This window comes from Eublepharis macularius, chromosome 19, assembly GCF_028583425.1.
Source record: "Eublepharis macularius isolate TG4126 chromosome 19, MPM_Emac_v1.0, whole genome shotgun sequence".
Lineage (NCBI taxonomy): Eukaryota > Metazoa > Chordata > Lepidosauria > Squamata > Eublepharidae > Eublepharis > Eublepharis macularius.
Genome location: NC_072808.1, coordinates 17099040 through 17242793, shown reverse-complemented (window position 1 = coordinate 17242793; position 143754 = coordinate 17099040). Strand labels below are relative to the sequence as shown.

At 46.8% G+C, this 143754-nt stretch overlaps 2 protein-coding genes across 3 annotated transcripts; one reads left to right on the top strand and one right to left on the bottom strand.

Annotated features, from left to right (window-relative positions):
* Nucleotides 1-9986: 9986 nt before the first annotated feature.
* Nucleotides 9987-42262, top strand: LDLR (low density lipoprotein receptor). The gene is made up of 18 exons (XM_055003273.1): nucleotides 9987-10087; nucleotides 17415-17537; nucleotides 20511-20633; nucleotides 22383-22760; nucleotides 23387-23509; nucleotides 23845-23967; nucleotides 25330-25449; nucleotides 27086-27211; nucleotides 28996-29167; nucleotides 29793-30020; nucleotides 30843-30961; nucleotides 32187-32326; nucleotides 35120-35261; nucleotides 35381-35533; nucleotides 35646-35855; nucleotides 36905-36982; nucleotides 37269-37426; nucleotides 38584-42262. The coding sequence occupies exons 1-18, from the start codon at nucleotides 10009-10011 to the stop codon at nucleotides 38617-38619; spliced, it is 2631 nt and encodes an 876-aa protein (XP_054859248.1). The 5' UTR covers nucleotides 9987-10008; the 3' UTR covers nucleotides 38620-42262.
* A 2380-nt stretch (nucleotides 42263-44642) lies between these two features.
* Nucleotides 44643-143381, bottom strand: KANK2 (KN motif and ankyrin repeat domains 2). Of its 2 annotated transcripts, XM_055003271.1 has the most exons (14): nucleotides 143285-143381; nucleotides 139311-139358; nucleotides 116685-116813; nucleotides 81666-81784; nucleotides 78883-80433; nucleotides 68808-68930; nucleotides 68620-68719; nucleotides 67558-67794; nucleotides 56650-56737; nucleotides 54327-54546; nucleotides 51630-51772; nucleotides 50425-50625; nucleotides 48714-48812; nucleotides 44643-46244 (listed from the first exon to the last, which is right to left on the bottom strand). In XM_055003271.1, the coding sequence occupies exons 4-14, from the start codon at nucleotides 81700-81702 to the stop codon at nucleotides 46185-46187; spliced, it is 2859 nt and encodes a 952-aa protein (XP_054859246.1). In that variant the 5' UTR covers nucleotides 81703-81784; nucleotides 116685-116813; nucleotides 139311-139358; nucleotides 143285-143381; the 3' UTR covers nucleotides 44643-46184. The 2 variants fall into 2 exon arrangements, with proteins under 2 accessions (XP_054859246.1, XP_054859247.1); XM_055003272.1 differs by lacking the exons at nucleotides 116685-116813; nucleotides 139311-139358; nucleotides 143285-143381 and adding an exon at nucleotides 89278-89322.
* Between the last annotated feature and the right edge of the window lie 373 nt (nucleotides 143382-143754).

Here is a 143754-nt window from a genome sequence, read left to right as displayed (position 1 = left end):
CTGTAATGTTTGTATGGTGGATCAAGTTTTCGCCCTTGAGGAAGTTTCATTAACGAAACATCAGGTATCCTGCCAGCCCTGTATGTTGGGCGACAAGGGCATGTCTTCTGACGTCCTGACACCACCGCTACCACCTTAAAAGGAAAAAGAAACTTATTGTAAAGGACATGTACATACAAACATATAAGAATATAGTACTTACCTTGTTTCTGATTGTGTTATACTGTGGAAGCTTCCCAGTTTTTCTTGCTGCGTCTGTTGAATTGGAAGTTTACCTGCTGGATGTCGTCCCAGCTTGAGTTGTTTACAGTACCTGTTGAACTTTCTTGTTATTAATTAATGATCAAACAAAGATTTTTCAATGATTTTTTAATTGGTTTATAACGGTCCATGTAGTGTAAGTGTATGTATAGAAGGTAATGTGAATTCTATACTCTTAATATATTCAGTATATACCTTCACTTTGACCTTCATTGCTTTTTCATTTATTTGATTTACTTTTGCCTTCCTACACATGTGGTTTTCCACTTTTTAACAGACTGTATTTGTTGGTAGGAACCTCTCTGTATTTTTGTCACAACCTGGAGGCTGGCAACTCTATAGTACATATACATTTCCCCAGTACATATTCATTTCCTCAGTGGGGAGCCCCCTTTCCCTGAATGCCCTGTCCCAATCAGAAGTGCCCTCCAATCTGGAAATTTTCAACGTGGAACTTCTAGAGCTCATCCATTTGATAAGGCCTGAATTGACTCATAAACAGTATAATGTCAATAGACCCTAAGAAGTAGGGCTCTGGGTCAAGAATAGAGACGGGCACGAACCACAAAAAAAACCGAACCATGAGGTTCGTGGTTTGTGGGTTTTCACGAACCAGGAACTGGGGCAAGTTTACAAACCAGTTTGTGGTACGTGGAGTTTAAATGCCCCTTTCCGGCAGGGAAAGGGGCATTTGACAGTTTAAAGGGCCCTTTCCTGCCTTACAAGCAGCAGGTCCCTTTAAACTATCAGCTGGTAGGCGGTGAGGGGGGATCCCCCCCTGCCGCCTGCCTGGGGAAATGGCTATTTAAACTACCCCTTTAATATGACCCAAACAAACCAGTAGACCAGTTCGTGGAAATGAGCTTTCACGAACCACTGTTTGCAAACCACGAACCGGCCTGGTTTGTGCGGTTTTTTGGGTTGTAATTTGATTCGTGCCCATCTCTAGTCCAGATTACACAGTGTTAGATGTTTAAAGAAGCTTTACACGCCAGAAAATTTACATGACTACATACTAGGGTTGCCAGGTCCAGGTTGGGAATTCCTGGAGATTTTGGAGGGTGGAGGTAGGGGAGGAGCCTCAGTGGGGTAAAATGCCATAGAGTTAACCCTGCAGAGCAGCCATTTTCTCCAGGGGAACTGGTCTCTGTTGCCTCAAAATCAGTTGTAATTCCAGGAGATCTCCAGCTACCACCTGGACGCTGGCAACTCTACTACATACTAGGGTTGCCAGGTCCCATGACTCCCCTAGCGGGAGATCAGGGACCCAGCACTCGCCTCTGCTGTGTTTCTGCATCCCTGTTCATGCATGTGCGCTCCAGGCTTGCGTGATGACATCACTTCTGGGAAGTGATGTCATCACATGAGTCAAGGGGCAGCCTGGAAGCACTCCTGCACTCACCAGAGGGACAAATCGGCCCACTGCAGGCTGTGATTTGGCCTAAATCGGGCCTGCTGCGGGGTACAATTCGGCACGAATCAGGCCACAGTGGGTGCAGGAGAACGCTGCCCAAGGGTACACCGCGCCGCCCGGGGGGGCACCCTGGGCAGCACACCCCCTGTGACTAGCCAAGTAAGTGGGGGCAGGGGGAGGGTGGGAGCAGGGGATCCCCTGACCTGGGTGGGGGAATGGCACCCTTACTGCATACATCAACATGGAGTTTGGTATACAATGAAATGAAGGAACCCCAAACTGGGGAATGTTCCTCTCTGCCTCTCCTAAGTTTTGGTTTTTCAAGTCCTTCTACTCACCGTGAAAGGGTTATTAAGTTATCTTTCATTGCTTCACAGGGTTCCTGGCAGATGGATCTAAGGAAGGGGCCACTTAATGCACTACAAAGTCATGTTTGCTGGTGGACAATGCAAGCCAAGGACTTTGCATCAGACATTCAGTTGGAGTTTTGTGCTTCCCACACCCAGATGTGACTTTTTCTCCTTATGGGCGGGCAATGCATTCAGGCAGAGGTGGCTTCAACCTTCCCTGGGAGCAGTTTTAGATGTCTCAAAGCGCCCCAAGGATTCGCTACTGGCTCAGTTGCAAAACTTATGTGCAGCCATGCACGTAACATGATTTTGCAACTGGAGCCCATAGTGGTTCCCAGGGCAGTTTGAGGAAGCAAACACTGGTTTAGGTTGCAAATAAGCATTTTGCAGCTTCGAATCCCTCTACTGCCATGAGCTCCGCAGGTGGCCTTGGGTAAGCCACTCCTTTCAGCCCCAGTTCCCCAACTGTATTATGGAGATAATAATAACACCCACTTTGTTCACAGCCCTGAATGGGGCACTAATCTGTCTACAAGAGCGGTATATAAGCACATGATTACCATTCTTGTCATGGTTAATAGATATACAGTAAAGAGTCCAGTAGCACCATTAAGACTAACCAACTTTATTGTAGCATAAGCTTTTGAGAACCACAGCTCTCTTTGTCTGATGCGTGCATTTTGCAACTACAGATTAACATGGCTAACTCCTCTGGATCTATGACCAACAGATTTACAGTGAAATCCTAAACAGAGTTGCTCCAGTGATTTCAATCGGCTTAGACTGGAGTAATTCTGCTTAGGATTTCACTGTTAGTACTATTTCTTTATAACCCTTATCACATAATTTAAGCTCTGATTCTAAAGGACAAATCAGTCTTTAATACTTAACTCCAGGTACTATTTTCCTATCTCACAGCCAACACTTGTAATAAAAACCAGCCTTTTCCTTAGAACAATTCTAGTATTCGCCAGATAAATTGTGGTAAATTTTGGATAGTCTCTAAGGAGATCGATGACAATAATTAACCACTCAAAATAAATTTCCATTCATTTGCAAGTTCACAGAAAACAAAGATCTTACAAACGTACACAATGCAAAACCAAAATGTCTGTGCCGTTTTTGCTCATGACATTTACGTCCCTTCCTTCCCAGTTCTGTCTTAGAAAGAACCCCTGAATATTACTAGTACTTATTTTTCAAAATCTGTTAACCTTCTAAAGGTTCTAAACTTTTGTAAACAGGGCCGATTCCAGACGGCCCTCTCCATGCCGAAACGTCGCGCATCGTTGCGCTGAAAACGCAAAATATCGCATTTTCTCACGCGAGGTTTGCACGACGTCGCACAAAACTCGCGCGAGAAAACGCGATATTTCGCGTTTTCCGCGTGACGACGCGCGACGTTTCGGCATGGGGAGGGCCGTCTGGAATCGGCCCAGGAAAACAAAAAAGCCTTTATTTGTACATCACGAAAAAATAAATATTCTATTCTAGTTTTAATAACAAGATGGTGAAATACTGGACTCACATGCACTCACTCTTCTTTGATCCCCAGAGGTCGGATAACCCCATGGCTGACCTTAGTGTTTGCTCAGCGATGCCATATTTTCCTATCACTCTTTGATGGTGCCAAAAACAAACTAGGTGACTCCCATGCCACTCTGAGAGTAAATGGAAATGCTGTACCTTTATTGCCATTTAGAAGCTCCACCTAGCTGCCACCACTTGACTTCACTCCTACAATCTAGTGCAGGTACAAACTATTGTAGTAACTTCACAATTTCAAGATCTCATGTTCCGGGGATTGCAAGCATACCTGCTCTCCCTCTCCTTTACCGTACTTTATATAGCATGTAACCATGAAGTAAAAGCCTTTTACGGCTTGTGCTCCCAAGTCGAGAGCAAAATGCAAGAAAGAGAGAGAATTCTTCCTTTGGTCCCAAGAATGGGGCTATATCCTTCTCTGTCCCTTTAGCTGTCACCGACCAGCAGAGTATAAGACTATAAACCATTGTTCTGCCTCGGTCAGAGTTCTCTGTGCTTGGAGCTTCCCCCATCCCCTTCCCTTCTTCCAGCGATGGGTTTGCAGCTGAGTTCCAGCCCGTGGACAGAGTGCTGAAATATTGGGGTTAATTCTTCGGTGGAGGGCATAAGCCCGTTTTCTCTTAAATTTTATTGTTGCTCGTTATCTGGTTTGCTTTGGCCTCACGGTGCCTTACTACCGAGAGGACCTTTGCACCCTGCGTGCGGCAGCTGCCAGGGCTTTTGTAAAGCCAGATGTCAGATCAATTTTTCAAGCCTACATCAGTATCTTATGCTATGTGCCTCCAAATAGATCAATAAATGGGTTGGCGACAGGCTGAATGAATGATTGAACCTGTCCAGTTGTCACTTTAATGGGGAGGATATTGTCCAGGTCTCTTCAGTAGTACACTTGGGACACAAGCCTAAAGCAGGCTGGCATCCTATAGAGGCACCATCATCAAAATCAGTGCCAGAACTGAAGTCCTTTCTGGGTTTACAAAATCATTAGGGTAACTTTTAACCAAACCTGGCATCGATACTAACCCCATTACAGAAAGCTTTTGAAGAAAGGATTAAAATTCCACTGGGGGTGGAACAAGAAGACGCTTTTTTTAGAGCGAAGAAACTTTTGAACCCTCCACTCTCATTATGATAGCCATAAAAAACTTATTTTGTCTTGTGGTGCCTCTCCATAAAGAGGTGCTAGCCTATTAAATTCCTGATGGATCAGAGCGCCCCATCGGTTATGAATCAAGATCTCTGGCCCCAGCAAAAAGGAAGTATTCACATTTAGCATGCGAAGGGCTAGCAGGGGTGTTTGGAGGAAATAAATTCCGTTCTTATCTCTGTGCAGATCACAACCCACTGCAGGGTCTGTTGGGACAGAACAAACCATTATCTTCTCCAACATCTCTGCTAATAACAACATTCAATTTCTATACCGCCTTTCAGGACAACTTAATGCCATACTCAGAGCGGTTTACAAAGTGTGTTATTGTTATCCTCACGACAACCCCTCTGTGAGGTGGGTCGGGCTGAGAGAGCTCTGAGAGAGCTGTGACTGACTCAAGGTCACCCAGCTGGCTTCAAGTGGAGAAGTGGGGAATCAAACCTGGCTCTCCAGATTATGACATATGGTGACATGTTATGTTTTGAGTGCCCGGGACTGGAAGCTCACGCACACTCCTTCCTCCCTTCTCCTGTGTGGTGCCAAAGTATACATGTGGCAAATGTATTTATTTACTTCATGAATACCTTGCCATTCTCCTTGGCGGGGAGCCAAAGTGCCTTATATTCTTCCCCCTTCCATTTTATCCTCACAACAACCCTGCGGGGTAGATTAGGCCGAGGGAGAGTGACTAGCCCAAGATCACCCAGCAAGCTTACATGGCAGAGGGGAGATTCGAACCTGGGTCCCCCAGATCCTAATCGGATATACAGCAATGGCTGCCCTGCAAGTGAAGTGGAATAGAGGTGTGTGTGTGTGAATCATGCAAGCAGAACTTGCACAGCAAAGAATCTCGTCAACTTGAAGTGAATTGGAAGTGAAGGTGGCCACTTACCCGTCTCTCACTAGGGAGAAAGAGGAATGGAGCTCCAGAGTTGGGCTGAGAAGAGATGTCTTTTGACTTTGTAGAACATGAACAGACCTAGTCTTGGAGAATATCTACTCTAAGAACTGTCGAGGGCTTTATGGACATACACACGTCTGCTATATGAAGGAGCTCGATGCTGTTGTCCCAGTATGAATTCCAAAACCAAGAGACAGCCGTAGATTTCGAGGTTTGTGGTTCGTAAATATCAGCTGGATTCTGAACAGGGCCAGGAGGAAGGATATTAACAGGATAAGATAAAGAAATGAGGAGGGGGGAGACACTAGGAAAGTCTCAGAACCACAATATGCAACACTGAAACGTCACATATGCAAGAGGAAGGCCGTCAGACTGCTAAAGGAAACACAACAGAATCATTTGCAACATTCAGTGGTTTTAAATGCAACCACGGCCTTTGTGCCTAGGAATGAAGTCATGGTGGTAGTGGGTTGTCAGATCTAAGTTGGGCAATTCCTGGATATTTGGGGTGTGGACCATAGCAGGGTATAATGCTATAGAGTCCACCCTCCAAAGCAGCCAGTTTCTCCAGAAGAACTGGTCTCTGTGGCCTGGAGATCAGTTGTAATTCCAGATCTCCAGCCACCACCTTGAGGCTGGCAACCCTTGTAATGTTTCCCAAATAGGAGGTCTCAAATAGTTGGAGGAATTAGCATTAAGGAGGCAAGTGAGAGGGGGTAACTAGGAATCTCCACCAACGTTTATGGGGATTATTCCCGTAGAGAATTCTCAGATACATCAGGCAGATGTTCAACCGGAAAGGTTCTTTTTTAATTAAAGAGAAATAAAAGGCAAATGTACAGAAAATCACACACAGCGTGCATACAAGGCTAACTAGGAAAAACGGAGGAAAGTGGGAGAAAGCAGTTTCAGGGAGGGTGATAATGACCAGTCTCAAAAATAGGATGGGTCTGTGGAGAGAGCAGCAAAATCGACCAACGTTTCACAGAGAGAAATAGAGTCTCAAATGATCTTGAAGGTGGGTGTATAGATCCAGAATACATGTGGCTGGGGAAGCCCAATTATAAGGGCAAAACGTATCCTGGTCAAAATGGGCCTCTTGCTTCCAAAACCAAGAACTTTCTATCAGAGATAGAACAAAAAGTTGGTAGATGCTGTGATTATCTGGGATAGACTATAGGTGAAAATATTGCTTGATGGGGAAGCAGCCAGGCTTGTCGAATAGTTTTGATTAAGATAGGCAGTTGAGAGATAGCCCGTTTGGTGCAGTGGAGTGGCAGAACTCTAATCTGGAGTACTGGGTTTGATTCCCCACTTCTGCGCTTGAAGCCAGCTGGTTGACCTTAGGTCAGTCACAGCTCTTTCAGAGTTCTTTCAGCCCCACCCACCCCACAGGGTGATTGCCATGAGAATTATGATACACTTTGTAAACCACTCGGAGTGGGCATTAGATTGTCCTGAAAGGTGATATATCTCCCCTCTCTGGGCTGGCCACTGGAGAGTGGCTATTTATTTATATATTGCTTTGGCTTATTAGATTTCTAGCCCGTCTTCCATGCAAGCAGGGTGGGCCACAACATCTTAATCACATAAAATATAAGGGTATAAATACCTAAGCATATAGAGTGATTCTGCACACGTTGGATAACGCACTTCCAATCCTCTTTATAGATCATTTGGAACGTATTTTTTCATGTGCGGAACAAAAAATCCACCTCAAACGACTGATAAACTGCATTGAAAGTGCATTATCCAACGTGTGCGGAATCAGCCATAGTCTGCCTTTCTTACTGAGATTCAAGGGGGATTACATAGTGAGAGATCAGTGCAGGCAATATCGAGGACATTTCCATAAACAACATCATAGGGTAAATAAATACAAGTTTACAAAGACATCAGCAAGAATCCAGTGCAGCGCCCTGTGCGCTCTCAAGGTGAGGCAAGCCAATTTGGCTTCCCACCCTGCTGATTCTTGCAACCCACCTGCCCAGCACACCTGTCTCTCCTTTTAGAGGAGGTCCTTCCTGGGCCACATTCCCTTCTGCAGCCTGGATCGGTTGCAGAGACGTATGCCACACCTGGCAACCAACATGGCATTTTTAAAAGAAGCAGTTGCCATTGGAGTTGGTCTGTTTGGAGAACTGGCGCTCCTTTCGAACCAGAGGGGAAAAAACGGGAAGCAATGCTAAGCAAGTCTACTCAGAAGTAATCCATTTTTTAAAAAGAATTTTATTGAAAAGATTTTTTCCAGGTTAATAAAAGACTTCAAAGAGAAAAGGAAAAGAACACAAAGCTAAACAAGCAATAAAAATTTGGAATAAGTACCAATTTTCTCTGGGAAAAGATGTATACTTTAACCCCAAATTAACCCTAAGTGACTACCAGTGCAATCCTCAGTGGGCTTAGACTGGAGCGACTCTGCTTAGGAGCTAGTCTACTCTTGTTTGGTTTGCTAAGGAGACCCTCTCCTTTCCCTCTGGAACCTATTTCTTCAGCTCTTACAGTCTAGAGGAGTTAGCCATGTTAATCTGTAGTTGCAAAATAGTAAAGAGTCCGGTAGCACCTTTAAGACTAACCAACTTTACTGTAGCATAAGCTTTCAAGAACCACAGCTCTCTTCATCAGAGGCATCGTATTATAGCATAAGCTTTTGAGAACCGCAGCTCTCTTTGTCAGAGGCATCGTATTGTAGCATAAGCTTTTGAGAACCACAGCTCTCTTCATCAGAGGCATCATATTGTAGCATAAGCTTTCGAGAACCACAGCTCTCTTCGTCAGAGGCATCATATTGTAGCATAAGCTTTCAAGAACCACAGCTCTCTTCATCAGAGGCATCGTATTATAGCATAAGCTTTTGAGAACCGCAGCTCTCTTCGTCAGAGGCATCGTATTGTAGCATAAGCTTTTGAGAACCGCAGCTCTCTTCGTCAGATGCATCGTATTGTAGCATAAGCTTTTGAGAACCGCAGCTCTCTTCGTCAGAGGCATCGTATTGTAGCATAAGCTTTTGAGAACCGCAGCTCTCTTCGTCAGAGGCATCATATTGTAGCATAAGCTTTCAAGAACCACAGCTCTCTTCGTTAGAGGCATCGTATTGTAGCATAAGCTTTCAAGAACCACAGCTCTCTTCGTCAGATGCATCGTATTGTAGCATAAGCTTTCGAGAACCACAGCTCTCTTCGTCAGAGGCATCGTATTGTAGCATAAGCTTTCGAGAACCACAGCTCTCTTCGTCAGAGGCATCGTATTGTAGCATAAGCTTTTGAGAACCGCAGCTCTCTTCGTCAGAGGCATCGTATTATAGCATAAGCTTTTGAGAACCGCAGCTCTCTTCGTCAGAGGCATCGTATTGTAGCATAAGCTTTTGAGAACCGCAGCTCTCTTCGTCAGAGGCATCATATTGTAGCATAAGCTTTTGAGAACCGCAGCTCTCTTCGTCAGAGGCATCGTATTGTAGCATAAGCTTTCAAGAACCACAGCTCTCTTCGTCAGATGCATCGTATTGTAGCATAAGCTTTCGAGAACCACAGCTCTCATCAGGCATATTGTAGCATAAGCTTTTGAGAACCACAGCTCTCTTCGTCAGAGGCATCGTATTGTAGCATAAGCTTTCGAGAACCACAGCTCTCGTCATAGGCATCGTATTGTAGCATAAGCTTTTGAGAACCACAGCTCTCTTTGTCAGAGGCATCATATTGTAGCATAAGCTTTTGAGAACCACAGCTCTCTTTGTCAGAGGCATCTGACGAAGAGAACTGTGGTTCTCAAAAGCTTACACTACAGTAAAGTTGGTTAGTCTTAAAGGTGCTATTGGACTCTTTTCTATTTAGCTCTGACAGTGAAATCCTAAACAGTGAAATCCTAAACAGTGAAATCCTAAACACAAGAGTGACTCTTGTGTGGATCGCTAAGAAGAAATAAGTGGGTTTAGACTGGAATGATTCTTGTTTGGCTTGCTAAGGAGAACCTCGCCTTTCCCTCTAGAACCTACTTCTTCAGCTCTTACAGTGCAATCCTAAACAGAGTCACTCCAGTCTAATCCCATTGAAACCAATGGGCTCAGCCTCGGGTAACTCTGCTTAGGATTTCACCGTTCCTCCCTGCTTCCCGCCAAAACTCACTCAGGGGCTTCCAGCTCCCGCTATACCCCCCTCATCGGTTTCCTTCCACGGGGCTTCCTCCAGGGACGGGGCCGGAGGGGTTAACGCGCTGACGTCACATGGTGCGTTGGGCGTGGCCCCGCCCCCGGCGGCTGTGTGGCCCCGTTTGAAAATCACCCCACCGCAGGCCCCGCCCCCTGCCGGCCGCCGGGCGGGGCGCGAAGGAGGCGAGGGGCGCGGCGGGCTGACAGGTAGACGCGGCGGAGCGGCGCGCGGGGAGGACGAGCATGAGGAGCCCGGCCGGACTGGGAGCGCCGCTGCTGGTCCTGGCGATGCTGGGCGCCCTGGGAGCCGCCGCTGGCGACGGTGAGGGGAGAAGCGAGACCCGCGGCGCGGGTTCTGCAGGGCGCACGTGTGGACGCGGCGGCGCGCGTCTCCGGGGGAACGGGAGGGAGGCTGCCGGGGGCTCCTTGTCTTCCTCCGGGTTCTCGCCTCACGGCCCCTTCGGACCAAGCGCCGTCGCCGGCAGCCTCTCGCCCGCCTGACCCGGGAGGGTGCGCGCACGTGGGAACGCGAAGGAGGCAGGGAGGCGGCTCCCGCGTCCAGCCGCGGACCCGTGGGCTCTTCGGGGCTCTTCGGGACGCGCGTCTTCCCCCAGAGCGAGTTGCCCGCTTTGCACGGGTTGGGTTCGCACGTGAAGCCGCGGCGCGCGTGTCCCAAGGGAGGTGGGCGAGGGGGGGATTGGCCAGGGCGGGTCTAGAGTGGGTCGTGGGGGGGGGGAGTTGTTGCCGTTAAGCGGGGGGGCTTGGGGCAGGTAGCGGTCGTCTGAACGGGCAGCAGTCCTGCTAGGAGGGACGAGGGGGGGAAATGCTGCTCCTCGCTTAACGGGGGTGGCAAGACATCTTTGGGGAGGGGGGGCGCATCTGAGCCCCCTTTCAGACTGCTAGTTAGTTACGGAGTTGGAGAGAAGTTCTTCGGGCAGGAAAAACTCCCACTGCTCCTTTTTGTAAAAGAGTCCAGTAGCACCTTTAAGACTAACCCACTTGATTGTAGCATTGGTTAGTCTTAAAGTGGGTTAGTCTTAAAGGTGCTACTGGACTCTTCAATTTCGCTACTACGGACTAACACGGCTAGCTCCTCTGGATCCTTTTTGTAAAAGAGCGGAGGCTTAAACACCGTTACTATGACTGTGTAAATCACATCGATACTGGGATGGGGTGGGGTGGGGGGCTAAGGACGGGTTGGTTGCAAGTCACGGAGCAGGCGAGCGCATGTGGGGCGGGGGTTCCGGGGGCAGGTTGTGTGCAACTGAGAATGAACGTGGAGGGTGGGGCAATGGTCCCCCTTCTCCCTACGCTCTGCCTGGCCATTGGCTTGCGGAGGAACGGGCCACCCGCTGGTCCCATCCCACCACCCAATGGGCAGCAGAGCGAGGCCACTCCTCGGCCCTGCCTTACTTAGGAACTTCCTCTCCAGCAAATGTGTGCAAAGTTCTCTGGATGGGCAGCGTTGGTTTTCGCTTCATTGCTTTGCCGGACTCGGTTCCAAGGCGCTGTATTTGCACCTCTGAGTTCATCTCCGTGGCTGCTGTGCAGGCATACGCTGTAAGAACAAAGAATCCCCCCCTTTTTCTTGCTAAGAGAAAACGAAGCGTGTAACTTGATTCAGCTTCTCTACATACCTCAAACGGTGGTAGAGTCGAGACTTCTAGCGCTTCCTTCCATCCTTGTTAACTGCAGGTGGCTCTAGTTTGTGATCATCGGCTGTTAACTTGTTTTTATTCAGATGTTTTTACAATTACTGGGCTATGGGATGGAGGCAGCTCTGGGGGTAGGAGAAATCATTCGCAGCTGTAGAATTGGATGCCATCTATATGTAGATGACGTCCAGCTCTGTATCTCTCTATCCAGATCCCCTGATGATGCAGTATAGTCACTGCCTGACTGTACTGCAAATGGCTGAAAGCAAACAAATTGAAACTGAACCCAGACAAGATGGAAGCAGTATTGGTTGGGGAGGCAGAAATCCTAAGGATGTTCTGCTCCCCTTTATTGATGGGGCAGGGCACAGATTACGCTTGTAGACCTGATTAAGGGTTAATAGTGGATCCAGCATTGCTATTAGAGAACCAAGTTAATGCAGGTACTGCTCAGTTATACCCTAGTTTTCTCCCCGATGTAGACCCAAATTAACTTACAACCTCTATTTTATTCTCACAATGACAACTCGAGGTTAGATACAAATCTACCCTCACAGTGCTATGTGCCCGTAGGTAATCCGCACGCAGATTATACTACTGTGCTCCGAAGGCAAACGTGAGTTGGTGCGAAGAAAATATTCTTCAGATGCTTTTAAAGAGCCTGCCTCAAGCTTTGTTCTTTTTCTGAAGAACGGTTTCTCCTGAGGGCTGAGGATGAACACGCCATGTAGGCAAGTGGCAGTCTTGGCGTCAGTCCTTCTGCCTATTGGAGAATTTCCTGTTTCCAGACAACCTGCCCTGAAATGTTTCCTAAGAGTGGCACTTTCCAACCCTCCAGCAGGTTGTAAATTTCTGCTAGTGAGTACATGCTGTTCTACAGGCCTTGCCCAAGCCTCTCCTTTAACATTTGCAGGGAGGGTGTCTCTCAGCTTCTTGATGCTCAAGTTTTTGTTCTTAGTGGAGGTCATCTCGGCCTGCAGAGCATCTGACCTGAGAGCACTCCCTGTTGCCAGAGGCTTGTGTATAATTGCATCAGGGTTTGGTGGTCTTGTGGCCGGAACCCACTCTGATGCCTAAGATAAATTCAGTATACTATAGATCGCAGACCTTACTCTTGTTTTTGCCTGAAAGCGTCTCATCTTGACGAGAACGGGCATTCTTTGGACTTGAACCAGGAAACTGGACATTGAATATATGGGTAGTAGAGGTTTGAGTGTGACTTGGCAGGTGTCTGAAGGAATATATCTCACTAAGAGACTCATCTCAGGGCCTGTTGCCATGTTCTCCTAGGAGTGTGTTGGCTACAACGGCTTTTCACGCTAATGCCTCCATTGAGGGTATTTGTAAAGCAGCAGACTTGGACTCCCAGTCAGTATGCATCAGACATGACACAGCAAACTGTGTTGTAGTGGTGGTGGATGCAACGTTCGGCCAAAGAATGCAGCAACAAGTGGTCTAACCAAGTCCACTTCTGGTAGGTTGCAGTATAAGTGCAGTAGAACAGCAGGACCGGAGCCCTGTGGCCCCTTAGAGACCAACAAGATTTGTACTTTCGCCAGGCAAAAGAATCTTAAGTGTCTGAAGAAGGGAGCTTTGACTCAGGGAACCTTATACCCTGAAAACCTTGTTTGTCTCCAAGGTGCCACTGGACTGAAATCCTTCCAACCAAGTCCATGTCCGTGATGGGTAGCCAAAGCCGATCGGACTTTAAAACATCCCATGTGTGACTGACAGGAAGTCCTCCTCTTCCTCCAAGAAGATGTTCAGTTTCCTAAACTCCAGGTTTTAAAACGTGTCTTGTAAAGAAGATTTCATTGTAGGTGAAGGGGAAGTGAGGGCGTGCAGAACTTGTAGAGCTTGCCAAATTTCCTCTGACTGACAATTCTGTGGTGTTAATGTTCAGTGTAGAAATTCTCATTTCCTGAACTACAGCTGAGTGGCTCTCTGAGGTCTGAGTGTGACCCCTGTTGAGAATCTTTGTTCTATGTTAGTGCAAACTCGTGATTTCTGAGCAGCCTTCTTATTTAAATTTTACATTGTAGATTACATACTTGTGGGGGTTTTATGTTATCTGAGAACTTCATTTATTCTTGATAAAAATTCCTGTCCACCCTCCCAAAGCAATAAGAACCCTTTTACCATTGCCAGAGAGAGCAGCCCGTTTTAGACTCTTTAGAAAACAAAACATACCTTTTAACATATCACTTCGCGTTAAGCACCCTGGCCTTTTTCTGGCCATCCATACCAAATTACCTTGGAACAAAGAAGAGGATATAATTGCGACACACAATCCGTTCTCCCAAGCTATAAATCTTGTATTAAATTAAACCTTGTAAATTAAAAGGTAGATCTCATAATCTGAAAGTTACCAGGCTTCTTTCATCCTTGTGTTTTGCTCTCTTCAGATGTGCGGTGTGTTTCTTCAAGCCTTTTCATGAAGGCATTGCATTTCAGTTAGGGCGTGTCTTGGCCTTTTCCAGCCATTACTCAGAGCTAATTCACACGTTTCCAAGTCCCTGAAGTTCATCTGTGGAAATGTAATTCCCACTCCGAGACCATCTCTGTTAAAAGTCCATGTGGGGAACACAAGAACACATGACAGTTGTCTCTTAGTCAAATCTCTGCTCTTGCCTTCAAAACCAAAAACTTCGTCCTCCGTTAATCATCATTAGATTCCGATGAGGCTGAAAGTTCTGGTCTGAGTGGATGTTTTCTTCCCTCCCACCGCACATTGCCGAGATAACTCTACATATGAATGGTTATCCTTAGACGGGAACAAAATCAGTAGCCTTTTGCTTTACCTTGGAAGTCTGTTTCAGGTTAGCTTCCGAGTGTCATTAGAATAAAAATTAAATACTTTCACATGGCGAGATGCCATTTCACTACAGGACTTGGCAGTGTGTTGAGTTTCCACAGACTCCTGCTAATAGCACATGGAGAGCCTTTCACCTCTGAACTGTGATTTTAGCCGTAGATGATTGTTGAGATATGGGTGCTAATGCACAAAATAGGGAATTGGTTTCTTCAGTGTCGTGAGTAAGCACATCTTACCCCAAATACATAATCCGAGGTGGCATTGCTGACCGACACTGGAAAACTAGGAAACTGCCATTGCTGGCCTTTAAATGCCAGTATCCCTAAATTATTGTATATACCGACTTCTTCGTGGTGTACTTTTGTATTTTGGGGAGCTTTGAAGCTAACAGTGACGAATATTCTGATGTTCTCAATTGCTGTGCCGTATAGAATTAGGATACTTCTCTTTAGAAATACAATGAAGAGGAATTTCACTGTAGCAGTTTCTGAGATGAGGGAAATTCAGGGGATGTTTAATGACTGTATCATTTAAATAGTACAAGGCCTGTGGGGTTTTTCTTCCTTCCATCAGCCAAAACTCAATTCTGTGAACTCTACCTGTTTCCAGGCCGCTGTCTCTAACAGGGTTAAAAAGGGAGGAGGGTGGATAGGGCCCACCCCTGGTTGTGTGTGCTGCTTGTATCCTTCTATGGCTTATTAGTTTGTTCCTATATCCATGTCAAGTCTCCTGATGGGAAGAGTCTTGTGCAAATGCTGTTAAGTTGTCAGGACTTCTCCTTATTAATTGTCTGTCTGCGTATGCTAATAGCAGGGTGGAGCGCAGGAGCTACTATAAGGATGGAGCTCCCTTTCTTACTTGTGTGGCTGCCAATGACCCTGGGAAGCTCTCCTCCCCTCTCCGTTGTGAAAGGTAGAAGTGGGTTGCAGCAGGAAACAGTTTGATGACTCAGCTGGAACTTAGCCATTTTCTATGCTTGCCATTCCTTCCTATGTGCAGACTGCAAGGGTGGGGATGCCAAATTCAGAATACAGAGCAGGATTCAAGAGTCTTCACTCTCCACCATTTTATCCTCAAGATGATCCTGTAAGATAGCAGTGGGGAAGAGCAAGAGTCCAGTAGTATCTATAAGACTGGCAAAATTGGTGGTAGGGTATATGAGCTTTCGTGAGTCACAGCTCACTTCTTCTGACAGGTGAGCTGTGACTCATGAAAGCTCCTACCCTACCACAAATTTTGTCAGTCTTATAGATACTACTGGACTCTTGGCTCTTTTCTACTGCTACAGACAGACTAACATGGCTACCCATCTTGACTTGTAAGGTAGGTTAGGCTGAGCAATAAAGTGAATGGTCCAAGTTCACCCTGCAAATCTCGTGGCCCAATATGAGGTTAGGAACTGCATCCATGGCTTTTTTTCAGCGGGAACGTGGAGGAACTGAGTTCCAGAACCTCTTGAAAATGGTCACATGGCCGGTGGCCCCGCCCCCTGATCTCCAGACAGAGGGGAGTTGAGATTGCCCTTTGTGCCGCTGAGCACGGAGGGCAATCTCAACTCCCCTCTGTCTGGAGATCAGGGGGCAGGGCCACCAGCCATGTGACCATTTTCTCCTAGGCAACCCACTAAGTTCCACCACCTCTTTTCCCAGAAAAAAAGCCTTGACTGCATCCAAAAGTAAGCTTTGGTTGGTCTAGCGACCATTGATTAGGAGATCATGGGCCAGTTTGGTGTAGTGGTTCAGAGCGGCAGAGAGCCGGGTTTGATTCCCCACTCCTCCGCTTGAAGCCAGCTGGGTGACCTTGGGCCAGTCACAGCTCTTCCAGAGCTCTCTCAGCCCCACCCACCTCACAGGGTGATGGTCATGAGGCTAATAATAACTCACTTAGTAAACTGCTCTGAGTGGGCGTGAAGTTGTCCTGAAGGATGGTACATAAACTGAATGTTGTTATTATCCTGATCATCAAGTTTTCGCATAAATTAAAACTGAGCTTGGGCCAGCCACATTATCTCCCAGTTGCCTTGCCTCAAAGAGCATTGTGAGGGTCCTGCAACTTAGCAACAACGTAACTTAGTTTGAAGTGACATGATTACATTTGACATTTTTATCCCACTTTTGAGACAAACATTGGCTCCCCAAACAGCTCGTAGGAATCAGACTGTAATAAAAAGTTCGACACAAAATGTGCCTTGGAGAGGGGAATCTCAGTAGGGTTGGGCTCAAGCACCAATTCAGACGTGTCTGGCTGCTTCTTGTCCTTCCTGCTATTAAACGTGGGAGGAGGATGCTTGTATCTACTCGTCCCATTCTTCAAGGAGTAAATTATCCTGGAATGCAGAAGTGTGATTGCTACCAACTTTTTATGAACGGTCAATGCTCAGCTGCACTGCATATGAACTGTAACATAGCCCCCTCCCCCACCCCTCTTACAGGAGTTAATACCAGAGCTAGTAAAACACAAATGTGTGCAAGCATATTTAGCCCTGGAAATGCTCTCCTGTATACTTAAGTAGTCATAACTACTGCCTTAAACACTGTCACTCGTATATCGCCAGCAGTAGAGTTTCTTTATCATTATCACGTCCTGAATCTGGTGCAGAACATGACCTCTGAGACCTGGGGGGGGGGACCTTGCTTAAGATGCAGCAATGCTGAGAGCACCCCTCTGAAATGATAGTTCACAATTGGACTCTTGGCTCAAGGAGAGGGACTTCCCATGCTTTGCCCCCCCCCCCCAAATATTCCGATGGAGTTGTTGGAGAGGGAATTGACAATGCCAGATATCGGGGAAGGAAGAGATTTTAGTCTGTTGTGCTGAAAACTGTCCTTGCTTCTCTGTGGCTCTGCCTATATGGCCAGACCTGGCTGTTTATTCACAAAGTTAAGAGTCCAGTGAGTTTTAATGGCAAAAGCTGGATTAGCATGCTACAGTGAAAGCACTGATTTTTTTTCATTAAATCTCCTCCTGTTATCCATAAGGGTTCTTTTATGGTTAGCCTCATGTTTCCAAAGGTCTGTTTACATTAATGAGAGCTAGACACTAGGCAGGGCTTATAAAAATTAATTAAAAGAATAAATGAATGGAAAATCTTCCTGATTAGTGACTTAAATCGAATCCACCCCTGGAGCTAGAGGGAATGATGAAATGGTGGCTAAGGATATGGTCCTTCTGTCTTGCAGGTGTGGAGAGGTGTGAACGGAATGAATTCCAGTGTGGGACCGGAGACTGCATCCCTTACAAATGGGTTTGTGATGGCCGGGCAGAGTGCAAAGATGGCTCTGATGAATCCCTGGCAGCCTGCAGTAAGTGATTTAACCTGTTCTTGAGTGACCTTCCCTTTCCTCATTCCCTTTAGCTCTAGGTGTGTGCATCAAAAAAAAAAAGTTGGCTGAGTTTGGATCCAGTATTCAGGAATACCGTAAATACTCAGTATTCCTGAAATCCAGGCTAGATCCTTAATTTGGATTCAGTTTAAATTGAGAATACTAAGAACCCCCCCCCCCCCAAGTTTCAGGAAGAGTAGACCCAGGGGTCCGATTCTATGGGCCCTTGAACAAGGTGCCCCAAGCCACGCTCCATCGTTTCCTATGGAGGAAACATTTCCAAGGCTTTCCAGGCAAAGAAATCTTAAGTGAAGGGGCACCCTGGCAAAAGCCATTTCCCAGTGCAAGTCCCAAATGCAAGTTGAATGAACAAAGCCCACCAGAACAAAACTGAAACAAGGGGACCAATATCACAGCGGAAAATCCCACCGTAACCAATGTCAAATCAGTGATTCCCATCAGAACAATGCCAAAACAGAGAATCCAACCAATGTCAAAACCAGAGAATCCCACCAGAACCAAAGCAAGGAGAACCAACATCAACCCAAAGAATCCCACAAGAACCTATGTCAAAATAGAGAATCCCAGCAGAACCAAACTGAATCAAGGAAGGACACTGTTGCAAGCCCAACACAACTAGTGTCTCTCAAAGAACTCAGGCAGGCAGAACTCAGGTCCAATGCAAGCACAAAAAAACAACCCCAAACACAGAATCCCAGCAGAACCAATGTCAAAAAGCCAAACTGAACCAAGGACACTGTTGCGAGCCCAACAGAAACATCAGCCAACATCAAACGATTACCAGAAAAGTCTGGGAAATCTGCAATGGTGGAAACCGCTAATTTACTCACTGCCCGTCCCTCCTGCCTCACACACCCCTCCTCTGGGAGAAAAAAGTCCAGGAAAGCCTTGGAAAATTGGGATAGGGGAAAGAGCTTCCAGAGGAGCCGTGTTAGTCTGTAGTAGCAAAATAGTAAAGAGTCCAGTAGCACCTTTAAGACTAACCAATTTTATTGTCGCATAAGCTTTCGAGAACCATCTGACGAAGAGAGCTGTGGCTCTCGAAAGCTTATGCGACAATAAAGTTGGTTAGTCTTAAAGGTTCTACTGGACTCTTTACTACAAGAGCTTCCAGCGAGCTTTTAAAAGGCTGTAATCGCATTTGCTTGTAAACCTGTATAAATTCAGGTTTATCTGGGATAGATTTATTCCGAGTTCCAATTTTATTCAGGATTCTTTAATGTTACTGGCAATGGTTTGACATTATCCAGATATATCCGAATCGTACACCTCTTGCTGAACTGTAAAGATTTATGAAATAGTAGTTGCAGTGGCACACTCAGCATTCCATTTTTCCGCAAGGAGCATGCCGCTGACTGTTGTCAGGAAACACCTGCATGCATTAGGTCAGTGGAGAAAGAACTGAAGAGTGATGTCAGCCTCTCTTCGTCAGCTCCCTCCCTCCCATTTCTAGGTAGGATGGAGGGTCTGCTAGAAAGGTGGTACTTGTAATGATCAATGTGATGACTGCTGCATGCGGTGGTGGATGGTATGCTTTAAACAGCCCTGGTCCTTTTTGGGTGTAGCACCATGGTTTTGCATAGCAGTTTGCAGTGACATCACGAGAACAGCCAGAGTTATTTCTTGCCCATGGCTTGCCCAGGTAGAGTGGTTCCCATCTGAATTTCAGGTAGACCCTGCTATTGTTTGACTCTGTCCCAATCCACATAGGCTAAGTACCTGAAGTGGCAGCCATGTTGAACCTAAGGAAGTAAAGCAAAAGAAATAGTTTAAATAAAATAGATGCCCATCTTCTGTAGAGATCTGGGGCGCTAATGGTGACCTAAATTAAACAAAACAAAAGTCCAGGGGCACCGTAAGGACAAACATCATTTATTTCAGTACAGTCCTCCCTGAGTCAAAGCCCATTTTATCAGACAGGTATCTATTTGAAGTGGGCTGTGCCTCACAAAAGCTCACATTGAAATAAATGGTAGACTTTAAAGTGCCCCTGGTTTTATTTTGTTAGGACAGACTAACGTGGTTGCCCCTTTGCAACCCAAGTCAAAACTCTCATGCTACATAAATGCTTGCAATTGAGTTTTAATTGAGTAAATGTTCTGAAATGCTTGAAGCTTTCATAGTTAAGAACTAAACTTCACACTTCCCCAAGTAAAAAAGGCATATCTGTTGTAATGCCAAGGGTTTGCTCTCGTGATAGCCAATAAGGAACTTGTGAATCAAGATCTTTGGAGCTTCGAAGAGTTCTGTGCTGTAGATTTGCAGCCTCTTCACTGAGCTACTTATTCCTAGGGGTCTGTGGAGGAGAACTAAGGTGATTGAAATGCATTGATGCTGTAATCACACAACCTTGACCGAAAATGTCCTGCATTCCCCAGTAAAGTTTGTTTTAGTCGCTCATGGTTTACTGTCAGATGATAAGAAGAGAGATCTTGGCGATACTCTTTAAGGTCCTTGAATGAGGGATGTACACAAAACAGAAAAAAAGTGCTAAAATTGGCCAGCTGCTTCCACTTGACTGTGTTGAGAGATGGAAAGGGCTACAACATACAGAGTTGGAGGGGGTTGGTCAGGTTGGAAGTTTTGCTCCGTGCTTATACAGAAAAGATTCCAGTGCTTTGCTGGACTCCCTTTTTGTTGGTTGCACTTACATACCTAGGTGTGTGTGTATAGGTGTGTGTGTATACTGACTGCCAGTGGCACGTGTGCTATCTCTCTCCCCACCCCCAGTACTTTCGACTACTATCACACATCAGCGTGCACAGAGGAGAGAATTGAACAGCTCAAAATGATGGGCAGTTGTTCTTCTGTGCAAGCACCATATGCAAACTGTTACCCCTCAGTGAATCTCTCTGTGCTGTCAGTACAATAATAAGCATGAAGCACTAATCCAGACCTGCTGGACTTTCAACATCTAATCTGTCTTTTCAGCCTCTGTGACTTGTGATCCGGGGCAGTTCAGGTGCAGCGGTCGCGTAAGTCGTTGTATTGATATATCCTGGCGTTGTGACTCTCACGTGGATTGTGAAAATGGATCAGATGAAGAGAATTGTCGTAAGTTGGACTGAGAACTGCTGCACTGTGCTGTAAAAAGGGGGGGAAGGGGAAGAGTGGCTGTAGCAGGGATGCTGTGGGACCAGACTCCTGAAGTATGTTCCTCCAAGTGTTCAGGCAAAGTTTCGAGGCCAGCGGTAAGGAATTGTGGTATCACAATCTGTTGAAATTTGGGATAGTTGCCAACTCCTTGTACATGAGGCTAAATTAGCTGTAATTCCAGGCACTCTGTTGTCGGATCCCCCAGTGTGACCAAAAGTGTGCCTGGTACTTCCGTCTTCCATCTTAAGCCTCAAGCAATCTATTGGAAAGCTGACGCTTCTTTTTAAGGTGCTAGCTAGTTCCGTTTCTTCACGTGTTCCATCATAGCCCAGTCAATAACTGTAACTGTTTGAATTGTGAAAAGAAGCATGCACGGTTCAGTCAACATGCACAATCCAATCACTTCAACAAAGGTTTAGTGGAATCTGGACTCTCTAGTTATAAATAATATTTTCACAAGGCAAGTGATAGTCCGACTATTTCTAGAACGTTTTTTAAAAAAGAGCAAATACCAAATGAAGCTTAAACAGTCATTCATTTTAGTGGCCCTTACAATTGTGAATGGTAGCAGGAGGAGTTCCAGAGTACAATAAATGAATGCATCTGTTGAATAGTTTCCTGTTGTCATTTCCTTCTTTTTAGAATTGCTCAAAATTTACATCTTCCGTGAAGCTTTTGGCTTAGAGCTTTTGTCCTCATCCCCGAGTGTGATGAAGCAGAGGGGCAATCACCGCAATTTTGCATTTGTTACGTGTTGCCGTTTCTTTCTCTCATTACCAAAATCTTTTTAGAATTAAATTTTTTAATTTAAACTATAAACTACACACCTCAGGTCTCAGCAAAGAGGCCTGTTGATTGCTTTAGCTGTGTACTCAATGTTGTGAGTTTTCCAGAAAACTAAGGTGGGGGGTGGATTATCTGATGTCCTAAGCACAGTGTGGTCCAATCTAGAGTGTTTATTTTGGCTTATATCTAGTAAATAAATGTGAAAAATACTTTGTTTTATGTCCCAGTTGCAACAAGTTCTGGAACTGATAAACTTGATGAGGGGGCAAACCAAGTGCCGTTTAAAGAAATTCAAAGCCTTAGCTGGAAATGATTTGTGTTGGAATAATTTTTGTAAAAATTAAAAGGCAATATAGATGTACTTGTTTAAATTTAAAAAGCAAGCGGAGGGCCGTGAAAACTGCTGACCTTCGAACGGCAACACAGCCAAAGAACACGAGGGCAAAGGGCCTGATAATGTTGAGGGCATGACTGTCTGCTCACTTTGTCCCTGGAAGTCGCTGGGACGCTTCATTATTTGCTTCATGGCAGAGATTAGTGACCATAGTGTCTCTGCTGCCATATGAGAGGCGGCATCTAAATAAGAAAGTTGCACTTTGGTTTTGATATGCCCGGCCAAGAGGTGTACGCATAACTTGTTTTTTATTTGGATTTTATTGGGGCTTCGTTCATTATTTGTGGTTTGATCCTCCCGGTTTACCAGTCAACAAAGTATGCATGCACTCTCTCACACCATTTGTAGGAATAACCACCTGAAAAGGCACTAATTACAACTTCCAAAGTTGCCCAGTATTGCGCTGGCAATAGAATACATTCATTGTTAATTTTATGAAACAGCACATCTTTGGGAATGGAAAAATTCCTACAGAAAAAGAAAGCCCCGGGCCGTAACTGGTTTTCTTGTGCTCTGCTTCTGTATAGCCCCTAAACCTTGTGTGGAAAATGAATTCCAGTGCCAGAATGGGAATTGCATCGCTAAGGATTTTGTCTGCGACAAAGAGGACGATTGTGGGGACGGAAGCGACGAAGCCCACTGCCCGGCCCCGACCTGCCACCCCGAAATGTTCCGATGCAACAACTCCCAGTGCATTCCCAAGCTCTGGGCTTGTGACGACGACCCTGACTGTAAGGATGGATCGGACGAGTGGCCGGAGCATTGTGGAGCAGGAGCGGCAGCTAAGAAACCCAACCCTTGCTCTTCATTGGAGTTCCACTGCGGGAGCGGGGAGTGCATCCACCAGCGCTGGAGATGTGACGGAGGCTTTGATTGCCGGGATAAATCAGACGAGACGAACTGTGGTACGCTCTGGGAAGGGCAGGGTGGGTGTTGTGGGGGGATTGGACGGGAGGCTTTTTTTTTAGAAAAGAAAAGGGCAACAATACATAAAAAGGAATGAACATAATATATAACAGCACATTAAAGCTAGAAAAATATTACTCCTCCATCTACTTAGCTACTTTATACTTAGCATTTTATATTTGGCATTATATTCAATATTTTATATTCAGCATTTTCTAATTGGCCTGCTTCCATAAAACTAATTTTTTTCTTAATTGCCAGCAACATAGACAAAAAGGACTTTCCATTTTTCCTGAAATGCTAAGATTGGTCTGTTAGGCGTATAGGAAGTTAATTTAGCCATAGACGCATATTCGCACAATTTGTTCATCCACTCAGGCACATCTGGACAAGAATCTGCCCATTCCTCCCCCCCCCTCCTTAATTGAAAAATACTTTGCATTTAAATGGTCTCAGGTGCTCCCCTCCAAAACAGTCCAACGTACTGCACCCCCATCCACAAAACAAGGATAATGCTAACTTACCTTTGAGTGCTATTGTAAAGATCATTATACTTGGGCACAATTACTGTACATACTAAGTACACGTGAAGCTGTCTTTCTGAAAAGTATCCATTTCTTTGTAGCTAAATCTACGTGCCGCCCAGATGAGTTTCGGTGCGATGATGGTTCATGCATCCATGGAAGCCGGCAGTGCAACAACGAAAATGACTGCAAAGACATGAGTGACGAAGTTGGCTGTGTCAATGGTGAGGATGTACTCGCTTACTCTTTGGCTGAGTCGCAACCGGAAACGCTCGACACTTTAGGGGGAATGACCATTGGCTGACTTTTGAGATTGTACTCAGAGCTTATTGGTGCAAAGAAGTGAACACTAAGGGGTGTGTGTGTGTGTGTGTTATGTGCCATCAAGCTGCCTCTGACCTATGGCAACTCTATGAATGAAAGACCCCCCCAAAAAACATTCTGTCGTTGAAGACTTAAGTTGCTAATGGTTTAACAAAGCCTTCTGTCCCTCTAACAGAATTCACAGAATAGTCTGAAAGTACAATGTTGAATTAAGGTTGTTTTCTTTTTGTAACAGTGACAACCTGCGAAGGGACAAACTCATTTAAGTGCCATTCTGGAGAGTGTATCTCTATGGACAAGGTCTGCAATTCAAAGAGAGACTGCAGCGACTGGTCGGATGAACCCATCAAGGAATGCCGTAAGAAAGAAATCCTGCGGTTCTGCTCACAAATTACCTTGCAGCTTCGCTAATCCGAAGCTTTAGGGGGTGCACTCTGAAACTGCTAGCTAGCGTAATCCACAGCAAGGTCGGGTGGGTGGGTCAAGGAGAGCGGGAATGGATGAGCGGTAGTTGAAGCATGTGATGGAGACAAAAAAAAAGCTGAGTAATACAGCGTGGGGCTTGGTGTACAGAAGGTACCAAGTTCAGTCCCCAGGCATCTCCAGATAAAATAGGGCCAGGCAGTAGGCGATACGAAAGACCTCTTGCTGAAAACCTGGAGATCCACTGCCATTCTGAGTAGACTGTATTGACCCTGCTGGATCAAGGGTCTGAATTAGTATAACAAAGCTTCATGCGTACTTAGTATGTACAGTAGCTGTGCCCAAGTATAACGATCTTTACAATAGCACTCAAAGCTGTTATCCCTGTAATAGCATCATCCCTGTTTTGAGGATGGGAGTGCATTGCTTTGGACTGTTTTGGAGGGCAGCACTTGGGACCATTTAAATGCAAAGTGTTTTTCAAGTATGGGAGGAAGGAATAGGAGAAAAAAATCACCAGCACAGATACGGTCTTTCAGAAATAAGAGCTGAGAATCCTGCATTAAGAGACAAAATGCTTTGTGCATAAGGTAACATCCCACCCCCAAAAAAAGAGAGAAAAGGGGGGTTGGACTTTGAAAAAGGAGTTGAAAAAGATTGCCTTTTGGGCAACTGCCTGGCTTCTGTGGAAATAGAATACCGGACTAGAGAGAGACTTGGTCTGAACCTGCACAGCCAAACATCTGTGTTTTGCTGAGATAGCTGTTTCCAGGGCTCAGAACAGCTAACAATGGAGAATTCAAAACACAGCATTCAGTTTCTGTTCTGCATGTCCCAAACACAACGCTCATCTACTGAGTCTCTGTGAAAAACAGAGAAGGGGGCGGGGGGAATCTGCCTTCTGTGAAGCCCGATGCAGTGGCAGAGAAACGTCCTTCCTTTCTTCTGTGTTCTCTTCAGTTCACAGAGAACTTGATGGAGGGGAAGCGTGCTTGCTTTCTGTTTGCCCTGGGATTTTACCATAAAAATACTGCCTTCTGCTTTCCGCAAAAGACTTAACATGAAAGTGGAGGCAACACACAAATCCTCCCTGAAGTTGTCTGCACATTCAACAGGACTTGGTGAAGGGATCAGTGTCACCTGTGTTGGGGTTTTTTTTTAGCATGACTATGGGGCAGAACCTGGTGATGTCATAGGGTGGATGGAGCTGGCTCCAAAGGTCCTTTTAAAATATTTTAATAGTAAGATTAATGTGATGAGGATAGCTTTGTGATCTATGCTGTATTCTGTCCCCTAGGAACAAATGAATGCTTGGCCAACAACGGTGGTTGTTCTCATGTATGCAATGACTTGAAAATTGGATATGAGTGTTTGTGTCCTGAGGGCTTCCAGCTGGTGGATCAAAGAAAATGTGAAGGTAAATTGCGGCACCGGTCTTTCTTGAGTGCCCATTTTGACAGAGTTATGATGTTATGACTGTTTGTTGCAGCTGTTTCTTTACTTTCCCAGGATGTGAATTCTTTTTGCTCCTAGCAATGTGGGAAAAGAGCCTGCATAAACTTGGACCCTGTATCCTCCCCTGTGCTGATTAGCCCACCTCTAGGAAGGGGGGGGGGAATATTCGCCTGTAAATGATGTATGTTCTCGATATTTAGTTATGCCTCATTCCTGACAATGACCCTCATAAGGTCATGATACTAGAACTTTCCAGTAAAGCTTTATGAACACATTGGAGTCTTTTGGAAAGCTATTTGGCAGAGCCTTCCAGTTGAAGACTCAGGTCTCCTCCTTGGCACGCAGCGCCTTTTATCAAATTCAGCTGCTGTGTCGGGTTGCTTCTTGGTTCTAGGCACAATTCAAAGGGCTGGTTCCCACCTGGGACCTAAATGCCTTGGAGCCAGGGTGCCTGAAGGACCACCCCCTCCCATCCTGTCCTGCCTACCGGTTAAGATCTTATTCCCTGCAGAGGTGAGGCAGGAAAAACAGGGTTTTTTCCAAAGTGGCACCTTGCTTTTGGAACGTCCATCCCCCTGAGGCTTGTCGGAGAACTGCTTTACTGTCCTTTAGGTACCGGGCTAAAACACGTCCCGCCCACTCCCGGTTTTTAGTTGAAGTGTTCCATCATTTTGGGGAGACCCAGTGTGGTATAACGGTTAGTAGTGGTTAGTGTCAGACTAGGGTCTGGGAGACCCAGACTCAATACCCCAGTCCGCCACGGAAGCTTGCTGGGTGACCTTGGGCCAGTCACACATTCTCAACCTTGCCTACCTCACAGGCTTGTTGTGAGAATAAAATGGAGGAGAGGAGAACAATGTAAAGCACTTTGGGTCCCCATAGGGGAGAAAGGCAGGATATAAAAGTAAAATAAATACACATTTTTATCTGTTTGTATCATCCACTTTTAGCCTGAGAGAATTTTTGTGGATGTCGTTTTAGACTGCTGCATATTGTTTCTATTGCTTGTTAGTATGGATCATTTTATGGTGGTTTTTATTATTTTATTGCTTTTATTTTTACTTTGTGAGCTGTCTCGAGTCATTTCTGAGCGGGCAGCTTATACATTTATTAATGAGATCAACATTTGGAAAGCAATGGTTATCAGACTTGTGTTTGAACGATAACCAGTAGCAAGTTCGCTTGGAGAGTGAGGTTGATGAATGAATATATATGAATGTCCTTTATACTGAGTCAGACTGTCGGTCTGTCAGTGTATTGCCTGTTCTGGCACTGTTTCTCTAGGGTCTCAGGTAGAGGTATTTCACAACACCTGATACTTGCTGAGGATCAAGCCCTGGGAGCTTTTGCGTGCAAAGCAGGTTCTCTGCTACGGGCACTTTTGAGATTGACATCTTAAAGGAAAGGAAGCTATCTGAGTAGCAAAATCTGCTACAAAGCAAGATGGGGCATTTCGTGGGAGGAATTAGACTGCAGAAAAGTAGTGCTGTTCGTCTGTTGGAACAAAATGGACTTGTTGGACGGGAAATACCCCGCAACTGTATTGTAACAAGAACTGCTTAATCGGGTGCAAAGTAATATTTTCTTTGGCTTTGTAGATATTGATGAATGCCTCAACCCTGATGCCTGTAGCCAAATCTGTATAAATCTAGAAGGAAGCTACAAGTGTGAATGTAACAAAGGCTATCAGGTCGACCCTGCCACCAGGGCTTGCCGAGCAGTTGGTAAGTTCGGGATTTTCTATGCTGCAGTGCTATTGCAGGATTGTGGGGCAATCGGGGCTGCTGTGGAGATGGGCAAGACTCCTGTGTTCTCCCCTGCTCATTACTGGAGACAAGACAGGACGACTGAGCGGCCTCTGTTGTATTACATCTCTGAAAAACAAGTCTTTGACCCTCACAAAACCAATATTTGCACTAGAAAGCTTGTGATTCTTTAATTAAGAGCAAACTGGGTAAGAGCAAACTGGATAACATGTATGGTTGTTGTGGGTTTTCCGGGCTGTATTGCCGTGGTCTTGGCATTGTAGTTCCTGACATTTCGCCAGCAGCTGTGGCTGGCATCTTCAGAGGTGTAGCACCAAAAGACAGAGATCTCTCAGTGTCACAGTGTGGAAAAGATGTAGGTCATTTGTATCTACTCAGGAGGGGTGGGGTTGAGCTGAGTCATCCTGTAAGAGTTTCCCAGGGTGTGGAATGCTAATGGTGGGAGGCTTCACTGTATCCTGAGGAGGTTCTTTTGCATATGGATTGGTACTTGATGTGCTAATCTTCTCTGCAGGGCTATTGTCGGGGATAGAATGTTTTGTTAGCCTGGTGTTTTTCAGAACTGGAAACCATGCTCTGTTCATTCTTAAGGTTTCTTCTTTCCTGTTCGACAATACATGGATAACATGTATTTTCAGCATCCTTGTGCCGTATGTAGATCACGTTGATCTGAGACACAGGGCTTGCCTTCTGTGTCGTACCTGCAGGTGTCTGATCGCCACCCAAGCAACGCAGCTTGCTTCTGGGATGTGATCTGCCCTTCCTTATACAACAGGTCATATGTGATTTTGCTTGGCTTCCTTTCCTCCCTGTTTCTTTTGTGCTGTTAGATCTTAAACTATGAACTACTTTGAGTGTGTTGAGAAACGTGACAGTAATAAGCGGGTATTTAAGAAGACTCAAGGTGGATCACAATTAAAATATATAAAACCAATAAATACAAAACGGAACCTTGTATGCTTTTGATCTTCCTAGCCTGGCTATTCTTGAAGGTCAAATTAAAATTCAGAGAGAATAAACCGGTAATTCTAATAAGCCAATGATAACTAATAGTAGGCGACGGCATTACTTGGTGTCTCGGATATGATTTCTGAAGCTCAGTTTATCGTAATAAGTATTCCAAGTATGTAGTTGCTAAGGTGTAGGACACTGAATCTTTATGCATACTTACTCTTCTTGTAAATGCCCCTGCCATTGATAGTATGGATAATGTAGGTTATGTGTGTGGAGGAGAGGGTATGCTAAAGAGTGCATTGAGGGTCTCGAAGAGTGCAATGAGAGTCTTGTATAACCATGTGGCTTTTCTCTCAGGAGTCTTGAGGATCCATTAATGCCCTAGCCTGAGTTACACGCTCTTTCATCTCTCCGTCCCCGTTCCTTTTCTGTGCACAGTCTTTCCAGCAAAGTGGGAAGCAGATTGCCCTTTTTCCAGCCCAGCTTGTAGTAGAGGGTTTGTTAATTTCCTCTTTGGCTACCAAAGGCTCTGTCAGTTTCACTTCCCTTTTAAGAGGCAAAGAAGAAATAAACAAATCCTCTGAGCAGATCTCCCTGGCTCTGTAGAGAGGGGAAATTGACAAAGACTTCCAATCTCTTTTAAAACTCAGCTTCCCGGCTAACATTGCAACTCCCTTCACGTGCGCGTCCTCGCATAATTCGTCTCTTGTAGCTTAGCTCTGAGAGAACACGTTAAAGATGCTTCAGTTTCCAATGTCCCTTTCTCCTCATTACTACCCAATTTCCAGGCACAATTGCATACCTTTTCTTCACCAACCACCACGAAGTCAGAAAGATGACTCTGGATCGCAGGGAGTACACCAGTTTGATACCCCACCTAAAAAACGCAGTGGCTTTGGATATGGAAATTGCCAAAAACGTCGTCTACTGGTCTGATCTCTCTCAGAAGAAAATATACAGGTAAATTGGCTGTTGTGCGTGTCGTACTCCTGTTGATAGTTGTATCAAATTAATAAGTAACCCTTTTAAGTCTTAAGAATTGCTGCTTCTAGACTCAGGTAGTGGTAGAAAGGCAGAGTGGATAAAGTGTGCAACTTGGGCCTTGCAGAGCCACATATATACCAGGGGTCCCCAACCTTTTTGAGCCTGCGGGCCCCTTTGGAATTCTGACCCAGGGTGGTGGATGCAACCACAAAATGGCTGCTGCAGGGGGCAGAGGTGACCAAAGACAAAGAAAAGGGGCACAGAGATTGCAGGGCTTTGTGGAGGATCTGAGTTGCCCTTGGTTCCCATTTATGCTGCTGGAATATTGAGGGGCTGGAATATTGAGGGGCTGGAATATTGAGGGGCTTGCTAATTAGCTGCTGTGTTCAGTCTAATGCAATCATGGCAGCTGGCTCATAGTCCTCTGCCAGATTGGCCTGTTTCTCTCATTGCTGATGGACTCTAAATGCTGGGTTACAACTATAAGTGGTGGAAACCCAGATTTCTTTGTTCACTAGCGGTGCAGGAAATCAAGAAGTGCTGCTACTATACAACAGTCCCTCTCTTCATCAGTGTTGACTGTCTGCTTATTTTCACACAGCACCCCAATCGACAGGGCTGACAACCATTCGCATCATTCCACGGTGATCAGCAGCGGCATTCAAGTTCCAGACGGCATAGCTGTCGACTGGGTGCACAGCCACCTATACTGGACTGACTCAAGCCTGGGCACTATCTCTGTAGCCAGCACTGAAGGCTTGAAGAGGAAGACTCTTATCAAGGAGGATGGTGCCAAGCCGCGGGCCATCGTGGTTGATCCAGTGCATGGGTATGTACCCCTTCAAGGCCGCTAGAGCGGTGAAGGAAACTTGCCTTGAGTTTCTGACCAGTTGGGCTCTGCTTCTATGAGAATGTGCTCTAAGAGTGGGCAATGAATGAATGAATGAATAGGAAGTTGGACTTGGGAGAGGTTACTTCAGAGCGGCTTGCTTCAGAGCCCGTTTGGTGTCGTGGTTAAGAGCGGCAGGACTCTAATCTGGAAAGGCAGGTTTGATTCTTCACTCCTCCACTTGAAGCCAGCTGGGTGACCTGGGGTCAGTCACAGCTACTAGGAGCTCTCTCAGCCCCACCCACCTCACAAGGGTGACTGTTGTGAGGATAATAGTAACATACTTTGTAAACTGCCTTGAGTACGGCATTGTCCTGAATGGTGGTATATAAATTGAATGTTGTTATTATTATTGCTTTAGCATAGTGGTTAAGTGGTCAAGCTGTGAATCAGCACTCTGCTGGTTCGAATCCCACTCCTGCCATGGGCTGTGCAGGTGGGCTTAGGTAAGCCACTCTTTTCAGCCCCAGCTCCCCAGCTGGATTGTGGGGATAATAAGAACACTGATTTTGTTCACCTCTCTGAGTGGAGCACTGATCTGTCTAGAAGAGCGGTATAGAAGCACAGTTACACGTGCATTTGTTGTTGTTATCTGTATTTTCTAGTGAAGTGTTCCCCTCCCCACTTCCCCAATAAGTGTGCATGCTGGGTGCGGGGGAACCAGGTTAACCCTCAAAGGCGATTGGAATGGTCACAAAAATTGGTTTGAACTAATCCTTGTGTTTGGGCTTCTTTCTTCTCCCTTCCCTGTTTGTCTGTTAGATTCATGTACTGGACTGACTGCGGATCATCGGCTAAAATTTCCAAAAGCGGTCTGAACGGAGTAGACACCTTTCCCTTAGTGAACGAAGGCATTCATTGGCCAAACGGAATAACCCTGGGTAAGTCGGGGCATTGTGGAGTCGAAGCGGTAACAAGCAGTGGGGCACAGGGAGGTGTCCGGAGGCTCCTTTGGATTCCATTTTCCGACTGGGAGGAGACTACTCCTTCAAAGATTGTGAGGTGGTCTCTGTGCATCTCAGTGTTGGCCTTTGTGCCTGCACAGAGCTGTGATTTGGAAACTTCTGTACCTATCTTTTAGGCAGGAAAATCCTCTTCAGACCATGCATGCCGTAGCCGAGGAGGGGGAACCACCTTACCATTCCTCCTCCTTAATTATTGTTTCCGTGACCAAAACAGCGAGCCATCGCCTACTAAAAGGGAAACCTAAAGTTTACTGCCGGAGTTATGTGATTTAAACAATCAGTTTAGCTCTCCAATCTAGAAATTCAGGACACTCCAAAAGAATATGATCTATAGAATCAGTTCTGAACAACGCCACCAATGGGAATGCATTCAAATGCGCGAGCATAAATGCTCTTCTGTACTTCAGGAGAGTTAACTCCAACAAATAGTTTGGCATTTTTATCGGAGGAGGGATACCAACTGAAAAAGAATAACATATTCTGTGAGCTCTAACCAACATGCTCTTATAATCAAGTTTCCTCAAAAGTCTTTTCATTAATTTAGTTAACTCACCACTACTCAAAGTGTCAATCAAATCATGGCTGTTGTCCAAACATGATAATTTATTTATCCCAATCACCCGTATGATGATCTGGTATAACTAGTCCAAGAAGACCTGGTTCTAAGTTTGATTTCAAGATCCGGATTTTTAAGTTAAATGCTCTCCTCCAAGTCTTTAATTCATAAGACATCTCCCCAGTCCTGGCTCTCAAAGCTAATCCTGATACATATCCTGGAGTTCCCGTTTGGGAGAATAATTTTCCGCAAAGGGAAAGGAGCTAAGAATGGCCTTTTTGGCATCTCCTTGTTAACAGAGTGTGCTTTGGCATACAGCTTTCAAACATGCCCTCCTGGAATTTGGCTCCAATTTGGAATTTGGAGCAAGTGAGGCAGGAGTTCAGTAACCTGGGCTGGAGCTGCTCATACTGAGATCAGCGGCCTGGTTGTAGCTTTTCACTAGGCTGCAAGAGAGCCATGTGCAGACTAGTCTGCGTGGCCATCTTGCTCACTCTCCGTCAGCTGCTGTTAGACGTTAATGGGCTTTGCTTCTTGCATGTAGACAGAAAGGGAATGCTTATTGCTGTGCACCTTCTGCCTTAGATCTGGCCAACCAGCGCCTCTACTGGGTAGATTCCAAGCTCCACTCTCTTTCCAGCATCGATGTGAATGGGAGAAACAGGAAGACCGTCCTTGTGGATAAAGAAAATCTCGCTCACCCTTTTGCCATCACTGTCTTTGAGGTGAGGCAGATTCATAAATGGCTGACTGCGTTGGGGGGGAGAGTCAGAGGGTCGCTATCCTGATGGAACTTCCCTTTTGTTTTTCCTCTGTGTATTGCCGAAGCACTCCTATTCTTGCTGCAAAAGTGTCTGCTTATCAAAAAAAGGCTTTTCCTTTCCTTTCTCTTGCTGTGGCACTCAAAAAAAATCAGCCACCAGTCCCAACAGGAAACAAATAGGAGTTTCAGCACTACAAAGGTACAAATTCTATAAGAGATTGCAGCACATGTGGCCATAGCTTCTGCAGCAAAAGATGGAGCTATCTTAGAACTTTTCCTACTGTTTAAAATGCAAGTTTGGGAATAGTTCTAAATGAGAAAAGCATGACTATGGACAAATGTCTACTTCCTCTATAACACAAAAGGTGATTTTAATGATTTCCGCCTCATTCCCATTTTCCCCCTTGCTGCTGCCTCCGGCCCATCTCCGCCTCCTGCACCCCTCCCTGTGCCGTCCAGAGACAAATTTCAAGTGACAACCGTTTTAAAAACAGTTCAAGTTCTTTAAAAATTGCTGACTTTTCCCAGTTAAGATTGCGTGTGGCTGTCCCAGTTCTTTAAAAATTGCTGCCAGGTCCTAATCAAGGTGGCGTGTGGTTGTCCCAGAAGCTCTTGTGTCATCATCCCCTCGTGCCATTTCAGATGCCAAACACAGCAACCGGGGAGGGGGGCTGTTTCGGCAACTGAAAAGGGGCACATAAAATGAACAAGAGCTCCTGGGGCTGCTGCACACACGATCAGAATTGGGGATACGTGGCAATTTTTAAAGAAATGATGGCCACCAGATTCACTGGGGGGGGGGCTGGTTGCAGTCATTGGTGAGAGGGATGGGGAAAGGCGGCCACCATGTTAGAGGGCTCACCTGGCATCCTTGGGGAGAGCCTGCGGCCAATCAGTTCGAATCCCCACCAGCCTATCAGGAATGGCTGGGGGGGGGGCTGGCAGGGGGGGGGGTTGAGCTCCAGACCTCAGGGAGGCAGTTCTCCCTCTGGTCCGGCAGCTTTTATTCAGCTGCTGCCCTGCTCCTCTCTGCACTTGGCTCTTGACAGCACATGAAATGAACAGCTCCTGGGGCCGCTGCACAAATGATCAGAATTGGCGACATGTGGCAATTTTTAAAGAGCGACACCTACTTTTAAAAAGACACTGTCTTCGGGATGGAGTCGCAGTTTGGCCCTCAGACTTACTGTCCCCCACCCACCCTCTTTGGCTTCTGTTCCTCCTGCCTGCCTCCCCCCTGGGGTTTCCTTCCCATCTCCTGCCCACCTAGCTGCTAACTCATCTCTCCACTTCTACTAGTGTGGCATGGTTGGAGAAGTGGATTGACAACAGGAGGGGAAGAGCCAGCAGGCCGGGGAGGCCATCTTGCCTTCTTTTCACTGCTGCTGTGTTTTGTGCCCGAATTCCACCCTTTCTTGGGCATTGTTTGCACCTGTGCTGGTGTCGCAGACTTCGGCCCCATTCCTGGCAGCGTCAGTGGCTGTTCCTTCCACATTAAAACAGTATCCTTCTGCATCAACACAAACGAACCTTGCTCCTGAGGGAAGTACGCAGCTCCCTCCAGTGGGTAAATGCCCTTTCTGGCGATTCAGAGGATAGAAATAAGCTTCCTTAGCTGGGGAGTTCACTGTGTCCACCAGGTAGCCCAGGGGTGGTGGAGCAATTCCAAGGCCAAACCATGAACCTCAGGCCATCTGTCTTGCTGTCCTAGATAATAAAGAGCACACTCGCGACTTAAAAACGCATTGCCCATTTCAGCAACTAGCACTTTCTGTTCAGTTCATTCCACCCTGGGAACAGGGGGAAGAAAGTTGCCAAGTCACCTGTTGTTAGATGGCTCAAGGCCACCTCTGCTTCCTTAACTCACAAACTCCAGCATCTTCTGGCTCCCTCGGGCATTGCTCCCTGTTCCACTGGGGCAGCCGCCGCCTCACCTGTCCTTTCCACTAACATTTCTGTTCACCTTATCTATAGAGTGGCCCGCAGGACATTTGCTCTCCTCTTTGGTGAGGGACTAAAAACTGGAACAGGACATCTGGGCTGCGGCAGCCTTTGGCAGGCCAGTCCTCCAGCAGGTAGTTCCCCCAGTCGTTCCCATTTGTTTCCTATCTGGGATGACGCAACATCTCGTCGAAAGGATACCTTCTGTGCTGATGGAGGATGAAACATTGGATTTACCATGAAGGTTTCTTCTCGTCATGGGATCGGAAGGTGTCCTTTCTCACCCTTGTTGGTGGCTGAGGAATTCTGAGGGAAGGGCCATGTGGTGCCTATTCTTAGACATCTATTCAGAATTCCTTGCTTGCATCCTTCTGGCATTTCTCCTTCTGATACGTTTTCTGACTCTTAACAGTGTGTCTGGTGTCTTTGGTCAAAGCTATTCCCGTCTTACAGTTTTGCAATCTGTAGATTAGGGGCCTGCCTCCAGCTGGATAGGGAGGCTGTTGCTCCACAGACAGGGCGTGTGCTTAAATGCAGTTGGGAAGCCTAACCTATCACGAGGATCACTTCTAAGCCACAGATGGTGGGGAGTTGAATACCTTAGTGAGCCAAACATTTATCCTGATATTCCAGATATCCTGATATTCCACCATCAGTGGAATATCCTGACATTCCAGGATCAGTGCATGCTGGCTTATTTCTAAACGGGTCAATATTTTCCCGTTACTAAATTTCGTGAGTAGGCTTGTGGTTAAGAACGAACTAGCATCCAGGAAATTTCTAATCTGAATTTTAACTCTGGATTCTCATGCAGGATAAAGTATTCTGGACGGATCTAACAAACGATGCAATTTTCAGTGCCAACCGCATCACTGGCTCCGATATCGTCAAAATGGCCGAGGATCTGTTTTCTCCAGAGGCTATGACTCTGTATCACAATGTGCGACAGCCAAAAGGTATTTGTTTCAGGCGCTTATTTAATCCACATATCCCTAAGCACGCTGTTTTCTGCCCTTGGGTGCCTGAGGTAGATTCCCAGACTCTGCTCTTGAAACTCTCGCTCTTTTATTTGAAGGTGTCAACCAGTGTGAGAATAATGGCATCCCGAATGGAGGCTGCCAGTATCTGTGTCTTCCTGCCCCGCAAATCACTCTGCACTCTGCCAAGTACACCTGCGCCTGTCCTGACGGCATGCACCTGGCTACAGACATGAGAAGTTGCACGACAGGTACAGACCTTGAAACTCAGGTGCCCTTTTTAAGACACGCCCCCCTTCCCCTTGTAACATTTCTGTTTCCTTGGGGAGAGATGTTGATTTGTTGTTCTTTCTCACTGCACAGATAACGTTGTCCCTGATGCCTCAACTTCTGTCAGTGCGAAACCGGTGCCATCCACCGTAAGAACCACAACTGTAGCACAGCTCCTTACCAACGCTCCAACACGCAAAACTGGACACCAGCCTCCTACTACTGCCCCCACTGTGTTGACCAAAAATGCCACAGGCCTTCCTGGACTTACCACCCCAGAAGTGGTCACCTTGTCCCAGCAAGGTAAGAAGCCCAGTTCTAATCGTTTGCTCTTTCCTACAAGACTCCCTTGTACCTCAGCAATGAGTTCAGCATTAGGAAACCTTGACTGATGGTTCCTGGGGTGTATGGCTCATCACGGAGTTGCTATGCTCAGTACATGGGTGGGACACCACCTAAGGTATCCTATATACCTAGCCAGTTTGGTGTAGTGGTTCAGAGCAGCAGGACTCTAATCTGGAGAGCCAGGTTTGATTCTCCAGTCCTCCACTTGAAGCCAGCTGGGTGACCTTGGGCTAGTCACAGCTCTTTCAGAGCTCTCTCAGCCCCACCCACCTCACAGGGCGTTTTGTTGTGGGGATAATAATGGCATACTTTGTCAACCGCTCTGAATGGGCATTAAGTTGTCCTGAAAGGCGGTATATAAATCGAATGTTGTAGTAGTAGTAGTAATATATGTACCATGGTTGAGATCCATTAACTGGAAGAAAGGTGGGATATCAATGTAACATGTGCTTAAGTTGCCGGGTGTCAGTCAGTCCAGCCTTTCGCTGCTGGAAGGGATTTGAATCATGCATTTATAACCAATATTGGTAAAGCTCTTCTTACTCTGACCGGGGTGGGTGCACCTTGGAGATTCAGGGGGATACAATAATTCAGTGACAGAGCACATGTTTTATGTGTAGAAGATTGTAGATTCAATCCCAGGATCTCAGGTTTGGTGAAACCCTTGAAGAGAGAGAGCCTTTGCCCCACAAAATGGATGTTGCTGCGCCAGAGGGGCGCATGGGCTTGACGGCACAGGGCAGCATCCTATAGAAATAGAGCATGGGGAGAAGTGCGCTGATGTGGTGGTGTCTGGACTGTTCAATAAAGGGATGAATAAATTTGGGCCACCGCGGGTTTTATTTCAGCGGTGCTAAAACGGAGAAAGGCAAAAATGAGCTTTCCTGTTTGGTTCAGCACTGCAGCTGTTAACAGGAGCTGTTGTGCTCTCTTCTCCCCCCCCCCACCTTAGATTTAGGAAGTAGGGGATATGTTTCATCTTAAAAGTGCTTTGTCTCTTCCCCCAGCACGAAATGGCATTGCTGCAGAAACTGATGGTGAAAACCATGGTAGCCGAACAGCACTCTCTATTGTCCTACCGTTGGGTAAGTTGTGTTTTTGTTCCAGGCAGTGTCTGTGGCTAGAGAATGGGATGGGGTGCCCTTTATTTAGCAGTGATACTTTTATCCAACCTCAGTAGCCAAAACAACATCGCCCGCCTAGGATGCTGCTAACGGATTTGGGCACATTTCGTTATTTGTAATGAACATTACGCTTTGTATATTTAACTTAACAGTGGGTTAAGCTGTGGCTTCTGGCTCTAGTGTTATGTGATCTATTTCAAGTTCTGCTTACAAGTTAGCTAACGCCTCTTCCTGGATTTCTTTTCAGTGCTGATCAGTTTAATCTCCTTTGGGGTCTTTCTGGTTTGGAAAAATTGGCGGCTCAAGAATATCAACAGCATCAATTTCGACAACCCGGTCTATCAGAAAACGACAGAGGATGAGGTTCACATTTGTCGGAGTCAGGAAGGATATATTTACCCGTCGGTAAGCTAAACGCTGATGACAACTGGAATGCTGGGAGTCTCCCAGGTTGGTTATGGGTGGCATTAGGGCTTTTTTTCTGGGGAAAGAGGTGGCGGAACTCACTGGGTTGCCCTCGGAGAAAATGGTCACATGGCCGGTGGCCCCGCCCCCTGATCTCCAGACAGAGGGGAGTTGAGATTGCCCTCCGCGGAGGGCAATCTCAACTCCCCTCTGTCTGGAGATCAGGGGGCGGGGCCACCAGCCATGTGACCATTTTCAAGAGGTTCCGGAACTCCGTTCCCCCGCGTTCCCCCTGAAAAAAAGCCCTGGGTGGCATCAGGCAGTGTTTTGAGTGTTTTAAATGGGATACTTTGGGTTTCTTTCACTTCCTTTAATGTTCATCGAGGTACCTTGTTCACTCACATTACATGCGCCCCTTTGCCATTTTAAAAATATTTGCCTGATATTTTTTAAAATATCCATAGATGATTATATTACTCCTCACTATACAAGGAAGAGTGCCTTCAGCAAAAGTCCTTGCGCGAAAGCACTGTGTATATGAATGCTGACCACTGCGTGAATCCAGAACATAGTGAATTTTCGAGCGTTAGATTTTAAGAATGACTTCCCCGAAAACGGGAAACACAAAGCACAAGCGGCCGTCCTTCGAGTACATCAGTGTGTAACGGCTTTTGGACCGTGATGACAACTTTTAGCCAGCTAAGCCAATTCTGAACGAGTTGCTTTGTTTGCAGTGTAATGATTTACAGAAATGGCTGTTACGCTTTAGCATGCAAGCCTGGGGAAAAGACAGTCCCTGCTTTGTGGTCTTCATGCCGTCGCAGCGATGTGATGGGTCTGTGGGCCTTTGCAGACCTACATTTCAGAAATGTCTAGAGCTAGAAGTGTGAGAAAACCTTCCTTCACAGATGGTGCATATCCAAAACATATCCAAAGCATATCCTGCTCATTTGGGAAGCCTCATCAACCATTTTTTTTAAAAAAATTCCAGAGCTAGTTTTCCTTAATTTCTTTCAAAAAATAGTTTGTTCTAAGTATGCTGTTTAAGGTACTGTTTCCTTTTCTCAGTGGTAGCATTTAAATGCTTATGGTGCAAAGAACTGTCTCCAAGCCCTTTGAATAACTTTTTCATTTCACATCTTTTTTTTTTTAAACAGAGACAAATGGTCAGTCTAGAGGATGACGCGGCCTGAACCTTCGGCACCGGAAGTGCCTCTTTCCAACCTTTGCTGCTCATTTTCTGGGAGAGAAGTTTCAGTTCCCTCTCAGTTGTCCTGGCTAACACCACTTCCGGAGTGACTTTATGGACCTTAATCTCCCCTTTTAAAAAAAAAAGACCGACAGAGACAGTACGTGGGTCACCCGTGGTCTTCACAGCCCTGAGCAAATGAAGCTTGATGGTCTCGTTGGGTTTTTATTTTTCCGCATATTTATTACGGTTTTTTGTCTGCCGCGCTGCCAAGATGCTGATCTTGCCTGCTGGGCCTGAGGTTTCTTTTTAGCAGGGTTTCTTCTTTCGTACACCCTGGGCAGGGTTTCTTCTTTCGTACACGTGAAGGAAAAGTAGGAAGTTATGGAAGGGAAGAAAGCAAAACTGGATGCAAGTTGGGGAGTCTTAGGACCCTCGAATGGGTGGCTGACCTTGTCTCTTGTTCCACTGAAGGTACCCACAGGCAGACATGAAGCAAGCTTGGCCGGGAGCCTTAGCTTGAGGTTTCGAAAGCCAAGCCTGTGTCTGGCCCAGGCCCGAGAAGCCTTTGAAGCGATCCCACCGCTTGTGCCATAAAACAAGAAAGAGTGACTTTGCTTGCTGTGGCCAAAGAAAACAAAAACTCTGGGGTCTGTCTCATGCTTCGATCCGGCTGGAAACCTGTTTGCGGGCCCCGAGGTTCCAGTTCCTCTTTCCCTGCTAGCCTACCTTGCACTTTGGTTTCTTGTCCTGCTTCGTGACACGTGTAGCCTGTATTTAACTGTTTGCACTTGATTCCTTTGTCTCTTGTCACATGTGCTAAGAAATCCAGACCGATGGGGAAAAGGAAAAGAGTGTTCTGCTCTTTGTGCGTTTGGTGCCAACGAACCGAGGGCAGTAAGATCGGGCTGGCCAGGAAACCAGGGAACTCGAAGCCATTCTCCTGCGCTCTGTCTTGAGTGCAGGGTTCCCGTTGCCTTAGCCGCCAACTCCTTATGCCAGGGATTGCTTAACAATTCTTTCCTGCTTTCAGGCTTCGTCTTGCTGTTGTTTTAAATGCTATTACCCCCCTCCCTTTATTATGGGAGGGGGCTTCAGGAGCGAAATGCGGAACGGAGTTGCTAGTCCCGCTCTGGTTCTGCCTCTTCGTTTCAAACGTGACACGTGTCATAAAAGCGGGCCGAGTCTGAACTGCTGTTGTGCTGCTTCTGCGTCTTGACCTTTTGGGAGAGCCCCTCGTCTCTTCTTGCTGCTTTTACAGAGCTGACAGTAGGTGGTTCTCTGTGGTCCCGAGGCAGCCGGATCAGATTGCAAATAGTAAATCTGCTTTAACTTAACCCTGTCTCCTCGACAGGGATGGACAGAAAGTCCCGCTCGCAGGACCTGTAATGCCAAGCATTCATGAACAAGACCTAGAATAGCGAGCGGAGACTTCATTTCATTCATGGCCTGGCACATCTAATTCCCTCTCAAGGAAGGGAAAGAAAGCACTATATACTATACTGAGGAAAAGCACTCAAACCTTTTGGCCTGAAGCTGTGAAAAGATTCCAACCTCTTCTTGTGAAGGTGTAAATAGATACCTGTACAGCACTGAGATACAGATATAGATTATATATATATATATATATATATTTCCTTTGCATAAAAGTTGCCTTCTGGTGTGTATTTGTACATATGTTTATAAAATACATGATTTATTTATTTCTAAGTTTATATTCTTACGGTTTCTAATTAATTTGGCTTCCTATTTCATCCCACCTCTCCCTGTGAGGGATTTTTGTTTTTGTATCTTGAAGTGAAACTTGGGGCAGAGGGTATATGTGAACGGAGAGTGTATGACTGAAGAAATCAGGTTAGCTGTGATTGTGTTAATCTGGAGTAAACCTGACTCTGTGAACACTGTAAACTATACACATTTTCAGAAATGTATTTTACGCAATGTATACAACTGTCTTCTTTTCCACTTCAGTATCAAGCATTTTGAATCTGTCTCCCCATTAGAATAATCAAGTGATGCATTGGTTACTAATTATCTACTATCTTGTTTTTCTTCATTAAGGTGCTCTTAATGCACCTTAATGAAGGTGGGGACCTGAAGACCAGAGAGTGACTGTCTCCTATCTTTTGCAGTATTTATGCGTATGGTAACATGGCGGGGACGCTCTTCTCTTCAGCAGCATCTCTCGCTTACTACGGCACGTGTACACGTGCGCTGCATCTTCCTGCCCTTTCAGCAGGGACGGAGCTGGATTGAAACAGGCTCGTCTTCTCTCCCGTCACTCTTGTATTGTGACTTCTTCATCTTACATTCATCTCTCTTCAGCAGCTTTACATGCTGTTGTCAGATTTAAAGCATACGATGGTTGTGGAACTCGACAGATCCTAAGTTTCTTTTTCAAAGAATAGCTTCAGAGCTCCAAACATCTGTAGAAACATCATGCATGGTCCCCCGTCCCCCCCCCCCGCAAAGGATAGTCTCATCCGTTCTGTGTGGGTATTTCTGTACTAGTTCTAGGGCCTCACAATGAATGGGTTTTTGTCTAAATGAAATGTTGGCGGCTGAGTTGGCCAACTTAGATGAAGGATGGCACTCTTTGTCATTGTATTTGATCCGCTCATGCCCGCAACGCCTTCCTTCTGGCTTAGGGTCACCGGTTGCTAAGACATTAAAGCAGCGAGATGATTAGATTGCTGCCGTGACATTCAGGAGGGATAGAAAGGCCTCTTTCATAGGAGCTCTGACGCAGACATTAGTTAGCAGGCTCCTCTTCTGCCGCTGGTGGTCTGGTCTTGATCCGTCTGTTAAAAAGCCTGCTGTGAGAGGCCTTTTTCTACGCACATGTTGGTGCTCAAATGACAGTCGTTTTAAAGCTGCTTTGGGTTCCGAATGGAAATGGAGAGAAATTTTTAACCGCTAGATTTTGAGATGGGAATTATTCTATCTCCGTTCTTCCGTTACTTTCCCAATGCTTCCTATTTGGAGGTACTGGCTCTGCAGATACTAGGTAAGACCCTCAGTGGCCTACTCTTTCCTTTTATGAATTTCTGCCCTATGAATCTCTTCTCCATCTCATGAATTAAAATTCTAAGCATTTCCTGGGGCTTGGCCAGCTAGGTTCTAGGTGTGCTGAACAATGAACTTGCATTAGTCTCACTGCAGCTCCCAAGGTACAATTTTATCAAAAGCAAGAAAATCCAAGGAGCGTTTATTGAGCTTTTATTTTTGCTGTTTTCATCTGTGTTACGGACAAATTCCTCGAGGAATGCCCTGGAACTCGGAGAATGCTGTGCCCCTCTCCCCCTTGGTGTGTTCCATGCTTGCTCTAGTTGACATTCTATTTTGTCCTTGTTTGTTGAGACACCAGTGCCCAAACGTGAAGCCCTTTTGAGCCTGGACGCCTTCATCGCTATGATGGATCCAGATTTCCACACGCACACGGCGTATCCTTGGAAGTATGATAAAACAGCCAAGTCTTGGCTTTACTTGCGCCTCTTTTCTTAAGGTCTTGATTATATGTGAACATCTGACAGGACAGGAATTTTGTTCTTTCAGCTGCACTGAGATCTAGGGCTTTTTAAAAAAATAAAGTGTTCTTTGTCAAAATCTCAGGGGTCTTCCCCAAATAAATCCTGAAATATATTGAATATTTCTTCTGTGTTTCTCTTTGGCCTGTGTCTGAAAATCCAGAGAGTCCCCCGACTTGCTTACTCTACAGTCAACTCAGGAACTCAGAGCAATTAGACATCTCAAAATATCTGTCACGGGAGTTGGGAATGATCACAAAGCAGCCAGAGTTCCCATATATAAAAGTTTGACTGGCAGCAGCTTTTTAAAGATTTCAGGTAGAAGTCGTAAGTTCCTTTAGCTCTTATGGGATGGAACTAGATAGAAAGCAAGCGCTTTGCTACTGAGCTACAGCCCCTTCTCATGAAATGTCAGAGATGCAGCTTCTAATTAGGCAAGCTAGGAAAAGCTGCTTCATGCAGTACTACCTTTTAACGAAAAAACCCTAAAGAACGTGAATTCCCCCTTCAAAAACGGGTGTTAAGGGAACAAAATCTGTGCCTTATCAAAGATCCCAACTCCTAACTGTACCAAAGGCTTTAGATAATGAAACAAAAAAAAACAGAATTTTTTTTTGAAGAACCTGTGGCTTAGTTCAAATAATTTATATGGGTATTCCTTGTTTTAACTCTTCCAAGTTACTGGTTTTGGCAGTGTTCTTTTTTTAGTACAGGCATTTGCAGAACACGTTTGTCTGGGAAGAAACTTAACATTCAATTTATATACTGCCCTTCAGGACTTAACGCCCACTCAGAGCAGTTTACTAAGTGTGTTATTTTTAGCCTCATGACAATCGCCCTGTGGGGTGGGTGGGGCTAAGAGAGCTCTGAGAGAGCTGTGACTGACCCAAGGTCACCTAGCTGGCTTCAAGCAGAGGAGTGGGGCATCAAACCTGGCCCTCCAGATTAGCGTCCTGCCGCTCTTAACCACTACACCAAACTTTGCTTCCCTTAGGAGTGTCCTGGAGGGAATGTGATGGACGGTGCCAGTTTTTAAGCCCTGCCCATAAGTACGTGCCACCTGAGCTGTAGCTCTACATTCCTTGTGTTTGTTCTCCCTTATGCCTTAATAATTGCATGTTGCAGTGCTTCCTGTATCCTGTCCAGCAATTCCCACCCCACTCAAAAATATAGACAAAGGTCATGCTACTGAACATCAGTTGCCCCATTCAAGGCAGGGAGTTAGCCATTCAATAAGTCATTTTCCCCTACAAACCATGGAGAGGTGCTTTTGAAGTGCTACATCCTCTTACTCTTGTGCATAGTCATCAACCCATGACTCAAGTCCCTCAGGCAAGCAACATTCAAGACAGAAGGAAATGCTACTTTACTTATGAGGAATTAAATGGACTTCACTGCCAGTGGATAGAACAGTGGCCATGAACACAGGGACAAATGATGGGTCTGTCTACACGTGACATCGGACACATGAAGAACATGTATTGAGAGATGCAATGGTAGCTGGGAAGGGTATAGAGCTGGTGACAGGGCAAAGGCTTTGCTATACACTGGAGCTGTGTGAAGTGGCTATGAAAGGCCAGAAGGGAAACCAGCCCATTAGAACCTCTCCAGGTCCAAGCCTGGCTCTGGAAGGCAGCTCCAGCCTATTTCCATTCCTCGCTGCCCTCTGGTTGTGATCCAACCCAGTTTTAGACTGGAGAGGAGAAATTGACAGAGCCTTTGGGGTAGCGGAGATGAAATCTTTTAAAACTACGCTTCCCAGCTAACACTGCATCTCCCTATACTTGAGAAACATGCAATGAAGCATCCCGTGTAGAGACACTCTACATGTGACAGTGTCCCTACGGCTAGCATGGGGACTCCACCACCACCATTTTAAGGTAATTTAAAAATGCTGTTCGAGCCCCCTCTTGATCTAGCTGGCATCACGGCAGTTTGAGGTGCTTGCCCCCCCCCCCCAAATGCACCGGTGTGTGTGTGTGTGATGAGCCCAACCTTGACATTTTTAAATCACCAACATCAGAGAAGAAAACAGCTGGGGCGATGTTCCTTCGGACCCGTGCTGTGCATTCACGTCCTCATTATCTTGGGTCACAAGACCCACCCCACCCCGCTTTTTGCTATCTGATCCCATTACAGAGATTTTTGAGGAACGTTTCTAAAATAAGACACTGGGATAATTTTGTTGAAGTCTTACTCCACCGCAAAGGTAGGGAACGCTCTGTCCAAGTGAAGAGTTCGTGTGCGGAGGAATCACCAGAGATGTGCAGAAAAGATGCCTAGTGAACCAGGCAGTGTGTGGAGTTGTTGCAATTACACAAAGATGGATCGGGGCCTTGACATTCGACACTGATATTAGGCCATTAAATTAATGCTCCATGAAAATAAGAAAATGTTAGGCGGGGAGAGAGATACATTTATGACATGTTAGTTACTACAAACTTTTCTTGAGCAGCTGTACTAGGAGTACTTTTAACACTAACATCACCAGAGTCATAAATATCAACATATGATAACTTTATTTTTAGTGATTATAAACGGCATTAACTTCATTTAAAAGTATAGAAATATCATATGGCAATCATAAAACAGATTACATATATATGAGGCATATACAAGGTTCAGGGGAACCTACAAACACAGAAATTCTAAAACCAGTTCACAACATCCGCTCTGGGGGCAGCTAAAGAAAAGCGACCATTAGGAAGAGAGACATATACCTCTTTTGTGTTCAGAACAGCTCAAGAATAATTTGGTTCTGAACAGACATTTGTTTCAAGTCCAAGTTTCTAATAAATGCTGCTGAAGACAGAAAATAAATTGTGCAAAGAGATCAGCAAGCAGGTTTGCTGCAAAGACGTATCATTTCACCGGAATATTCTGCATTATTTAAAATCCTAAGATCTACATTTTGGGATCTTAGTGCCTTTGTGTACTAAACGTATACTAAAAGTGTGCACGCACGCATACCCTTTCACTTGCATACCTTTTCAAATTTGGCATTTTTAAAACAACCACCAAAGTCCATCCTCTTCTGTTTTCCGATGCCCATCTGGCTGCTGATAGAAAAGTAAATTTTGGCATTTTAAAGCCAAAGAATAAAGTGAACAGAGCTTTTAAAGGAAATGGAATATCAATTTTTTAGCAGAACATCCATGATCAAACAAGAGCACATGGACAGGTAATGGACTTTGAAACGGTAATGTGCGCACAGATATTTGGGGCCAGGAACACTTAAAATCCTAAACATTTTTTTAAAAAAATTGTTCGATGGGTCCCTTGCCAAGTTACCAAATACAGTAAGAATTCACATTCTGCAAAATTAATTAAATTTATCTAAATCTTGAGTATCAAACATTCAATTCTATTGCAAAATTGCTTTGTTGCATTTTTATTTGGAAAAATCAAAACTAGTAAATCCTTTTAGCTCTTCAATTGAAGCTTCTTAAAAGACACACAGAGTTAGGCACACAAGGGAGCATCCAAAAATAATTTCAAGTAGATTTGTGTTTTAAAAAGGATGTCTTACCATTTTTTTAAAAAAAAGCAAAAACTGTTCTTGATGGAGTTTCTTTAAAGAGGCACTCCTTCAATGGCCTCTGGGAAAAACTTTTGTCAGTCTACAAAGGGAACAGGAACTTAATGAAAAAGGAGATGGGAAGGGGCTTGCCCACCAGTGGGCCCAAGATATCCACGGCCTCTCTTTGCAGATGCTTCTCCTCGGCTCACCAATGGGCAGAATTTGTAACTGGTTGTGTTTTTGCTGGCTACGCTGCAGCATTTCTAAAATGGCGGCCTTGAAGTACCTCCTGTAGGAAGGCCAACCCTCACCCCTCAGATACGGACCGTGCAGTCGACAGGAGAGATTCCAACAGATGGAGGGGGTGCCGGAAACGTAGAAACCACAGCAGTTCTTAGGAACCCAATAAACCTGCAGAATGTACCAGAAAAGTTTGCTTCCCCACTCTGACAAGCTCACAAGCCTTTCTTCTCTGAGAGAAACCTTTGCAGTTCGCGAGATGTTCTGTCGGGCCCCTTTGTGCTACTGAGCATGGCTGGCCATCTTGGCGACATCTCCGGGCTTCTCTTGAATCGAAGTCCCCTGAAAAGGGTGTTTCATGATTAGTTTTAAAACAGTTTTGTTCCTTTCCCTGCCTCGTTGGGCTAGTGGAATCTTTCCCCAAGCCCCAAAACTCCACATGGCTCTAAATGCAGGGAAGGGTAGCCTCTTCCTCATAGCTCTGTGGACACAGCTGCTGCAGCAAGATCAGGCCTATGTCCAAGGCTCGGAGGGAAGAGACAACCAAGGTGCAAACTGAAGCAAGCAATTCCACCTGAGGCCATCTGGGAAGTTTGTTTTTTTGCTTCAGCCACTGAGTATCTCTTACATGAATGGAAGACCCCTGCCAAGATGACGCCTGGGGACAGAACGTGGGGCAGAAGGAAGCAAATACACACAGATTGATGACTACTAAACTGTTCAAGTCCAGGGTTACTTTTGCTGTCGTATTTTTCCAGCCCAAGCTTGTGGCATTTTTTCCCCCTCACCTGGAATGGAATTGTGGTATTAGCATATCTTGAACTATCTGGCAAACTGGCTCCAGACAGTACCTGTATTCTTGACCCTTGCCCGTCCTGGCTGATAAGGGCTGCCAGAGGGTGACTGGCAGACTGGGTAAGGGGGGGTGGATAAATGGGGTGTGTGCTTCACATAAAATACCCAAATCGGACCCTATTTGTAAAGATTCGGGATTCCCGAATCGGGGCCAGCATGGGGTTATGGGGGTGGCAGTTGGGCTGTTTAAAACTATCAGCTGGCAGGCGGCCGGGGGGGATCCCCCCCCCAAGCCACCTGCCAGCTGATAGTTTAAAGGGCCCTTTCCTACAAGTGGCAAGAAAGGATCCCCCCCAGCCGCCTGCCAGCTGATATTTTAAAGGGACCTGCCGCTTAAACCAGCAGGGGGGGGTGTAGGTGCTAGGAGAAAACCCAGACCCCTGAATCACTTTGGAATGCTCCGAATCTTTACGGAACATTCCGAAGCGATTCAAACACCCGAATCCGAAGCGGCTTGCCACTTTGGTTTTTGGGTGTTTCCGAATGTTTTACCCGAAGCAGAAAACCTGAATATTTTCGGGGTGCACACTCCTAGTGATAAATGCTCAAGGAGGCAGTAATTCGAACTGTGCTGGAAAAACCCACCTTGAGCCCTACTACTGTCGGCCGGTGTCCACCTTCCATTTTTGAGCAAGGTATTAAGAGTAGATGGTTGCTTCTTAGCTCTGGGAGCTCTTGGAAGAGACTGATTTTCTGAATGTATTTCAATATGGATTCAGGTTGGGATTTGGAACAGAGACTGCATTCGTCATCTTGGTTGATGAGAACTTTTTCTGAGAACTAGACAATCCTGTTGGATCTCTCAGTGGCCTTCAATACCATCAACCACGGTATCCTTCATAGTTGTCCTGGGACTAACCTTGAGCCAGCTACCTGAACCCAGTTTCCACCAGGATCGAACTCTGGTAGTGAGTAGAGCTTGGGCTGAAGTAGTGCAGCTCACCACTCTGCGCCACGGGGCAGAGTGGTAAGTGGCATACGAATGTTTTAAATAAAACCAATAAATCTGACAGAGGATAGAGAATAATACCATGGTTGATTGGCCTTGAAAATCACCAGAAATTCCAGGATCACTCACTGGCTGTCCTTTTTCTGGTCTAGGCTCTCCATCAGAATACCAATTTAACTCCCAAAATCTGAAATGAAAAGGGTCTGCCTAATGCGCTTCATTCAGAATCTGGTTAGCAACCAGCCACACAATCACCTTCCGAAGACTGGCAAATTAGAGAACTGGCTTATATTCCTCTAGATCTAGATGGCTAAGAAACTGGATTCATTAATTCATTCATTAATTTGGGGGTGAAGTGTTACACATGCATACATACAAACCACATACATACAAACCAAGCTTGTTACTGCAACACTAAATGTGCGACCATAAGAATATTTCCCTGGGAGTTAAGCACCATCGAATAGACCTCTTAAGAAGTCTGAGTAGACCTGTTTAGGAATGCTTTCTAGCGGCTGCTTAAAATATACTTCTTAGCACATTATAGTTCCTAGATCTCTGCCCCAATAGGACTACAATTCTATTCCACTAGAGAAACCCAGAATTTCGTTTTAACAAAGGGAATGCTGGGGAAACTTGGCTGGGGTGCGGGAAAATGACAGTAAACTGAAGTGGGGTGAGCTTGGGGGAGTAGTAGTATATTTAGCAGGGAGTAGTAGTATATTTAGCAGGGAGGAAACTTTCTGGTTTCTGCATCTCTCCCCACTTAATGAGCCCGATCTCAGATCTCAGAAGCTAAGCAGGGTCAACCTTGGTTAGTAATTGGGTGGGAGACCAGCAACCGAGACCAGGGTTGCAGAGACAGGCAATGGCAAACCACTTCTGTTAGTCTCTTGCCATGAAAACCCCACCAGGGGTCACCATAAGCCAGCTATGACTTGAGGGCACTCTCTATCCCCCCTTACACACACACACACACACAAAACGGTCTCTGCTCTGCAACTCACCAGAGATGTGGATTTGGCGCTGTTCAGATGAGCATGAAGCATAACAGCAATGTCATTCTGTCCTGCTTCCAGGGCAATAGAGAGAGCTGTGCTGCCATCCTACAAAAGACAAGGAGGAAGTCACCGCCATAGCAAAAGGAGCTTTTCTCCATGCAAAGGGGCTCCATTAACTCTTTCTAGGGTCCCATTTCCTGGAATGTTCAGGAGCCAGTGCTTTTAATGGAGTCTATTAACCGGAGAGTTGTCAGCCTTTATTAGTCATTTAGCACTAAACTCATTGTCATTAGCAGGGATAAACACAAGGGGGAAGGCCAGCCCTTCCATGTGTACACTGGCTAGGCAGCGATGGGACCCTGTAGGACAAGTCTTTTGTTCCTATGATTGGTATCTAATAGAGGCAGGCATGAACCGAAATACGAACCAAAGTTTGTCAGGAACCAGGCCGGTTCGTGGGAGCTCATTTCTCATGAACCTTGACGAATTTTAGCCCAGTTCGTTTGGCTTGTATTTTAGTTTGTCACTGCAGACAGCCTGGTACCGATCAATCAGTTTCCTAGGCAACGAGGGGGATGGGCTCTCTGCAGACCGTCTGCTGACCCAGAAGTGACATTTTCACGAGCCGGTTCATAAACTGGGGCAAGTTTGTGAAATTTCATGGTTCGTGAAACACAACAAACCGTGAATGGCAGGGTTTGGAATTTTCCTGGTTCGTGCCCATCTCTAGTATCTAGTGAAGGGAACTTTGACTCTTAAAAGCTTATATGCTGGAAATCTTGTTGGCCTTTTTAACGTGCTACTGACCTCGAATCCTGCTCTTCAGACCAACACGGCTACTCATCTGAAACATTTCCTATGCTCGTAACCTGACGTTTGCAGCCACTTGGCCAGAATTCCCTGCCAAGTTTTTCAGAAGGTGTGCGGGCATGGTAAGGCATGGCTTGTTCCTGGCTATCCTCATTTGAATGAAAGGGTTTCCCCACACCTGTAACAGCAGATGTAGACACTGCAGGATCAGTTTCAGGTGGGGAGCCATGCTGATCTGCAGGAGATGAGCAAGATTCAAATCCAGAAGCACCTTCATCAAGAACAACAACACTTTCCAGGTTATAAGCTTTTGAGAGTTAAGCTCCCCTCATCAGATACAAGTAGGAATGGAGATCTCCAAGTCTTTTCATCCCAGCCAGAAGGTGGGAAAGGCGCTGCAAAGAAGTAAGATAGGATGCAGAGGTACAACACAAAATGTAATCAGCTTGATTAGAGCAGGGGAGGAAATGCAGAACGTTAGCATCCGTAGCGGGAAAAGAATCCTATGTTCTTATTCAGCCCTGCCAGGGGGAGGGCGGGGGGAGGTATCTGAAGTTCTGAGTTTGTGAATGAACGCAAGTTCAGCAATCTCGCATTGTAATCTCCCCTTAAAATGTCTCTATTTGAGGACTGCCACTTTTAGGTCAGCAACGGAATGTCCTGGAAGATTAAAGTATTCTACCACTCTTTTTTAGTATTGTAATTTTAGCTCATTTGGAGTCCTGTTTGACTTACATGCTTATCTTAAAGGTCTCTTCAGGTGTACATAAATATATGGGGAAATCTGCTTACATTTCTCATCCTAGAGTACAGGCAGATGCGTGGAAGGGAGAATTCTTTCCTTGACACGGCCCTGAAATAGAAACCGAGGACCTTCCCCTGGCAACCAGCTCCAGGCAGAACTCACATGGTCCGCGAGGGTGACATCACAGCTAGCCGTGGACAGCAGCAGGCGGACTATCTCGGCATGGCCATGCTCACAGGCACACATTAGCGCTGTGGAGCCGTCGTCATCTTGCACGTTGACATCTGCAGCGCTAGCTAGAAGGGCGCACACCATATCCAGACGTCCATGGCTGACAGCCAACATCAAGGCCGTCTGCCCAGCCTGAAATGGTCAGAGTTGGAGCTGAACACAAGAAGGTGGAGAGGGGGGAAAGAAACCTGCTCCAGCCCCATAGAAACCTGGCATGCACATTAAGCACATAAACCTTGAAATATTAAGGCTGAACTGGACATTTAAGCGGTGTACATTTGTAGCATTTCATGCTGACTATGCTTGCAAAAACTAGGAAAAGAAATGTTGGAAAGATTTAGCACGGTTGCCTGGAAGTGCAAGCAAGCCAAGGGTTTACAAACCTTACCGAAGAGCTGAGCTGTCTTGCAAAGTGCTTTGCTTTGGCAATTTCATCTCCTGGAGGGATTTCTTTCATTGCTAAGATCATTATTTAGGTAACCTCAATGAAAACAAAAGTGCTAAAAAAAAGCAGCAAAGGGGATTAGTTTTTAAAGTGGCTATTGTCATGTGTGCATGAGAGAGAGCGCAGGAGCACGCAGTGCGAGACAGCAAGAGCGAGAGAGGCTTGGTTCAGATGCAATGGCAACCCATGACTTTCCCATCGTAGGAAAGCTCCTGGGACATCCTCAGGTTCACACATTCCCCTTTCCTGCTCCTGCCATGTATGGCTAGACAATTAGTTATTTCTGAGTTTGTGGCAAACCAGTTTGCACTGGCAAGTAACCATTTGCATTTGTCCTGTGAACGAGTATTCCAAATCTCAGTTTATTTCTGGTTTGGAATCTGGGATTACAGGGAAATAAAGATCAGATCTGGCCAGCGGGGACATAACTAACCTTAGTGGGCCGAGAACGCTGACACGAAGAGAGCCTGCAGATTTCTGCCATGTGGTCATATAATGACAAATCATCTGAGCCAAGCCAAAGAAAGAAATCTGTTAAAATATGGCAGATAGGTGTGCACTCTTCTTCCGAGTGGAAAAGTTGGCAAGTCCGAGCAACTTGGGCACAAACAGAAGCTCCTCATGCAACTCCCTCCCGACTTGTCAATCCACACCCCCACACCTAGCAAGAACCTGCTGATACTTTTGATACCTGGCTGGCTTTGGCATTAACGTCGCCCCTTTCCAGCAGCTGCATAATGATCTCCTTATCGCTCTCCGAGCGGGAGGCAGCCAGCGCCGTCAGCATGATGGCTGTGTAACCAGCTTTGTTCTGCTGATTCACGTGACACAAACCTAGTAGAGCAAGGGAATCAAATGAGGCCTGGCTCCTTCCCTCTCTCCATCCAAAGTTATGGAGCCAATGGGTCATTTCAATGCTAGCTTGGTTGCAAGACAAGATAATGTGTCCTTAGATTAACAGCATTCCTGGCAGGTACTTGTGAGGCCGTTTGGAAAAACCTCCAATGAGGAAGGTTACATGGCCTTCCTAGAACGTTGGCTTCACTGTTGAACTGCTCATATCATTATGAATATCCCAGAGTTTAACCTAGATCTTCCATTCATGACTAGGGGTGTGTGCTTCAGGTTTCTGATTCAGGCCGAATTGAGCCCGATTTGGCATGATTCGGTATTTCTGAATTGGCCCCAGCATTGCTGAGCCGATTCGGAAATATTGAAGCAAAACTTTCCGAAGCGCTTCGGAACACTTCGGGTAGAGCGGCAGTCACTGCAACACTTTTCTTGCTCTTTGCAAGACAGCAAAAAAAGCACTGCTCTGAGCTTCCCCCACTGCCTTTTTTTACCCAATCAGAGGGGAGTTCCCTCCTCCCCCATCTCATCAGGTAAAAAAAGGTGGCTGGAAGCTTGAAAGCAGTACTTTTCTTGCTGTCTGCAAATAGCAAGAAAAGTGCTGTGGCAGGTCTACCCGAAGCTTTCCGAAGCAGGTTAAGTACCCGATTCCGAAGCAACTTGCCACTTTGGGATTGAGGTTTTTAGAATCTTTTCCCCACTTCAGTAAACCCAAAGTGGGAAATCCAAATCTTTTTGGGGTGCACACCCCTACTCATGACATCCCGCACTGCCTTCAGTGGTCACATGCAGCCTCTACACCCTATCCTCGTCACTTTACTGCTTTATCCCTTCTCTGAATTCCTGGGAAGGAAATTTTCAAGATCTGTCTGGTTTAATTTTAAATGTGTCTCCAGAAGTGTCTGCCTCTGTCCTTGGCTGGGGTCTGATTGCTACAGGCAAGTGGCTGATGAAGAAGGAGCTACTGCTAAATCTAGACAAGGGTGGTCAGTAAAGCAGATGTTTTGAAAAGAGCTGTTTTGTGAGCCCTGAACAGGACGAGTCTATCTTTGGCTGGTTCAGTGAACAGTTTGGGAGATTGTTCTGGTGTAAGAAGGTATAGAATCAAAAAGTGCATTTGATATTTGGCAGAGAGATTGCTTTCTCTTCTAGGCTCTGCCAGACTACATGGGACTGCCCTTGAAGACAACTCAGAAGCTTCAGTTGGTGCAAATGTGGCAGCCTGCCTTTTGGCCAGAGGGAACCAATTCAAACCATCACTCAATGCCTGTTTATTTTACAGCTCAGTTACAGGTGCTCTTTCTTTCCTTTGAAGTCCTTTACAACTAGTGACCTACGTTCCTAGGGGACTGTCACTCCCAATATAAACCTCCACAATAGCATTTTCTTCCTGTCCCACCCCTCAGAGTGGTTAGAATGGTTTCAGAAAATTCATGGCCTGTACCTCCAGCACTGGGATGCAGTCACAAGTTAGAAGGCTCGTCTGCCTTCCCAGTCTTGTACGGCACTTTTCATTCCAACGGCTTTTGGGGAAATGATGGACGGGGGAGTTCTGATGGTGGCTTTTCATTGTGCTTACTTAGGAGTGATGCCCTGACTGGGAAAGCCCAGGTGAGCCTGATCTCATCAGAAGCTGAGCAGGGTGGGCCTTGGTTAGTAATCGGATGGGAGACCTCCAACAAAGACCAGGGTTGCAGAGGCAGGCAATGGCAAACGCAGGCAATGTTAGTCTCTTGCCATGAAAACCCCACCAGGGGTTGCCATAAGTCAGTTATGACTGGAGGGCACTCTCCACGACCCCTTGGGAATGATGTATATGTTTAAGCTGGAGGTGGGGGTGGGAAAGAAATATTTAAATCAAATGCTTATAAATGAGAGCCGGAGTGGTGAAGAATGTCCGACTAGGATCTAGGAGACCTAGTTTCGAATCCTTGCTCTGCCATGGAAGCTTGCCGGGTGGCCTTGGCCCATCGCATACTCTCAGCCTAACCTACCTCACAGGGTTGTTGTGAGGATAAAATGGAGGAGAAGAGAAGGATGTTGTGAATTACTTTGTGTCCCACTGGGGAGGCAAGTGGGGTATAAATAAATACCTAAATAAATACTTTCTAAATAAAATCTCTCTCTCTCTCTTTTCCCCACTTTAACCAAGGTGGTAGAGTGCTGGATTCTCACATGAGCAATGAAATTTCAAATCCCTGCTCAGTGCCCCCAACAGCCATTATTGTACATTCCACCCTACAAAATGAAAAATATCACTTACAGTGCAATCCTATGGAGAGTTACTCCAGTCTAATCCCATTGACTTCAACAGGCTTAGACTGGAGTAACTCTCCATAGGATTGCACTGCTAGTTTCCAAGACGTAAGCATGTGAGACTTTAGCCTTTGAACCATGCAGCATTCCGGAGGGCCTGAGCATCTAAACTACCATTGCAAGATGTGCGAGGAAAGGAAAATCCCTTTTCCTGTGGCAGAAGGGCGAGTTTCATCTAGAAGGACCTGCCCTGCTCAAAGGAATTCCAGATGGCTCCACTTACCTGTTTTCAGCAGCTCTGCAACCACAGGGAAATTGGAATGCGAGACGGTGTAATGGAGCGCCGTATTACCGTTGGCATCTGCCATATTGATTATGAACTCCAGCAACTGGGGGGAGATGGCCTGGAAAGCAGCCAAATGCCGTGAGACCCATTCTGGGTTGGCTTCTTTATGGCAAGAAAGCCTCAACCAAGAGTGAAGCACTGCGGTGTATGCCAATTTCTGCAGCAATGTGGAGAGAAAACAACAACAACTGTCAAATATGCAGGTCCGTAGGCAGAAATGTGATGGTGAATAGGCTACAGTTTGGTGTAGTGGTTAAGAGCCAGATTGGTGTAGTGGTTAAGAGCGCTAGAACAAAAAAACACCCCTAAACGATAAGATCGGGGTTTTTTTTAATAAATTTTTATTTTTTACTAAAAGATAAGGGGTACAGAATATAGGGGATGGGAAAAAGAAATTCATATTATATATATCGCTAATACATTGCACCATACAATCGAATATATTTCTTCAATGTGTTCTGCAGCTCAGACACTTATTTGCAAATTTTTCCATTCATTTTAAATAATGTCCATAAAAGTCTTCATCCTAACTAAAAGCTAGGTTTCTTCAGATGTCCTCTACATCCAGCTATAAAATGGGTCCCAAATGTCATTATATATTGTATTGTCCATCTCTTCCAATAATACAAGATCAGTTTTTGAAAATATAAGAGGTCTATACTTTAGTGAAATTAACTGCATAACCAAAAAACAGAGATACTGGTAATTTAGAGCATTTATGGTCAGGAACAATACAAAGAATGGAACCTATAATTATGTAACTAGAGGAGGTATTGATATTATGAGCTGATGATGAGTGAATTTGCGTATTGGCTGAGTTGAGATAGGAGGCTTCGGATTAGTGATATGGTCGGTAGAAACCAGCGTTTTTATTTGTATCCCGTATCTTTTCCGTATGTTTTTTCTTTTGTATATGTTTACAATCTGTTAATAAATGTATTTTTAAAAAAAAGAGTGCCGGGACTCTAGAACCGGGTCCCCACTCCTCCGCTTGAAGCCAGCTGGGTGACCTTGGGTCAGTCACAGCTCTCTCAGAGCACTCTCAGCTCCACCCACCTCACAGGGTGTTTGTTGTGAGGATAATAATAACATACTTTGTAAACCGCTCTGAATGGGCATTAAGTTGCCCTGAAGGGCGGTATATAAATCGAACGTTATTATTATATTATTATTACAGGAATACTGTGGGGAGAGTATCGGAAGTTTCTGCAAAACCCTATGTTTAAAAGTGACTTCATTTATTAATTTAAATTGATAAAAACTTCTACTGAGTAAGTCTAGGCTTACATTCGAGGGTAGGATCTATATTATTTTTGGGCAGCCTGACTACAGAGGCAATTTTGCTTCAGGAGTATGTTGATCTATGGGAAATTGGGCAGTAGGGTGGAAATATGTCTCCTGTTCAACAGGGTAGGAAACAAATTACCTCCAGACTGGATTACTGTAACTCGCTCTATGCTGCCTGTTGTGCCTGCTCTAGAAGTTACAACTGGTCCAACATGCGGTGGCACGTTTTGACTGGGACTCCATTCCAGTCACATATTGCACCTGTTCTGCGCCAGCTGCCCTGGCTCCTGTGGAGTTCCAAATCAGGTTCAAGGTTTTGGTTTTGACCTTTAAGGCCCTTCGCAGACTAGAAGATGTGAGGTTCAAAGTTGGCTGTCTTAATATGTTTTTATTGCTGTATCTATATGACTGCTACCGGAATTTTGATTGTTTTTATTATGTAATACCATAATATGTAATAATATATGAAATATTGTATATATTATATGTGTATGTATCCAGACAGTCAGTTTGGTGTAGTGGTTAACATCGACGGGACTCTAAATTGGAGAACCGGGTTTGATTCCCCACTCCTCCACTTGAAGCCAGTTGGGTGACCTTGGGTCAGCTGCAGCTCTCTCAGAGCTCTCTCAGCCCCGCCCACCTCACAGGGTGATTGTTGTTGTGGGGATAATAACGACATACTTTGTAAACCACTCTGAGTGGGCACTAAGTTGTCCTGAAGGGCAGTATATAAATCAAACGTTTGTCGTCGTTATTTATAGGTTATTAATTCGCTCTGAGCCCATGTGCGGGGCGAGTGGGCCACAAATAAAATAAATAAATAAAATTACGTATTTGTCTGCTGGAACGAGCACTCCAACGATCTGCCCGCAATCCCAGAAAACATTGTCTGCGGGCTTCACAAAGGGCAGCCCCATGGCCAGTTAAGTATTCTCACCCACCCCCGATTTGAAGAACTTTTAAAAAATACCGTCTCTTCATCCATGTGTACATCTGGGCTGTCCAGGTATTGCTGCAGGACGTGGCAGGCTGAAAGCAATTCTTTACTGAGTCCCCTCCTGGGTAGAAAAGAAGAGGAAAATGGACAGGTGAGTTTTTACACTGAAGCCGATAGGGAAGAAAGTGCGTAACTGTTCCAGAGATTAGGCAGGGGGTGGGTTCTTGGGGAGACTACAGGGAGTGGAAGTTTTTTTTTTGTTCAGAGTTCATCCCTGGAGAACGATGGGCACTAGGGTTGCCAGCTTCAGGTTGGGAAATTCCTGGAGATTTGGGGGGGGGGGTGGAACCTGAACAGGGCAGATTTTGGGGAGTCCACCCACCAAAGCAGCCATTTTCTCCTGGGGAACTGATCTCAGTGGCCTGGAGATCAGTTGGCATTCTGGGAGATCCCCAGCCACTACCGTGAAGTTAGTGATCCAGAGGAGTTCGCTGTGTTAGTCTGCAAAATAACAAAGAGTCCAGTAGAACCTTTAAGACTAACCTTTATTGTAGCATAAGCTTTCAAGAGCCACGGCTCTCTTTGACTACCCTCCATGCATCTGCTGAAGAGAGCTGTGCCTCTCGAAAGCTTATGCTACAATAAAGTTGGTTAGTCTTAAAGGTGCTACCGGACTCTTTGCTATTTTGCACCTGGAGGTTGGCAACCCTAATGGGCAGACTTAGGGAAAAGTCAACCATACACACAGAAATCAGCCCTCCCCTGTGGATATGCTCTGCCTGACTGCTATAGCACATCAGAAGATGGGACAGCAGCCTACGCGACAGCCAGAACCTGCCATCCTCTTTCCTGGGCCTTCTATTGGGGAGCAAAGCCCTCCACAGCCAGTTGCCTGGGGAAGGCTGTTTTTCTAAGGCACCTTGCTTGTGGGTGGCCCCTCACCCTCCTGATCACAAGAGCTGTTTCCATCTCCTCCCACTTGGGAACAAAAGCACTCAGCACTGACTACCTTAAAAGGAAAGAAAAACTTTGGTTTGCTCAGTAAGTGAATATACGAAAAACAACGATTGCAGTACTTGCTGAAGAATATAACAAGAACAAGAAATAAATACAGTTCAAAGTTTATGACGACTGAGGAATAATAATTTACTATGGAAAAGACAAGCATCCAGATGCAGAGATTCTTTTTCAGCATACAGATTCCAAGACAGCTGGCCAAACTGAATAATCCAGAAGGGCTTTCTACCCATATTAAGGGCTGTGTCATAAGAAATTGCTCAGAGAGATGGTTTGGTAGGGACAAGGACTACAGACGACTTTATTGGGTACTGTCTGCTGATATAGATATGCTCCTCCTACAGGGTTTCCATGTTGCAAGACATGCCATGTAAATTAGTTATGCATTATTTCAGAAAGACTTCATCTCTATGCTCCACTTTGTTTTCAAATTTTCTGCTACCATTGCATCTGTTTCACTGAATATCTTAACTGTGTTTCATTATTGTACTTAGCTCAGAGTCTCTCTGCACGAGACATCTAACATGAGAACATATAAGTGTAGGGAGATGCAACGTTAGCCAGGAAGCGTAGTTTAAAAAGATAGAACCAACGGCTCGGTCAATTTCACCTCTCTAAAGAGGGTAGTTTAAAAAGACAGAGCCAGTGGAGATCAATCCTGAGAGGGTTTGTTAATTTCATCTTCGCCTCACTGAAGGCTCTGTCCATTTCACCTCCCTTCCAGGAGGTGAAAATGAAATTAACAAATCCTCTGAGGAACGATCTCTGCTGGCTGTTTTTTAAAACTACACTTCCCAGCTAACATTGCATCTCTCTACACATGAGCATTCTTGTGTAAGATGTCTCATGTAAAGAGACTCTTCGTGAATGCCCTAACTGTGGATTATATTGTATTTTCACTTGCACTATGTAATCTGCCGTGGATCTCAGTGAGAAAGATGGACTATAAATAAATAATAATAATAATAATAATAAAGAAGACAAAATATTTTGACCTAGTAGGAAGCTGAATATATTCACTGCAATAAGTAACAAAGGATATTAAAGCTCGATACTATTTTTTTACGGATTTTAAAATTTTTATTTCAGTTAATAAACACCAAACACAAAACATGAATTACAATCATACACTCGTCTAAATCCTACCTGTACAATCACCCACTACTAGTTATCTCCAATCTTCTATATCATGCACAAAACTTAAACAGAATAATCTAACTCATAGAAAAGAAAAACATACTAAATACATGACTATCATTTAAATCGTATAATCGTCGATTAGATCATATATCTATTTACAGCATGCTTATATGTTCTTAATTTTTCACTTCTGCTTAGAGATTATTTTTGATTTTTTTCTAATATAATAACAAAAACCACTACAGAGCCTGTATTTGAAGTTGAATCGTTGTTCCTCAGACACTATACTCTTTGAACTATATTTATTTCTAGTTCTTGCATATTTTTCGGCCAGTATCGCAATATTCATTCTTAATATATTCGCAGTGTTTGCAGCAATATCGTTTTTTTTTTCTTGCGGATTTAGCCAAGAGCATTGGTGGCGCAAATATCGGCCATGGCTGGCAACATTGCTGAGAGACTTTTGCAGACCACAGGCAGGAACGGCTGAACAAAGAAGTACGTGGCCTAAAGTCAGTACAACGCTGAAGTAGTTCAAAGACAGATCTGGTTTATATCAAGTGATAGGAGGAGTATGTTTATTGGAAGTTAAGTCCAGGTTGAAGGAGGGTCAGGAAAATGAATGCTTCAAAAACATCAAAGGTCTATTGGGTAATAGTTAATAGACAATCACGGCATATTGTCACGATTAAAGGACACAAAAATTTAGCGAATTTATCTGAGAATATATGAGTACAAGTAATATTATAAAGTGTTTGATGTCTATAAGAAAATCCACTAAGAATGTGAGCCCTATTAAAGTGGGATAGTTATGAGATGTTAGCGATCATTTTAATATAAAGTAATCTTTTAAAACATATGAGAGCTCTGAATCCAAAATTAGCTTCTTTTATATTGAGGCTCAACTTGCCTGTGTACGTGCGGGCAAGAGTTTTGGACTTGTGCCCAAATCTACCTTTATCTTATAGTTATCTAAGTAGAATTAATTGTATTTTTGTATTCCTTCAAGCTAGTCAATGTTAAAGGTATTGTGTGTGTGTGAGAGAGAGCATGAATAAAACATAACAATGGAAGCAAAGATTCTTTAATATTGTTATTGTTGTGTTATACCTGAGATGAATCTAGAATCAAAGTCTTGGTGCTAGGGCTGCCAGTTCCCCCAGTGGGTGCACTCCTGCCGAACTCGCCAACATCACTTCCTCAAGCATTGTCATCGCGCCCCAGGCAGGCATGCTCCCAAGGGCATGCATATTTAACAACTGGCATGCTCCCAAATTGGCCCCTGTGAAGCACAGGAGCATGTCTGCCGCTGGGCACGATGAAGTCACTTCCAGAAGTGGTGTCATCATGCCCGCTGGGAGTGCACTTTGCGCATGTGCACCTTTTGCTAATAGACTGGTATTGGGAAGCTATACAGAAGTATGTGGCAATTTCCCTCATGCTTTTCCTCTGTCTCCTCTGGCAGTGCTTGCAGCCTCCCTCATTTCCTTCTCTCCCACTCACCTACCTACCCTCCCTTCTGTTCTCTTGCCTCAATTTCAGCTTTCCCTTTTGATCATTTTTGCTCCTCACCGTTGCAGATTTCCCTTTCCTTTTCCCAGTCTATCATTCTCCCCACTCCCCGACACAGACACTCACTGAGGCTTAGAATCCTCAGCAGCGTTGGTTGGGAGTTGCCTAGCAACCCCCCAAATGGCCATTGAGATCTCACAACATAGTCTTAAGAGATCTTGCTGGCAAGCCTTCCTTAAAGAAGCAGAAATTGCTTCTAAGATTTAGGTATTTTTAACCCTAAATTTAATGGTTTTCTGCAAATCTGTGCTTTCCCTGGGCTAAGAGTCTCTCTACACAAGACCTCTTATATGAGGATGCTCAAATGCAGGGAGAGACAATGCTGGCAGGAAATGTAGTTTAAAAAGACAGAACTGAATAACAACAACAACAACGACGACATTCAATTTATATACCGCCCTTCAGGACATCTTAATGCCCATTCAGAGCAGTTTACAAAGTATGTCATTATTATCCCCACAACAAAACACCCTGTGAGGAGGATGGGGCAGAGAGAGCTCCAGAGAATTGTGACTAGCCCAAGGTCCCCCAGCTGGCTTCAAGTGGAGGAGTGGGGAATCAAACCCGGCTCTCCAGATTAGAGTCCTGCACTCTTAACCACTACGCCAAACTGGCTCTGTCAATTTCAACTCTCTACAGGAGGGTAGTTTTAAGAGACAGAACTGACAGAGATCGCTTCTCAGAGGGTTTGTTAATTTCATCTTCACCTCCCTGAAGACTCTGTCAATTTCATCTCCCTTTCCGGGGGAAATGAGCCTGCAGCGAAGCAAGTGTGTGCTCCCCAGCCTCGTGTGATGATGTCACTTCCCGGAAGTGACATCATCACACTGCATAGGGCCGTGCACGCATGAGGAGAGTCCACAAGCACCAGGAAAGTAAGCTCTGCTCCCTCCCCCCTCCCCCGCTGGGAGGGTAAGGGGACCTGGCAACCCGAATTTATGCTGGTGATTAGTCTGACAACAATATGCTGCACATTTTCTGGTAAAGAAAACCAAATCCACAGACTACACATTTCCACAAATTGTACATATGCTGAATAATATCTGAGAATAGGACACTGAGAGATCTCTGTCTTTTGGTGCTACACCTCTGAAGATGCCAGCCACAGCTGCTGGCGAAACGTCAGGAACTACAATGCCAAGACCACGGCTATACAGCCCGGAAAACCCCCAACAACCATCAATATCTGAGTTTGTTATAAACACTATGGCTTGATTCTCCAGGTGCCGTTCGATCAGCACAACAACAATTCCTCCGGAAGAAGGGTATTTCCATTTGTGGAAGAGATCCATTTTGGCCAATCCAAGCATTGCTGCAGACTCCCACTTTGCCCCCCCCCCCATTCCTGGAGGTCCTCCGATCCACAAGAGCACAATTTTAGGGACACAGAAACTTGCAGTGCGTGGGGAAAGGATCGGGGAAGTGCTGTTTAGGATCCAAGCCTAGGTATTTGATGTCAAGGGGCTAGTAAATCCCTGACCAAAGAATTTATTACAAAAGCGAAGTACACTGAAGTTTTGCAAGAAAAAGGATAGCTGCGGCAAGAGTTCAGAGAATACTGTCCATTTTTCAGACACAGCTGTTCCAGATTAAGGGGGTAGTTTGGTGGCCAAGCAACTGTTTTATAGGCAAAAAATTCTGACCTTGGCACCTCCAAGTCAATGGATCTTTGCCAGCAGGGCTCAGAAGGATCAGTAGTTGAGATGCAGAAATCCCCAGCCAGTCAGAGTAAATGGTGACTGGGTGAGGCTAAAAGCAAGGCTGTAATCGTGTGTGCAGTCCTATGGAAGTAAATCCCATTACACCTAGTGGGATTTACTTCTGAGTAAATCCATACAATATGGTTAGACTGAACATCACGGAAGTTCCTTAGCAACCAAGTCAGAAAATCGGAAATCTGAGTTCAGTTTAAAAAAAAAGAAGTCTCTGTTCTTAATTTAATTAAGTGTAGGGCTCAGGGTTGGGAAATGCCTGGAGGTTTGGGGGCGGAGCCTGGAGAGGGAGGAGTCTGAGGAGAGGAGGAGTGGGGTATAATGCCAAAGTAGCCATTTCTTCCAGGAAACCTGATCTCTGTAATCTGGAGATCAGTTGTAATTCTGGGAGATCTCCAGCCACCACCTAGTGCCATCTAGTTACACATTATTTATGGCAAGAGACTAGTAGAAGCGGTTTGCCATTGCCCACATCTGCATAGTGGCCCTGGACTTCCTTAATTGTGTCCCATCCAATTATTAACCAAGCTGACCCTGCTTAGCTTCCAAGTTCAGGCTGTTTTGGGCCATGACCTACTCATAATACAAAACCAGGAGACCAGGGGACGATTTTATAGAGATGGCTGTGTACACTTTCTCTCTCTTTCCACCACCACCCCCAATCTTACCGACTGAGAGCCGAAACAGACATGGTGAGATGCTAGAGTTCAACTCGTGTTTCCTTACCTCAAGGTTTGTCGGGAAGTGTAGGTGTCCTTGCAGCTTAAAGTTTAACATTTACAGAGCGGCAGGGAGGGAAGTGCAGTGGGGCGCCTTTCCTCCCACTCGCACGGCCCAGAGCTACATAGCCCACTCGCACAGAGCGTTGCTGCACCCCCCCCCGCTCAGCCCCCCCAGAGTGACGTCAGGCTGCACAGCTTCGGGCGGGGGCCAGGCAAGCAAGGGGAGGGAGATGCAGCGATGTTCTGGGCACCTTTCCTCCTGCTCTCCTGGTGCAGCCTGGCATCGCTCTGTGGGGGCCAGGCCGGGCGGGGGGGAGGATATGAAGCAACGCTCCGTACGAGCAGGCTATGTAGCTCTGGGCTACGCGAGCGGGGTAAGGGGGAATGCAGCAATGCACCTGGAGAGCAGGAGGAAAGACGCCCCACGCCTGCACTTCCCTCCCTGCCGCTCTGTAAATGTTAAACTTTAAGCTGCAAGGACGCCTACACTTCTCGACAAACCTTGAGGTAAGGAAACACGAGTTGAACTCTAGTATCTTGTCACGTCTGTTTCGGCTCTGATAAATTACCAGGCAGAAAAGGCTGCTGAAGACAGAAGCAGCAGAGAAGCTTCCCTGCGAAGCACAGAAAAACCTCCACTGAAAATGAAGTAAATACAAGCCTCACACTGTGAAATGTTTAAAGTGCCCCATTTGTCATTTGTCTTAAAAGGCAGCAAACATTTAAAAACTGGCTTCCTTCCGATTCCCTCATTTATACGACAACACAAAACAACAAACAAACACACATCCTTCAACTCACTAATGGCAGAAACATAGGATTTGTCTACTGGAAACATATTCTGATGAGAAGGCTATTTCTATTTAACTACCCATATGAAATGGATTCTCAGCATCCTTTGAAACTGTTGGAAGAGGAGGACTCAGCGCTGTCCCTTTCCTCGGGTTTCAGAGGGGGACAAACCAAAGAGTTAGAAAGACAGAGAGGTCATGGCACTCTGTTTACTGTTTACTGCTCTGACTGTCCTTCGATATGTAGATTGCTATTTTCAGGATTTCCTCCTCTGACTTTCTCCCTCTCCCTCTTCCTGGCTTTCTTCCAGGCAACATCTTTCTCACATGAGCATCTTGGCAGCATGGATGCAGGCCTTGTCCTGCCATCCATGCTCATCCTTAGACTAGATAGGATCTGTCTTAGGATCTGTCTCTCCTCCTTTCCTATCAGAGTATGGCATTCCTACAATAAAGAACTCTTACTTCCTTTCTAAATATAAGCCAGTTTATGCTTTGTTATTTTCTCTCCTGCACACACACCAGCCAGCAGAACCAGCTCACAACCACTTATAATCATGCTTCCTCCGCTAAACGATAAACTCTGCTAACGGCCCAAACATAGAATTCTTTAATTAGGTTTCTGGGGACAACATACCATTTATTTATCAGAAACAGGTTGCAATTTCTGATGAACAGGCCATTCAACCCCACCAAAAAACCATCAAAAACACACACCTGACCAGCTTTGCCTACCAGTGGAATTTTGTGATAGCCAGTTTCTTTTACAGATGTTCTTACACTTGCCATTAGAAATGCCCTACAGCCTGGATCTAAGGAAACAATGCCTCTGAGCATATGCAGAGTGCCTTTTACATGTAACAGCAGTCATCTGCTGAATATTAACCACAAAGGAAAGGTTGTTTTCAGGGCATGGTGGGGTATAAGCTTTGTAATACCACAAAAGAGTGTAATCATTTCTCTGACTACATTTTTGTCCTAAGGAAAAAAGCCTATGAGCACATGCTAAATGTCTTTTCGCTGTGAAAGCATTCACTTAATGTGAAAGGTTGTAGTCATCTGAGCCATTTGCAACATACTCTCCATGGCAATGCAAACAGAAATTATTTATGATCACCCTTTTGCAGCATTGCTCACATTTGCCTCCTAGCTGCAAAAAAACTCACATAGAAATCTAGTTACTGAATAGCAAGATATTCTATAACTCTCCTATTATGTCTACCTGAAGATCTGAAACAGGGCACTGGCAAATCTTCAACCTACTTGACACTGTGAGCAAAGTGAATCCCAAAGACAGTGTTCCTGAAAACATGTAATAGCGTACTAAGGCTGCAATCCTAAGAACACTTTCTTGGCAGTAAGCCCCATTGAATAACATGGGGCTTCCGAGAAGATCTGCTTCGGATTGCTCCCACAGTCTTCCAAGCAGAAAGCGTCTGGTATTAAATTTAAATTGCAAACTCATTTTGCCTTTGAGCCACCTAAACATGCAACTTGATCATGGTGCTGCTTTAAATTTAACATGCAGATCATCAAGGGCAAGACGATGGATTCAATTGAACTTGTTAACATTCTCGGTAGAACTTTGTTGCAAAATCGGACAGGTAGCTGCTTTGAGTGCCATACCAGCCCCGGACTGGTAGCGACCCTGGACTTCCTTGGTGGCCTCCCATCTGAATACTCATCAGAACCACTCTTGCTTAGCTTCAGCAATCTGATGAGATCGGGCTAGCCTAGCCATTCAGGTTAGTAGGATCTCCTGTCCTACTGTCCCCCAAAGAAACTTGGAACAGCTTCCAGGGGCTTGAAGAGATGTACAGAACTTCTATGCAGGGCTTTTTTTCTGGGGAAAGAGGTGGTGGAACTCAGGACTGCACAATGACGTCACTTTGGGTCAGCTGGAACAAGGGGGGAGTTTTTTAAAGTTTAAATCGCCCTCGGCGAAAATGGTCACATGGCCAGTGGCCCCGCCCCCTGATCTCCAGACAGAGGGGAGTTTAGATTGCCCTCCGCGCCAGTGGTGTGGAGGGCAATCTAAACTCCCCTCTGTCTGGAGATCAGGGGGCGGGGCCACCGGCCATGTGACCATTTTCAAGAGGTGCCGGAACTCCGTTCCACCACGTTCCTGCTGAAAAAAAGCCCTACTCCTATGATTTCCACAGTGTGGAGTCTCCCCAGTTCCCTCCACCCCCTTCCCCTCTACCCAGTCTATATGTTCTTTGTTCCATCTCTTCTGACAGCCCAATTCTACCAAAATGTTAACAAACTACAGAGTCAAGAGTTGCAAACTAGGCTCACATTCTGTATGCATTGCATTATTTGTTCCAGGTGCATGGCTTAGTTTCTTTAGGATGGTGGAAGTGGAACATTATGTGTACAGGTCCCGAATATGACAGATGTGGCTTCTGTGCAGTCCTACAGTAGGGTACCGCACCAGTGCAGACCAGCGCGTGACTCCATAAAAGACCACGAGATGAACAACACTTACAGGTAGGTGTGTTAGAAGAGGAGCACTGAGCGCTGTCCCTTTTCTCAGGTTTCAGAGAGGGACAAACCAAAGAGTTAGAATGACAGAGAGGTCAGGGCATCTGTTTATTGCTCTGACTATCCTTTGATATGTAGACAGCTATTCTCAGGACATCCTCTGTCAGGGCCTGTCGCTGCCCCCGCTGGGCGGGGCACCGGCTGGGCTGGCCCTGACATCAGAGGGGCGCCAGGGACGCTGCAGGACCCTGCTCTGTGGAAGGAGAGGCGGTATACATCACCCTGACTCCCTCTCAATCCACTCTCTGGCCTGCTCAACCTTGCCTGCTTACACTGTGTCGTCCATCATCTCCTCCTCCCAGAACTCTCCTCCACGCCTCCACTCTCACACTGCTCTGTGCGCCACGCTCCACACCATCACTCCTTACTCACACCCACCACCCCAGAGCTCTTCCCAGCCAGCTTTTATAAGGCCATGTCTCACTACCCCGCCCTCCTTGCAGGTCCTGCCTGCCAGGCCACGCCCCTCTCTGGCCTCCTAGCATTGGACTGGGCTGTCTCAAGCTGTTGCAGCAGGGGTAGCTGGCTGGGCTGTCTGGATCAGTAACAGCTGCATCCCGTTGGCTGGCTGCCGGGCCTCTCTGGCTGAGCTGATTACTGAAGGTAGGCCCAGCTGTGGCCCCTTGGCTGGCTGCCCAGCTCTTCCCACAGAATACCTTCAGCAGCTCCACCTGAAGGGGCTGGTTTCTGAGCATCTCCTGAGCCAGGTTGCTGTCTTCAAACTGAGGTGGAGGCTGGGGTGTGGCTCTGAGCTGCTGTGGCTGCTTCTCCTCCTTGGCAGGTAAGGGCTCTGTTTGGGCTGCGGCTGGGCCCCTATTCTTCCTGCCTCTGCCCTCTCCCTCTGTCCTGCTCAGCCCTCTATCCTCTCCCTGGAGGGTGGGACTAGCTTGCCTCTCCCTGCCTCCTCTAGCTCTCTGGGGCCTTGGCCCTTTGCCCTCCTCCCCTGGTGTAGGCAGGTTCTGGCCCTGGCTGCTGGCTGAGCCGGCAAGACTGCTGTCTTCTGGTTGCCTCCCCCTGCTTCCTCCTGTCGAGGCTGGGGGCTGTGCCTCAGACCCCGGACATCCTCCTCTTCCTCCTCCTCTCCTTGGCTTTGTCACAGCCACCATCTCCCTTCTCTTCATCTTGGAATCATGGATGCAGGACTTGCCCTGCCCTCCATGTCCATCCTTAGATTAGATAGGTAGACAGGATCTATCTGTCCTCCTTTCTTATCAGACTATGGAGTTCCTATTATAAAGAACTCTTATTTCCTTTCTAAATATAAACAAGTGTGTGCTTTTGTTATTTTCTCCCCTGCACTCATACCAACCAGCAGAACCAGCTCACACCACCATAATCCCGCTTTCACTGTAAACAACAGACTCTGCTAATGGCCCCACTATGGAATCCTTTAATTATGTTTCTGGGGCCAACATATGATTTATTTATCAAAATGCAACTTACCCAGGATTGCTTGCTTGCTCCTTGGTGGCGCTTTTGGCCGCTGATATTTCCCTCCCCTCGGCAGAGACTCCCGGGTGAGACGTAGCTGGGGCTGCTGGAGGAGACGTTGGGGGCTCCGCTGCTGAGGCTACTGCTGCAAGGAGCCCATCGCTCGCCTCGTGGTATTCGCTCTCCGTGCTCTCATTGTCTGAGACATTCTCGGCCGTGCTGGAGTCTTCAGATGAGGAGGATTCGTACCTGAGATGGGTAACAGGAAGTGAAAAGCCCCCTCCCCAAAAGGCTCAAGAAACTAGTCCTAGATTCTACCCCAAGAGCAGAGGAGATAATTCAGGAGTGGCTTCGTGCCACCAAATCACTTCCGTGTGGAGGATTTCTCAGGTATTCCAATTTAGAACCCACCCACCCCCAAAGGGAATGGAGGATGAGGCACCAGGATGCAGTGAGGCAGAACTGCTGAGTAAAATTCCCACAAATCCTCATATTCCACACTCCAGGTTTAAGGGCCAAGCTGAAAACCTGGAGTGTCTGAAGCTGCTCCCTGAATGTAGCCTTAAGGTCACAATTCCATCATGCAGGGCTCATTTTGAGATGGAACGCGCAGGAACGCAGTTCCGGCAGTTCCCCAAAGAGGTCACATGACAGGTGCCCCCACCCACTTGACTCTCAGCCATTTGGGGGCCGTTTCAGCCTGGATTGGGGCCCAAACGGCCTCGATCGGGCCTCTGACGGGTGGTGGATCACTCTCCCGCTCCCCAGCGGTCCCTTTTTGGCCATTTTCAGCCCCTTTTTGCCATTTTGGGCCTAATTTCGGCCCTGAATGGCCAGGTTGGGGTCCAAAACAGTCAGGACAGGTGATGTCAGGGGGTGTGGCATATGCAAATCAGTTATGCTAATGACACACTTCCAGTGATGCCAAGAGGCGTGGCATGTGCGAATGAGTTATGCTAACGAGTTCCTCCAGCCCTTTTTCTACAAAATGACCCCTGCCATCATGGATGTAAGGAATGGACCGAAGAGGCCTCCCCGTTTGAGTACGATGCAGGAATGAAGGCTCTGCCATACCCGCCATTGACTCCCACCGACTGGACGCTCTTTTTGCTTCCCAGAAGCTCTGATGGCTCCTCCTCCTTCATGACTGACCGGCTCCCTGCTGTGAATGAAGCTAAGGGGAAACAGAGGAAAGGGGACCGCAGTCAGACGTTACCCCTGCATAAGATCCCCTGGCAGAATGTCCATCCCAGCCTCCTTACCTTGGTGCTCTCGTTCACGTAGTGCATCTAAGGGAGCCTCCTGGGAGAGACAGGGAGCCGCCTGCCCTTTATAGACGGAGTCAGGAGCCAGGGGCTCGGTTTCCTTTAATGAGCCCGGGGTCTCTGAAACGGGAGACAGGCAATGGCATCTATACTGGCTCCTTTGCATGACTTCACTCACCATCTGGGATGTCATGGCGCTTCCATGAAGTTGTCTGTCCTGGCTCGGCCGGTTGTTCTACACCCTCTATAGGGAAGATAGACCTATCCTCAACGTTGCCCATAGTTAACAGTGATCCGAAGTAAGGACTCTCACTGGACCGGTGTTGTTGGTGTGACAAATATGGTGGAGACTGCTGTCAAGTCATAGCTGACTTATGGTGACCCGTGGTGGGGTTTTCATGGCAAGAGACTGAGAGCCAAGCTACAAGAGACGAATTACATGAGGAGGAGCACGTGAAGGGAGTTGCAATGCTAGCCGGAAACTGTTTTAAAGAGATTGGAAGGCTTTGTCAATTTTCCCTCTCTACAAAGTCAAGGTGATAGCTGCTCAGAGGGTTTGTTAATTTCCTCTTTGCTTCCAGAAGGCTTTGTCAGTTTCATCTCCCCTTCTAAGAGGTGAAGAGGAAATAAACAAACCCTGCAAGGATCAGAGAGCCTGCAAAGATCACTCCTCAGAGGGTTTCTTAATTTCCTCTTTGCCTCCTAGAAGGGGAGGTGAAACTGACAGAGCCTTTTTCAGGCAAAGAGGAAATTAAGAAACCCTCTGAGCAGCCATCTCCCTAGCTCTGTAGAGAGGGGAAATTGACAAAGCCTTCCAATCGCTCTTAAAACTCAGCGTCCTGGCTAACATTGCAACTCCACGTGCTCCTCCTCGTGTAATTCGTCTCTTGTAACTTAGCTTTAACAGAGGTGGCTTCCCATTGCCTGCCTCTGCAACCTTGGTCTTCACTGGAGTCTCCCATCCAATTACTAACCAAGGCAGACCCTGCTTAGCTTCCGTGAACTGATGAGATCAGGCTCACTCGAGCTATCCAGGTCAGGGCCCCCATACCACACCCAGAAACCAAGTTCTAGGCAGCCCATACCAAGATGACTAGCAATATTAAGCACACATCTAGTTTCCAGTCCCAGCCAGGAGAGAAGAGTCAAGACAGATGGCTGCGTCCCATTGGGCTTAGGCCATCTCCTAAAGTGAGAGGGCGTTTTCTACATATTTTTTGAGGGTCAAGATATCTCATAACTGACGCTTGCCTTCCTTCATCTCATTCTGGGAACATCAAAGGCTATTTTAAGAGTAGTGCCTGCTATAACCAGCTGGTAAAAAATCAGCATCTTAAATATACAAAAACCTTTTTTTTTTTTTTTTTGAAAAATTTTTTATTGGGTTAGAGCATTATTATTTTTACATTACATTCAATTTTCCCCTAATTTTTCGTTTCTAACCCCCTCCCTTTCCCCCCCTTTTGTTGACTTCCAACAGCTTTCCCACCCTCTGTCCCTTTTCCCTTACTTCTATAGAATTCATCTGTCTAAAACAAATATACATTCTCCATTATATTAAGCAGTACATCTTTAACTCCTTTACTTATTATACACCCAAACCGTACGTCTTTAGATAACCAATTTATCCCATTTTCCAGTTTTGAATATTTCTATATATCATAAACCTATACATCGTAAACCATAAAAATTTCCCACATTTAAATCAAACAATTTGATTTATTCTCTATATATTACTCATTTCATCTTTTTGTGGTAATTCTATCTAACTTATCACATAATCAATCAATTTAACTCTTCTATGCATTCAGTTTGGTGCATATAAATCTTATCAGAGAAAGAAAATATTGTTAGTTACTCAATCCTCATGTTTAAACCTTATCATTAATTATTCTCTATCAGTATTCTATCACTTAATCTTTACATATCTATATATATCTCGATCAATTAATCTAACTGCTTATAAATTCACATTTCTCTTCCTCCCCCGGTAAAGTCACCCCTCTCTTTTATACTTTTATTATACTTCAGTAGTTCTCAAACTGCCACAGTTTTCCTCCCACCTCCCATTTCTTCTCCAGATATTGTTTCAGCTTCTCCCAGTCTGTGTTAAACTGCCCTGAGTCCAGATCTCTCAGTTTTCTTGTCATCTTGTCCATTTCAGCCATGTACAGCAATTTGTAGATCCAATCTTCAATAGTTGGCACTTCTTGTACTTTCCATTTCTGCGCATACAAAAGTCTAGCTGCTGCAGTCATATAAAATATCATCGTCCTATGATGGGCTGGAATTCCCTCCATTCCCAAGTTTAGCAGCAGGAGTTCTGGGTTCTTATTTATTTGAAACTGTAAAATTTCACTCATTTCTCTTATTATTTCCCCCCAGAACTGCCTAGCTACCTCACACGACCACCACATATGATAGAGGGAGCCCTCATGTTTCTTACATTTCCAGCATTTGTTAGATGTATTCAAATTCCCTAGCGCAATCTTCTTTGGTGTCATGTACCAACGATAGATCATTTTGAAAATGTTCTCTTTAATATTAATACATGTCGTTGTCTTCATTGTAGTTTTCCACAAGTATTCCCATGCCTCCATTGTTATTTCTTTATTAAAGTTTATAGCCCATTTCACCATCTGTGTTTTAACTATCTCATCCTCAGTATGCCATTTCAACAGTACTTGATATACCTTGGATATTCTTTTCTTGTCTTCTTTAAGAAGGGTCTGCTCTAGTTCCGAGTTCTCTGTTCGTATGCCCCCTTTTGCAAAGTCCGAGTTGTATAAGTCTCTAATCTGTCTATACTGAAACCAATCATAGTTAGGTGATAGTTCCTCTTGTGTCTTTATTCTAAGTTTAGATACTTCAATCTTAGTTATTTCTTTGTACGTTAAACATTGTTGTTCATTATCCACAGCTCTCGGATCTATCACCTCATATGGAACCACCCACAAGGGGGTTCCTTCTTGTAAGTAAGTTCTGTACTTCTTCCAGATTGTATATAGACTTCTCCTTACAAAATGATGCAGGAACATCGAGTTGACCTTTACTTTGTCATGCCATAGGTATGCGTGCCATCCAAAAATTTTTTTATATCCCTCTAGGGCTAATAGTTTCTTATTCTTTAATGTCATCCAGTCTTTTAGCCAAACTAGGCAGATTGCATCATGGTAAAGTCTCAGATTGGGCAGTTGCATTCCGCCTCTCTCCTTTGCATCTTGTAGAACTTTTACTTTCACTCGAGGCTTCTTGCCTGCCCAAACAAAATCTGATATTTTCCTCTGCCATTTTTCAAATTGTTTAGAGTCTCTGATGATTGGTATTGTCTGTAACAAAAACATTACTCTTGGTAACACGTTCATCTTAACTGCTGCAATCCTGCCCAACCATGACAAATTCAGTCTATTCCACTTGATCAAGTCTCTCTCTATCTGAATCCATAATTTTTCATAATTATTCTTGAACAAATCTATATTTTTTGTAGTCAGCTCAACTCCCAAATATTTCACTTTACTAGTTACTTCACAGTCCGTTGTTTCCATTAACAATTGTTGTTTCTGCTTAGTCATGTTTTTACATAGTATCTTTGACTTCTTTTTGTTAATGAAGAAACCTGCCAAATCACCAAACTCCTTGATCTTATCTATCACTTTTGGCATGTTCTCCAATGGATCTTCTACAATTAACATTATGTCATCTGCAAATGCTCTAACCTTGTATGAATAGTCCTTTATTTTTATTCCTCGTATTTCCTCATCTTGTCGTATTTGTATCATCAGAATCTCCAATACTAAAATGAACAACAATGGAGATAACGGGCAACCTTGTCTTGTTCCTTTACTAATCGTCAATTTCTTGGTCAATTCATCATTCACTACAATTGCTGCAGTCTGGTCTCTATAAATTTCTTTAATTGCTCTGATGAATCTTTCTCCCAATTGTAGCTTTTCCATAGTGGCAAACAAAAAGTCCCAGTTTAAATTGTCAAACGTTTTTTCAGCGTCTACAAAGAAGAAACCAACCTCTTTATCACAACGCTTGTCATAGTATTCAATAGCATTGATCACTGTCCTTAAATTGTCTCTTATTTGTCTGTCCGGCAAAAAGCCTGCTTGTTCTTCCTCTATGACTTCCGAGAGCCACCCCTTCAGTCTCTCCGCCAATATCTTCGCAAAAATTTTGTAATCATTGTTAAGTAATGATATAGGCCTGTAATTTTTCACGTTAGTCAGATCTTGGCCCTCTTTTGGGATCAATGATATATTCGCTTCGCTCCAAGTGTCTGGAATTCTTTGATCCCTGAAAACTCCGTTCATCACCTCTTTTAGGAATGGTGCCAGTTCATTGGCCATTGTCTTATAAAATTTAGCCGTAAGTCCATCTGGCCCTGGCGCCTTTCCTAGATTTGCGGATTGTATTGCCTTACTTATTTCTTCATCAGTTACTTCACTGTTCAACTTGTTTCTCCAAGCTTCCGAAATCTCTGGAAGTTTAGTTTTCTCCAAATATGATGCTATTGATTCTTTGGTTACTTCTTTTTTATTATACAGCTTCGCATAGAATTTATAGAAGGCTCTACTAATGGTAGTCTGCTCCAGGTACGTTTTATTTTCTTCACAGATTTTATTTATTATTTTCTTTTCCCTTTTCTTCTTCAATTGCCATGCCAAATATTTCCCAGGTTTATTAGCACCCTCAAAGGCTTTTTGGTTCAGTCTTTTAAGATTCCACTCCAATTCTTTATTACTCATTGCTGTTAACTGTTCTTGAAGAATTTTGATTTCCTGATGTATTTTCTTTTTCCCTGGTCTCTTTTTTAACTGTGCTTCTTTGGCCTTTATTTTCTCCTCAATCTCTTGTCTCTTCTCCTCTTTCTTTTTCCTTGCTCTGCCATTTAAGTCCATTAGTATGCCCCTTACAACCGCCTTGTACGCGTCCCAAACTTTACTGGTTGGTACTTCTTTATTCACGTTGTATTGTATAAAAAACTTAGTCTCTCTTCTCAATGTTTCCATATTCTCACTTTCCTGTAACAAGTCCTCATTTATTCTCCAGGCTTTCCTTTTTCTCCTTTTTCCAAATTTCCACATAATTGGGTTGTGATCTGAGCCTACCATCGGCATTATTTCTACCTCCTTAGTCCATAACGCTAAGTCCTTTGAGGCCCAGATCATATCAATTCTTGATAATGTAAGATGCCTTGCAGAATAAAAAGTAAACTGTCTGGTTTTAGGATATTCTCTCCTCCATACGTCTTCGAGAGTCTCTTGTTGAATCAACTCAAAAAAAAGCTTTGGCAATAGTCCTCTTTTCTTTTGTGCTTTTGTAGTCTTTTTGTCTAGTTCCAAATCTGTCACTCCATTGAAATCTCCAGCAAGAATTATCTGGTCATATACAAGATCGTCTAGGTGCTTCCTTAAGTCCTCAAAGAAGCTTTCCTTTGCACCGTTAGGTGCATAAAGTCCGACTACCAACACTCTCTTTAAGTTCCAATTACATTCCACTGCTACAAATCTAGCTTCCACATCTCTCATAACAAGTTTTGGCTGCAGCTCCTCTTTTATATACAACACCACTCCTCTTTTTTTCTTGTTGGAAGCCGCTACAAATTCTTTGCCCAATTTTCCAGATTTTAAATATTTTACATCCTGTTTTCTAATATGGGTCTCCTGCAAACAAACAATATCACATTTTTGTTTTAATAGCCAATGAAAAATATTTTTTCTCTTATTCGGTGAGTTTAGTCCATTTACATTCCAAGATAATACTTTACACTCCATATTCATGGTTTTGTTGGTAAGTCTTTTTCATTGTCCTTGATAAATCTCTCCATCTCCCGCTCAGATCTGATGCGTTTTTTTGCCCCTCCAAACTCAAAGGACACTCCTTCCGGTAACTCCCATCTGTATCTGATATTCATGTCCTTCAAAGTCTGAATTAGCACTCTATATTTTTTCCTGTCCAATAACACTGATCTGGGCAGTTCCTTCATTATAATAATCGTCTTGCCATCAATCTCCAATGGATCTTGAAATTGTTTTGTCACAATCCTCTCTTTCATATTTCTAGTTGTAAACTGCACAATCACATCCCTTGGTAGTTTCCTCTGGGTTGCAATTCTCGAGTTCACACGATACGCCACATCTAGGATAGCCACAATTTCCTCCTCCTCCTTCCCCAGGTAATCAGCCAACACCTCAGTCATCTGTTCTTGCGCTGACTTCCCTTCCACTTCTGGCAGACCACGAAAACGAAGCTGCTTCTCCATGTGTTTAGTTTCTGCAACTGACATCCTCCCCTTCACCAGCCTCATCTCTGTTTGTTGCGTGTCTATTAAATTCTCCATCGCGTCTTCTACTGTTTTAACTCTCTGCTGCGTTCCTTGTAATTCACTGCTAATCGTTTCCACGCCTTTTTTCACTTCTGACAGCTCCGACTTTACTGTCTGTGTAACTTCCTTGACCTCTTTAATAAGCTCCAATTTCGTGTCCTTAAGTTCTTTCATCATGTCTATAAGTTTTTTGTCCAAATTTTCTATTGCCGATTGCCACTCTTTTTTCGACATCGTGGGGCTTGCTTTAGCTCGCTCCCACGAATCTGCTCTCTTCCTCAGCTCCGTGGCGTATAATTAAACGTTTTCCTTTTTTTTAAATGTCCCAATCTTTGCCAAAATTAATTTTTTATATCCAAAATGTCGGGCGTCTTTTCTCTATGGTTTCTCTATGTTATTGTAATCCAAGATGGCCTACTTCCTCTTCCGCTGAAGCCACGACCCTTCCACTTTCAAAGATGGCGATTCCCCACTTCCTGTCCTTTGGCAAGGGCCGCTTCCCTCCAGCCACTCTATTGTTGTTACGCACTTCCTGTCTCCCGTCTTCCCACAGCAGGTCTCGCGATGGTGTCTTTTTCCCACAGCTCCAAAACCACAGGTATTCAAAACAATAGTCCGATTTTTGTAATAACTTCTTTAAACTTAGTCTCTTTTAAAATACAACTCCTGCCGAGTCTTCACCTCCTTTTCACTAGTCTGTTGCAGTTTAAAAATCTACTTTCTTTCCTCTCTGTTTTTGTCAATCTGTCCCGTTTCAAGAGATAGCGATCTTTACCTTCTCTTCAACTTTCTCGGGTTGTAATCGCTGTTTCGATCTTAAATTCTCCTCTCGACTTCCCTCCCCGATCGAAGCTTGGGTATGTAGGTCTTATGCCAGCCGAATTGGCCCCAAAATTGCCGCAGAGATTATAGCCGACCTGTCGCAAGGTGGGACCTCAAGGATCGGGGGGGAGACTCCTTGTGTAGAGCCCCCCCTCGTCCGAGATCTAGCTCACCCTAGGGTCTTGAGCGTTCTTTGCCTGCTCTCCGCCTGAGAGCAGTCGGCCGCGGGTTATTTTCACCCCTCCGGCCGGTTAAAACGGCAATCCGGTCAGCTCCACAAATGGAGCTGCGTTAGACCTCCATGAATCCCAAACCGGAAGTCCAAATATACAAAAACCTTTTAATAGATGAGTTGCAGGGGACGGAGACGGAATAACAGTGCTTTGCTGTGCATTTGCAGTTCAGAAGGAAAAACAAAAACAAGAACCGTACACGTATCGTCGGTGGGCCCAGACCAGGGCCGATTCCAGACGGCCCTCCGCATCCCGAAATGTCGCGCGTTGTCGTGCGAGAAAATGCGATATTTTGTGTTTTCCGCGCGACGACGTGTGACATTTCGGGATGCGGAGGGCCGTCTGGAATCGGCCCAGGAGGAGAAGATAATGACACTAGAGAATCCTCCTGACTCCACCAGAATCAGTTTGGTGTAGTATTTAGGAGTGGCAGGACTCTAATCTGGAGAGCCAGGTTTGATTCCCCACTCCTCCGTTTGAAGCCAGTCTTTCAGAGCTCTCTCAGCCCCACCCACCTCACAGGGTGATTGTTGTGGGGATAATAATAACATACTTTGTAAACCGCTCTGAGTGGACATTAAGTTGTCCAGAAGGGTGGTATATAAATCAAACGTTGTTGTTATTAAAGTTGGGACTTCTTCAGACCTTCTGGGTTGGCTGGCATTTGGCAGCTGGAATTAAGCTGCTATGAGCTTAGTTTAATTCAGTTTAGAGGAAACATCAAGCACATAGGATATACATCCCACACATAATGTCTGGGGGACTTGGGCAGGTTGTTTGAGGTTTTTGGATCTCCTGCATCAGTATTAGAATTATAGATATATAAATCGAATAACTTTCGTTTTATATAACATTCGATTTATATACTGCCCTTCAGGATAACAACACCTACTCAGAGCATTTTACAAAGCGTGTTATTATTATCCCCACAACAATCACCCTGTGAGGTGGGTAGGGCTGAGAGAGCTCTGAGAGAGCTGTGACTGATCCAAGTTCACCCAGCTGGCTTCTGGTGGAGGAGTGAAGAATCAAACCTGCCTTTCCAGATTAGAGTCCTGCCGCTCTTAACCACGACACCAAACGGGCTCTGAAGCAAGCTGCTCTGAAGTAACCTCTCCCAAGTCCAACTTGCGCTAGGGATTCCTCCACCCACAAGTCTCCATATATGAGATTCCTTTATAACGGCTGCTTTTACACTGGCTAGGCTAAACGTCCTTCCAACTGCACAACTAACAGGGCGATTTGCCAAGATACGATACTCGGATCGCCTGTGTAACTGTGCATCTGGTGCAAAAGAGACACTGAGCCATCTCTTACTATCTTGTCAGCAGTCGGCAGCTCCCAGATCTCTTTGGATAACCTTGGTTCTGCTCAAGTATCGGCTACCTGTAGAACACTGGGTGATATCCCTACTATTGGCAGATTCTCGTCCAAGAATAACTCACTTTGTGACGAAATTCCTAACAACGGTGATCTCTTTAAAACATCAAAGGAGCGAATTGTGTCAACTATAAATGGAAGTGGGTATATTTACTCAGGGCTTTTTTTCAGCGGGAACGCGGTGGAACGGAGTTCCAGAACCTCTTGAAAATGGTCATGTGGCTGGTGGCTCCACCCCCTGATCTTCAGAAAGAGGGGAGTTTAGGAGGGCAATCTCAACTCCCCTCTGTCTGGAGATCAGGGAGCGGGGCCACCAGCCATGTGACCATTTTCTTCAAGGGCAACCCACTGAGTTCCACCACCTCTTTTTCTAGAAAAAAAGCCCTGTATTTACTGGATTTGCAAATGGGCTCTCAGTTATAACTAATGCATAGGTTTAGCGATTTTAGTATTCGAATATTTTATCTTATTGGATTTTATCCACCTTTTACTACCTATTTTATGCTATGTCTATTTTACCGGGATATTTTATCTTGAATGTTTTATTCTTCTTGGGATTGGATATTTTAACAATTTTATGATGGCTTAAATTTCAACTGCTGTAACTATGAGATTCATCTTAAGACCTATGATCAATTGAGCTTGTAAATAAAGGAAAGAAAGTGGAGGAGAGGGGAATCAAAACCAGTTCTCCAGATTAGAGTCCCGCCGCTCTTAACCACTATAATCTGGAGAACTGGGTTTGATTCCTCACTCCTCCACTTGAAGCCACCTGGGTGACCTTGGGCTAGTCACAGTTCTCTGGAGCTCTCTCAGCCCCACCCACCTCACAGGGTGTTTGTTGTGGGGATAATAATAACATACTTTGTAAACCACTCTGAGTGGGCATTAAGTTGTCCTGAAGGGCGGTATATAAATCGAATATGATTACTGAGAGCCTGTTTGGTGTAGTGGTTAAGAGCATGGGACTCTAATCTGGAGAGCCAGGTTTGATTCCCCATTCCTCTGCTTGAAGCCAGCTGGGTGACCTTGGGCCAGTCACAGCTCTCTCAGCCCTACCCACCCCACAGGGTGATTGTCGTGAGGATAATAATAACACACTTTGTAAACTACTCTGAGTGGTTGTTAAGTCGTCCTGAAGGGCGGTATATAAATCGAATGTTATACACCAAACTGACTACCATTTACAGCCTGGTTGGATTTGGGGGAAGATGCAGCCAACTGTTTCCCATAAGGGGACGGGTATGTCCTCTTGTCCTCAAGGCATATTGACCCCCCCCCATGCACACCATTGCCCCCCTACCTGTGTCTTGCTTTCCCATCCCATCCTCCTCCGCGCTGATGATGCTGATCTTTTTCACCGAATGGAAGGTGGTCGCCGTGGTCACAGGGCCAGCATGGACCGGGAACGTAGTCTCCACCACCTTGTCGCTGTGATACGTGGAACAGAGTGGCATCTGGGCTTCCTTGTTCCCCAGATCTTTGCCTGCTGAGGATCCGAGGCTGGTACGGGAATCCTTCATGTCCAGGCGTTGTGGCTTCTGTGGCCTGTGGTCTAACCCTACGAAGCTGCTGGTAACGACTTCTGGCTCACTTTCCGCTTGGACAACTTCAGCTGTGTTCTTATCGATGGCGACCTCTCGGTGCCTCTGGGAGGACCCTTCTCCCCTCTGCTCTGAACCTGCTCGCCCTACTGCCCATTCTGTCAGGCCGTTATCCCCCGTGGACGTCCATTTGTCCTCTTTCTCCTTGCCCTGGTGTTCCATTTTCTGGTGGGCAGCCTGGAGCTCTTGAAGCGCCCTCTTAAGCTGCTTCTCTAATACAGCAATCTTGACTGACAAAGCATGCATAGCTGGGCTCTGCCACTCCTCCCCTGGGGAAGGAAGGCCCAGCTCCTCCTCCCGGACCGCCACCCCCACGTCACACTTACCACCCTCCGTATCTTCCGCTGACATCCCCACCGCCACCGATCTCACGTCCTTTTTCTCCAAGCTGCTCCTTGTCTCGGGCGTCACACTGCCCTCTTCTTTCCCCCCTCCTGCCCCCTCCTCAGGGATGTCTATGTAGAGCTCCCCCCTGGGCTTGCCTTTGCTAACTCCCCCTGGGTGGCCCAAGAACTTCTGGCTTTTGAGCTGGACGCTGAGCTGCCGCTTTTCCTCCTGCAGCACCGAGATTTTCACCTGCAGCACCGGCACCATCTTCACCTGCTCTTCCAACAGGCGCAACTTCTTCAAGGCCACGGCCATTTGCTCTCGAACGTGCTGGAGGTGTCCTGCGGTCGGGGAGACTGGAGTGGACATGCCAGAACCGATCGGTGTGAATTGCCCAGGAGCACCTTGCTGGGAGCTGTTATAGGAAGTCTGACGGGATAAGCTCTGGTTTCCCACCAAGGAGCTGGTGGATCCAGATATGCTGCTGTTAAGACTTCTTAGACCACTTGCCCGGGTCCTTTCCTCCTCTCCTGCACCTGCCTGGTCTTCTAGCTTCTTCCTAGCATCCAATAAAGTCTTCTCCACCCGGGCATTGAAGTTGCTTGACATTGCATTGCCATACTGTGGATAGAAGCTGCGTCCGCAATAAGAATAGGAGGAGTGCTGGCTGTCCATGCTAGCATTGGAGCAGAGGGACTCGGTGGAAGTCCACCACGAGCCAGTATAGCCATAACCCCGGGGCAGTGAGCTGTAGCGTGGTCGGCGATGGACTGGAATACGCTTAATGGTGTTGCCTTTCTCAATGTCATCCACGTACTTGAGGAAGTCCAGGTCCAGGCGGTAGCCATACGGAGTCTCCACGGAATAATTCAAATCCTGAGCCTTCCCATGGAAAGCTGCAGAGGAGGTGGGATTGGCTTTCCCTGTATAACGAAAGGGGAAACGGATCAACTTCATTCATCCCATTTGTAAAAATCTCATTCAGCACTCCGCTATTTTGCAACACATGATAAGATCAGGGATCATAACCTCCTGCAAGCTTTCCAGGTCATAGCAACCTAAAAACCTCAAAACACTGAGGCATCCACAAGGTGTTCAGTCAGGAGAAGTTGGAGTGTTCATAGACATTCTATGGCATTACTGCATTTCCTCCACTGAACAGAGGACATTTCCATTCAACTGAAGCAGACCTCCTATGGTACTACCTAGCACAATAACTGGAAAACAGCCATGGTTTTCCAGTTATTGTGATATGGAGCTCTAAGCGCTGGATTTATGAACGCTTGCTCACAACATACTTATTACTTAAACCTTTTGTACTTATTTATAAATGGTGCATGTTTTTTGACAGAGATTCTTTTTTATTTATTATTTAGTTAGGCTTTCACGATGGATACACATACCCTTGTTTGTTACCCTGGACACAGAGCAGGGATCACTGTAGGAGGTGAGTGGGGAGATAGCTGTGAATTTCCTACGTTGTGCAGGAGGCTGGACTAGATGACTCTTGGGGTACCCTCCAGCTCTATGTTTCTATCCAGGGGTCATTTCATGGAAAAAGAGCTGCAGGAACTCATTAGCATAACTCATTTGCATATGCCACTCCCCTTGACATCACCGGAATTGTGTTATTAGCATAACTGATTTGCATATGCCCCACCCCCTGACATCACCTATCCTGGCTGTTTTGGACCCAATCCTGGCCATTCAGGGCCAAAATTGGGCCCAAAATGGCAAAAGGGGGCTGAAAATGGCTGAAAAGTGCCCCAAAATTATCAGGATCAGGCTGCTGCTGAGCAGGAGAGTGATCCACCACCCATCAGAGGCCCGATCCTGGCCGTTTTGTGACCAATCTGAATTGGGCCGTTTTGGCCCCGATCCAGGCCAAAACGGTCCCAGAATGGCCAAAAATAAGGTGGGCGGGGCCACCTGACGTGACCTTTTTGGAGAACTACCGGAACTGCGTTCCTGCGCGTTCCCCCTCAAAATGAGCCCTATCTACCCTCCAGCTCCCTTGTACCAGATCCATAAAATGAGCATTCAAAACATTCATTGATGTGTAACTAAAGCAAGGGAAGAAATAATATAGGACGAACAGCAGGCTGAGCACCTCATAATACTGTTACATGTCTAGAGGTAGTGATTGCACACCCACCTGGGAAGCCCGTCTCCATACGGAGAACCTGCGCCATCCTTTAATCCTGTCCCAAATTCAGGGTATGTCCCCAAAACAGCTGCACAGCCTTCTTTCAGCAAGCAGGGAGATCGCACCGCCTGCAAACAAAACCACAAATTCAAATGCCCACAGAGAGTCACCCCACATCAGCAATGAGGGGGGAGCGTATTATAAATCTTTTTGAAATGGTTGACGGACAAGGTATCACAATACGTATTAGGTATGTTCGAGGGGAAAATATCATGAGGCTTTTTATCCGCCAGATAAAATTGTGTGTCGCTGTTCTTGGTAAGTGTATGTAGGGCTGAAATTCTTTCACTTCTCAGCGGTCAAACGTGACCGAGATCTGGAGGGTGTAGAGTTATGGAGCGCAGATGATGGCTGAGCTCCAGAAATCTCTGCGTGGACATCCTGAGAGACTTTAACTTCTGCATTGGATTACAGCTCCTTGGAAGGTTATCCACATTGACTGTCTCTTCCCAGCCAGACACAGGTCAAAAGAAATGGAACTGATCCAAGGAGAAAGCAAGTTCAACAGTTCTTGGGTTTTAAAGGTATCATAAATTAACATGAAGCAATTTCTCGCTAATCCCTCGCCTATTTTCTTGGGGCATTCAACACATCATTTACCAGCATTCTGTTCCCCAAGTTAATTACAAGCTAAGCCCAGATTTCCTCCAGGCTCCATTCAGAAATAGCTGGCCCTTGCTCCGTAACTCCCTACCACCTTCTCACCTCCCCTTTCCGCAGCTGCGGTAACAGCTGGCCAACTTTCAGAATGACAATACACAAGAAAAGATTACCTTTCAGGATGACAGTGCACAAGAAGTTTGGTGATAGACTTAAAAATACATGAATTCTGCCAGAATTATGCCCTGCCATTCTTTTTCTCTCTTAAAAAAAAGCAGGAAAGACTTTGAAAACGATATATATTTGTTGCGGAGAAAATCGGAACTCAAATTGTAGTTTCGTTTTGGTCCTTTTCTTTTTCTTATCTTTCTAAACTGTAATTTTTTTATTATTATTAGCTGCTCGTCTTGTTTGTTATTTCATGTTTATATGTATTGTTAGTGTGGTTTTTTAAAAGATGGTTGTTTTTTATCTTTTATGTTTATTGTTTATAGTTTAAATAAATAAAATTTAAAACAATTTTTTTTTATAAAAGCAGGAAAGAAAAACAGAGTGTGGGTGGGGTGGGGACTGGAGGGACTTAAGAAAGCATGAAAAACAGAAAGGGTTTTTGGAGGAGGAAGGAAGAATGGGAGGGAAAGTGGCAGACGGGATGTGACAGGTAAGTCAAAGTAAGAGAAGGAACCTGGAAAAGGAGCAAGGCTGTGGGTGCTGTCGTGGGAAGGATAAAAAATGGAGATAGGTAGGGGAGGTTGATCACCTGGCTGAGATGAGGTTCCGCCTGTAATGCTTGTGGTTCCCTGCTTATCATTGTAACTAATTCTGAATCAGGCCCTAGGGTGCAGATCACCCAATGGGGCCAGAAACAGCCAGGGCTTGGTTTTTCTACAGAACTGAGGCAAGTCCCAAGTTTTCAGAGAAAATTAAAATCTAAATAAATAAATAAATACAACCCCTCTCATAAAGTATCAATGTCTGTAGATGAATGACCACTGAAACCTCATTAGATTATCTTGTGAGATCTCGGTGGCCATTGAGACGGTTGCTAGGCAACCACAACCCTATTGCTGAGCCTTCCAAGCCTTGGTTTCCGTCAGTCTAAGGTGGCAGTGGAGGAGTGGTGAGACTGAAAAAGGTAAAAGACAGAAGGGACAGAAGAAAGCCAGGAAAGAGGGGGAGAATAGAAAAAGCCAGTTAAGATTGGTGGGAGGAAAAAAAAACTAGAAAAAGAGCAAGGCACAGGAAGGAATATAGGTTAGCTCGCTCACCGATTTGCACGTCCTGATTTTTTGTTCGAAAACAGACACGTACACCCTGCATTCTACCCTGTATGAAATGGGAGACTTGAGCATCAGTGTACAAGGACCACCCCATTTTGCTCTGAACCATTATGGCCACTCTACATGCTCCTTCTTTTACAAGTTCTTCACAGAACCAACCTGTGCTCTGCGCACGTGTCAGCTTGGGTATTGACTTCTATTAAAAAAACGAGCGTGCAAATGGGTTTGGAAAGCTGACGCCAGAGGAGGGAGAGCGCCTGCCTTTCTCCCAAGCTTTATTCCCCGTGAGAAGTCATTGCAGAGAAAGCGAGTTTTCCCCTTTCTGCCGCTGCATGTGCACAAAATACCTCCAGGTGGAGCAGCAGAAATGAGGAAATGTCTCCCCTCCAGAATTTTTTTTGCATGGGGAAAAAACTTGAGAGAAAGGTGGGAGCTCTCCCTCCCATGGCAACAGCTTTCTGAGCCCATTTGCATGCCCTTTTTTTAATAGAGGCCAATCACCAAGGTGATGTGAATGCGAGAAGCAAGGGTCAGCTCCGCGGAGAACTCGTAAAAGAAGTAACGTGTAGAGTGATGATTTAAAAAGGTGCTTAATTCCCATCACTCCACCACAGTGCCGCAGCAGTGTAGTTCCTCTTCTTCACAACTGCTTTGAAATAAATGGAAGACATCAAAAGATCTGACATCTCTTGCTTTCAGTGGAGGAATGGTTGACAGAAGTTTTGGAGTTTGCATTAATGGCAAAACTTACTGCATTAATTAGAGAAAGGACATTAGTTAACTTCTTGACTGAATGAAAACCGTTAATAAACTTTTTGCATGAAATGGATAACAAGGATTTGATGACATCTGGATTTATGGATTAAGAAACAGGAACAAGAGAAAAAAGAGGGGGTTTGGGACTAACTTAGAATAAGTGGGACTCTAGAAATGATATATACTCCTTGCGGAGAAAATCAGAACTCAACTTGTAGTGTAATTTAGGGTTTTTTTGTTTTTGTTTTGTTTTCTTTTCCTCTTAATTTTATAGATTTATGTATTGTTAGTGTGTTATGTTTAGAATTGTGTGTTTTTCTTGTTCTCTCTGTTTGTTATTTATTGTGTTGTGGTGTGTAGTTTATTGTTTAAATAAAGAAAATTTTAACCTAAAAAAAAAAAAAGATCTGACATCTGATCTTCACCACTGATCTCTTATGTAGGAACAGCCCAAAGCCTTCCTCCTCAGGGATCTAATCGCTAGCTTCCGAATGCATCTCCCTTTCTATCCTCATACGCTTCAGACATTTAGCAATAGTGGACTTCCTTGAAATAACTTCCATTTTTTAAGGTTACCGTGCCTGCAAAGCCCTTTGAAAGCTTAGGGGAAAGAGCTACATCAATACAAAGTGGGAATTCTCTACATTGCTGGAAAGGAGGGGCAGGGCAGTACAGAGATGGGGTGTGTGTGAAGACAAAGGGCATACACAAAGGGAAAGAGCCCAAGGGACCGCACCAAGAGGTTGCGCGACACTGCGTCCCCCAGGGGTCAGCCAAGTCCCAAATTCCCACTCTCTAGTATTCCTCCAGTTGTGGGAAAATAACTGCACAGCCACGGAAGTGCCTCGACTCCCTATCAGGTTATTTTTGCTTTCTGAGCATAGATTTTTTTGGCTGCAAAATGGAGCCGGGGAGGGGGGAGGACTTCCTCCCCTCTCTCCCTCCATCCTGACCACTGGGTCAGCAGATTGCCTTGTGCTTTCTCCAGCTTCTTCCCCTCCCAAGCCCTCGAGCACAACAGGCTGTCCTACCCAGCTGTCTCAGCTTGTTCTCATCACCCCACTCCTTCGGCAGCAACAGCCAAGGCCTGGCAGGTAGCCAAACTGCCGAGGCATTCCAAGATGTCTGCATTTGAGGCGATGAGGCCGGCAGCGTACGGCACTAGCTTTCAGCGAAGGATATGCCTCCAGGACCAAATGACTAAAAAAAAGTGGAAGGGACACTGGAAAAGCTCTTATTCATTTGTCATAGAAACAGAAACAAATGGGAGGAGGGGAAGAGGAACTAAAAAAACGACGGGCGTTTATTCTTCCTCCCTTTTCCTTCATTAACCAGACATGCAGAGGCCCAGCTGGATAGGTAGCCAAGCAGCTGCCCAGCTGACTAGCAGGTAAAAAAGTGAGAGGAGAATCTCCCCTTATCTTTGCTGTTTCCCTCAGTGTGTCATATAATGTCTCCGGTGCGTTTAGGCTTCCCACTTGCCTGCCTGTGGTGAGCAATCTCCCAGGGGGTTGCTACTGGCAGGAAACCCAGAAAGCAAGTACCAGGTGTGCTCCCGGTGGGGCGTGATGATGTCACTTCCTGAAGTGATGTCATCATGCTGGCCGCAGGCGTGCTCTTACGCTTCACTGGGGGCCAATTTTGGCTCCAAATGGGCCAGAATTAGCCCTGCACAAAGTGCAAAGTGTGCAAAGTGTGCAAATCACACAAAGTGATGTCATCACGCAAGCACAGGGATGTCATCACACAGGCACAAAAACACACAAACAGAAGGCGCAAGGTAAATGTCAGGTCCCTCCTCTCCTGCTGGGACGGTATAGAGACCTGGCAACCCAAGGTGTACTGCACCTCAGTGCATCATGGGACATGTAGTCTTATTAAAATGTCAATGAACACTCTGGGCCAAGCTACACATGACGAATGACACTTGAACGGCAAGTGGATTGATTGGAGGGCAAGTGAACAGGGAGAAATACACTTGCCGTTCAAGTGTCATTCGTCGTGTGTAGCTTGGCCCTACGTGTCCCAGGTTACAGACATTGGTCAAACCACAAATGGTGTCTGATGTCCTGGGGGTGGGATTCTCTTCTTACAAGCCAGCAGGGGGACTGGGGAGACCCAGACCCAACTCTTTAAAAACCTGCATGTTTAGCTTGACCCTAAAATCCATAGTAGAGAAGGACAGGAGAGTTCAGGGAGAGCTCCAGTCTTCCTTCTAATACAGCAGCACTGCGTCAGGAGAACATTGTGAACACCCACGAACTCACATGGGACTTTACTTTTGCGGGGGCTACACATGGTCCAGTCACTAGATAAGGCGCAGCGGGTCTGAACCGTGGCTGGGATTGACCATTTCTGACGTAGCTTTGTGCCTTTTCTCTTCTTTGTTGTCGCTGTCCAGAAAAATATTAGCACTCCAAGCTGTTGCTCTCTGCTGCTTTCTGAAGAAGCGAATGCCCGTATAAGGCATAGCCTGCAGCCAGAAACAAATCTAGTTGCTGTGTTGTGTCAAGCGCCTTCCTGCCTACCTCGTACAGTAGCACAAGATCAAGATGGGTCGCCCTGTTAGGCTGTCTGTAGCAGTGAAAAAGAGCAAGAGTCAAGTAGCATCTATAAGAGTTAATAAAATTGGGGATAGGGTATATGAGCTTTCATGAGTCAGGGTATCTGAAGAAGTGAGCTGTGACTCAATGAAAGTTCATACTCTACCACACATTTCGTTAATCTTACAGGTGCTACTGGACTCTTACTCGTAGCGCAAGAATTGGAGTCCTTCACTCCCCGAACAGCAGAATTACCTTCTCCTACCCTGTGTAAGTTACAACAGAAATATTTATTTATTTATTTATGTCATTTATAGTCCTCCTTTCTCACTGAGGGCCAAGCTACACATGACGAATGACACTTGAACGGCAAGTGGATTGAGTGGAGGGCAAGTGAACAGGGAGAAATACACTTGCTGTTCAAGTGTCATTCGTCACTTGTAGCTTGGCCCTCAGACTCAAGGTGGATTACACTGTGTGAGATTAGTACAATCAGTATCAAGGACATTTTCACAAGCTAAAATGACAAAACTGAGGGCCAAGCTACAAGTGACAAATGACACTTGAATGGCAAGTGTATTCCTCCCTGTTCGCTTGCCCTCCACTTGCGCTCCACTCGATCCACTTGCCATTCAAGTGTCATTTGTCACTTGTAGCTTGGTCCTGAGACTATCTTACTTTGGGCCGTTACCTCTGCCTGTAACGACCTGGTAGACTGCGCAAAAACCGCAGAAGATTGCGTTTTCTCGCACAAGATTTGCACAACGTCATATGACGTCGTGCAAATCTCGTGTGAGAAAACACGATCTTCTGCATTTTTTGCGCAATCTACCGGGTCGTTACGGGCAGAGGTAAGCCGTGTGGAAACGGCCTTGGTCACATCATGAGAAGACAAGATTATCTTGAAAAGTTAATAATGCTAGGAAGAGTGGAAGGTAACAGGAAAAGAGGAAGACCTAAAACGAGATGGCTTGACTCAATAAAAGAAGCCACGTCCTCCAGTTTGCAGGATCTGAGGGCCAAGCTACAAGTGACGAATGACGAACGGCAAGTGGATTGAGTGAAGCGCAAGTGGAGGGCAAGTGAACAGGGAGAAATACACTTGCCATTCAAGTGTCATTCGTCACTTGTAGCTTGGCCCTCAGTCTGTTAATTATAGGACATATTGGAGGTCTTTCATTCATAGGGTTGCCATAGGTCGGAGACGACTTGACGGCACATAACACACACAGTAGTAGAGAGTGCTCTCAAGTCATGGCTGACATATGGCGACCCATGGTGGGGTTTTCATGGCAAGAGACCAACAGGGGTGGCTTGCCATTGCCTGCCTCTGCAACCCTGTTCTTCCTTGGAGGTCTCCCATCCAATTGCTAACCAAGGCTGACCCTGCTTAGCTTCCGAGATCGGATGAGATCGGGTTCACCTAAGCTATCCAGGTCAGGAGGGATTGGATTATACTATCTATAAAAAACCCACACCATCTCACATTTCAAAGTATCACCCGGTTGTTTTCCCATACCAGCAGTAATTTCCATTTGCCTCCTCTCGGGATAACTGGGCCACGCACATCTCTTGCACAAGAGAACAGAAGCAAATGAAAATGGGACGGGGTAATCCTGACTGACGAACACTGGAGACCACCTGGTGCCCATGAACCCCACGGTGCTTGCTGGCACCTTTCTTGATGCCCACCAAGTGTTTTTAGAGAGCAGGTAGGGCCAGGTGGCGGTCTTGTGCAGCAGGGCTTCTGGTTGGCCGCTGAAGATCCAATTGGCTATGTAAATTAAAATCACATTGTTTTAGCAGCAGCTACCACCAACAGCGACTCTTTGAGACTGAGCCGTACACAATTATTTAAACTCATCCAAAATACATCCCACGATACCGACTTCTGCCTCCAAGCATCTCTACAAAATAGCACGGCCGCTGTATCAAAGACTGCGCACAGATCCAGTAGGAGGCGCCAAAGTCATACTTCGCCTAGGATGCCAAACACTTTCTTCATGTGACATCAAACACAGCCGACATCTCATTAAAACAACACAGGTAATGCTGGGCGGTGTCCTACATTAGCACGCCACAGTGTGGCCTGCTAAAAGCACATACGCTGAGTGATTCCGCACACGTTGGATAATGCACTTCCAATCCTCTTTAGAGATCATTCAGAATGGATTTTTTTGTGTGCGGAATAAAAAATCCACCTCAAACGATTGATAAAGTGCATTGAAAGTGCATTATCCAACGTGTGCAGAATCAGCCGTTGTGGCTTTTGGCCCAGCTGAAATGAGGCACTGGGTGCACACAATGCCAATGGGTGCATTTGTCTGTCCTGCTGCCACTCCATTTAAATCAGGTCCAACATCCAGTCTCTAAGGAACTCACCGCCCCCTCACCTCATCCACACCAAGGTGGCCAGCAATAATTCTTCCTGCTTCCCGAAGGTAGATTTGGAGCCAGCCAAGGACAGCGGGACACAGCAACACAAACCACAGCAGGCCCTTTTTGATGCAGACTCTCAGATACTTGAAGAGTAAGATTTCCTAGAAAAAGTAAGAAAACAGAGCACTGAAGTAGCATTCATGGGGGTCTGCAGTAGAGGCAGCAACCACAGATGTGTCCGGGGTCTGAGCCCCAGCCCCCAGACTTGACAAGAGGGAACAGCAGGGGACAAAAGGGTGGCAGCAACCCCACCCCCCAAGCCGGCAACCAGGGCCAGAACTTACCTACTCCAGGGGGAAGGGGTAAAAGGCCAGAACCTCAGAGGGGTGGAGGGGGCAAGGAGAGACCAGCCAGTCCCACCTTCCAGGGGGAAGAAAGGGGGCTAAGCAGGCCAGAGGGAAAGGGCCACAGCAGGGGGAATGTGGGAGCAGCAGCAGCAGCAGGAACCCAAGCAGAGCCCTTACCTGGCAGGGAGAGGAAGCAGTCTCTACAGCCCAGAGCCACACCATGGCTAGAAGACAGCAGCCTGGCTCAGGAGTTGCTAGAAACCAAGCCTCTCCAGGGGGGGCTGCCACAGGCATTCTGGGGGAGGAGATGGGTAGCCCCGCCCAGCATTGCTGAGCTGGCAGCGCAGAAGCTGGCTAAGGCAGCACCTCATGAGCAAGGCCAGGCAAGCCCAATAGCACGGAGGCTGGCTGGGGCAGCTCCTCGTGAGCAAGGCCAGGCAAGCTCAATAGCACAGAGGCTGGCTGGGGCAGCTCCTCGTGAGCAAGGCCAAGGAGCCCTCAGCTGGGGATGGCTTGCACTCAACCCCACCCTACCAGCAAAGCAAAGGAGCCCAGGAGGGATTAGTGGTTGGGGGGAAACACCTGGAGGGACGCACATCTGGGCCCGGTCAGGAGAAGGAACAAGCCTAGAAGGAGGGCGGGGCAGAGAGAGGAAACCCTATAAAGGGTGGCTGGGAAGAGCTCTGGGGTGGTGGGTGTGAGTGAGGAGTGATGATGTGGAGCATGGCGCACAGAGCAGTGTGAGAGTGGAGGCGTGGAGGAGAGTTCTGGGAGGAGGAGATGATGGAGGACACAGAGGGTAAGCAGGCCAGGTTGAGCAGGCCAGCGAGTGGACTGAGAGGGAGTCTGGGTGAGGTATACTGCCCCTCCTTCCACAGAGCAGGGTCCTGCAGCGTCCCTGGCCCCCCTGTGACGTCGGGAGCAGACCGCCCAGTGCCACGCCCAGCGGCAGCCGCGGCAAGCCCTGACAAGATGTGCACTGAATTTATTTGCAGACCTTTTCCCCAGCCCAGATTGCAGCAACAGCTGCCTGACTGTGTGTGTGTCTGCATTCCTATTCTACAATGACTATCCCTCGCTACTGGAACTGTTGTGAGAAGGACAGCTCCTGGGAAAGCAAAGCAGGCCACGGCAGACACTGCAAGTTCTGGTTGCCCAGCTGAGCTTGGCAACCGGCAGGAGAGACGGGGGCAGGGAAATACTGATATTGACTACGTTATGACATCACTTCCGGGAAGAACCCAGAAGACACACAGAGTAACTCTAAGAATCGCAAGAAACTCTATGGTAAAACCTTAGAGCTAGTGCGGTGTGTTTATTTTATTTATTTATTTGTCATGTATAGTTTGCCTTTCTCACTGAGACTCAAGGTGGATTACATGGTACGAGATTAGTGAAATCAGTATCAAGGACATTTCCATACAGTGTCATTCATACAGTTCCATACAATGCCATAGGGTAAATATATACAAGTTTACAAAGACAGAACATTAGCAAGGAGCCAATACAGAGTAGAAGAAATGCTGAAACAGAACATAACCAATTTTAGGAATGATATTGGACAACATAAAGCACGGTAATACATAGGAGTATATATTTAAACAATTTGTAAGGCAACATAGTGGTGAGGTCTATGGTTCCTAACTCATTAGTGGCACATCTGAGAATCTGAGACCCCTCCCCTCCCTACAACACAGTCCTCCTATCTCAGTAAAAAGCCTTTCTGAATAATTCGGTTTTGCATCATTTGCGGAAAGCCAGGAGAGTGGGTAGAGAGTGTGAGAGTGCAGTGGCTAGAGTTACAGAAGCTGGGAGACACCGGTTTGAATCTCCATTCTGCCATGGAAGACTGCATTAAGACACTCTTAATTAAAACCTTAATTAAAATCCTTGATATAAGTGGGTATCTGAATGGGGAGAGTGGGTGCGGGAAGAGGAGAAGATAGGAAGGAGGACGAAGAAGGCTGAAGGGTTCCATTCCACACCCAGGGCCCTTCTGGCTTAAGATGGGCTCTTACTAAAGAGCCAAGCTACAAGTGAGGCCTGACACAGGTTGGACACTTGTCAGCTTCTTTCAAGTTTTGGTGGGAAATGTAGGCGTCCTGGTCTTGCAGCTGTAATGGAGAGCCAAGCTGTAAAACCAGGACGCCTACATTTCCCATCAAAACTTGAGGGAAGCTGACAAGTGTCCAACCTGTGTCAGGCGTCACTTGTAGCTTGGCTCATACTTCAGCTTGAAGCCAGCTGGGTGACCTTGGGTCAGTCACAGCTCTCTCTGAGCTCTCTCAGCCCCACCCACCCCACAGGGCGATTGTTGTAGGGATAATAACCCACCTCACAGGGTGATTGTTGTGGAGATAATAATAATACTGTGTAAACCGCTCTGAGTGGGTGTTAAGTTGTCCTGAAAGGCGGTATATAAATTGAACATTATTATTATTATTAATGTTATTAATCCTCACTACTTGATAATGTGTATTCTTACTAATCCTCTCTCAATCTAAGGTTAGCCCACTTAGACACAAGAGGCTTATGTCTGCAAAGGAGGGGAGGCAAAGAAAAAAAACATGACCAGAATTGTGATCAGTTTGTGAAGTGATCGTCTCACAAGAGCTATGACTTCCTGGCCGGCTTGCTGAAAACCTTTCCCTTCAGAAATTAATAATGGAATGGGAGGCAGTTTCCCCGGCACTGAAAGGATCCAGGAATCCTGGATTTCATCCATCCCTCTATGACGGCTAGACTTCAGCTGTTTTTTTCCGTCCCAACGCTCAGCTTTGACCAAACTCTTTAGCAGATTCTGGGCTTTAGACACAAAAAGACACACCCACACAGCCTCCTGGCTCTAAATTTCCCAGTTCTTCTGTCCAGTAGTCACGGTCTAGCTGTCGACTAATCACGTTTGCGGCAGTACGACACTGAGGGCATCTCAATCTGGGGACAATTTGTGTGTGTGTGTGTGTGTGTGTGCATGGAAAGTGCCATCAAGTCATAGCACGAGAGAGGGACAGAGGGGGTTTGGTGTAGTGGTTAAGAGTGGCAGGACTCTAATCTGGAGAGCCGGGTTTGATTCCCCACTCCTCCATTTGAAGCCAGCTGGGTGACCTTGTGTCACAGCTCTCTCAGAGCTCTCTCAAACCCACCCACCTCACAGGGTGATTATTGTTGTGGGGATAATAATAGCATACTTTGTAAACTACTCTGAGTGGGTGTTGTCTTGAACGGTGGTATAAAAATTGAGTGTTATTATTACTGAGAGCCAGTTAAGTGTAGTGGTTAAGAGCAGCAGGACTCTAATCTGGAGAACTGGGTTTGATTCCCCACTCCTCCGCTTGAAGCCAGCTGGGTGACCTTGGGTCAGTCACGGCTCTCTCAGAGCTCTCTCAGCCCCACCCACCTCATAGGGTGATTGTTGTGGGGATAACAATAACATACTTCGTAAACTGCTCTGAGTGGGCACTGAGTTGTCCTGAAGGGAAGTATATAAATCAAATGCTATGTTATGATTTCTCAGTGCCTGCCTCTGTGTAACGACCCTGGGCTTTTTTGGTAGCCTCACATCCAACTACTAATCGGGGCTAACCCTGCTTAGCTTCTGAGGTATGATGCGACTGGGTTATTCTGGGCCATCTAAGTCAGGGCAGAGGGCGTACTTAGGCCTGTATTGTGCTAGTAAAGCAGCTGTAGGGGAGAAAGGTTGCTTAAACACATTGAAGAACTTCCATGTTGCTCTCAATCCCTCTGTGAATGCCAAGGCATGCGCATTGGTAGCGGAGCTTCTGCGCAGGAGTTTTCTATGCATTTTCCTGCTCCCAACTACTTGGGGCTGCAATTTTCCCCACCTTACTACCACAGGGTATTTTTAAGCCCCACAATACCTCTATGACCATTTTTTTTAAAAAGCCCTCCCATGGGCGAAATAACAATGACTGCACTTATATATCACTCTTCAAGACATATTAGTGCACCACTTACAGCAGTGAACAAAATCAGCGTTATTGTTATCCCCCCCCCCCCCGATACAGCCGGAGAGCTGGGGCTTAAAGGAGTGGCTTTACCCGAGGCCACCTGAAGAGCTCATGGCAGGAATGGGAGTCGAACAAGCAGAGCGCTGACTCACAGCCCGACCACTTAACCACTATGCTACAGCCGAGAAACGGTGGCCATGAAGGGCCAATGGCAGCAAAACCACACCAACGTGGGCATATTTTGAGAATGCACACCTTCAGAGGGCACAGTAATGCGCTTGGACTGTAATCTTCCTTAAAACCTCAGAGTAAAACAAGCTTAGTAAAGAGTCTATGGAGAAAAGGCCTGAAAAGAGGACATCATGCGGACATGTGACATCATGCGGACATGTGACATCATGTGGATGCTCTCCCCCCACCCCGTGTTTGAAAGCGAAGGCACAGAAAAATCTCCATGTGGAAGCTGCCCAAAAAAGACAGGAGATCTTTCCAGAGCTCTAGCCAGGCAGCTCCTAGCAAAATTCCATGTGGTTCGGTCATGCGCCCCCCCCCCCCACCTCTCTGGTCTTGGAAAGTCTGAGGCAGGGAGGGGAGTGAAACTGAGTCATGATTATAGATTTCATGTTCCCAAACCATGTTGCACAAGATCCACAGGCATCCAATTTCAAGCTGTGGCCTTTGGTCTGAGATGTCAGCTCCTTTCAGCAAGAACTGAATCCTGCAGAAGAGAAGGTTCCGTCTACATGTTACAAAATTCTCTTGTTTGCAGGGGAACGGCCTGAGGACGTAGTGGCACACATGTCATGGGAGTTTTGCGTCTCCCAAACATACATCGTCCCTTTTCTGTCTGTGGCTCCCTCTCAATGAGAGATCTTGCCAGCTCCACCGTTCCCTGGGCGTGTGGCTTCTTCTGCTGCCCAGCTCAACCATCCCCTTTCCCCTTATACTAAACCCCCATTCTGAGTATAAACCGCCATAGTCAGGGTTTTCGTTTTGCTGTAACTGGACGATGTAAATAAATGCATGCCTCTGAGCGTATGCAGAATGCCCTTTATCGAGTTCAGTTCAAAGTGCATGCTATCACAAAGCCCATAAACCGTAGAAAAGAGCCAGAGTCCAGTAGCACCTAAAGGACTAACAAAATTTGTGGTAGAGTATATCTTCAGATATCTGAAGAAGTGAGCTGTGACTTACAAAAGCTCATACCCTACCACAAATTTTGTTATCTTATAGGTGCTACGGGACTCTTGCTCCTTTAAAGGCACTGGACCATCGCATACTGGTAGGATTGGCTCTCCGGCTGTGTTTTGCTGAGATTGCTCCGCTCATCTGAGCAAAGCCTTCTGAAGATGCCAGCCTGTACATGGATAAAATTGGCAATTGCTCATTCATGCACATCTTCAGTGGTGAATCTTACTTTATGGAAGAATCTGCCTGAATCTGCCTGAATCGCCCCCCCTCCCCCCATACTATCATTTCACAAAACATCCCAAATTTCTGTTTGGGAGGGCATTCTTTTAGAAGGGGTGCAACGGTTCCGCTCAGGAACTATATTAAAGATACACGGATTGTCTTGCTGCCTTAAACAGATTTTCATGTGTTGTTCTGTTTTTCTCCCCTGTTCAAAAGGGGGGAATCCTGGACTTTGGTTTGTACATGAACACACACTGGGAATTTAACTACAGTCCAAGACAGAACGGTAGTCCTTTGACATTATCTTTGATGAGTGACAGCCCCTCAGTACAATTATGCATGTCTATTATTAGACATGCAACTTCATCTTATTACTGCATACTAAGATCTGCATTTTTAATGATATCCTATATACGTTATTTTTAATCCTGTCCTAGTTTCTTTGCAGTAGCTTGTAAAATTCGTAAGCAAATAGCACGTAATGAAGTTGATTTTTAAATATTTATTACTGGGGACTTTATATTATAATTTATGTATAAACTATCTTTTATGTTTTGTAATTTTATATGTTCTACCCAAATTTCACAAAACGTCTCAAAGAGAACTCTTTGGGAGGGCATTCTTTTAGAAGGGGTGCAACGGTTCCGCTCAGGAACTATATTAAAGATACACGGATTGTCTTGCTGCCTTAAACAGATTTGCACGTGTTATTCTGGTTTTTTCCCCTGTTCAAAAGGGAAAGAAAGACTGGGAAGGGGGGGATCCTGGTCTTTGGTTTGTGCATGAACACATACTGGGAATTTAACTACAATCCAAGACAGAATGGTAGTCCTTTGACATTATCTTTGATGAATAACAGCTCCTCAGTCTATGCAGAATTGATTTATAACTATTATTTGGAGCCCGGCCTGAAAAAGAAAAACGCTTTTATACTGATATAGCATATCAGTATAAAAACGTTTATACTGATACTGTTTCATGTGTGTGTTGATATAATTATGACCACTGAAGAAGACCCTCAGGGCTGAAACGCCCATTATTATGCGCATTATAGTGATTCTCTATTATTAGATATGCAACTTCATCTTATTGCTGTATACTATGATCTGAGTTTTTAATGGTATCCTATATATGTTATTTTTAATCCTATCTTAGTTTCTTTGCAGTAGCTTGTAAAATTCGTAAGCAAATAGTTATGTAATGCAATTGATTTTTAAATATTTATTACCAGAGATTTTATATTGTAATTTATGTATAAACTATGTTTTATGTTTTGTAATTTTATATGTTCTACCCAGGAACACTTTTTGGATGCTCTCTGCTGGTCTTTGACCATAATAATAAACTATGCACCATCGTAAGATTTTGCGCACTGTATAATAAATAGTTGTATTTTACTTTTTTGTTGCTCAACTTTTTGGTTCCTGACAATTTCCCCCTTGTTCTACAATTTGAACCCAACTGCCTTATTTTGCCTTTCTAGGAATCTCTGCTGTTAAAGTTAAATGTAATCTTATATATCAGGTCATTTATTGTGCGATTTTAGCAAAATTTGTAATCGGTTTACTGACTCACTGAACAGTGTTTCATCCAGTGTTCCCGCTAATGTGAGCACGTGAGCAATCGCTCACAGATTCTGACTCCTCTGCTCACAGCTTCTCAGATGTAGCTCACAGATACTAACCCTCAGGTGGCCCCGCCCTCCCACTCAGCCAGCATCTGCAGGTGGGCCCTATAGGGATGGAGCCTCATCCCACTTGTCTCCTCCCTTCCTGGCTGTGGCTGGTTTGGCCCCCAGGGTGGTGCCAGAGAGCGCCTCCAGCCACTGCTGTCTCTCTAGCTGGGGAACAGAGCAGAGCTGAGTGATCGGGTCTGGCCTGACCCGTGCAGCCTGAAATCGCTAGGATCCCCTCAGCCCCAGAGAGCTGAGGAGAGGAGGTAGCACCTCAGCCGCCACCATGGTGAAGGCATCATTTAACTTGGCCTTGGCGCAGAAGGAGGCTGAAGAAGCAAGCACTGACTCACAAAAGCTCTTCTTGAAATAAATGTGCTAGTCTTTAAGGTGCCGTTGCGTGTCTGCTTTATTTTGTAGCAACAGACTAATACAACTACCCCTTTGTAATCAGCATGGACATAGCCATTTTTATACAGAAGCATACTCTGATTTTTGTGGCCCTTTCACCTAATGGCTTTTATTGTTAAATTGTTTTGATTGTAATCAAAACAATTTGATTGTAATTTTTTTTTTAAAAGGAGGTGCACTCAAAACTTTAATGAAAGTTGTTTTGGCTCACAAAGTAGATTTTTAGCTCACAACATTGCAAAGCTTAGAGGGAACATTGGTTTCATCATATTTGTAATTTGCCTTGGGTTCTAAACTATAAATGAAAGTAATAAAAATAATACTCAGCAATGAAGAAACACTTGCAAGTTCCCGTTCTTACCCAGCTACCCTAAGGTGTGAAGAGGCATACTTCTCGATCACGTTAAACTCAAGAACCTTTTACAACAGAAAAATAACTTTACTATACAAGGCGAAAGGGATGAAGTAACGTAACATAAGTCAGTCTTTAGATCTGCCATCTCTCATTACCGAAAAATCAGGTCTTTGGCGCGGAACAAATCTGTGGCAAGAGTAATAGATTCTGGGTCCTCCAGAATTGGGTCAGGGGGGAGATGGGGAACGAGTCCAAGTGACGAACGTTTCATCCACACTGCTGTCGCATTTAAAGCTCACATGGCTGGCTGGCATGCCTAGTGGGTGGCTCCACATCTTGCATGCCTGGCTGTAAACACTGGAATGAGGCTGCAGAATTTGGAGGTGGTTGAGTGAATTGTACCACTTCTGGAGTATGATATCACTTGTGGATGTTCTCCTACATAACAAACACCCTGCAAAGAGGAAAGAGCTAGACTGGGACCTTTTCTTGCTAAAGGGGCTGAGCTTTGGGGCAGGAAACAGGCATGCTTGGTTGGGACTCTACGGGGCGATATGTTTATCTTGGCAATAGAACCAGAGGTCAAGCGTTTTCTCTTGACACCTCTCTCTATGTACAGGCAACTGGATATCTCCCTTGCTCTAAAATCCTTTTCTGGAAGCTCTCTAAGGAGAGGCTTGTGTGGATCTCTCTCCTCCAACAGCCTGCAAACACACGTTCACACGCATAGCCACAGCTCTAGGGACTGTTGATAAATAATATTCCATCTGGAACAAATCTAATAAAAGGAAATTTTGTTCTCTGTTGTCGCTTTGCACCCCATTTATTCCTTAAGGCAAAGGCTTTGAAAATAGCCACGCCTCTTCATGTGCAATTAACGTTGCTAATCAGACTCCAGCAAGCCTTCAGCGAAATACCTCTATTTTCCTAAAGTGAGCAGTCTCAAGACAGAGCCCATCAATGAGACACAAGCGAACGCGCAGGGCCAGGGCCAGGGTTTCTGGTGCCTGAGGCCAGATACCTGCACCCGGGGGCAGCTTCAGGGGTGTTGCTCCCCCCACGTGCACGCAACACGTGGGGGCAGCCACATCATCACGCAGGGTGTGCTGCTGTGAGCTGGCCGCCCCACTGGTGCAGCAGGCAGCTGGGACGGCACGCGGGTGGCCAGCCCTCCCAGCCCTCTCGCTCAGTTACCCCACACAGCCCTGGCCACCTGCCGTGCCTGGCTGGCCTACAGCTGTTTGTTGGCAGTGGCAGCAGCATGGGGCAACTGAGTGGGGGGGCTGGGAAGCTGCCCACTCAGTTGCCCCACACTGCCGCCGCCAGCACACGCTCCTGCCCAGGCACAGCAGCTGTGGGCCAGATGTGGAAGGCAGCCGGGGTAGTGCGCATGCATCCTCCCAGCCCTCCTGCTCAGTTGCTCCACGCGCCGCCCTGGCCGCCTGCCACACCTGGACCGCAGCTGCTGTGCCTGGCCAGGAGTGCATGCTGGCGGTGGCGGCAATGTGAGGCAGCTGAGCAGGAGGGCTGAGAGGCTGCAGCAGCTCAGCTGCAGGCCCGGTGCAGCAGGCAGCCGGGGCAGCACATGGGCGGCTTCCCAGCCCTTCCACTCAGCTGCCAGCACTGCCACCGCCAGCTCTGCAGCGCACGCCCCCGCCCCCCCCAGTCAGCGTTCAAGGCAGCTGCTGGCACCACCTCCATGGGCGCGCCAGCCCGGCAAACGCGCACAGGGTCAAGTGTGAACCCTAACCACTCACACAGAGGGACAAAGAACTTAGCAGAACCCAGAGACTGTTTGAGCTAAGACAGCACCAGGGCAGCTAGAGGGAGGGGATGGTGGCAAAAGTAAACCCCAGGCTTTCCAGATTCTTCCAGGTGAAGGGTCCAAGATATTATTACTTATTATTGCGTACTACTTTTATCTCCATTACTCCGTTCTGGGACGGCAGTGGGTAGCAAACATAGCTCTTGAGAGGACCAATTTTGCAACGAAAAAAATGGGGGGGGGGGCTAGACCAGCTGGCACCTCTCAGAGCTGGAAGCTTCAGCTCCGAACTCGAACCCCCCAAGCCATTAAACAGAGATGGACAAAAGCAACTGCCAGGAAGGGCGGGTGAACATCCTGACCCCAGGGGTTTCCTGTTCTACTAAAAATATAATTCACATATAACAAGCATTCAATGGAAAAAGATAACCAAGTTTTCAAAAATAGCAACTGGGTTGGGGGGGGCGCTCTGATTTTGAGGCACAAAAACTCAAAACACTGCGACTGATGTGAGTACCAGAAGGCAGGAACTACCAGATATTCCGCTTGGCAGACCGGAGGATTGAGAGTTTCTCTACATGAGACATCTTACACAGGGATGTTCAAGTGTAGGGAGACGCAATGTTAGCCGGGAAGCATAGTTTAAAAAGACAGCGCCTGGAGATCGCTCCTCAGAGGGTTTCTTAATTTCATCTTTGCCTCCCCAAAGACTCTGTCAATTTCCCCTCCCCTTTGGGGAGGTGAAGCGTAAATAAACAAACCCTCTGAGGAGCAATCTTTGCTGTGTGGACTCTAGAGAGGAGAAAATGACAAAGCCTTCTGATTTGTCTACAATTTCCAGCTAACATAGCATTTCCCTTCACTGTTTTGTTGGCCAAATCTGTGCTACCATCTTCTTCCCTTTCTCTGACTTGAGCCACCCAAACACAGCTCTGGAGGCCCTTGCTAGCTCTAGAGGCCCTTGCTAGCTTTGGAGGCCCATGCTAGCTCTGGAGGCTCATGCTAGCTCTCGAGGCCCATGCTAGCTCTGGAGGTCCATGCTAGCTCTTGAGGCCCATGCTAGCTCTGGAGGCCCATGCTAGCCTCTGGAGGCTCATGCTAGCTCACGAGGCCCATGCTAGCTCTGGAGGCCCATGCTAGCTCTGGAGGCTCATGCTAGCTCTGGAGGCTCATGCTGGCTCACGAGGCCCATGCTAGCTCTGGAGGCTCATGCTAGTTCTGGAGGCTCATGCTAGCTCACGAGGCCCATGCTAGCTCTCGAAGCCCATGCTAGCTCACGAGGCCCATGCTAGCTCTGGAGGCTCATGCTAGCTCTGGAGGCTCATGCTGGCTCACGAGGCCCATGCTAGCTCTGGAGGCTCATGCTAGCTCTGGAGGCTCATGCTGGCTCACGAGGCCCATGCTAGTGTCAGGTCCAGTGTATATTTAAACTGTACTGACTCCATTTTCTAATGTTTCTAGTGTCTAAGTGCTTTCCCCGCAGGTGCACCAGTTCCCAGGCAGCTTTCCCACCGGAGGAGACTGTTTTGTCTAATACCGTTCCACCAGGCATTGGCCTTGACGGAGAGCAGCTTCCCAAGACTGAAAGATGTTGTTTTGAGAACTGTGGGGGGAGGCTGATGCAGATGGGAACTGTTACTTTGTACCTCATGCTTTGCCCTTCATTGGTAACAATGACTGTGTACCATCCTGAGTCTCCTATTCAGGACTGTGGACTATAATGGACCTTTTCTGCAGTAAAGTTTCCTTATTCAATCAATGGACTCTTGTTTGCTTTTGAAAGGGAACCTGTAGGAAGAACCTTATCTAGCCACAAGCTGACATTTTGTTACCAATCATGCCTGAGTCGGGCTCAGCGGAATCCAAGGGAGTCCCGGACAAGGATCCCTTGTTTGATCCGTATGCGTCCCCCGACAGTCAAACAGCGCAACCCCAAGAATCTCAAGAACCGGTGTCGGTCGGGGCCGGAGCTTCGACCTCTACACCGCCTCTCATCGACCTCGGCAGTGAGGGGACCAGGCCGACGGCTACCGCTCTCCCCTTGATCTCGTTACCCACCCCGTCGGAGTGGGGAGCCAGACCCCGAGAAACGCGAGAGCGCCGGGCCGGAGGACTACATCCTAGAGTTTCGATGGATGGGCGCCGAAGCCTAGGGACTGTCCCTGAGCTGGATAGCAGCCAACCGTGGCTGTTTTGGAACAGGACGACCGAACATACGGACGGGAATACATCCCGCCGCGGCGCCCTGAGTTGGGATTATTCGGAACTTGCTCCATGGAAAGAGCCAACGGAAGTTCCTGAACAAAGTTGGGTGCAGATGCAAAGTCGCACCCATGCTGTAGATTCCGGCATCTCGGCAGTGACGGGTCTAGCCAAAGGAATTTTAGCAGCGAGATCGAGAGTCGATCAAGGAGATCCTCCGCCTTGGGGGCCGTTTTCCCCGGTGAGTACAACCGAGGGAGATTCCGCTACGGGGCAACCGGGTCCAAGCCGAATGCAACAGTTGGAAGCTAGACTGATTGATATGGAGGAAAGTTTGGCTCATGCCATTCACCTAATCTCAGCGATGGGGGCAGGAGAGAGGCTTTCACCTGAAGAAATGGCTGTACAAATAGCCACCCTCCAAAGCGTTATGTCCTATCCAGTGGAGGACGTTGGAGAACCGGGGGAAACGCCAGAGGAACCCCCTAGATTAGACGAAATTCCGCCTAGCGGGGATACTCCAGCTGAGGCACCCGGAGAGACTCCAACGGAAACCCCTAAATCGGACGGGGATACACCTTCCGAGGAGACTCCAGCTGAGCTGCCTGGAGAGGGGGAAGAAGGGCCAACCCGTCCAACCGAGACGACGGTGATACCCCCTCCTGCTTCTCCAACGACGGTTCGGCCGACTCAGACGGAAGAGCCTCCGGCTCCTCCTGGGGAGGAATTGCCACAACAACCACGAGAAGCGGTCCCCATTCAACTAACCCCGAGGGACGGCCTACCGGCACCTCAAGATCAGCCTCTGCTTCCCAGGATCACGACGCCGGGAGGGGCAAGCCCGCGCGGCCCACCACCCATCAGACCTTCGCCGCTGCGGCCCCTTCCGCTTCGACCGCAATTAACCCCGTTGCAGCAACCGATACGTTTGCCACTTGATCAACCCGTGTTACCACCTCCGAACCAACCGGTGGGACCTACACCACTACGACCCCACCAACCCATCCCTCAGCGGCCGGTCATTACTCAACCGCAACGGCCACCTCCACCTCAACCGCTACTGCCAGCACCTCCGGTATTGCCACCACCAGCCCGACCAAGATTGCAGCCGCCTGCCAGACCACGGCTGCAGCCACCGGCCCAGCCGAGGGCACCACCGCCAGCCCAGCCGAGGGCGCCACTGCCAGCCCAGCCGAGGGCGCCACTGCCAGCCCAGCCGAGGCCGCCACCCCCGGCTCAGCCGGTGATGCCGCCGCCAGCGCAACCAGCGCCGCTACCACAACCGGGTCCCCCCGTACCCCAAGTGCCATTGATGCTTCCGACGGACTTCTACCCAGCACCGGCTCCGAGGCAAGACCTCCCGATGGGCTGGGTGAAACTGGAAGCTACTTTTGATGGGGATCCCTCCAAACTGGGATTTTTCCTAGTGCAAGTCGTGCAATTCTTCAACCGGTGGGGACACCTCTTCGGCAGCGAGGCCAGTCAAATTGAACATCTCGGCTCCCGCTTACAAGGCAAAGCAGCGGACTGGTATGTAGGACTATACAATATCGGGGCCCCGGAACTCAATACTCTCCAGGGGTTGGTGGATGCTATTCGAGCGCAATATGAAGACCCCTTAGAGGAAACCAGGGCCCGAACAGAATTGCAAGCCATTAAACAGGGCAGCATGTCGGCGAGAGACTATATCACGAAATTCCGACAATTGGCTGCCAAATGCCCTAGGTGTGAGGAGTCCACCAAAATCATTCTGTTCAAGCAAGGGCTAAACCCGAGACTTCTGGACAGAGCCCTTATGCAGGACAATCCCCCTACGTTGTTAGGTTGGATCCAACTTGCATGCGAAGTTGAGAATTGCATTTTGGAAGTCCGTTTGGTTGAACAACAACAACAAACGGGACAAAGAAGACCCTTGACTTTACAGAAGGGAGGACGGGGAGCTGGATATGCCACCCGTGGAGCGAGAGATGCTAGATGGCAACAAGGGCTGTGTTTGCAATGCGGACAAGCCGGTCACTTTGCAGCACAATGCCCCTACCGGCCTGTGCAAAGACCTCCGCTTCAACTACGGCGTCCAACCCTTGCTCCATTTCCTACTCTCCAACGCCCGATTCCCGCGCCATGCACGAACAGAGGCCGCGGCGCGTCCCAAAGGCCCGCCTCAGAGAGAGGACTGGAAGCGGAAGAAGTTATGGAATACGACCCCGCTTCCCCAAACGCAGAAGTCAATCCAGAAAGCCCCCAGTCGGGAAACGAGATGGATCTGTCGTAAAAGGGCCCAAACGACAGATCCGCCCCAAGCCCGTCCCTGCACGGAACCGGCCACCTGGGTCCATCTTATTCATGCCAGTGACTTTACTTAACCCGGAGAGGAAGATGCACATCCGAGTGCAAGCCCTCATCGACTCGGGTTGCTCGAGAGACATTATCGCCCCGGCCCTAGTCAACGGACTAGTTCTACCAACTCGTGAATTGCAAAACCCAGTGATTTTTGAACAAATGGATGGCACCAATATGAACCCTGTTACCACTGAAACCATCCCAATAATTACCGGCATGGGCCAACACTGGGAAAAAAGGTCTTTTGTCATCAGCGCCACTGCCAAATACCCGTTAATTTTAGGCAGCAAGTGGCTATGTGATCACAATCCCTACATAAATTGGGCAGAGGGGTGCATCACCTTCACTCACTCCAACTGTAAAAACCATCGCTGGAACCAAAACTGGGGCAGTGATCCAACTTGCACCGAGAAGGCTCTTCTCACCCAAGAAGAAATAAACCAAATTCCCGAACCGTACTGGCCCTTTCTAAATGCCTTCTCCGAAGAAGAAGCTGATACTCTACCCCCGCACCGACGAACTGACTGCGCGGTGGAAATTGTACCTGGAGCCTCATTGCCCAAAGGACGACTCTATCCCATGAGTCTCCATGAACGAGAGGAGCTCCGAAAATTCATCGACACCAATCTTCAAAGAGGGTTCATCCGTCCAGCCAATAGCCCCCATGCCGCTCCGGTACTCTTCGTAAAGAAAAAAGATGGGGGACTTCGACTGTGCACGGACTTTAGAGGACTTAATGCTGTGTCTACCAACAACGCCTATCCCATCCCACTCATCCGAGATCTTCTCAACGTCGTGGCTCAAGGTAAGATCTTTACAAAATTAGACTTAAAAGATGCTTACTTCCATGTCCGTATCAAGGCAGGGGATGAGTGGAAAACCGCATTTAATACACCCCTCGGACAGTATGAATATTTAGTTATGCCCTTTGGATTGGCGGGAGCCCCGTCGGTATTCATGTCCATGATAAATGAAGTTCTACACGAATTCCTCTATAAAGGGGTAGTGGTGTACCTTGATGATGTATTAATTTATTCAGACTCGGAAGAGGAACACGTGCAAATGGTGCAAAAAGTCCTGTCCACTTTGATGAACAATAAACTTCCCATTAAGCTGTCCAAATGTGAATTCCACAAAACTGAGCTCACTTACCTTGGGTACTGTATCTCCCAAGAGGGGTTAAAAATGGATCCAGCCAAAATACAAGCGATCCAAGAATGGCAAACTCCCACCACCCGCAAAGACGTGCAGTCCTTCCTGGGCTTTGCCAACTTCTATAGAGACTTTATAGCAAACTTTGCTCAAATCACGCTCCCCTTAACCGAATTGTTAAGGACAAAAAATAAAGGGGACCAGGCTAAAAAACCCTCCTCCAAAATACAGTGGACATCTGATTGCCAAACTGCTTTCGAATGCCTAAAAGAACAATTTGTAACAGAACCCATCCTTTGCCACCCCAACGAAAATTACCCTTTCATAGTGCAAGTCGACGCCAGCGATACGGCGATAGGAGGGGTATTATTGCAGAAGGGGGAGGATGGGAAACTACGGCCTTGTGCATTCCTGTCAAGGAAATTTTCAGAAGCAGAAAGAAATTGGAATGTGTGGGAGAAGGAAGCTTTTGCAGTGAAAGCGGCCCTCACTAACTGGAGACATTGGCTGGAGGGGGCGCGGTATCCCTTCGAGGTCTGGACAGATCATAAAAATTTGGAGGCCCTTCGCAGCCCTCGCAGACTGAACGCCAAACAATTGCGATGGGCAGAATTCTTTTCCAAATTCAACTTCACTTTAAATTACCTCCCGGGCAAAACTAACTTTCTTGCAGACGCCCTATCGCGCATGCCCCAACACAAGAGCAAACGGGAGGAGACTGTAGACACGGTCTTCTCCCCTACGCAATTAGGAGGCGTGGTAACTACACGCAGCCGCGCAAGACAGCCCCTCCCGCATAACCAGGAGTGGAAATCGAAACTTAAAGCTGAGGTGGAAAAGGAGGGGGGTAGAGCGCCTAAAAGCAAACTGGCTCAATCCCCACAGGGGGACTGGCTAGCTGGAAGCAAATTTTATGTCCCAGACAGCCTCCGACGGGAGGTATTACAACGATGTCACGATGCCCCCACTGCGGGTCATTATGGGTATCTGAAAACGTTGCATCTAATACAACGGCAATTCTGGTGGCCGGGCATGCGCAAAGACATTTCCCAATACGTTAGCTCCTGCCCCATTTGCCTCAGCGCCAAAACCCGGAAGGGGAAACCTCCAGGCCTCCTACAACCATTGGAGACGCCTGACAGACCGTGGGAAATAATATCTATGGACTTTATCACTGATTTACCCCTTTCGAAAGGACATAATTGCATTTTAGTCGTGGTAGATCTGTTCTCCAAACAAGCTCATTTTATTCCATGTGCTGCTATACCCACTGCTCGAAAACTGGCAGATTTATTCTTAAAACACATCGTAAAATTACATTCTTTTCCGTCCAAGGTGATTTCGGATCGCGGCGGACAGTTCGTTGCCAACTTCTGGCGGGAGCTTTTGCGAATGTTGAATATTGAGCAGGGAATCAGTTCAAGCCACCACCCACAAACCGACGGACAATCCGAAAAAACTAATCAAATTTTAGAACAGTTCCTTCGTTGCTACATTAATTTCCAACAAGATAATTGGGTGGACCTTCTTCCTTTAGCTGAGTTCTCATACAACAACAGTGTGCATGCTTCCACTGGGGAGGCCCCTTTCAAAATTGTATATGGAGCTCACTTCAATCCCTTCCCGTTGGACACTCCCCCCCGCCATTCCTCTAATTCGCCTGATGTATCTTCCTGGTGGGGGGAGGCCAAGCAGCAATGGACTCTCATTAAAAAACACCTCGAGAAAGCCAAACTGGATTACAAAAAGTACGCAGATCGCCATCGTGTGGCCGAATGGAATTTACAACCTGGAGATCATGTTTATATTTCCACCAAGAACCTGAAATTAGCTCAAACGAGCCGCAAACTAGCATTAAAGTTCCTTGGGCCTTTCCCTGTCCGCAAAGTAATTAATAAAGTGACTGTTGCTGTAAATCTACCCAAGAACTTGCGCCATGTTCATGATACATTTCATGTCAGTCTCCTTAAAAGAGCTCCCACCGACGACAAGTGGCACATCAAAGCTCCACCCATTCCTACTTTGATAGACGACCAAGTACACTACGAAGTGCAACAAATTTTGGACTCTAAGATCAAACGGAATCAGCTTTTTTACCTCATTAGGTGGAAGGACTTTGATTCTGGATACGATGAGTGGGTGAACTCTGTACATGTTCATGCTCCTAGATTAACCAAAGCTTTTCATACTCGTTACCCATATAAGCCAGGGGGGGATCTATTTTAAGGGGGGCAGAATGTCAGGTCCAGTGTATATTTAAACTGTACTGACTCCATTTTCTAATGTTTCTAGTGTCTAAGTGCTTTCCCCGCAGGTGCACCAGTTCCCAGGCAGCTTTCCCACCGGAGGAGACTGTTTTGTCTAATACCGTTCCACCAGGCATTGGCCTTGACGGAGAGCAGCTTCCCAAGACTGAAAGATGTTGTTTTGAGAACTGTGGGGGGAGGCTGATGCAGATGGGAACTGTTACTTTGTACCTCATGCTTTGCCCTTCATTGGTAACAATGACTGTGTACCATCCTGAGTCTCCTATTCAGGACTGTGGACTATAATGGACCTTTTCTGCAGTAAAGTTTCCTTATTCAATCAATGGACTCTTGTTTGCTTTTGAAAGGGAACCTGTAGGAAGAACCTTATCTAGCCACAAGCTGACAGCTAGCTCTGGAGGCTCATGCTGGCTCACGAGGCCCATGCTAGCTCTGGAGGCTCATGCTAGCTCTGGAGGCTCATGCTGGCTCACGAGGCCCATGCTAGCTCTGGAGGCTCATGCTAGCTCACGAGGCCCATGCTAGCTCTGGAGGCTCATGCTAGCTCACGAGGCCCATGCTAGCTCTGGAGGCTCATGCTAGCTCTCGAGGCCCATGCTAGCTCTGGAGGCTCATGCTAGCTCTGGAGGCTCATGCTGGCTCACGAGGCCCATGCTAGCTCTGGAGGCTCATGCTAGCTCACGAGGCCCATGCTAGCTCTGGAGGCTCATGCTAGCTCTGGAGGCCCATGCTAGCTCACGAGGCCCATGCTAGCTCTGGAGGCTCATGCTAGCTCTGGAGGCTCATGCTAGCTCACGAGGCTCATGCTAGCTCTGGAGGCTCATGCTAGCTCTGGAGGCTCATGCTAGCTCTGGAGGTTCATGCTAGCTCACGAGGCCCATGCTAGCTCTGGAGGCTCATGCTAGCTCTGGAGGCCCATGCTAGCTCACGAGGCCCATGCTAGCTCTGGAGGCTCATGCTAGCTCTGGAGGCTCATGCTAGCTCACGAGGCTCATGCTAGCTCACGAGGCTCATGCTAGCTCTGGAGGCTCATGCTAGCTCTGGAGGCTCATGCTAGCTCACGAGGCCCATGCTAGCTCTGGAGGCTCATGCTAGCTCTGGAGGCTCATGCTGGCTCACGAGGCCCATGCTAGCTCACGAGGCCCATGCTAGCTCTGGAGGCTCATGCTAGCTCTGGAGGCTCATGCTAGCTCTGGAGGCCCATGCTAGCTCACGAGGCTCATGCTAGCTCTGGAGGCTCATGCTAGCTCTGGAGGCTCATGCTAGCTCTCGAGGCCCATGCTAGCTCTCGAGGCCCATGCTAGCTATGGAGGCTCATGCTAGCTCTGGAGGCTCATGCTGGCTCACGAGGCCCATGCTAGCTCTGGAGGCTCATGCTGGCTCACGAGGCCCATGCTAGCTCTGGAGGCTCATGCTAGCTCTGGAGGCTCATGCTGGCTCACGAGGCCCATGCTAGCTCTGGAGGCTCATGCTAGCTCTGGAGGCTCATGCTGGCTCACGAGGCCCATGCTAGCTCTGGAGGCTCATGCTAGCTCTGGAGGCTCATGCTAGCTCTGGAGGCCCATGCTGGCTCACGAGGCCCATGCTAGCTCTGGAGGCTCATGCTAGCTCTGGAGGCTCATGCTAGCTCTGGAGGCCCATGCTGGCTCACGAGGCCCATGCTAGCTCTGGAGGCTCATGCTAGCTCTGGAGGCTCATGCTGGCTCACGAGGCCCATGCTAGCTCACGAGGCCCATGCTAGCTCTGGAGGCTCATGCTAGCTCTGGAGGCTCATGCTAGCTCTGGAGGCTCATGCTAGCTCTCGAGGCCCATGCTAGCTCTGGAGGCTCATGCTAGCTCTGGAGGCTCATGCTAGCTCTCGAGGCTCATGCTAGCTCTGGAGGCTCATGCTAGCTCTGGAGGCTCATGCTAGCTCTCGAGGCCCATGCTAGCTCTGGAGGCTCATGCTAGCTCTGGAGGCTCATGCTGGCTCACGAGGCCCATGCTAGCTCACGAGGCCCATGCTAGCTCTGGAGGCTCATGCTAGCTCTGGAGGCTCATGCTAGCTCTGGAGGCTCATGCTAGCTCTCGAGGCCCATGCTAGCTCTGGAGGCTCATGCTAGCTCTGGAGGCCCATGCTAGCTCACGAGGCCCATGCTAGCTCTGGAGGCTCATGCTAGCTCTGGAGGCTCATGCTAGCTCTCGAGGCCCATGCTAGCTCTGGAGGCTCATGCTAGCTCTGGAGGCTCATGCTGGCTCACGAGGCCCACGCTAGCTCTGGAGGCTCATGCTGGCTCACGAGGCCCATGCTAGCTCTGGAGGCTCATGCTGGCTCACGAGGCCCATGCTAGCTCTGGAGGCTCATGCTAGCTCTGGAGGCTCATGCTAGCTCTGGAGGCCCATGCTGGCTCACGAGGCCCATGCTAGCTCTGGAGGCTCATGCTAGCTCTGGAGGCTCATGCTAGCTCTGGAGGCTCATGCTGGCTCACGAGGCCCATGCTAGCTCACGAGGCCCATGCTAGCTCTGGAGGCTCCAGAGCTAGCATGGGCCTCGAGAGCTAGCATGGGCCTCAGGCTAGCTCTGGAGGCTCATGCTAGCTCTGGAGGCCCATGCTAGCTCTGGAGGCTCATGCTAGCTCTGGAGGCCCATGCTAGCTCTGGAGGCTCATGCTAGCTCTGGAGGCTCATGCTAGCTCTGGAGGCTCTTGCTAGCTCACGAGGCCCATGCTAGCTCTGGAGGCTCATGCTAGCTCTGGAGGCCCATGCTAGCTCACGAGGCCCATGCTAGCTCTGGAGGCTCATGCTAGCTCTGGAGGCTCATGCTAGCTCACGAGGCTCATGCTAGCTCTGGAGGCTCATGCTAGCTCTGGAGGCTCATGCTAGCTCTGGAGGCCCATGCTAGCTCACGAGGCTCATGCTAGCTCACGAGGCTCATGCTAGCTCTCGAAGCCCATGCTAGCTCACGAGGCCCATGCTAGCTCTGGAGGCTCATGCTAGCTCTGGAGGCCCATGCTAGCTCACGAGGCTCATGCTAGCTCTGGAGGCTCATGCTAGCTCTGGAGGCTCATGCTAGCTCACGAGGCCCATGCTAGCTCTGGAGGCTCATGCTAGCTCTCGAGGCCCATGCTAGCTCTGGAGGCTCATGCTAGCTCTGGAGGCCCATGCTAGCTCTGGAGGCTCATGCTAGCTCTGGAGGCTCATGCTAGCTCTGGAGGCTCATGCTAGCTCTCGAGGCCCATGCTAGCTCTGGAGGCCCATGCTAGCTCTGGAGGCTCATGCTAGCTCTGGAGGCTCATGCTAGCTCTCGAGGCCCATGCTAGCTCTCGAGGCCCATGCTAGCTCTGGAGGCTCATGCTAGCTCTGGAGGCTCATGCTGGCTCACGAGGCCCATGCTAGCTCTGGAGGCTCATGCTGGCTCACGAGGCCCATGCTAGCTCTGGAGGCTCATGCTAGCTCTGGAGGCTCATGCTGGCTCACGAGGCCCATGCTAGCTCTGGAGGCTCATGCTAGCTCTGGAGGCTCATGCTAGCTCTGGAGGCCCATGCTGGCTCACGAGGCCCATGCTAGCTCTGGAGGCTCATGCTAGCTCTGGAGGCTCATGCTAGCTCTGGAGGCTCATGCTGGCTCACGAGGCCCATGCTAGCTCACGAGGCCCATGCTAGCTCTGGAGGCTCATGCTAGCTCTGGAGGCTCATGCTAGCTCTCGAGGCCCATGCTAGCTCTGGAGGCCCATGCTAGCTCTGGAGGCTCATGCTAGCTCTGGAGGCCCATGCTAGCTCACGAGGCCCATGCTAGCTCTGGAGGCTCATGCTAGCTCTGGAGGCTCTTGCTAGCTCACGAGGCCCATGCTAGCTCTGGAGGCCCATGCTAGCTCTGGAGGCTCATGCTAGCTCTGGAGGCTCTTGCTAGCTCACGAGGCCCATGCTAGCTCTGGAGGCTCATGCTAGCTCTGGAGGCTCATGCTAGCTCTGGAGGCTCATGCTAGCTCTGGAGGCCCATGCTAGCTCACGAGGCCCATGCTAGCTCTGGAGGCCCATGCTAGCTCTGGAGGCTCATGCTAGCTCTGGAGGCTCATGTTAGCTCTGGAGGCTCATGCTAGCTCTGGAGGCTCATGCTAGCTCTGGAGGCCCATGCTAGCTCTGGAGGCTCATGCTAGCTCTGGAGGCTCATGTTAGCTCTCGAGGCCCATGCTAGCTCTCGAGGCCCATGCTAGCTCTCGAGGCCCATGCTAGCTCTCAAGGTTCATGCTAGCTTCCTCGCTCAAAGGTTTGCGGTGTCTCATGTTTGCAAGGCAGCCACAATGTACTTTCCATCTGGGGCCTTTTTGAAGCTGTAAAACATCCCAACAGGGTAGAAGGAAAGGGAACCCATTAAAACCATGGCTCAAGAGATCAAGTGTCCCGTTGTGTAGATGACCAAGCTCCAATCTGCCTTCTTATTAGACATCTTCATCCAAAAAGGGAGGAACAATTTTTAGAAAACAGGGAGAGCTGCCCTAGAAGAAGCAAACACACAAACTGTGTCCCTCACTCACACACACCCGAGGCTGCCCTGCAGGACCTAGGGTCCTTTGCAGTGTCATAAGGAAGGTTGGTTAGTCCGAGAACTGTATCCCAATATCCTCTTCAACCTTGGAGGATATCCCAGAAAACACCTCTTCCTTGGCCTTTCTGGCAAGTTTGCCATTCCAAAGTGGCTACCTGGCTTACCTGTGTGGCCGGCCCTGGATCCCTAATCAAATAAGGGCAGCTATAGAGCCACATCTCAAGCAATGAGGGGGAAGTGAAGGGAGGGGAGGTGGAAGCACAGCTGAAGGGAATATACGGGGAGAACCAAAGGGCCACAGGGAGTGTATCACTGGCAGGTGCCGTGCCGTGAGAGAGCCCCTCTGAAAGGAGGTGGCGATGGAGAAGATGTAACGTGATCGAGTGGAGGGCAAGTGAACGGGGAGGAATACACGTGAGTCTGTTCACTTGCCGTTCAGGTGTCATTCGTCACTTGTAGCTTGGCCCTGAGAGAGGCAGCAGAACGGGAGTCAGTGGGAGCCCTTCGAGAGATGGGCAGGCCCACTCTGGCCCTTTCCCCCGGTATGGAAGCAATTTTCTCCAAAAATAAACAAGTTTGCAAGCCACTGCATGAGAATTTCCTCCTGCTGACAGAGAAATGTTGCAGGGGAGGGGGAGGACGACAGAAAAGAATACCAATCCTGTGTGATAGAAGGGAATTTGGCAGCCTGGCTTTTCCCAGAGTAGGAAGAGGAGGGGGGTTGAGGCTGCAGGCAGAGAGGAACTGAGGCAGCAAACGGCAACGGTTCTTAGGGTCAACTCGCTGAGGAAGGGGGAAATCGGATTTCCCTTCTAGCGGTCATTAGCTGACAGGTTGAAAGGTCACTCCATCCTCCCAAGCATGAGTGGCATAAGCCACAAGCTTCTGAGTTCTTCTCTGGACTGGGCTTGTGATAACTTAAGGGTTAATCTCCTGTTCTGCAGGATATATACCAGACCATTGAAGGTTGGGGGTCACTACATTATGAAACTCGATTCCTGCTAGCTGGCTGTGTGTGGTCTCCGCTTCCCAGAACTCCTTATAAGGTAGGCCCCGTTTACAACGGGGCTCAAACCGTTTCCTGCCAGATCAACAGAAAGGGAATTTTGCCCCGTGGCATCACAAGGTTGCCTTGATAATCCCCCTGCCTTCCCTCTACCCTAATGCACAAGGCGACCATCTGCCCGCTTACCCCAGAGGCGATACAATGGAGTCCCTTTGTGCTGCTGAGCGGTTGTGTTTCCACAACCAGCTAGAAGCAGAATTAAAACTAGGCAAAGCATGACTCCAGTAGGGACGGGGAATCTCCCACCCCTAACTGGGGCTTCCCACCAAAAGTTAGCTGGCTGGGGGGCGGGGGGGGGGGGTCGCAATGGAGGGACAGAATGTTGTCAGCTTCTCAACACACTAACATCACTCTCGGTGTGTCTGAAAGTGACCAGTGCATCACCAGGAGACGTTCCAGCACAGAGTTTAACCACAGGGTTTCCCCAAATGCTAGAACATCTCCGGCGCCTGTCGGCGACGCACCGATATAACTTCTGGGTGCATGGTGAGTGACAGCAGTGTGTCACTGTTGATGGAAAGATGTCCCTGGCGAGCCCCTCTGTTACCTGCTAAGTCCCCAGCCCCCCAGCATTGGGTATGGGGGCCTGGTAATAATCACAGTTCCATGTGTCACATAACAGAGCACTATATTCCTATATTCCTGTCGGCAATGCACCGATATAACTTCTGGGTGCATGGTGAGTGACAGCAGTATGTCACTGGTGATGGAAAGATGTCCCTGGCGAGCCCCTCTGTGACCTGCTAAGTCCCCAGCCCCCCAGCATATGGGGGCCTGGTAATAATCACAGTTCCATGTGTCACATAACAGAGCACTATATTCCTATATGCCCTCACCTGGATAGCTCAGGTAAACCTGATCTCATCAGATCTCAGATCTGGTAGCCTCCAAGGTTCAACAGGATCCTTTTGCCATTCTTTCTCCCCCACTCTTGCTGTATATGTTTAAGTTTCTACCAACATAGTACCTTTATCATAACAGGCTGCCGATAAAGGATAAAAATTTGAAATGCAAAACTCCCGAGGAACGCTTTTCTCGCTCTGCCTGGCTCAGCCTTTGTTCAGAACTCTGAATACCTTCAGCGCAATAAATATTTGAACAAATCTCACATTAATGGGGGTGTTAAGTAAATTTTTCACCGGATGCCTCAAGTAACTGTTATAAAGTAGGCAAACGTTCAGTTAAAATACACAAAAACGATGGCTGCCAAAGACAAATCACATAGAATTTCACATATGTACAACCCCATATGTACAACCCCATAGTTATAGGTTTACACAAATAATTACACATGGAACCTGCTTTTCTCCAAAGTATATTTACATGATAGGGTTAAAAAAAAGCTACGATCACTTCTTAGTTTCCCTGATCTTAAGGCCACCTGGACAGCAGGCTCTCCCGCCAGTAGGAGGCACTCTCAACTCCTCCACATAAAATAAAGTTTGAGCATATATTGACATAAAAATCTGGGAAGGACTTTGCAATCTGAAAATGAGACAAGGGCATTCACCTCTCTCACCCTCTTTTACGGCACAGGATCCTTCCTAGGCATCCTCCGTTTTATTTGCTCTCATAGCTAAGAACATAGCTACCACTGAAGTGCATGTGTACGCCTTGTTGGCATACCACGTTTTCTAAGCATGGCCTTTGGGTAACTTCTTGTGAGCCAAGGGAAGCTCCTCCCTACGAGAATTCTGTAAATTGTCTGCATAGCTCTCGATAGAAGTGGCTCCTTCAGCTGGCTTTTTCTCCCATTGAGCCCTGATCAAATCTGCAGGTGTACTCTGGCAGCTTTTCCACATGTAAGTCCAAAAGGAAAGAAACCTAGGCTGGTTTGTGGGACCTTTCAGTGGACAAACAGCAGCTATTATAAGTTCCGGTATCAACTGTTGGGATGGGTGTCCACCTATTCTCAATCATTTGTCCCCAAGTTTGACTGAACTTTTCTACCAGTGATAGTAGGCAGCTTTGACCCTTCTGCTCTGTTTGCTGGTGCTCCAGGGTGACTGGTTGTCTGCTGTGTGAACCAGGATGCTAGACTAAATAGATCTCTGGTCGGATCCGGCAGGGCTCTCTTCTTACGTTCTCAGATCTGTCCCCTAAACCCACTTCCTGTTATTTTGCTTTACTCAGCATACATGCTGTTTTTTATTTTTCCCCCATCCCGCTTGTTATATTGAAGGCAGTGGGCCTTGTTTCTGAGTAAGCACATTTGGGATTGTGTTATAAAGAAGACCGCACTTGGCTAAACATGCTAAGAGGAGGAAAAGCTGACGACACGGACTTTGTGCAGGCAAATAATGCTACGAGAATCCAGCTTGACTGGATGGGATTTATTGCCATGGAAAAAGTTGTCCATAAGCTGAAGTGTACCGTGATTAGCTATCCATTTATGGAGACTGTGTGAACAACAACAACAACAAACTTCGATTTATATGCCACCCTTCAGGACAACTTAATGCTCACTCAGAGCAGATAGATAGATAGATAGATAGATAGATAGATAGATAGATAGATAGATAGATAGATAGATAGATAGATAGATAGATAGATAGATAGATAGATAGATAGATAGATAGATAGATAGATAGATAGATAGATAGATAGATAGATAGATAGATAGATAGATAGATAGATAGATAGATAGATAGATAGATAGATAGATAGATAGATAGATAGATAGATAGATAGATAGATAGATAGATAGATAGATAGATAGAGCTTAAAAGGATAGATCCCCTGAGTTAAAAGCCTAGGGGAAAAGAAATATTTTGTCCCGGTACTTAAAAGATGGCAGAGTAGGTACCAGGGATCAGTGAGCAACTGGGAAGCCTATAAACCTGTGATACCAATGCTATAAATCAGTATCAGTTGAAAGCCTTCCAGGGGGACTGGCTTACCACTGTGTGAAACAGGATATGGGACTGGACGGACTACTAGTTTAAGCAAATAGGGTTTTTCTTTTTTAAGAAACAACTCTTGCGGTAGCTTTTCACTTGACCCAAAAAACACTAAAAATATTTGGTGGGTTGGGGACAGAGGATGGAAAGGGATGTAATTTCTGTACTTTGCATCTCCAGGCATTTCACAGCCCCTTCACACAGCTCCCAGTGTATAGCAAAGCCTTTTTCCTGCCGCTGGCTCTGTCTTTTTAAACTACCCTTCCCAGCTAACATTGTGTCTCCCAACACTGGAGCGTCCCCATGCAAGATGTCTCATGTGGAGAGACTCTGTGGGCCAAGCTACACATGACGAATGACACTTGAACAGCAAGTGTATTTCTCCCTGTTCACTTGCCCTCCACTCAATCCACTTGCCGTTCAAGTGTCATTCGTCATGTGTAGCTTGGCCCTTAGTCTGTTCACTTGCCAGGCAAGTGTCATTCCTCACTTGTAGCTTGGCCCTGAGTTTGCCTCTTTTCCTTTTCTGCAAAACAAGATGTTCCCCCAACAACATTCAAGTTAAAAAAATACATTTAGCCACATAGGAGGGTGTTGGCCTTATCACACTCCCGCAAACACAGTTTCCAACTACAAGGCTGTTGCCGATTGTCCACTCTGGGCAGTGGAATTAGCAAACTATCCTTTGAGAGCCCCAATTCCATCACCTAAACCCATTCACAGTGCAGTCTTAAGCAAAGTTGAAACCAACAGGCTTAGCCTGGAGTAACTCCGCTTAGCACTGTCCTCCCAGAATAGTAGTGGAGCTGAGCAGATAGCAGGAAACTATTTATTGCTCCCAGGAATCTGGGAGGGTAATGTATTTTTTGTGTGTAGCATACCTACTGGAGTGGAAGATTTGGGCACAGCCACATAGTTTGTAGCGGCAGCCCTAAGAGGATTTCCTTGCTTTCCTCTCATCCAGGAGGAAATAAAAAGACCCCCCCCCCAACTTCACAGAAGAAGCCCCAATAGTGCCAGTTTCTCACCCTTCAATCAGTGCCACGTCTCGCTCGTTCTGCCTCTGCTTGGAAAGATAAAGCGTCACGCTGCTTCCACGTGTTTCTCTCTCTCGCCATCTCTGCTTTTCCAGACAAGAGTTTTGATGCACTGTTGATCTGCAAAACAAAACGGAAAGGTCCCTTGGGGTTCTGAAGTTGGCGCAGAGAGGGAGCACACATTCACCCAAATACATTCACTATTGAATAACCATTGCCAGCTATCTGCGCTTGTCATCACTATGAAAGTTAATGGTAATTGTGTAAGAACGTGAAACAGGAATGAAAAGCAATGCTCACTAATCCACAGGCCTGTTTATACGAAGTTCTAATGGTTGTAATCTCAGAGTCAACAATCTTTGTCTAAGACACTCCCTGTTCTCTGTGGCTGGATCACTTATAAGTCACTGTATTTCTATTTAAAAAACGGCAAACTCTTCCCATAAGAACATCAGAGAAGCCCTGCTGGGTCAACTCCGCCAAGTTGCCTCCTAGTAGCAGGATTCAGAGATTGACTGCCGCTGAATGTGGAGGTTCTACTTAGTCACCATCAGGGCTTTTTTTCTGGGAAAAGAGGTGGTGGAACTCAAGACCGCACAATGACGTCACTTTGGGTCAGCTGGAACAAGGGGGGAATTTTTTAAAGTTTAAATCACCCTTGGTGAAAATGGTCACATGGCCCGTGGCCCCGCCCCCTGATCTCCAGACAGAGGGGAGTTGAGATTGATCTCCGCACCGGTCGGCAGCGCAGAGGGCAATCTCAACTCCCCTCTGTCTGGAGATCAGGGGGCGGGGCCACCGGCCATGTGACCATTTTTAAGAGGTGACGGAACTCTGTTCCACCGCATTCCCACTGAAAAAAAGCCCTGGTCACCATCGCTAATAGCCATCGCTGGACCTATTCTCCATGAATCCGTCTAATCCTCTTCTTAAGCCATCTGTGCTGGTGGCTATCGCTATATCCACTGGCAGTGAATTGCTCAATTTAATTACTCATGGAACAACTTCCTTTCGTGTGTCTTGAACCTACGGTCCATCAACTTCATTGGTTGCTGCCAAATGCCAGGGTTATGAGAGAGGGAGAAAAAGTTCTAGCTACATTCTCAATCTCAGGCATAATTTAATTAACTTCTGTCACATTCCAGTTTGGTGTAGCGGTTAAGAGCGCGGGACTCAAATCTGGAGAGCTGGGTTTGATTCCCCACTCCTCCACCTGAAGCCAGCTAGGTGACCTTGGGTCAGTCACAGCTTATAGGAGCTCTCTCAGCTCCACCCATCTCACAGGGTGATTGTTGTGGTGATAATAACAGCATACTTTGTAAACCACTCTGAGTGGGCATTAAGTTGTCCTGAAGGGCAGTCAATAAATCAAATATTCGTTGTTGTTGTTGTTGTTATTAAGTAATCTCTTTTCTAAATTGGAACACCCAAGACAATTTAGCTTTTCCTCACAGTAAAGGTGCTCCAACCACTTTGGTGGCTTTCTTCTACCCTCCTACTCTCATTATGTGCTATTTAAACACGTCCCATTATTCCAATAGGAACTTTCCCTGACATTCAGGCAATATGACCAAAGGCAGGCAATGGCAAACCACCTCTGTTAGTCTCTTGCCATGAAAACCCCACCAGGGGTTGCCATAAGTCAGCTATGAGTTGAGGGCACTCTCCACCACAAGAGGGGGAGATAGCAACAAAATGGAGAACTCCTAGCCACCCAGCTACCTCTGGCATGAAAGCTTGAATTAGATTCATGGATAGAGAGCCAGTTTGATGTAGTGGTTAAGAGCAGCAAGGCTCCAAAACTGGAGAACCGGGTTTGATCTCCCACTCCTCCACTTGAGGCCAGCTGGGTGACCTTGGGTCAGCCCCTCCCCTCTCACAGGGTGATTGTTGTGAGGATAATAATAACACACTTTGCAAACCACTCTGAGTGTGGCATTAAGTTGTCCTGAAGGACGGTATTTAAATTGAATGTCATTCTTATTGAGAGCCAGTTTGGTGTAGTGGTTAAGAGCGGCAGGACTGTAAGCTGGAGAACCAAGTTTGATTCCCCGCTCCTCTGCTTGAAGCCAGCTGGGTGACCTTGGGTCAGTCACAGCTCTCTCAGAGATCTCTCAGCCCCACTCACCTCTCAGGAAGATTGTTGTGAGGATAATAATAACACACTTTGTAAACCACTCCAAGTGGGCGTTAAGTTGTCCTGAAGGGCGGTATATAAATTGATTATTATTGTTATTGTTATTATAGTCAGTATGGTCTAGCGGTTAGTGTCAGACGACGATCTGGGAGACCAAGGTTCGAAACCCTATTCTATTATGGAAGCTTGCTTGGGCTAGTCACACCCTCAGTCTAACCTACCCCACAGGGGTGTTGTGAGGATACAGTGAAGAAGAGAAGAATGAAGTAAGACATTTGGGGGGAGTCTTAAAAGAAGTAAATAAAAATAAAAAAAATTTAGAACCCCAAGAGGTTCCCACCATCTTCCATCCACCTGGAATTTAGACCTCCCCATTTCTCACTTTAGATTGCCACAGGATTTAACCTATCCAAAGTTTTCACTTCTTGTTGCATGGTACCCTCCTTTTTTAAATCACTGCTTCTGCTTGGCCACCAAGCCCTGCTGAAGCCACAAGAGCCACGCCCTCAAAGAAGCTGGAAGCCATGCTTTTTCTCAGCAGGATAGAGCAAAGGCTCAAAGCCAAGCTACAAGAGACGAATTACACGAGGAGGAGCACATGAAGGGAGTTGCAATGTTAGCCGGAAACTGAGTTTAAAAGAGATCAGCTTCGTCAATTTCCCCTCTCTACAGAGCCTGCAAAGATCACTCCTCAGAGGGGTTGTTAATTTCCTCTTTGCCTCCTAGAAGGGGAGGTGAAACTGACAGAGACTTTTTCAGGCAAAGAGGAAATTAAGAAACCCTCTGAGCAGCCATTTCCCTAGCTCTGTAGAGAGGGGAAATTGACAAAGCCTTCCAATTGCTTTTAAAACTCAGCTTCCTGGCTAACATTGCGACTCCCTTCACGTGCTCCTCCTCGTGTAATTAATTTGTTGTAGCTTGGCTCTCACTTTATGGGGAGCTAGACTAGAATGAAGAAACTAGTCTCCAGTCTAGAAACAGCTTAGCACATGCAGTTTTATTTGTCAGATACAAGGAGAAGAAAAACGAAGAGATTCTTATAACCATGCAGAGGGTGGGAGGAGTATTGTAAATTAAGAGTGATGGGAGGTAGGTAAAGGTAGTCCCCAGTGCAAGCACCAAGTCATTACTGACCCATGAGGAGACGTCGGATCACGACGTTTTCTTGGCAGACTTTTTACGGGGCGGTTTGCCATGCCCTTCCCCAGTCATCTACACTTTACCCCCAGGAAACTGGGAAAGAATGATGGGAAGCTAGCTATAATGAACACTGTAATTAGCTGGATAGAACCTGGGTGTGAAGTTCAGAAAATCAGCATCTGTGATGTGAGAAAAATCCTATTAACTAAGTAGATTGATTACTGGTGATTTATCTTCTAGCAGGTGCATCCTTGTTTTTGTGAAAACCAAGGATGGAGTTTTACTGATACACATCGAGTCCATTCATACTTGCTTGCTCTGCCTCAGAAAAGTTCCCATGGGGCTAAGGCCATTCTACGGGGCAGGCCAGGTGCCCCTGTGGAACGTTCTGTAGTGAGTGAGAAGGGCACCATACTGTGGCCTTTTTGCGCTGTTGAAAGATCCCTGCGCTATGTTCAGTTGCCAGCAGAACTGAAATGGTGATTCTGCACAACACTTATGAAGTTAAACAAGGAAGCTGTGAAACAACACAGGAAAGAAGGATTTAAAGGAGGAGCAGGTCTGGGACACTTTGAGCCAAGCTACAAGTGACGCCTGACACAGGTTGGACTCTTGTCAGCTTCCCTCAAGTTTTGATGGGAAATGTAGGCGTCCTGGTTTTACAGCTTGGCTCTCCATTACAGCTGCAAGACCAGGATGCCTACATTTCCCATCAGTTTACGAGTCAACAACTGGGGTTGCAATCACCACTGGTATGGGAAATGCACAAATCACCACAAATCGGGTGTGGAAAATAAGAGGTGGAAAAACAACACAGAAAATACTAGAAAGCCACAGACCGGCGTGCCAGTTCTCAGCAAAAAGCATGTAAATGATGGCAACTCCAGGGAAGAACCAAACTCTGTAGAGGGAGAAGAACGGTGATTGTCGGTGGTGAGGGTCTAGAGTGTTTTTTTTTTAAATATATGAGTTTTGTGCAGGAAAACTTTGATAGAACATTATTGTAGTGGGCGGTTGCCATTTGAACCAGTTTGAAAAGAAACTTTTATTGAGCCGGAAGGAAGGGCGTGTCCAAGTCTCTAAGCTCTGCATGGTTTTGCGTGCCACTTCTCGGTTTGGCAATTGCACCAAAAGAGTAGTCTTGTGGAATGGGGACGGACAACGCTGCTCCTCCTCCAGAACATTTTTTTGGGTCAACTATCTTTTCTTCCCATTTCTAATGGCTATGGGAGTATTCAGAGCTCGCTGGCCTATCCGTACCTCTCGTCTACAGTGATGGAGATAAGAATCCAGCCATCAGCCTTTCTCCCCGTCCTTCCAACATCAACTGCAGATGGAAGAGGAGGAAGGGCAGGAGGAAGTGGCTGCTGGGAGAGGCGGCCGTGGACTATGGTCTTGGTAACCATCAGCTTCCAGACTTGGAACTGGAGATGACATTTTGGCCGAGCCGTGACTCTCATCTAGCTGCATCCTTATTCCCTATATGGAAGGATGTCTTGGCCGGGTCTTCGCATCCAGGACCTCGGCAGCTTCAAACTGTCACAGATCAGGGCTATTCTTAGCATCCGAAACTGGGGAGTGGAAAGAAGCCAGGACTTTGCAGTACAAAGGCCTGCTTGTGTGAGGAGGAAATGAAAAACAGCCTCCAAAAGCTTGAAGTTAAAGAGGATGGGAGAGGTTTGGATGAGGGCGAGGGAGTGGAGGAACTCGGGGAAGAAAAACAGATGAAACACAACAAGGGGAAGGAGGGAGATGGCTGAGAAAAACAAATCCAGCAGAGGGACTGGGAGCAGCCGCCACACCCCAAAGGGAGCCAGAATTCCAGAAAAGAATCTTCCTCCTCCATAGCCTATGAGTCACGCCTGGACCGGCCCCTGGAGGTGGGGCTTTCCCAGAGGCTAGAAGACGATTGCCTGGGAAGGGCAGGAGACCACAAGGGGATACTGAAGGCAGAGCTGGACTCTTGCCTTGCGAAAACTCACATGAGATTCAAGCCAGTCGAATCAGGAGTGGAATCTTATAAAACCGCCGGAGGGCCTGTTTTAAAACAGACTCAACTTTTTTGAACAAGGAGAACTTTTTAAAAAAAATTATTCGAATTGTTAGTCAACTGGCAATTTTAATTTTTGCATGCACGCCTCTAATTTAGACTCTGCTGGCTGAGCCATGTTGATATGGTTGCCAGGTCCAGGTTGGGAAATTCCTGGAGATTTTGGGGTTGGAACCTGGAGAGGGCAGGGTCTGGGGAGGGGAGGGGCCTCAGTGGGGTATAATGCCATAGAGTCCACCCTCCAAAGCAGCCATTTTCTCCAGGGGAACTGATCTCTGTGGCCTGGAGATCAATTGGAGAGATCTCCAGCCACCCCCAGGAGGCTGGCAACCCAACATGTTGATCTACACTGCCGTGACCTCCAGACTGGACTACTGTAACGCACTCCATTTTGGGCTGCCTTTGAAGACATCTCAGAAGCTTCAATTTGAACAAAAAGTGGTAGCAAGACTCCTATCTGGGCTCAGCGGCTCAGAATGGATAACTCCAGAGCTGTGTTAACTGTACTGGATACTTACTTATTTCTGGCCACAATTAAAAATGCTGGTTATCACCTTTATTCGTTTATACCCCGCCTTTCACCCCACTAGGGGACCCAAAGCAGCGTGCGTCATTCTCATCTCCTCTGTTTTATCCTCAAAATAACCCTGTGAGGTAGGTTAGGCTGAGGGCCAAACTACAAGTGACGAATAACACCAGTTCACTTGCCCTCCGCTTGCTCTCCACTCGAACCACTTGCCGTTCAAGTGTCATTTGTCACTTGTAGCTTGGCCCTGAGTGTGTGTGGCTGGCTCAAGGTCACCCAGTGAGCTTTCATGGAAGAGTGGGGTTTTGAATCTGGGTCTCCCAGACACTCCCAATGCTCTAACCGCTATGCAACACTGGCTCTACCTTCATGGGCCTCATACAGACCAAACCATATCTCCTGACATGCTCCCATGCACGTTAAACTGCCTTAAAACATTTGAGTTGGGCTCTTCAAAGGTCTGTATGTTACGACAAGAAGTCAGAATGCCAATTTAACTGGCACCCTTGATCAGTTTAGCAAAGTATAAAAACAGGCACTTCACTGAGCAGAAAAATAGCTCTTGAGTGAGTGTATTTCAGAACTCCATCATCTAGCTCCTTAGAACTATCCTCCATCCAAAATGCACAACTTGGGCACAGCCTTTTAATAGTTACGAAACTAACCATATACTCCATTCTTTGGGAAAATCATCATACTGTTGGCCTATAAAAGCATATTAACTCGAATTCCATAAAGAATGTCGAGAGTTTCACAACACCCACATTTGGCCTGAAGAACTGCTTCAGTTTGTTTTTAGAACTCGTTGCGTAAGTTTTTTTCCACCGTACTGGCACAATGCTGCCTGCCTGAGCTACACGGCGATCCAAATCATAGCTGTTCTTTTAACTGTAATGTTCTTTGGATAAAGCCAGACCACGTCCGGGGAGATATTTTAATCTCACTTTATGTGCCGCCCCACCACCCCCGATTTGAGGTTTCGTACGCCCAAATCGCTTGACAAGGGATCTAGGTGGGCAGATCTCCTATGGCCTTTCTTCAAAGAGGTGGCACAGAACTGCTAACTTGATTGGAGAATTGGCATGGGGCCGAACTGCCAAGCATTCCCCAGAATCTGTGTATAAAGTGTCATCGAGTAGCAGACAACTTATGACAACCCCATAGATATTATTATTATTAATTATTATTATTAAATTTACAGTCCATCCTCCCCACAAGCAGGCTCAGGGTGGATTACAAAATACAAATAAATACAATAAATAAAACAGTAAAATCACAGAATCACAAGATACAAGATCAGCGGCATAAAACATAGCTCCACAACCTGGTGTACCGGGGTGAGATTCCCTTCACCCTTCCCAGCAACCCATATAAGGAGAAGAGAAGGGGTGGAGACATGAGTTGATGCTCAGTTGGTCACTACTCATATGTGGGGGCAGATGGTCATATTGCCCCCACTGGTAGGAGACCGGCAGGAAAGTTAATTTAGTGGATCTAAAGGAGCCCCGTGGCGCAGAGTGGTAAGCTGCAGTACTGCAGCCCAAGCTCTGCTCACAACCTGAGTTCGATCCTGGTGGAAGCTGAGTTCAGGTAGCCAGCTCAAGGTTGACTCAGCCTTCTGTTCTTTCAAGGTCGGTATAATGAGTACCCAGTTTCCTGGGGGTAAAGTGTAGACGACTGGGGAAGGCAATGGCAAACCACCCCATAACAAAAAGTCGACCAAGAAAACGTCATGATGTGACGTCCCCCCATGGGTCAGTAATGACTCGGACCTTGCACAGGGGACTACCTTTACCTTTAAATACTGGCCTCAACCAAATGCCTGGCGGAACATCTGTGGCTTGCAGGCCCGCCAAAAGGACACAAGGTCTTGGCGGGCCCAAGTATCTTCCGACAGAGTTCCACCAGGTTGGGGCCCTGGCCCTGGTCGCGGCCAATCGAGCCTCCCTGGGGCAGGGGACCACGGGTAGGTGTTTACTTGCTGATCTAAGTGCTCTCCAGAGTACATACGGGGAGAGGCAGTTCCTCAGGTATGCTGATCCCAGTCCATTTAGGGCTTTATAGGTTTAAACCCAAACTTTGAACCTGATCTGGAACTCCATGGGAAGCCGGTGAAGCTGCTGCAGTATTGCAGATAGGCTTACCGTTGGCCTGCTTAGGGTGGACAAACACCCAGGGGCTTCGATCTGTTGCCAGCAGCTGCCCCAAACAGTGGTGAAAGAAAAATAAGGGAGGAGAAGGGTTCCAGCCTCGTCACTGGCATGCCATATCCATGTACAACCTGCAAGAGACAATGGAAGCTCTAGGAATCACCACAGAGTCTTCACTCTATGAGAAAGAAAGGAGCTTTCCAAGGCTGCTCTGTGTACTTCATAGGTAGGTTGGTTTATTGTATATGTCCACTGGTCTTTACAAGACAAAACGGATGTCACAAATTTACAACCATAAAATTCAAAAATTCTAAAATGACAGCATTAAAATTATTCAAATCACAAGCAATACCCAAATTTATTGCTCAGAATGATGAGCTGGGCCGTTTCCACACGGCTTACCTTATTCTGCAAAATAGCGAAATCACATGGGAAGACGCTGTTATCGTGTCTTCTCGCGCGATAACAGCATCTTCTTGCAAGATTTTGCGTGAGATTTCACTATTTTGCAGAATAAGGTAAGCTGTGTGGAAACGGCCATGCTTTCTTCGATACCGCACATGCTCTTATTTTCCTAGCAGCCCAGGCAAAAAGTGTCACTTTATAGGACACAGAAGCATCCACATCCGATACCATATGAACTGATTTATTGGAGTCGAGAAGGAGTGCGTAGTGTTTAAAACCTTGGATAGGTATTTCTTTCTGGGTTCCGCATATAAAGGACGTCAGAATATAATGAAGAAGATCCTCTACCAATCTTCATGGCTAAGCAGGTAGTTGAACCCAACCCACAAGCACAGTATGTATGTATGTATGTATGTATGTATGTATGTATGTATGTATGTATGTATGTATGCAGGGCTTTTTTTCTGGGAAAAGAGGTGGTGGAACTCAGGACTGCACAATGATGTCACTTTGGGTCAGCTGGAACAAGGGGGGAGTTTTTTAAAGTTTAAATCACCCCTGGTAAAAATGGTCACATGGCCGGTGGCCCCGCCCCCTGATCTCCAGACAGAGGGGAGTTTAGATTGATCTCCGCACCACGGGCACAGAGGGCAATCTAAACTCCCCCCTGTCTGGAGATCAGGGGGCGGGGGCACTGGCCATGTGACCATTTTCAAGCGGTGCCAGAACTCCCTTCCACCACGTTCCAGCTGAAAAACAGCCCTGTATGTATGTATGTATGTATGTATGTATGTATGTATGTATGTATGTATGTATGTATGTATGTATGTGTGTATGTCCTTTATAGTCTGCCTTTCTATACATACATACATTCTATACATACATACATAACAGAGATTAGTTCCCCTGGAGAAAATGGCTGCTTTGAATGGTGAACTCTATGGAATTATACCCTACTGAGGCCCCTCCCCTCCCCAACCCCACCCTCTTCAGGCTCCGCCCCCCCAAATCTCCAGGAATTTCCCAACCTGGACCCGGCAACCCTAATAGAAGTACATATTTAAAGCAACAGATAATATCTAAGGCAACATAGTGATGAAGTCTACGGTCCACCACATGTATATAAGCCAGGCTAAGGCAGGAGCTTACTGACAGTAATATATGAGAGTCTGTAGCATCCAGCTGACGTTACTTTGGATGGATTATTGGCAATACAAAGTGGGGAGGGAGATTAGAATAGGTATTACTTTACTAGGGCAGGAGCACCCATATTGCAAGATTTGCATGGATGATGCTGTAAAGGCAGATCTGGAATTCCAGTCCCAACGAAGGCATTTGATGTACTATTTCCATGCGCTTCGTGTTTGTTTGTTTTATAGGCCACTCTGAGCTCAGCTGTGGTACAGTCCCAGTTGATCTCTCCTCCAGCCTCAGTGATGTTACAGTGGCAGCTCCAGTACAGATTTCTACATTTCCTGCTTAAGATACAATCCTACTGAACTGGTACGAAATGTTTGTTAGATGGTACACTATTCCCAGAGAATCAGTAAGGGTTATAGTGGACAGTGTTGGAAACGTCAATGCACGGATGTAATATTTTATCATATATGGTGGACATGTATGAAAGCGTGAAAATATTGGATAAAGATACAGGAAGAGATGCAGAAGATTTTCAAACTCAGATTTGAGCTAAATCCAAAAAATATGCGATTAAACATCCTACCAAATAATGTTAGAAAAGAACAGGGAGATCTTTTCCGTTACATGGTGACAGCAGAAAGAGTGCTGTAGGCAGCAAAATAGAAACCAGATATGTGCCCTGATGTATCAGAGTGGATAGATAAGATCTATGAATATGCATCAATGGCCAGATTAACTACTAATGTACATAATAGACCAATAGCTGGATTTGGGGGGAAATGGAAGGATTTCTTTGACTACTTAGGCCAAAATTAAGATTAATTTATATAACTCAGTACAAAAAGAAGAAGATAAAACACAGGGAAAAGATTAACCAAAACAGTTGATGTTAAAGTTTGTATAAGTAACAAAGGAGAGGGAAGGAGAGCTATTTCACGATTCAGTTTTGCTATTATAAATTTTGATTGTATCTTTCTGTTAAAGGTAAAGGTAGTCCCCTGTGCAAGCACTGAGTCATTATAGACCCATGGGGGGACGTCGCATCATGACATTTCTTGGCAGCCTTTTAATTATGGTGGTTTTCCATTGCCTTCCCCAGTCACCTACATTTTACCCTCAGGAAACTGGGTACTCATTTTACCGACCTCGGAAGGTTGGAAGGCTGAGTCAACCTTGAGCCAGATACCTGAACCCGGCTTCCGCCAGGATCAAACTCAGATCATGAGCAGAGCTTGGGCTGCAGTACTGCTGCTTACCACTCTGCGCCACGGGGCTCCTTATCTTTCTATTAGTTTAATCTAATTTCAAATGGAGCGCTTGTATAAGTTTTTATGCATAAGTTTTTATGCACTTTCCATTGCTATATCTTCTTGTTTTAAATAAAATTTCTATTAAAAAAAATACAATCCAACAAAGAGTATCGCTATAGAAGTCCCATTGTAGGAGATGGCTCATTGGAATGTGTACTGGATTTTTTCCCATCTCTCTGTGGCAGGGTGCTTCTGAATCTGTCCTGCTCAAGACTGAAGTCAATGTGTAGGCTTCCTCAGCTTTATACTACCTACCATATGAAGGGTCTGTGATGGTAAAGTTTGGAGTGGACACCCGCTGGCCAAGGGTATAAATTTAATTTATTTGAACTGCAGCACACAGTTCAGTCAGGCATCCCTCTGGGAAGCAAGCCTAAGCAAACCTCATCTTCCCAGCAGCAGGTCAAATCTGACTGCACGTCAAAATGTCTCTGTTGCTCGGCCACTAGGTGGAAACTAACAGGAACACATATTGCAGCAACAAATTCCTCAACTCCTGGTGTGAGGATGTGGTGGAGAAGGGCATCAAGTCATAGCTGACCCATGGCGACCCCTAGTGGGGTTTTCATGGCAAGCGACTAACAGAGGTGGTTCGCCATTGCCTGCCTCTGCAGCCCTGGTTTTCCTTGGAGGTCTCCCATCCAATTACTAACCAAGATAGCCAGTTTGGTGTAGTGGTTAAGAGTGCAGGACTCTAATCTGGAGAACCGGGTTTGATTCCCCACTCCTCCACTTGAAGCTAGCTGGGTGACCTTGGGTCAGGCACAGCTTCTCGGAGCTCTCTCAGCCCCACCCACCTCACAGGAGGATTATTGTTGTGGGGATTATAACATACTTCGTAAACCATTCTGAGTGGGTGTTAAGTTGTCCTGAAGGGCAGTGTATAAATCAATTATTATTATTATTATTATTATTATTATTATTATTATTATTATTATTAATGTTATTAAGACCAATCCTGCATAGCTTCTGAGGTCTGACAAGATCAAGCTCATAGGAACTGTGGAAAAACTAAGGGTGGAATCCATAGTTGGAAGAGAAGGATATATCAAGCTGCAACATGAATTCAGCAGCAGGTAGCTGAATTAACTTATTGGGAGGTAGCAGGGCGGTGTGAGCACTGCTCTGGGATGCAGTTGGTCCATTCAGCTTGCCCACCTATTTTGGGGCAGTGTGCAGAAAAAGGGTGGGTTCTCACTCCAGAACAGCCCTGACGTGGATAGCCCAGGTGAGCCTGTTCTAAAAACCCAATAAATAATAATCAAAAATAACAACCATTGTTTTAAAATCAGGACCCTGTGAGCTTGATTCGGGAGATCAAGCAGCCACTTAGGTGGCAGAAGGAGCCCAGCTCTGCACTCACCATTTCCCAGTGTGTGAGAGACACAGGGCCAAGCTACAAGTGATGAATGACACTTGAACGGCAAGTGAACAGACTCACGTGTATTCCTCCCTGTTCACTTGCGCTCCACTTGATCACGTAGTGTAAGTGAACAGGGAGGAATACACATGAGTTTGTTCACTTGCCATTCAAGTGTCATTCATCACTTGTAGCTTGGCTCACAGCCCTGGGGCAGGCAGAGTCCACCAGGGAGCGAGAGTGATTCTTCATAACAGTAAAAACAGGAACTAGAGACATCCTTATGTATTTTCTGGCCTGTAGATAGGTAATCGTATCTTGGAATAGATGAGATGTTTGCCTTGGACCAGGGAGATCCAAGTTTGAATCACAAAACCTTAGAAAAGACTCTCATACCAAACCTCACACATACTGTTGTTAGAGAAAAATGAGAGAATCTCCCAAACAAACCTGCTGCCCCGAGTTTCCTGGATTAGGGACTTTCCCACACACTTGATTTATTCCCAATTTTCTTAGCAGTTGATCTCCAAGCACTGGAATCAATTTGGGTACAGTTCTTCCGCACATCTGTCCTCCATTTGCATTTTCACAGTTGTAGAGTCGGTTTATTTTGTTCTGCATGCACCTTAAAGAATCAGGATTTTCAAGCGAGGGTGCTATTGTAACTGGTGACACCACAGCACCCCCTTCTTTTTATTCTTTGTCCATGCTTATATCAATAGATCAATTTAAGGGCTGAATTTTTTAAAAGAGTGAAAATAAACACATGGAGAAATCTTTGGATGGGGAAGCCTAAAAGAGAAGCAGCTCTGTCACCCATACCTAGATTACCTACCCCTGTCCAAATCAGAGAACCTTGTCCAGGCTTGACAGGAGGCAGAGGCCGGCACCAGCAGGGGAAAATGACATCTGTTGGGACGGAGCCCAGAGCAGCAGTGGCTAGGTGATTTTCAAACCACGCTTCTTTTTCTGGTGTCAGAAGTGGCCACCTCCCACCCCTACACCTTTTACTACAACATTAGGTCGATCTATCAATATGAAATTGACGATTTTTTTAAAAAGTAATTCTCTATCCCTTTCCCTTGTGGAGATCCACCCTTTTCCCTTACAGCTCCACAAGGAAAAGGGCCAGAGACATGATTTTTAAAAATGACAGCTGAGAATTCAGAGAGCCTGCTGCACCTATTATTCCAATGGCAGGTTGATCCATTGATATGAAATTGACAATTAAAAAAGATCAAAACAAAATCAGGAAATGGTGAGATGGCGATAACCGTCCATTCATCAAAAAAGTGGGTTAGATGTGGGCAGGAATAAGTGAGACAAACAAGACTGGGAAAAAAACATTATGCATGAGGAAAACAATGACTCAAAATCATCTTCCAGGAAATGATCAGGGTAAAGGTGGTCTCAAAAAACCTGGAAACAATCCAGGGGAAAACCAAAAGACTCAGAAGCGAAAACTATAGGCAAAAAAATGCACGTGGAACTTGGGGATAAATTAAAGCAGCGTGGAGTCAGAAGTGACGGACAAAATCCATGCGGAAAACTCCTATGATGTTACAAATCTGCCTTGTTTACAGTGTATTTTTGCCTACTTTTTACAATCTGAGAACAGATCGTTTTAAAAAAACATACTTTTCTCTGTCAAACTTCAAGAGGCGATGGACAGACAAATGATCGACCTTTGGGAATGACTAGTGCAGGGGCTCTCTTTAGAGTCTGTGGGAACCTTTCGAATTCTGACGCAGGGTGGAGCGCAAAACCACAAAATGGCTGCCACGGACAGTGGAAAAGGGGTAATTTTAAAAAACACCGGAAAAGAGGTGTAAAACTCCATTTGTGCTCCAATAACCTCGCTGAGCATTAAGAACCAATTGTTCCCACTGTAATTATATATACAAGAGTAAAAACCTACTTTCCTCCTTCCTTCCCTCTAATATCAGTAGTTAGTGTCTGGAAGCAAACCTTGAGATTCCCAAGGGGAGGTCAGTAAAAGGGTACCACCCTTAACCCATTTCTACACATTTTCCCTGACCAGAACTGAAAGCAAACCCTGCATGCTTGCCTAGGAAATGGAGATTTCAGATATTTACAGTCCCTTCCTCTGGATGGAAAGACGCATAGCCTAGATACAGTTTCAGCCCAAGAGTGGAGCCTCTGGGGGTTTCGGGCAAGTAACCACTCATAGTTCAGGTCCAGGGGCACCTTAAAGACCTGGCAAAATCGAAAAGAGTCCAGTAGCACCTTTAAGACTAACCAACCTTACTGTAACATAAGCTTTTGAGAATCACAGTTCTCTTCATCAGATGCATCGGACGAAGAGAGCTATGATTCTCGAAAGCTTGTGCTACAGTAAAGTTGGTTAGTCTTAAAGACCTGGGAATCCAGTTGGTCTTTAAGATGCTATTGGACTTGAATCATGCTTTTCAACTATAGACCCAGATGGCTACCCACCGGAGACCACCCACAGTGCTGAGGAGACTGGCTGACCCAGACAGCCTGGTGTCCGGCACCACTCTAGGTCACTTCATCAAGCATATGCCGGGCAATCCCCCTCCTCTGCTCCTATCAGTCATGGCTACACCCCCAATCCAGAGAGACCCCCCTCTAAGCAGCAGGGGGAGGCTTTGGAAACAGCTTCTGGTATTCTTGCCCTTGTCCTTCCTCTTTTCCGGTAGAGGGATTAGAGTGCCAGACTAAGATATCACTGTTTGATTGTATGTTTTTATTATATATATTTATTGCATTGTTACCCGCTCTGAGCCTGCTTGTGGGGAGAACGGTTTATAAATCAAATCGATCGATCGATAGGATCTGGAAGAAACGGGATCAAATCTTCACTCGCCGTGACCAGTCATTCTCTAACCTCCCTCGAAGGATAGTTATGAGAATGAAACAGGGAAGGGAGAACCACATATGCTGTCCTGAACCCTCTGAAGAAGGGCAGGTTAAAGACATACTAGACATAGAGGCAGACGAGAAAAGGCACTGAACATATTGTGTGATGTGGCCGCATAGGCACAAGACAGGAAGACAAACAAGAGCGAGTTTGTTTTCTTCCGAAGAGATGAAGACAACTGGAAAGAGAGATGGCTGCTAGAGGCATGAATGCTCCTCCACCCCGACTTTTGGCAACCTGAATTGTGTATAGATTCCAAAAAAGCAAAACCTTAAGGCTACAGTGGAACAAGAGAAATATGTACAGGCAGCACCAGATGGGATGCCTCCCTCAAACCCCGTTCAGCTCTCTAAAACATTATTGTCTATTTTCAGTGACCAAAGAATTCAGTGAGCCACTATTCTAAACCTGTATTCAATTCCAAACCAAAGTTTGCTCTGAACAAACAAACCCAGCTTATTCTTGGGCTTGCCCTCTTGCACATGAGGCCATAACTGAACTTTATGATCTGTGATGCCCAGTTGGGGACACTTTAACATACTGGAATCTGTTCCCAGCTCAGTAATTGGATTTTTTAGCCAGGAGTCAGAATCGCAGTAACTGGGCAAGAAACAAACCACAGTTTATTATGGCTCATGATGACATTACAACAAGCAGTCTTCCTAAACCAGAAATTCTTAAATAGCAGCTCAGCATGCAAAATGACGCAGCAAGGAAAGGAAGATACATAGAGCTAAGCTACAAGTGATACCAGTCATGTGTTTTTTAACGTGTCGGGGATGCAATTTTACCTGGGAACAGTAGTTGAAAATAGCATTAGTGCAGGGAGGCAGGGAAGAGCTTTTCAAAGATAAATTTTCAAAGACAGAGCTGTGTGGATCGCTGGGGGAGAGGAACTTTAAAATTGTTTTCTTGCAATCTCAACCGAGAGAGGAATACAGGACCCTGTCCCTACAGCGAGGAGGCAGGGGAGGAGAAGAGCTGACAGTTCATCTCTCTGTTGAGACTGCAAGAAAACAATTGCAAAGTTCTTGCGTGGCTCTGTCTTTGAAAAGCTATTCTCCTTCCCCACCTCCCTGTGCTAGGGACATGATGCTGTTTTCAGCTACAGTTCCCAGGTAAAATTGCATCCTCGACACATTAAAAAATACATGAGTTGTAGCTTAGCTCATAGGCTCGAGCTCAACTCTGGCCTGATGGTGACATCTGAATGCAGTCTAGGCATGCATGCGAAAGGGATAAGTCCATTTGCCTTGGCTCACGATAGAATTATAACACAGATATTGAGAAGGAGATACAACAAATGCTCTCCAAATTCTCAAGGGTTTATGTGCATGTGCGCTTGATTCAGTCTGCAATATATCTATGGCTGCAGATGGGTGGAGAGAGATCCAAGGTTGGATCTATGAATCCAGCTGACGTCTGAAGCAGCGGTTCAGGTAAAACACATACAGTTCAGACTTCACAAAAAAACAGGGTTTATTTAAACTACAGTTGGGTAGTGAAACCAGGATACAGTTCACAGGCAATCACTAGGACAACTGCTAGTTTGTCTCAACAAATGGTGGTTTAGTTGCCTTCTGTCTGTAGCCTGGGAGGCATTGCGAGGGAACAAGCTGGGATTTCTGTGTGTGCACATCCCGCAAAATTATGATAAATCAGATCTTGGAGCGGCCCACATTTAAGTCATCACGTTAATCAGAGTGAGTCTGATTCAACTATGATTCTGCAAAGGCCTCGACTGAGTCACAAAGATCTGATCCAGTCTTTCCACGCAACGATGTGCCCGTTTCTCAGCACGCTGCTCGGCAGAGCTCCTCCCGTCCAAACCTCTCTCCACCCAGCTGCCTTTGGCCATGGCGTCCTCCAGCTGCCAGGCACATATGGACCCAATTAGGCACTGCCTGCAAGACCTAGGAACTCAGCCGCTGGGTGGGGTCTCCTTGGCAGCCTGCCTTCTGGCTCCGTTTCTTCTGCTCTGCTCAGATCCCACACCTCCTTCGTGGCCTCTGCACACGGGAAGAGGGAGCTGTTTATATACACAGCACGGAGCATGCGGCGGCCTCTGAAGGCAAGGGTTACGGAGGAAACACGAGGAAGAGTTTCATGTGTTTCAAAGGAAGCCCCAACCGGGGCAAGCAATCCAGAGCACGGGCCTTTGGAGGCCACGGCGCTGTCTGAAGGGATCTTGGCTTTCAGGGGCGAGGGCCCATTTGATTTCATGTTCGTCACATCCAAGACAAAGTGGAAGCTTGGTATTTAGGGAAGAAAACTTCCCGCATGGGGGAGAGGGGGATAAATGACTTCCAAGCTCCAGGGTGTGCAAGAGAAAAGGCTCTCAGAAACCTTGGCAGAAGGCAACTGCTGCCAGCCCCACCCTTTGAAGGGGGTGGGGAAGGAATGGTTTTTAATACAGTCTCCAGCGGGCATGAAAGAGCCGATTGTGGGATCTTGCCGAACTGCCCACGACCGCTGACACAATGAAGTCCTTCAGCGGCAAATGCCAGACCTTCGACCTTCCGCCTCAGGGGCAATGCCTGCTGCCTTCACGACTCTAGAGCAGCTACTCCGGCACAGTCCACGAATCGTGTCCCTTGGCCAGAGAGTCGGCACTGCCCATTAGAGGAGGCAGCGGCTGCGGCGGAGCTGCACATATCTGGATGGGGCAGAACTATGCAGCTAGCAACGCTCCATGCCAGAAGAAACGGTGTCACTAAACAGAACCAGACAGGGCCTCCACAACATGCATAGTTTTTCTGAGCAGTCAGCAGGGGTAGAAATGTGATTTCTATCTAGCCGGCCCCTTGGGAGTCAAGTGAGGTCTCCCCTAACTTTCCCCTTTTCACATGCAGTCCGAGGTTTATTTTCTTCCCCGTTTCTGGCATCGACTGCCATGTTTGCAGAGCCGACCCATCTGGCTTGAAATGGCTCTTGGACCTCGGCACGGCTTTTTTCTGGCAAAATGAGTCACAACGGAGACTGACTAATATGGGGGTGGGGAAGAACTTTCACCCGCAAACACCCAAGGGGACGACGAGCCGAGATCTTTGCACTTTCCCTGACCACAGATGACTTCTCCAGCTACCCCTTACCTAGCTCTCCCTGCCCGCTAATAACTCACTTCTGGCACAGTAAACATTCTCCCACACGAAGATTAAAAATAAAGCCTATAAATTGAGCGATGTTGCAAAACAAGCCCACCTGTGCATATTGCACGGACTCGCATTATTTCCCTGAACATAATTTCTATTTCCTTTATATGGAATTTGCTGTTCATCAGGAAAGGAAGCTCCGTGAATCACTGCAAAATGTTTTTAAAAGGGGTGCCTGAACCACAGCTTCTTTGGTGAAAATAGACACGTGCCATCGGTCTATACCTAGAGTTCACACTTTCTGCTCCCATCTCATAGTGTTGCTGTAGGGATGGAAACGAGGAGAGGAGAACAATATAAACTGCTTTAAAGTCCCTGTGACCGGAACCGGACCCAAAGGGACCTGCCCAGGTTCAGACGACTGAGCCAACCCACATGGGCCCACTTTGGGGGACAACAACAACACCACCACTTGATTTATATACCGCCCTTCGGGACAACTTAACACCCACTCAGAGCAGTTTACAAAGTGTGTTATTATTATCCCCACGACAATCACCCTGTGAGGTAGGGCTGAGAAAGCTCTGAGAGAGCTGTGACTGGCCCAAGGTCACCCAGTTGGCTTCAAGTGGAGGAGAGGGGAATCAAACCTGGCTCTCCAGAACAGAGTCCTGCCGCTCTTAACCACTACACCAAAATGGCTCTCATGTGGGGAGGTGGGAATAGCCTGGGAGTGGCCCATTGGTTCTGTGTTCCCAGGAGGGGAAACTGGCCCTTCCTCTGTACTCAACAAACCAAGTGTTCTGGTGAACTTCTGTGGTACAGCTGGCACCTCCCCAGCTTGCCACAGATACCATCTCTGCTAGCCTTGAGGAGCCCCTCAACACCAGCAGTAAACCCATCCTCAGAAGCAGCACTTCCCATTACAGAGAAAAGCGGGTATACGTGAAGTAAAAAATCAATAAAAAACAGCTTACACCTTCACCGTTCAAGCAAGTTCCCTATCCTATCCTAGTTACATCTTCAGTTATACCTTCAATTTATATACTGCCCTTCAGTACAACTTAACGCCCGCTCAGAGCGGTTTACAAAGTGTATTATTATTATCCTTAGCAAGCACATTAGAGCTCCCTTAACAGACAGCACTCCCAAAAGCCATTCTCACTGGCAGAAGTCACCCCAAACAGGCTTTAGAGTACCTTTCCTTGGACAGGTGAAAAGCCCTGTGGTGCAGAGTGGTAAGCGGCAATACTACAGCCCAAGCTCTGCTCACGACCTGAGTTCGATCCTGGCGGAAGCCGGGTTCAAACAGCCAGCTGAAAGCTGACTCAGCCTTCCATCCTTCTGAGGTCGGTAAAACGAGTACCCAGTTTCCTGGGGGTAAAGTGTAGATGACTGGGGAAGGCAATGGCAAACCACCCCGTAAAAAGTCTGCCAAGAAAACGTCGTGATGCGAGTCATGCGACGTCCCCCCATGGGTCAGTAATGACTCGGTGCTTGCACAGGGGACTACCTTTACCTTTAACAGAAAGATACAATCAAAATGTGTAATAGCAACATAATTGGACAGGTAAGATTTTCAGGCAAAGGTGGGTGCCATGTCGGAGTTCCTCTTTCAGGGCAGGCAGCCAGGCTACAGGGTGAGTCCCCTCCGTTTCTACACTACACTCGAATTTGGTTCGAGAAATCTTGCTATTGAGGTAGCAGGAAAGTTCTGTGGTGAAGCATAAACATTTCTTCACCCGGATTGCTCGATGCGCTCTTTTTAAAAAACCCAAACCTGCTGGCCTCACATTCAGAAAATTCATTTCCCTGTTGGACAGTCTTGAGCAATGGTGGGGAGAACTTCCGGAGCCCTAGGCGAGCGACGCACTCCTGCTGAATCCCCCAAAGCCTGAGACCGAGAAAGGAACAAACCCAGAAAGATCGGGCAGGGCCGCATCCAAGAGGCCCAAGGAAGAGATTCAAGATCACCAGCATTTCTGCCTCTCAACCCTGGAAGGCACCCCTAAGGAAATGTCCTTAACTCGTTCCGACCAACAAGGCAGCAGGCCCTTATGTCAAGGGTGGAAACTCTGAATTTGTTCCATCACCAAATCTCATGTCTGGCTGGCTTGCAGCTGGGCCAAGCGAATGCTGCGAACGAGGTGCTTGCAAAATCAATCTGTGAACAAGGTACCAGCCGAGGAGGCATTTGAGAAGCCCGGCGGGGGACTAAGCTAGTCACCATGTCCAATTCTCTCCCACACCGAGAGTCTCAGAGTCGGCTTCCTCTTGTGTCCATCTGTCCCGTCCCCCCCAACCTGGAAGTTTGTTCCTAACTTTTGTCATTGACAGCTTTAAAAAGGGATTAATTAGACAGCTCCATGAGGCTACTAGCCATGGTGACTAAAGGGAACTTCTACTAGGGGTCCCAGATGCCCGCCGGTGGCAGGCAGCAGTTTATCTGATGGCCCACTAGTCACTGGCCACTAGCCACTAGTCACATCAGCAGGAGATTTCCAGCCACCCAGAGATCGCTTTCCACAGGCAGGCACCCCGGGAATATGCATGGATGCATCCCAGAAGTGACATCATTACGCCAGCTGTGGGAGTGCTCCTGTGCTTCGTTTGGGGCCAATTCTGCCTTATGCAGAATCTGCCTTATGCAGAGTGCGGAAGTGCTCCCGCAGCCAGCATAACGACATCACTTCCAGAAGTGATGTCATCACATTAATGCCGAGTGCCAGGTCCCCCCAACCTCCCAGCATAACGGCATCACTTCCGGAAGTGATGTCATCTCGTCAATGCCGAGTGCCAGGTCCCCCCCACCTTCCAGCATAACGACATCACTTCCGGAAGTGATGTCATCATGTTAATGCCGAGTGCCAAGTCCCCACCAACCTTCCAGCATAACGGCATCACTTCCGGAAGTGATGTCATCTCGTTAATGTCGAGTGCCAGGTCCCCCCCACCTTCCAGCATAATGAGATGACACCACTTCCGGAAGTGATGCCATCTCGTTAATGCCGAGTGCCAGGTCCCCCCCACCTTCCAGCATAACGGCATCACTTCCGGAAGTGATGTCATCTCGTTAATGCCGAGTGCCAGGTCCCCCCCCCCACCTTCCAGCATAACGGCATCACTTCCGGAAGTGATGTCATCTCGTTAATGCTGAGTGCCAGGTCCCCCCCCGCACCTTCCAGCATAACAGCATCACTTCCAGAAGTGATGTCGTCACATTAATGTCAAGTGCCAGGTCCCCACCCCCAACCTTCCACCAGAAGGGTAAAGGGACCCGGCAACATTCAGAGACAGTAGACCTCTGAATAGCAGCACCAGGAGGCAATATCAGACTCGATGCCTCCAGAGTAATTGGTTGGCTACTGTGTAAGACAGGACAGTGGACTAGATCAGTATTTCCAAACCTGTGTGTTGGGTCCTAAAAGTAGGTCAAGAACATCAAATTAAAGTTTGTGACACCGGACTTTTAAATAATTTAATACCAAAAACGTAAGAACTGGAATCTGATAGTTGCTATTATTCACATATTATTCACAGTAAGTATATCTCTGAAAATACATTGTCTGTTTTGCAGGACTCACAGAAATTTTCATTATGTAATTCTCTAGATTGTCTTAAACATTTTTTTCAGCAGGCAATGGCCAACCACCTCTGTCAGTCTCTTGCCATAAAAACCCCACCAGGGGTTGCCATAACTCAGCTATGACTTGAGGGCACTTTCCTCCACCATCATACATTTCGAGAAAGCAAATCCTTAAGAACTATTTCACTTATTCGAAAAGAAAATATATATCTCATAGGAGTTTTCTTTGGTCCTCCTCTAAATGTCCAATGGAAAAAGTTGGGGGAAAGTTTTTTTTAAAAAATCTTGGATAACTGATTCCCCTCCCACCACCACTATCTATTCCTAAGATTTCACAGTTCTACTTAGCTCTGAAGCTCATAGAGTGATCTTGGGACCTTCTCTCCAGCTTATATTATACGGTTGTTGTGATAATACAGCGGTGCGGAGATGCCTGCATGTTGTCTGCTGTGGGGCGCCTACCATTCTGTGGACCAGGAAAACCATTCTGTGACACAGGTGAAACTGGGCCCCCTATGTGGCCGACGTGTAAAAGCATTCATTCACCCAATATCCTGCCTAACTCGGCCTTCCTAGTATCACCTGACCCGCTGTTTCATTTTTGCCCATGCTCCAGAATCCCCCCTATTCTCCTGGGTCAGAACAACACAGCCTTCTGCTGAAATCAACCCAAGCTACAGTAGAGCGACAGGAATCCAAGCAAAGGAATTCACATCCATAAACACTCTTCAAAATCCCTCAAGATAACAAGGGGGCAGTCTGCCATTGAGAACCCTTGGATAAAGACAACAAAAGTTAGATAACAGCAAGAAGCCATACCTGGAATTGCTGTAGAGCTGACACGCTTCTCTGTGTGTATTTTCCTTCCTAGAGAACAGAGACACAGACTGCATTCAGTTTGGTGATGCGGTTAAGAGCGGCAGGACTCTAATCTGGAGAGCCGGGTTTGATTCCCCTCTCCTCCGCTTGAAGCCAGCTAGGCGACGTTGGGTCAGTCGCAGCTTCTCAGAGCTCTCTCAGCCCCACCCACCTCACAGGGGGATTGTTGTGAGGATAATAACAACACACTTTGTAAACCTCTCTGAGTGGCCGTTAAGTTGTCCTGAAGGGCGGTATTTAAATCGAATGTTGTTGTTGTTGCTATTAAATTGAAATTTAGAAATGCCCCTTTGTAGTGGGGAGGATGTTGTTACTTGCTCAGGTGCTCCAAACCAAGCAGCTTCCCTTTCTGCTCTTCGTACAAGAGGAAGGCAGAAGGGGAAAGAACAAGAGGAGGGCAGGGGCAGGACCACCTTTTGACTTCCATGGTGTCTGAATGCAGTCCCTAAGGGTTTGCTGAGATTTTCTACAGCAAGACGTGCATAATTAGGATTGGCTGCCTAGGGAAAAGGGGCTTCCCCACTCTATAGATTCTCAGTACTGCCAATACTAGACTGCATTAGATTGACTGGAACCTGGGAACAACTGAAGTGCACAGAGCTGCTGTATTACAGCGGTTAGGTGGCTGGGCTGCAAATCAGCACTCTGCTGGTTCGAATCCCACTACTGCCGCAAGCTCAGGAGGTGGTCGTGGGTAAGCCACTCCTTGCAGGCCTAGCCCCTCAGCTGATATGCGGGAATAATAAGAACACTGACTTGGTTCGCTGCTCTGAGTGGGGCACTTATCTGTCTCTAAGAGCGGAATATAAGCATAGTTATTATTATTATTCTCACTAGACAGGTGAGAATAATGTACTTCACTCTGGAGAGTTACCAACTTTTCATCACTCTAGAAGGGTTCCTTCTACAAGCATGGCCTCAATTGTTGGCCAGCAGACAGCTGCAACAGAACAATTAGACCGTGCTTTAGCTTAAACACCCATTTATTAAGATACTAAGCGTAAATAGCTGAAGGTAAATTTTCTACTACACAATCTTCCAATCCAGGTTGTTGTTGTTGATAATGGTAATAACAGCATTCAATTTATATATACTGCCCTTCAGGACCACTCTGAGCAGTTTACACAAAGTGTGTTATTATTCCTGAAAAACAGTCCTGAAAAACACCAGGCTAACAAAACACTCCACACCCGACAATAGCCCTGCAGAGAAGATTAGCACATCAAGCACCAATCCATATGCAAAAGAACCTCCTCAGGATACAGTGAAGCCTCCCGCCATTAGCATTCCACACCCTGTGAAACTCTTACAGGATGACTCAGCTCAGTCCCACCCCTCCTGAGTAGATATAAATGACCTGCCACATCTTTTCCACACTGTGACACTGAGAGATCTCTATCTTTTGGTGCTACACCTCTGAAGATGCCAGCCACAGCTGCTGGCGAAACATCAGGAACTACAGTGCCAAGACCACGGCAATACAGCCCGGAAAACCCACAACAACCATGTGTTATTATTATCCTCACGACAATTGCCCTGTAAGGTGGGTGGGCTGAGAGAGCTCTGAGAGAGCTGTGACTGACCCAAGGTAAGCAGAGGAATGGATACATGTTTTGGTTGTCCTCCCCACACCAGTCTCCTATGCCAGATGAGGCTTGAATATGCCACCATCACCGCCCCGTCCCACCCACCATTTCCTCTTTCCTTAAAGCAATTCTCAGTTGCCCCCAGCATTCCACGCCTCCTACAGCATGCTCTTCATTCATTGGGTTAGAGTGTGTGTGTGTCCTTCTTAATTTACAACCAATATTCTTCTGTGTACCAAGCATGGAAAAATGCAGACGAAGCTCAAAAACGAAGTTTGCCCTTCGACTGAACGATGACATATAAACCATTTCCCAACATTGCATCCCTTTCTAGTGTGACTCAAGAGCAAGCTGTGCGCTGAAGATGCGGGGGGGGGGGGGTACTTAATTCGATGAGACCAAGTAAACAGGTTGCAGCCAACAACACAGCTGGGGGGGGGGGCAAACCCCATTTCTCGTACCAGATGTTGGTTTTTATTGGTGTTTTGTTAGTTTTACTGGGGGATTTAGCAGGACCCCAGTGGTTTTGACGAGTATACCCCTTCTCTCTTTTCATACAAACAAACAGCGTCTATTCCCGTGGGTGGAGGATAAAGAACTGAAGTTGGGGAATGACAGTACAGTCAAGAGTGGCAAAAATGCAGGCCTAGCCTCCAGTGACTGGTACACCATAGAAAAGAGTCCTGTAGCATCTTTAAAACCAACCAACCAAGTTTATTGTAGCATAAGCTTTCGAGAACCACAGCTCTCTTTGTCAGATGCATCTGACAAAGAGAGCTGTGGTTCTCGAAAGCTTATGCTACAATAAAGTTAGTTAGTCTTAAAGGTGCTACTGGACTCGTTACTATTTTGCAAGTACCGACTAACACGGCTAACTCCTCTGGATCTATGGCACAGCATAGAGTACATGGGGGAAGGGGGGTATGCCCCCTGGGGCTTTAGCTGTTTTTATTTACTTGAACTCTTGCCCTGCTAGGAGGACCTCACGGACGTTTTGCCAACGTGATACAAAGCAGAGGCCAGTTACCATAATTCCCAAGCAGGACGTTTGAGAGGCACAAGGGTTTCTTCCTGACATCTGCTTGGTTAACCTATGGGACATTCAGCCACTAGAGATGGCATGGCCAGAAATGCTCATAAACAAACAGAAGGAAAGATTAAAGGGACGTAAGGATGCTACCTATATATAAGAGCAAGAGTCAGATCCAGATGCACTTTGAAGAACAACTAGATTCCCAGGGTATGAGCTTTGAGAGTCAAAGCTCTCTTCTTCAGATACATTTAAAAATGGAACACTGTTACTTTAAATACCCCTCCCACCTTCAGACTGGATAAAACCTTACAGGCTTCCACTTCTAAAAGCAAGAGTCCAGTAGCACCTATAAAACTAACAAAATTTGTGGTAGGGTGTGAGCTTTCCTGAATCACCGCTCACTTCTTCAGAACCGATAAGACTAACAAAATTTGAGGTACGCTATGAGCTTTCCTGAGTCACAGCTCACTGAAGAAGTGAGCTGTGAGTCAGGAAAGCTCACAATCTACCTCCAATTTTGTTATTCTTCTAGGTGCTACTGGACTCTTGCTCTTTTCTCCTACTATGGACAGACTAACACAGCTACCCATCTTGACCCACTTCTAAGAGTATCTGAATTAGCGAGTTTTGACTCTCCAAAGCTCATCCCCAGGAAATCTAGATGGTCTTTAAGGTGCTCCCGAACCCAAATCTTGCTTTTCTACAGGGGGAGGCACCTGAGCCTATATATAAAGCAGCAAGCCAAAGCGACAACCTTCTCCATGGTTCGGAGCATCACCAATATTCATGCCCAGCACCGGTGCCGCTGCCGAGAAGACCGGGGCTGCCCCCCTCCACTAGCGCGCCTCCTCCAAAACAGCTGGCCAGCTGCTCCAAATTAACAGTGCAATCCTAAAAAGGGTTACTCCAGTCGGAGCGCGTTGATTTCAATAGGCTTAGGCTGGAATAACTCTTTTTAGGATTGCGCTGTCCGCCTCCCAGCCCTGCGGGCGCTTTCCGGGGACCGCCAGGCCGCCCCTCCCTCCTCGCCTCCCGCCCTGCTCCAGCCTGCCGGGGGGGATTGGCAGCCGCCCCCAATTCACGAAAGCCTCGTTGGGGCGCCCCAGGCAAGCAGCGCCCGCTTGGGCCGGGTCGGGGCGCACAGGGGCTGGGGAAGGCGGAGAGGCGAGGGTCCCGCCGGAGAAAGGGCGAGAGGCGCGTCGACGTGGCCGCCGCGCCGGGGAAAGAAACGCGCCTGCCCCGGGATGGCCGCGCCCTCGCTCCGCACCGCCCGCTGCGCAGCAGCCGCGACTCACCCGCTGCCACCGCCGGGCGCCCCCCTCGAGGCCCGAGCCGAGCAGAGACGCCGCCTCAAGCCCCCCGCAGCAGCAGCAGCAGCAGCAGCATCCTCGCCGCGGCGCGCCCCGCTCCGTCTGGCCGCCGCGGTCCCTGCGCCGCCCCAGGCTCCTCCCCGGCCCGGAGGACGGGCGCAGCTGGCGGGAGGACGGGCCGAGGACGGGGGGAGCCCGCTTAACCCCACCCGGGGCGGGCGGCCCGAGCCGAGGCGGGGATCGGCCGCGCCGAGAGAGGGGCGAGGATTGCGACCGGCTTGCGCGCTTACTATTCCTACAGACCTGCGTACAGGCTTGCACACTTATCTTCACTGGCTTGCACGCTTATAATTCCTACAGGCTTACATACAAGCTTGCACACTTATTATTTCTACAGGCTGACATACAGGCTTGCCCACCCTATTTCTATGGTCTTGCAGACAGCCAAGCGCGCT

Coding starts and splice junctions, on each gene's coding strand:
- LDLR (XM_055003273.1), top strand. CDS start 10,009: ATGAGGAGCCCGGCCGGACTGGGAGCGCCGCTGCTGGTCCTGGCGATG. Junction 32,327..35,119: donor TTGCCATCACTGTCTTTGAG/GTGAGGCAGATT, acceptor ATTCTCATGCAG/GATAAAGTATTCTGGACGGA. Junction 37,427..38,583: donor AAGGATATATTTACCCGTCG/GTAAGCTAAACG, acceptor TTTTTTAAACAG/AGACAAATGGTCAGTCTAGA.
- KANK2 (XM_055003271.1), bottom strand. CDS start 81,702: ATGGCGCAGGTTCTCCGTATGGAGACGGGCTTCCCAG. Junction 68,931..78,882: donor GATGGGAAAGCAAGACACAG/GTAGGGGGGCAA, acceptor CTCCCGTTTCAG/AGACCCCGGGCTCATTAAAG. Junction 54,547..56,649: donor TACACATGGATGAAGAGACG/GTATTTTTTAAA, acceptor ACATTGCTGCAG/AAATTGGCATACACCGCAGT.